General features: G+C 46.7%; 4 protein-coding genes across 5 annotated transcripts; 2 read left to right on the top strand and 2 right to left on the bottom strand.

The window, feature by feature from the left end:
* Positions 1-3603: 3603 nt before the first annotated feature.
* LOC8037238 lies at positions 3604-20321 on the bottom strand. The gene is made up of 5 exons (XM_042294412.1): positions 20212-20321; positions 16845-16954; positions 5130-5273; positions 4968-5032; positions 3604-4503 (listed from the first exon to the last, which is right to left on the bottom strand). The coding sequence occupies exons 2-5, from the start codon at positions 16905-16907 to the stop codon at positions 4212-4214; spliced, it is 564 nt and encodes a 187-aa protein (XP_042150346.1). The 5' UTR covers positions 16908-16954; positions 20212-20321; the 3' UTR covers positions 3604-4211.
* A 5965-nt stretch (positions 20322-26286) lies between these two features.
* On the top strand, positions 26287-28936 carry LOC120848624 (BTB/POZ domain-containing protein 6-B-like). Its single transcript, XM_040220637.1, has 2 exons — positions 26287-26534; positions 28336-28936. Exons 1-2 carry the CDS (start codon positions 26287-26289, stop codon positions 28934-28936), a joined length of 849 nt encoding a protein of 282 aa, XP_040076571.1.
* A 6696-nt stretch (positions 28937-35632) lies between these two features.
* On the top strand, positions 35633-108421 carry LOC8027456 (tether containing UBX domain for GLUT4). 2 transcript variants are annotated; one of them, XM_040218174.3, is made up of 18 exons: positions 49780-50039; positions 58592-58756; positions 62323-62461; positions 67320-67418; positions 68507-68649; positions 72884-73102; positions 75452-75509; positions 77023-77096; positions 78180-78390; positions 80079-80255; positions 83863-83920; positions 90053-90128; positions 92035-92183; positions 93793-93855; positions 95647-95696; positions 96488-96618; positions 103435-103625; positions 108356-108421. In XM_040218174.3, exons 1-18 carry the CDS (start codon positions 49876-49878, stop codon positions 108364-108366), a joined length of 2178 nt encoding a protein of 725 aa, XP_040074108.1. In that variant the 5' UTR covers positions 49780-49875; the 3' UTR covers positions 108367-108421. The 2 variants fall into 2 exon arrangements, with proteins under 2 accessions (XP_040074110.1, XP_040074108.1); XM_040218176.3 differs by lacking the exons at positions 49780-50039; positions 58592-58756; positions 62323-62461; positions 67320-67418; positions 68507-68649 and adding exons at positions 35633-35930; positions 46890-46945.
* On the bottom strand, positions 43004-46770 carry LOC120848632 (integral membrane protein GPR155). Its single transcript, XM_040220644.3, has one exon. The coding sequence runs from the start codon at positions 46505-46507 to the stop codon at positions 43748-43750; it is 2760 nt and encodes a 919-aa protein (XP_040076578.1). The 5' UTR covers positions 46508-46770; the 3' UTR covers positions 43004-43747.
* Positions 108422-144179: the final 35758 nt, after the last annotated feature.

The raw sequence follows: 144179 nt of genomic DNA, 5'->3' as shown, positions 1-144179 counted from the left end.
ATATTATTTTATAAGCCTGAAAATAAACAGATAAAATCCCTTCAAAATGGAAAATGTCTAATGCTCCCATTTAAAAATGGTGATTTAATGGTGGTGTCTAAATATGAAGGTATATATTGTATAAGTATGATCATATATATTTGCTTAGTATGTGCAGTAATATGTAGGAGCATGTAGTTTTAAAAACAAATATCGCATCTTGAGACACTAATGTTTACCAATGCTCAACATGGTTATCGCCAAAGCGTTTCTGCTGCCATACAACTGAATAAATCACGGCAGAGCTAGCAGCCATACGGCTCGCTCTCTGGGGTATTTGGACAGGCCGCACACAGGCCCTACGCTGGGTCATCCTGAGCGACTCAAGATCAGCCCTCGAGCTGCTATCTAGAATTACAGGCTCGAACGGGCCACGCCCATGGCCCGTTCAATCCCTCAGGATGCGGTCGAGCTTCAGCAGGAAGGCAACGACATTGCCTTCCAATGGCTCCCAAGTCACTGTGGCGTTAGAGGCAATGAAGTCGTTGATTTTCTAGCGGTGCGGACTCACAAGGACCCCGAGTGCCCGCTTTCAACCGTTCCCTGCTTTTCAGACGCCAGCTCCTTGTGAGAAGAGCCATCGCCCTACAGCACCCGGACTCGGTAGTGTTGGCGGGTGCCTTCCCAGCTCGGGTACCGCGTGGCTTCGACAGCCAAACTGTCGCAGTAATGCACAGATTACGGACTGGAAGCGCCTTCACACTGGCGTGGTTAAGTCGCTTCAGACTCAATGTTGACCCCATATGCCAGACCTGCGAGGAAACGGCCGACGCCGAACATCTCCTCCTGCACTGCAGTGATCACGAAGAGGAGCGCACCAGCCATCGTGATGCCTTTTCCCGCTTAGGGCTGCCTAGTACCAACTTGGAGGAACTCCTGCGTCCAAGAGCCTCACGAGCTACTACGGACAAGGCACTCAAGAGTGTATAGTCAGCTTCCTGAGGAGCGCGGAACTCCTCGACATCCTCTAAGACTTACAAGAGTTCTGGGTTGCTTGCGGCTCCTGGGGCTCCTAAAAATCTTACATCCAGAGGTTTTCAGGAGTTCTGGGAGTCGCGATTCCGAACCGAAAGTCGTAGGAAAGTCAACACTCTGAAAAAATGCCCTTCCCTTTCCCCCTCTCTACTCCTCTATCTATTGTTTCCCTTAATTCCCTTTCCCATCGACAGTGACATGTGCGCCCAGAGCGCAACTAATAACAACGTCAATTTCCTAATAAACATCGCTTCAACAACAACAACAACAGCAACTGAATAAATCTGTGCATCAGTTTCCGTTGGTGAATACTGCTCGAGCTTGCACGCACGAACTATGCTCTAAGCAACAGTACCTCACAAGCGTTCAGCAGCATTTCAAATTGAAAAGTAGTTTAAGTGGGCTTCTGTCTTAAAGGGGTCATGAAACGATTTTTCTACTTTTTTTCTCTTTAGCTTTAATCCGCAACTCAAATGCGAATTGGGAAATCACGTCGTCGTGACATTCTTCGGCACCGGTGCGATGACTCCTAGCTTCCATCGTGCTTTATATGCACGCCGCGGACGTATCATAGTAAAAAGGCGGAGAACTTTCGAAGGAAAGAAGGCAGAAAATAGTCCGCTATGTTTTCAAATGTTCGTACCGAAAAGCTGGCTTTTGACTTTCTACCCTCTTTCTTTTGGCCAACGAAACGATATGCGATAAGTAAAATCCCATTTAAAAATCATTTATCCCAGCCCAAAATTCGTTTCATGGCCCCTTAAATAATGGTGATGATTTAAAAAGACTCGAAAGTTGTATGACTATGTCTGCATCAGCCCAATGTTATACTGCATATGCTCTGGCATCACGTACGTAGCATCTCGTGCCATTTTTTTTCTACGTCCTCAGGGTTACTATAGATGATAAACACAAGCAGTCCCTTCCGCCTCAAGCGACCTCCGGTCGCTCTTTTTTATGAAGCGTTTTGAGCTGGATTATTCAAAACTTCCTAGGACCCGTAAGGAACGACAATGCTGGAGATTCAGCAAGGTCCTTCCGATGTATTATTACACATATTCATGTAATCGGCTGTCTTATAAACCTATCCAGAACTCTCCAGTAAATCTATCGCTAGCCGATCCTTTAGCCGAGCAGAATTGGTGGTGAAATATTTCAGGACAACGTCTAGATGGCGTTCCACCGCACTCTATGGAAGACGGGGTTTCGAAAGGAAAATCTAGATTGTGCTTCAAACGACGAAAGGCGGACTGGAGGGAGTGAGAAGGGATACAACCTTCCCTGCGCGGGACTTTCACAATAGGGGTGATCTAATACCTTCGGCCTATAATGAAAGTGACGACATTCAAGATGGAATTTTCCGAGCCCTTCTGCGAGTGTTGTGGTTTTGACAGTTGCTCAGCTGTGTGCCCAAGTTCAATGCCCTGCGTGTGCCACGCTAAGTGATGGGGTAGGGGGAGGTGGGGGAGGTCGACGCTTCGGCACGCATTCGTCTTGCCTTTTGAGATGGCCCCCCAGACAGTCGTTTGATGTGTACTGTCCGGATGAAACATTGAATTTAATTGAAAATTGAAAATGCCCCACCACTGGAAGCAAGAGAGGGACGCGGAGGAAGCTTCGCCCATAGAGTTATGATGTACGCTAGAGGTTTAACTGGCGCTAGTGTCTATGCAACTTACGGGTGTAAATTGAAGCAGACAGAAACCAATCTACTTTTGCGGTGCTCCTGCGCATTCCTGCTGTGCATGCATTCTCCCTTCACCGGAAAATGACATAGATCGCTTATTTTTGTCGTACCGAAGAGTATGTACGTTTATTATCATTGTAAAGTGTAATTGCTTTAGTTACATTATTTGTTCCCCACTGAGCGATGTTAAACTTCGATATATTTCACGCCCTTACCTTTGTTCCATAGCAGGCATGTGAAAACGTGCGACGATTCTAAGCAAAATAACCATCGAAAGGGAGAGTGTTCAAGGTACGCCAGCATCTCGGCAATGCTTATATTTTGCTAATATGCCCGTCCTGTCACTATATAAAAATGACCCCGTCGTGCACCTTAACGAGCGGTTAAAAACATTTACAACTTAAAGAATAAAGTGCGTAGGCTATGAGCAATGCACATACATGTAGGAAGGCTTTTTAGCACCGTGTTTATAGACATTAATTTGAAATAAAAACACCGTAACTAACAAATTATTTTGTCTGCGGGACTGAGACATGTTGAAATCTGCCTAGTACGCAAGAATTATTCGTGATATTTGCTCTTGCTAAATAGTGCTCAGCCTAATATAAATCTTTCTTGCTCGATTTCTTTTCATCATTTTTTATGGGACACATGTCTACAGAACGCACCAAATGACAAACAGTAAATAAAAATAATTTACGGAATTATTTTTTTGTAAACGTTCGATTTTAATTACTATAGTACAACTCCTGCGATTTAAAACAAGATTTTAATCATTACCTAAATCACTAGTTAAAGCATCTTGATCGTTTTTCTCCACCCTGCTGTTATAACTATGTCCGTCCTAGGTGAATTGCTATATTTGATCACCAATGTTTGAAATATAGACACGCACGCGCCTCTTTGTTACACGTTAACTTTATTACACAAATGAAAAACTTGCATGTCATGCATTACATGCCATATATGAATAAACCTATGCCGCATGTGTAAGCCAGTGGGAAAACAATTAACAGCACCCAGGTGTTGGCAAAAACGTTTGCTTCAGCAGACAGGCCGTGTCTCGCATAAAATAAAGTAGAACTCGGGGTGAGCGAATACTGGTTCGAGTCGAATAGTATTGCGTCATTAGGGAGTTTTAGATTAGGCGGCCCCAACTCTTCGGGGGAACCAAAACGTTAGGGCCCCATATTCTAAGACTCTCCATAGGCTCCCCACTGGAAAGGAAAGCAACGAGCTACTGGCTGATCTTAAAAGTGCAGAAGCTAGGGATCACGCTGTGCTATTCGATTTGAAGCAATATCCGCACACCCCTAGTACTAAAAACTCATTCTCGAATCTGCAACGAAAAGTCGTGTACTTTGATTTAAAAATATCAAAACAGGCTAATAAAACGAGTCATACTTCCGTCAAAAGAACACATATTATCATAAACCAGAATATTAAAACAGTGGTATAAACATTAACCTTATTACTGCGACGTCATTAACGCGCCGCGAAGCAAGGCGTGTCAGTACCGCGGCAACGTGCAGGTGCGCTGCTCGTTGGTCCAGCGAGGACTTTCCAAAGATCGGAACACGAGAGGGTGCTCCGACCTCTGCCACGTTGATGTCACGTTACCCGGAGCCGGCAGAGCGTCAACTCTACGTCCCAACATTTGTTCGGGATGGGATAGAATCTTAGACAAGGAGGTTTCATTGGGCGGCTTCAATGGGATGTTCACGACGCTGCAGTTATAAAGGGATGCTCCAAGCACCGAAGTGGAACTTCCAGGGTGCCTTGGTTGAAAATTAAAATTGCCTCTGTAAGCAAAGAAACAAAACATAATTGTATTTAAATAAGGGTAGCCCTTTTAACGTTTTTGGGGGCTTTGAACTCAACTCGTCAGAACAAGCTGCTTGTGTAAATCCGCTTACTGACGGTAAAAATATTAACACAAAAAAATTACAGCGAGAGATCTAGAAAAACTGACACCAATGGCAATAGAGAAGAAAAAGCAGCGATAGCACGCTGTGTTCCAATTCTTTTTTTTTTCTATTTTACAAAACAAAGCGACCGTTATTATGTCTGTAATGGATACTGCAATCTGAACGCGCTGGTAACGTAGAAAAACATTGTTCACACTGCTGCATGCTGACCCTGTAATAGAACGTAAACTGACGACAGCCAAGAATCTTAGTTGTATCAGCCGAACGAGAATCGTACAACAGGTAAAGTTTGTGCTAAATTATAATTCAGGGCACATCGGCACTTGGCATTATCTTACTCCATGAGTGTTGACTTCTTGACAAGCAAATACTTCTGCACTGCCAAGGAAGAAGTTGCATCAGCCTGAAAAGAAACAATTTGGTAACACATTTCTACGGAATTGCTGCAGTGTACCGCAGTACACAGCTTTGAAATCAATTTTGGTGGCGACGTGACTGACCTCTACACCATTAAGAAGACATGCAAGAAAGGCCGCTTCATTCAGTTTAAACTCAACAGGGCACTCGATGGACGGCCACAGGTCATCCTCAAGCTCGATAATCCTCAACGTAGGTTCATACTCCTGGTCCGCCTTGACGCCACCCTGCATTTCAAACAGACTACATGTAAATGCTGGTCAGGTCAGCAGCCTTTCCATTTTCAATCAAAAGTCAATCTACAGTACCCAAAACAGCTTGCACAGTTTTCAAAATAAACCAAACACCACCAATTGCGTCAATGCGGGCTGTTAGTAACTGGCCTTTTAGTACTATTTCAAGGAGTTGCATTAAAACGTCAGTTGTGAGAGTATCGTCTTCATAATGTCCCTTTGCCTCCTTTATATCATTTGTGTTTAATATGCTTAATCATATAGCACATCTCAATATCTTTAGTATTTCTAAGCATGTGCTGCCCTATGCCCTGTAGAATTCATTTCCCAACCCTCGAACCTTCCTCTGCTCGCGTTCGTGACGCCAGTCAGGTTCTGTCTATTATTTGCAGATTTCTGTGCAGGCACTTCATTTCTTGTTTAATTATGCACTTTCATTGGTCTTACCACACCGCCACTGCAAGAAGCTTTAATATAGCTGCGATGACCTAAGCTTATGAGGTCTAATAAAAACTAGATTTAACGAATCTTCGAGAAATTAAATGCCATCCTTTCATACATATTGTAGAGCAAATGTGCTTTTGCTCAACAATATCGAACGGCTCATCTCTTATTTATTTATTAATACTGTTCACCCGGAATCGGGTCGTTACAGGAGTAATGGTTACAAAAACATACAAAATACCGGTATGACGAAATGCACGCTCTTCAATCAGACGCGTAAAAATGGTCAAAACCAGTTACAGCACAGCAGTAACATACAGAGTAAAAAAAAAAAAAAGAACAGCAAGATTGATCGTTTAGGAAACATGAGTATAGAGTTAAATTACACAATTCTAGACTTCTATAGATGCCACTGTACAGTACATTAAATCATGTATGACAATATTATCACAGATAAGGCAATACAGTACCAACTCAACAATATGATCTAAGTAACAGTTCGGCATACAATTACGTTAAGGCTCGGTCGACAAAGTAAGCAGATTCTTCATAAAACCATCAACGCTATCACAATCAACTACGCTCTGTGGAAGATTATTCCAATCTAGGATTGTTCTGGGAAAGAAAGAGTACTGGAAAGTGTCATTTTTTGCCCTTTCCACCATAAGTTCCGCGGTGCGGCCTCTTCTAAGTGTTCTAGATTGGCGGGGCTGTAAGAACCTTGAAGTGTCAATGTTAAACAAATTATTTTTTAACATAAATAGAAATTTTAACCTTGCAGTTTTCCGCCGGCTAGAAAGAAGTGGCAGATCGAGATCTTTCAGCATACCTTTAACGGAGTCGGTTCTCTTATATTTAGCTAAAATGAACCTCGCTGCCATTCTTTGAACTTTTTCTAGATTATTAATTTGGTATTGTCTAAAGGGGTCCCATAGAATTGAGGCATATTCCAATGTCGGTCTTACTAGAGTTTTGTATGCAAGTAGTTTCGTTAACCAGCTACTATACTTAGTTTCAACTTAAAGTGGTACTATGGTGATTTTTAGCTACTTCAACTAACAATATTTTCGGAATCAGTGCCTTTACGCTTTCCGGTATGCTTTTAGTATCTCAAAATTAAGAACAGCTATATTGAAATCGGCAAGTGAAAATGATGCCAAAACCAACATTCAAATATACCGGCGCTTTTTAGTGCTTAGACGTCAGTGGAAGGAAGGCTTGCAGGTCAAGCAGGCAGCCTAGAAATGAACAATGCCGAGCACTTATTTTGTGCTTCTGCGAGGGTGCTAGAGTGAGCTTCCGACATATCCATTTGACGCCATGAAAGTGCTTGTAATCAGTTGGGAACAAAGTCTACAGTCCAGTTCTTGTACACCCTGCTAGGATGTACAAGAACTGGGAGGTGTGGCGACCCCGTCGGCCTCTTCATGGGAGCTGGGTGTCGTGTGGTCTAATAGACCTTATTCATTACTAGCGCCATCTCACAGCGGCCGCGAGTACTATCAGATGCTCAGCGACATCTTTGGGGCTTTTCCACCGCCCTTGCCCTTGTACGAACTTCACTCTCTCCACGCAGCGTTCGTCGTATATTCTCGTTTTAGAGTATTAGGTTGGTGTTAGCCGTTCGAGAAATAACATACGAATATTATCAAGCTGAAGTTTGTTTAAAGTGGTTTCACCCGCAGGGCGAAGCCGACCTGTTGGAAAGCAATCAAGCGCGACTGTCAAACACACCAGGCTGTCCAGGTTAGCAGCCAAAAGCCCGCTTTTATGCTTTCGTCTGCATCTTGAAAATGTTGCTCGAAATGTGAGTCACGTGATAATAATGATGCAGCGTAAAGTAAGCGAGCGTTCACCTTTGCCTTTCAACGCCGCTCTCTTTATACTGACGTGCGAAATGAAGTTGCTATACGTTGCCTATCTCTTCTGCACTTTGCATCAGGCGGCAATCCACTGTAGTACACCTGAATAAGGGGACTCGCCGTTTTTTTTGCGCGAGCGAAGCTACGATGCCAGCCAACATCAAGCTCCAAACAATTACATGGAAGAATAAATGCTCGCTGATGTTACAATTAAACATCAAAATCCCTTCATGCAATGATAGAAAGTTATATAGTTCAAAAAAAGGTTAGGGTTATAGATTATTCTTCTATAACAAAAATAAAACAAACAAAAAATTATAGAAGCGAGACTATGCAACTAACTGGCCAAACGGCATTTGCGCTTTGAATATAAGCTTTGGCCGCTCGCGCAAGTCACGCTTTTTCAAGAGGACGTGCAAAAAAAAAAGGATGGAACTTATTCTTTCTCACAACTGAGCAGACAAAAACAAACGAAGAATACGACCATTTCAGCCCCGAATAAAGCATCTCTGCTGTGACCGCAAGGCCTCTGACGCCCGTCGCATGGCCGCGCTCAGCCCCACAGCGCCCTCACCGGCCGCCATACGGCACATCTCCTCGTTCCTGGTACGCGTCTTCGATTGGTGTGTTTGGCGTCCTATGCTGCCCACACGCCAAAAGTGGTCCCCAAAGCGGCAACAAATGACGTCACAGAAGCCGGAGTGTCACGCTGTTCAATGTCGCAATCCTGGCGGTTGGTTGCAGAAATGCTAACGACAAGGTTGCGAGTAGCACAACCGAACGCGAATGTCGCTGTCGTCACGGCGTCCCAACTTCTGGCTGCCGAAGCTGCCGTGGACTGCCACACTGGAGAGCTACCTGAAGCAGAACAGACGTGTGACACATACACCGCAGCTGTTGCGACGCCGCCAGGATTGCAACTGGCGACAGCATGACACTTGTATGACGTCATGAGGCGGAAATCGAGGGGCGCTTTCTTGGACACGGTAGACACGAGTCGAAGATGCGTCCCAGGCACCAAAATTCTAGTACACCCTACCTCTGCCTTCAACTGACGTCACTTCTTCATTGCTGGCTGTTGACCCTTCACTTTAAAAACAATTTCAAAATTGCAAATTCAATAACCTCGCAAACATTTTTATTTTGGCCCAATATGAGGGTTACTATTTCAGCGATGTTTTTTGGCGAGTTTAGCAAATCTTCAGGCAAATCGGGAGCTGAGAAGAAATCGCCAGAGTACCCTTTTAAAGAGGTTAGCACACGAAAATTAAACTGGTAGATTATTCTTCAAATAGAATGCTCGTAGGCTACTTAGTATATACATCAAGTTTCGTTATTTCTAGAGCTCTAGTAATTGCAATAATTAATTTACGAATGTTAATAAATTTCGTATGGCGACCAGGCAATGCTGCTCAAGTTAGTCGCACCGTCGTGCTCATAAGCCACGTGATCATCATATTTAGTTGAATGCTCTCTAATTATAGGCTCGCCCAAGCTCGCCTCGCCATGGTACGATCGCACACTCTCACGCTACTTGGATATTCCATCGTCCACTCTTGCTCTTGTCTGCTTCTCCTCTGACCTTCCACCTTGCGCGCACTTAAGAGATTGTCGCGGACGGCCGCAAGTTCGTCCGCGACGATCTGATCGTCGTCGCTGGAGCTGGTCGCAACGGGACCAAGTCAGGAGGATGGTGACCGAATGGGCTAGCACACACCAGCTCGGAACACGTAGAGCGGAAGCTCGCGCTGAAGTGCCCAGGATCCTGAGCTCAATCCCCACCCCCGTCCGTTTCGATCTGGATGAGCAACATACCGGCGTGCGGTCGTGTATCACTACTGCGTGATGCACGTTAAAAACACCAAGCTAGTGGTTGTACTGCACTGGCTAAATTTCCAATCTACAGCGAGTTACTCGTCGCAACTTTGAAATGGCTGACCAACTACACGCTGTCTAAATATTCACACAACCCCAATTATTATTGGGACGAAGTCAAAAAGATCAGTCTCCAACAACATCTTTTAAAAACAATCACTCTCGTGGCGCTGCGATCAGTGTCAAAAACTTCGACGAAGTGAGCTATGCCATAGACGTCACCATCTCGAAACCGCGTGCCCGAAACGCAGAAGGTAAACGTGGAAGCTCAAGCGCGAGACGCCGGGAGAGAGCGAAGCGTTGTGATAGAGGAGGGGGGGGGGGGGGAGAGAGCCAATAGTGTATGCGCACTGGGCGCTTTTGTCACTGGCTCACGCCGGGAGAGCTAAGCTAGCGAGTGCGTGCAAGGAGACACCGCGCATTGGGCCGATGACGTCACCAACCCAACAAACATGGCGGCATTTTCGAATGCGGCGGATCCTAAGGTCCTCCACATGCGCCGAGAAACTGAGGGAGAGGAGGAGACGAGAAGGGACGCCAGAACGCCGAGCTCTGGTTGGAAGAATTAGTGACTAGACTCAAAAGCTAGCTGCCTTTGTCTCCACTGCACTCGTGGAATATGGCCGCGAGCGCAGCTGGCCAAGTAGGCAGCGCGAGCGTGGCCTAACGGTTATCCTGTCTGCCTCCCACACGAAAAGCCAGGGTTCGATTCCTGGGAGCGACGCATCTTTTGTTATTCCTGCAATTTAGTTTCCTGGTAAAGTCGAGAATCCTGTTGCTTCTTCGAGGTCCGAATGTTCTACGCGTCGAACCTTCTACGCCGATTATTCCAGAAGCTCACGCATGTACATAAGGGGCTCCGCGTGGCGAGTCGCAGTCAGTCTCGCCCCAGCGCTCGATCCTGCGGTTTCGCCGATATCGACGCCCGCGACGCTCTCCTGCTTTCTTCTGTTTCCTTTTTCATTTATTAATGTGGGCACAAGTTCGCCCCATTAATCGTTCAGATTACTTCAGTTTTCGTCGCCTCATCACTTGTCATTCGTGACAATATGTTAGAACGCGCAATGCCGATGTCAGACGTTTGGCTTTCACGTTCTAATTGGTTCGAAGTGCGAAGTGGAGAAACAGACGGCGAGCTTTAGATCTACCCACTGATCATTCCAACCATACTTGGACGTTGTGATGTCTCCGCGCGTTCTCGCCACCTCCCCGCCTTCACTTTTTCGGCGCATAAACCGATTTGTCCACGAAACTATCGCGTCATTTTATTAACAAATGTAGGCGCTTTGCACAGACGCCAAGTTGCAGCCGCAATTACTGAGCTTCTCTTTTCTTATCTTGATGCCGAGTCACTAAAGCGGGCGTTGACGAGCCTCCACAGAGGCCAATGCTGGGGTGAAGGGCACGGTAGAATCTAAAATGGCAATAACCTGCCCTCTTGTGGTCATAATGAAGTGAAGTAAACTTAAAGAGGAAACAAACTCAAGGTCAGTTATGGCGGCGCCCATGCACAGGTGCTGAAAAGCGACAATTTTGAACATGGGTCCTAGCAGTCTAGTTGTAACATGTTTTATTTTTGGCCTGTGCTAACCTCTCCAAGTCCAGACACAGCCGACGCTACGAGGTAATGGGATCCAATTGAGCAGCGTGAAAAGCGCAAGTCAGGGGTTTTTTTTTTTTTTTTTAATGATTGGCTCAGTGATGATAGAACAAGCACAGAAACAAGACGAACACCATGCTGGTGTGCTTTTGACGCTGTCTCATCGGTCTCGTCAGCTTCTAGCAATGGTTGTGTCTGTACTTTAGGTAAAACTGATTCGGCTAGTCGGATCATTATGATCTAGAGGACTTAAAGGCGCCAAACACTCGGACGCGGAAGAGACAACATACAACACAAGCAACAGCGCCATTCCGTGTTGTGTGCGTTTCTTCCTCGTCCGTTTTTTTTTTTGTTTTTTTTTTTTGTTTTTTTTTTTAGTTTTTTTTTTTAGTTTTTTTTTTATATTATAATGAAACGGAGTATACTAACACCACAGCTCGTCAACGCCTCCCAACGCAATCTAAGAAACCGGATGCAGGCAGGCGTTGAGGGAGAGGCCTGAAGACGAGAGCTTGTGGGGTCGTCAGAGCGCCGAGAACTGGTTAGAATGATTAGGGGGTATACGGAGCGCAAGTTCGTCTGCTTCTTGCACAGGGGTTGCGATGATGTTAAACGCCAAGCTCCTATTCGCCAAGCTCCTATGGGCTGAGTGAAAAGAAATAGTAAGTCGACCTTATGGCATCTAGCTTTCAGGTCTGCCCCTTATGTTTTCAATCAAAGCCAATCAGAGCTCGGCGTCGTTCTGGTGTCCCCGCAGCTCCTGCGCAAGAAGCAGACGACTTTCTCTCCGCGTAGCTTCCCTTGTCTTCACTGCACTCGTCGAACGTGTTAGAACGCAGGAACGCCGGCGTCCGACATTTCGCCTTCGCATTCGAACTCGTTCGACGAGTGCAGTGGAGACAAAGTCAGCCAGCTTTGAGTCTACCCACTAGTCATTCCAAACGGAGCTCCGCGTTTTGGTATCCCCGCGGGCTCTCGTCACCTCCCCTCCCTCAGTTTCTGCACGCACAGACTATTCCGAGAATCACCTTTGGCACGCTGCCCTCCTTGTATACTGCGCTGCAGAACGCGCTCCGAGCATGCGCAGAAACTCCCTTCTGCGCAATATACACCAACACGCGGCTCTGACGTCACGCCTTTGCGGTGGCGCTGTTGTCGCCGTGGCGCATGCGCAGAAGCTTCCCCTCACGCGAATCTGGTTTCTGCACTCGCGCAGTGCCCACACCTGGTTCGGATAAACGCGGAGTGCTTTGCAAACAGTGTGTCGGGTCTACAAGACACCGTGCCCGCGGTGCAGACCAATGACTCGCGTAATTTTTGGACCGAATGATCGGCGCTGGAAAAGCGTACGCATTAGTGGTGCAAAACTATCGATAGTAATATCGATAGTATCGATAGTCGCCAGAAATCTGACTATCGATAGTGAAAAAAACTATCGATAGTACTATCGATAGTCGACTATCGAAAAACTATCGATAGTCGACTATCAGAAAACTATCGATAGTACTATCGCCAGTCGACTATCGAAAACTATCGGTAGTACTATCGATAGTCGACTATCAGAAAACTATCGATAGTACTATCGCCAGTCGACTATCGAAAACTATCGATAGTACTATCGATAGTCGACTATCGAAAAACTATCGATAGTACTATCGCCAGTCGACTAGCGAAAACAATCGATAGTACTATCGCCAGTCGACTATCGAAAACTATCGATAGTACCATCGCCAGTCGACTATCGAAAACTATCGATAGTACTATCGCCAGTCGACTATCGAAAACTATCGATAGTACTATCGCCAGTCGACTAGCGAAAACTATCGATAGTACTATCGCCAGTCGACTAGCGAAAACTATCGATAGTACTATCGCCAGTCGACTAGCGAAAACTATCGATAGTACTATCGCCAGTCGACTATCGAAAACTATCGATAGTACTATCGCCAGTCGACTATCGAAAACTATCGATAGTACTATCGCCAGTCGACTATCGAAAACTATCGATAGTACTATCGCCAGTCGACTATCGAAAACTATCGATAGTACTATCGCCAGTCGACTATCGAAAACTATCGATAGTACTATCGATAGTCGACTATCAGAAAACTATCGATAGTACTATCGCCAGTCAACTATCGAAAACTATCGATAGTACTATCGATAGTCGACTATCGAAAACTATCGATAGTACTATCGCCAGTCGACTATCGAAAACTATCGATAGTACTATCGCCAGTCGACTATCGAAAACTATCGATAGTACTATCGCCAGTCGACTATCGAAAACTATCGATAGTACTATCGCCAGTCGACTATCGAAAACTATCGATAGTACTATCGCCAGTCGACTATCGAAAACTATCGATAGTACTATCGCCAGTCGACTATCGAAAACTATCGATAGTACTATCGCCAGTCGACTATCGAAAACTATCGATAGTACTATCGCCAGTCGACTATCGAAAACTATCGATAGTACTATCGCCAGTCGACTATCGAAAACTATCGATAGTACTATCGCCAGTCGACTAGCGAAAACTATCGATAGTACTATCGCCAGTCGACTATCGAAAACTATCGATAGTACTATCGCCAGTCGACTATCGAAAACTATCGATAGTACTATCGCCAGTCGACTATCGAAAACTATCGATAGTACTATCGCCAGTCGACTATCGAAAACTATCGATAGTACTATCGCCAGTCGACTATCGAAAACTATCGATAGTACTATCGCCAGTCGACTATCGAAAACTATCGATAGTACTATCGCCAGTCGACTATCGAAAACTATCGATAGTACTATCGCCAGTCGACTATCGAAAACTATCGATAGTACTATCGCCAGTCGACTATCGAAAACTATCGATAGTACTATCGCCAGTCGACTAGCGAAAACTATCGATAGTACTATCGCCAGTCGACTATCGAAAACTATCGATAGTACTATCGCCAGTCGACTATCGAAAACTATCGATAGTACTATCGCCAGTCGACTATCGAAAACTATCGATAGTACTATCGCCAGTCGACTATCGAAAACTATCGATAGTACTATCGATAGTCGACTATCAGAAAACTATCGATAGTACTATCGCCAGTCGACTATCGAAAACTATCGATAGTACTATCGCCAGTCGACTATCGAAAACTATCGATAGTACTATCGCCAGTCGACTATCGAAAACTATCGATAGTACTATCGCCAGTCGACTATCGAAAACTATCGATAGTACTATCGCCAGTCGACTATCGAAAACTATCGATAGTACTATCGCCAGTCGACTATCGAAAACTATCGATAGTACTATCGCCAGTCGACTATCGAAAACTATCGATAGTACTATCGCCAGTCGACTATCGAAAACTATCGATAGTACTATCGCCAGTCGACTATCGAAAACTATCGATAGTACTATCGCCAGTCGACTATCGAAAACTATCGATAGTACTATCGCCAGTCGACTATCGAAAACTATCGATAGTACTATCGCCAGTCGACTATCGAAAACTATCGATAGTACTATCGCCAGTCGACTATCGAAAACTATCGATAGTACTATCGCCAGTCGACTATCGAAAACTATCGATAGTACTATCGCCAGTCGACTATCGAAAACTATCGATAGTACTATCGATAGTCGACTATCGAAAACTATCGATAGTACTATCGCCAGTCGACTATCGAAAACTATCGATAGTACTATCGCCAGTCGACTATCGAAAACTATCGATAGTACTATCGCCAGTCGACTATCGAAAACTATCGATAGTACTATCGATAGTCGACTATCGAAAACTATCGATAGTACTATCGCCAGTCGACTATCGAAAACTATCGATAGTACTATCGCCAGTCGACTATCGAAAACTATCGATAGTACTATCGCCAGTCGACTATCGAAAACTATCGATAGTACTATCGATAGTCGACTATCGAAAACTATCGATAGTACTATCGCCAGTCGACTATCGAAAACTATCGATAGTACTATCGCCAGTCGACTATCGAAAACTATCGATAGTACTATCGCCAGTCGACTATCGAAAACTATCGATAGTACTATCGCCAGTCGACTATCGAAAACTATCGATAGTACTATCGATAGTCGACTATCGAAAAACTATCGATAGTCGACTATCAGAAAACTATCGATAGTACTATCGCCAGTCGACTATCGAAAACTATCGATAATACTATCGATAGTCGACTATCGAAAAACTATCGATAGTACTGATAGTCGACTATCGAAAAACTCGAAAAACTATCGATAGTCTACTATCAGAAAACTATCGTTAATCGACTATCGGAAAACTATCGATAGTCGACTATCGTAAACCTATCAATAGTACTGTCGACAGTTTACTATGGATAGTTTTGCGACACTAGTAGTTTGCGTCGCTCCCTCTTGTCTATTTATCGCTTTAATTTTTTTTTTTTTTTCAAACGGGGCACCAACTAGCCCAGGCACTTACCATCCCAACTTTGGTTCAGCTTTCAGTGATGACGAAGATGGGGGTTTGGGCGAAAAAAGAAGGGGGAGGCGAGCGGTAGGGCGAGGGCAAGACGGGCCGGGGAGGAGGAAGCAGACGAACCGCTGGAGAAGAGAGGGGGAAACCTCCTTGTCTCTTTAGCGTTCCGTCTGCTTCCTCCACCCCGGCCCATCTTACCCTCGACCTACCTTCTTGAGTTGTAACGGACTATAGTGGTGCAAGACTATCGATAGCACTAGCGATAGTATCGTTAGTCGCCAGTATAGTAAAAAACCATCGATAGTCGACTATCGAAAAACTATCGATAGTACTATCGATAGCCGACTATCGAAAAACTATCGATAGTCGACTATCGAAAAACTATCAGTAGTACTATCGATAGTCGACTATCGATAGTTCTGGGACACTATCGATAGTTTTGGAAAAACTATCGATAGTATCGATAGTCAATTCATCGATAGTTTTGCATCACTAGTACGCATACTGTCCAGCTCCTCCTCGCACGAGCCGATACCACTGGAATTTTTGAATTTATACGGATCAATCGGATATAATAGGGACTTTTCGTCAACCATGATTCCCCTCGTCTTTTGTCACACTGCAGAGGTGATATTCCTGATAGCTACGAAAGTTGGGGCACAAGGAAAAGTTCGGTGGTATGTAAGCGCTCCCAGAAAACGACCCAACATTTAAACACCGTTACCGGTTATATGGTCAAGAAGTATCGCATTGCAAGTACCTGCCCCTCGTTCCCCAACTTTCGTAGCTTTCAGAGTGTGCTTTTTGATATCTCGTACTTATTTATGGTTTCCTGTGGGACGTGCGCTAATGAATTACATTCTCTTGATGTAGCAAGTGAAGCGTTAACATTGATGATATATCCCATACAGACAAGGTTGGGACTAGGAACATTTGCTTTAAACTTTGAAAGCAGCTTCGTGCGTGCAATCTATTATAACATCGTGGCCGCGGTATTTTCTATCTTCAGAGTAAGTAGAAATAGCTCCCGATTTCCACCTACTCGTGACGATCAAAGTTCGATAGTGCCCGCTATTGCTGACGGCTACTGTACTCCGTTGACCCTTAAGCTGACAATGCGGTGGAAGCTACTCGCACGTTGGAAAAGTCGTGCGTATTTTTCGCCACATGATCACGCTCCCGCCCACACCCATGCAGAGAGTGAGGTCAGGTGATGAGAAAGAGGCGGTTAATGGGTCCGGCGAGTGCATATTCCTTCCATCACACTGTCAGCGTGGCGGTGATCGGAGTTTGCAGCTCATTACTCACGCATCTGTTCCGGAGGTGCTCGGTGATGGGGGCATTCAGGTTGAAGTGCAGCTCATCTTTCATCCACTGCCATCCCTTCAGGTGGTTTGGCCAAGGCACGCTGTACGGTTCTGCAGAAGGCGGACACGGGGTTAGCCGATCGGGCTAGGGTCGAGGCTTAGGGACTCCGTTTCTTCTTAATCGTAATATACGCTAGTCGATATATATACGCCATTCGGTGCGTGCGCCATTCGGTGCGTGCGCCATTCGGTGCGTGCGCCATTCGGTGCGTGCGCCATTCGGTGCGTGCGCCATTCGGTGCGTGCGCCATTCGGTGCGTGCGCCATTCGGTGCGTACGCCATTCGGTGCATACGCCATTCGGTGCATACGCCATTCGGTGCATACGCCATTCGGTGCATACGCCATTCGGTGCATACGCCATTCGCTGTATACGCCATTCGCTGTATACGCCATTCGCTGCATACGCCATTCGCTGTATACGCCATTCGCTGTATACGCCATTCGCTGTATACGCCATTCGCTGTATACGCCATTCGCTGTGTACGGCATTCGGTGTGTACGGCATTCGGTGTGTACGCCATTCGCTGTGTACGGCATTCGGTGTGTACGGCATTCGGTGTGTACGCCATTCGGTGTGTACGGCATTCGGTGTGTACGGCATTCGGTGTGTACGCCATTCGGTGTGTACGCCATTCGGTGTGTACGCCATTCGGTGTGTACGCCATTCGGTGTGTACGCCATTCGGTGTGTACGCCATTCGGTGTGTACGCCATTCGGTGTGTACGCCATTCGGTGTGTACGCCATTCGGTGTGTACGCCATTCGGTGTGTACGCCATTCGGTGTGTACGCCATTCGGTGTGTACGCCATTCGGTGTGTTCGCCATTCGGTGTGTACGCCATTCAGTGTGTACGCCATTCGGTGTATCCACTATTATTTATATCCACTTATATGTATATTCACTATTATTTGCGTTCACTATTCGGTATATCCACTATTCGGTATATCCGCCATTGGTTACATAGGAGTCTCAAAAAACGACTTCGAATGATAGCGCTTGAGGTCAGATCGCGCCTCATACACTTGTACACCCTTGGACCTGTTTGATGATGAATGTAGGAGTATCTCCCGACAGCTAAAGCAGCCACAAGAGGGATTTGTTGGTCACATGACCGGCTCCGAGGGAACAAGGTACCAATAAAAAAAACTCGCCGTCAACTATTCTCTGCTACATTGTCAAGGGTGGCGTAGCTTCCACAGTGCTGCACCCTGACACTGCTGCGAGAGCACGCGTGGCTTCGTGTTCCGCGTCTCATTCAGATGCGCGCTCTCGTGCGAAGTAGACGCCAAACCAGGCCTTGAGCATGTACCTTTGACAGCGTCAGAACACTGTGAAAGCTACACCAGCCTTGACTATGCAGTACAAAATAGTTAACGCCGATAGAGGGAAACAGCTGCCGTAATTCTACCATCGCTTCGACTATTAAAATCCCAATTCGCGCATAGAAAAATATTGAAGATGCTTGCAGTGACGAAATTAACATTTGGGTATACGTTAGGAGCAGCCTGTAAGGATTTTTCTAATGAAGGTACTGTAAGTGAAAATAAAAGAAAACGAGAGGAAAGGTTACTACGGTTAAACTAGCTGAACTACGAAAATAGGGAGAAAGGAGTAAAGACAAGCGATCGCTGGTCTTTAATCCTTTCTCCCTATTTTCATAGTTCAGCTGGTTTAACCGTCGTAATATGCACCACTAACTAGTTTAGCTTCTACCCCCTGAGAGGAAAGGCTTGCGTCTGCTGAACGTATCGGCGGGGACGCTGGACATTTTCTGCTCTCTGAGCCGATCATGCGGGAAAAAAAGCCTTTTGGCGGCTATTTTAGCCACCGGGAGAGATGGCCAGCAAACATGCCCCGATTTAAAAGTGTTTATTAAACTTTGAGAAAACGACTGCTTTGCTTCGAGAAAACCGGTCCAGACACTCTTGCCTTGGCACACGCCCTGTAATATTTTTAAGCAAATGAGAAGGTGTAAAACTGTTTCAAAAAACAATATTGGCAAAGTCACTCGAACGTAAGCGTCTGCATAAAAGAATATAACAAGGAACAGATTTTTTTTCCTTAAATAAGAGCTATTTATTACAAAAAAAAAAAGGAAGAAACTTCGTATTGTACGGTCACAATGTACGAAGAAGTAAAAGCCATAGCTGTAGCACGGTCGCGCAGTGCTCGCAAAATGCTGCCGTCACGTATACTTGAGGACGGAGGTGCGACGTGGTTAATTCTCATTGCCGTCGTGGTTGGCATCGTGGGTGCCTCTGACGACCGTCACGAGTGCTCGGTGGTCCGTGAAGCAGATTGTTATGCGTGGTGGAAGAAGTTTCTAAAACCATCCAACATTACGCGTAGCAACTGGGAAGTGGGATTTCAGATAACGCGATTAATGTTTGAAAACAAGTGTTTGAAGCGGACTACACGGAATACTCCCCTTCGTTGCGCCGTGGCGCCGTTACTGGCACCGATGCCGGGGCTGCCCTCTTCTCTCTCTTTGCGTGGTGCGGCCAACGGGAAGAACCGACTACCCTAGCCTCGCGCCGAGAGGAGAGGGAAGAGTTATACTATATAACGGGCGACGACACCCGACGGCCTCGAAATCTCTGCAAAGTGTCGCCCGTAAAGATCGCTTTAAAAAGTGTTTCTTTTCGCAAAGATTTGTTTAATAATATACAGCAGGTAGAACTGCAACTATAAATGTACAATATACCTAAAATCTAAAAATAGGCTTATTTTTATGGCTTTTTTTTATTCATATTACAATACGCACGAAGACATGTAGTAACTACGATGATTTCAGTGCGAGCACGAATGTTTTGCACGCCAAGCTTCAAAGGTCGGCATGCTTTCTCATAATTTTGAACATAAGCATACTTTTTTTAAGTTCTAATCTTTTTGAGGTCACACCAAGGCGTTATTCACAAATGATAAGGAATTGGACGCGAACAGTCCCAGTCTCGTAAAACTTCGCCAAGCCCTACTTTTGAGAAGTGCTTTCCGTCTTTCTGGTTTCCGCGGAAATCCCAAAAGCCCGTCTCCCGTGCGATTCGAGCAAAATTTACCATCCAGGGATCATGGGTCGAATCCCCACACCTGCCAGTTTTGGTCTAAACCAGCATCGTACCGACGTGCGGTAGTGTTATCCCTAGTGCAGGAAGCACGTTCAAGACCCCAGGATAGCAGTGGTTTTGTTCGGACTGCTCTAGAGCGGAGATGCGAGACCCCCATCGGAGCTGACTAACTGCCCGCTGTGTAAACACGCACGCAATACAATTACTTTCAAATGTATAATCCAGCTGACGCTGGGCTTACCGGGACACGTCAGGCCTTTGAAACTAATTTTACCTCGAACGACAGACAGGTCAAGGGAGAAAAAATATTTCCGCCCCGACTGGAGTCCCTCCAAGCGCACATGGAGACAGGGCGGCCTGAAAAAAAAAGAGAAAATATAGTCGTACGGAAATAAATTTTAAGTGCATTTATTATAACCTAGTTTCACTGGCGTTTCAAAATCTTCAACTCAGGCTTTTATTAGCGGCGAGATGTTTTGGTGGCGCCCTCCTATGGTTACCTTTCGTGACGTCATTACCTTGCGAACAACAAGTTCGATGGTGTTTGTAAGGATCATGGTGGAAGCTTGAAATCATTGCGCTCTTAAAGCAACACGACCAATACCGTCGAAATCGAAGTTCTTCCATTCCTCTTATTTCCGTCGAAGAGATATCCTTTGCTGACGTCATAGTCAGCATTCGGCCAATCGCGGAAGGCCGACCACAGCGACGCTTTAGATCGCGCACGTCGCCAATAGAGAGTATTCACTGGCGACTGTAGATGTGTGCGCTACTGTCGAGCGCGTGCTGGCGGCGAGCTTCCAACGTCTCTTTGCAGCGTGCATTCCGCACCGTCAAGATTGCCGTACTTAGCAGCCTATTAATGTAAGCTCGTTTTGAGCACACGCTCGAAACGGCGCCCTCAACAGTGAATACCCCCTATTCGCGGTCAGAGGCTTAGGGGAGCTTCAATTTTCCTCACTGTGGGTAGTGCACGTGCTGCCCACGTAGTTATGTTTTAATTTTGATACTGAATAGGAGCTTGGCATTGCACGTGCTTGCACCAGCTGAGGAAGTTAAAGTAGCCTCACTCGGGCTTGGGAAAACATTTCACTAGGTGGCGGTACTAAACTTCTGCCGCCAATAGACCTTTCCAATGCTTACAAAATCACAGTCCAGCGTGCTATTTTTACAGCCCAGCACGTGCGCGCGTGTTCATCGCTTCGGAAAGCGAGGAAGCACGTGCCATGCGTATGAACACTCAAGATGGCCACACGCTCTTTGTCGGAAAGGTCTACATTGAGTATTTACTGGATGCCATATTTCTGTGTGCTGTTAACAGCGCATGCTCAAAACGTGCTCATATAAATAGATCGCTAAGACCTGCAATTTTGATGGTGTGATGAACGTCATATTTGTGGGTGCTGTTTAGAGTGCATGGCAGAGAACGAACTCACATCAAAAGAATCATGAAACGACTTTCCTACTTCTTCCTTTTTAGCTTTAATCCTCAACTCAAATGCGAATTGTGAAATCACGTCGTCGTGACATTCCTCAGCACCGGTGCCATGACTCCTAGCTTCCACCGTGCTTTTTATGCACCCCCACCATGGAACTTGACATTCACCAGTGACGATAAGTTCCGTCAGGGCACTCATTGGCCACTAAAGCGAATCCAAATATTCGTCGACGGATTGATTGTAGACGAGCGCATACGTCCGAGTAACGCAGTTCTCGTGTCGAATGCGTGAGCTGGGCTGGGCTGACGTCAGGTTGGCACCGCTGACGCGCGTTGGGAACCGCGGATGTGTCATAGTGAAAAGGCGGAGAGCTTTCGAAGGAGAGAGGGTACAATAGTCCGCTATGTTTTCAAATGTTCGCACCGAAAAGCTCGCTTTCGCCTTTTTACCCTCTTTCCTTTGGCCAACTAAACGATATGCGATTAGTAAAGTCCCAATTTAAAATCATTCATCCCAGCCCAAAATTCGTTTCATGAACCCTTTAATAAGTTGCCAAGACCGGAAATCTTGGTGGTCTGAAATCACCGAGGTAGAGGGACTTAGAGTGATAAACTGGCAAAAGGCGGTGGCCGTTGGTCACCGCCATGTTGCACATTTTTTACCACTAGACACGCAACTGTACCAAATCCTGAGGCTTGTAAGCAAAATTGAGCCGAGATATGTATTGTGATCGCTGCGAAAAGCATTATAAAGTATGTTTTCAATACTGTTAGTCCCAGAGATCAGCGCCTAGCTCCGATAAAATCCCTAAATACAGCACCGCGGCCGACGGCATCTAGCGGAGGCATTCCGAAGCTGCCCGAGTATTTGTCGCAAAAGTAAATCTTGGACTTAAAACAAACGCAACATGACTTATCTCGTCGGTACCGTTATTAAACATCAATAAGCAATTATTTGTGCGCGGTACTTCGTTAAAATCTAGGCGTAAAACTATAAGGTCACCTGTCCAGTGGTGAAAAATATGCAACATGGCGGCGGCCAATCGGGGCTCACTTTTGCCTGGTGAACGGAGTACCAGTACAGTGTGATACCAGGTTATGGCTCATGCACGTTGCAAAAGAACGGTGGAGGCTCGCCATCAGCACGCGCTCGGCAGTCACGCACACGGCACTTCGTTCACCCTTAAAGGCTGACGACCAGACTCGAGATTCTGCAAGGCAGAAAATCCTCCTCACCATAGGAGAGGAGGAAACAGGAAACGGTGGACAGAATAGAAGGGGGAAGAGGAGGAAGCCAGGGAAAAGTGGGAAGCGCAAATTGGTCGTCGGTCTTTAAGCTGAGACCAGAAGCTCCGCCTTCAGCGCGAGATCACTGGCTTCCGCGGTGCTTTGGTTGAGCGTGCCTGCGCGTTCCCGCATGTTTTAGCAAGGGCAGAAAGCTCGCACTGAAGGCGAAGCTTCTGTACTTCGATTTCCCGACCCTATGAGTCAATGACACCAATCAAGGAGCGTCAAAAGCGCAAGTCACTGGGTCTTTTCTGTTGATGGTTGGTTCAGCGATAATAGAACACGTACAGAAAAAATCGTGCCCAACACCACGATGGTGCACTTTTGGTGCAGTTTGATTGGAGCCATTAGCTCGTATAGCGTCGGCTGCGCCTTGACTTAAGTACGAAATATTGGCCAGTTGCGCGATCCAAAGCCTCGCTGTGGTCGGTCTTCCACGATTGGCCAAATGCTGGCTATGACGTCAGCAAAGAATTTCTTACTGACAGAAATTTATTTATTTATTTACATACCTCTAAAGGCGCCAAAAGAGCATTACATAAAGGGGGTGTCATATAAACTTTTGCATAATTATACAAGATTTCATTAAAAAAAATTTAAATAATAGAAAACATCTCTTCACGCTAAACAGAACCCTTTAACCGGTTTTAACATGTTTAACAGTTTTAATAGGTTCTGTTAGCATTGCGTAATAAGGTCACACACGCACTTACACCATTGGAGGCAGTCGACGTGCTAGAAAAAAGCAAAGCAATAGACTGCCAGCGAGCGAGTAAAAAACATGCAGGGCAATATATATGATTCATTCACCCTAAAGATTACCATCGCGACGTTTGACTGGGCGGAGCAGAAGGAATGAACTCTAGCACAGTAAGGGCTCATTCACACTGGAAGCGGATCCGCGTTCGCAAAGCGGTTGCGAACGCGGTTGTATAAGGATTCAGTGCAATTGCACGCGCGCACGATGACATCAAGTGCGCGTGCAATTGCACTAGATCTTTATACAACCGCTTTCGCAACCGCTTCGCGAACGCGGATCCGCTTCCAGTGTGAATGGGGGGTAAGAGCTTTAATTTTGACGGTGTTGGCAGTGCTTGTTTCAGAGCGCTATGATTCCAAGGTTCCACCATGCTCATTACCAACACCATCGAAACTGTTGTTCGCAAGGTAATGACGTCACAAGAGGGAACTAGAGTTCCTGTATAGGCTCCCTACGGGAGCCAGAGTTGCGCGTTTGATTCCACGTTGCCGCGTGCCGCCCTCGCCGCTATTCGCCGAGATGTGATCACGTGGAGAGCCGTATCAAGTGCCGTGCAGCAAAGTAGACGTCGCACGTGCCCCGGCGTACGTACACCGGCTTTTGAGCGCGCCGCGCGCCTCGAACGCGCGGCGCTGCTATTTGCCGAATTCAGTCACGTGAGGAGCTGTATCCACATGACATGCATGAACGCGCAACTCTGGCTCCCGTAGGGAGCCTATACAGGAACTCTAGATGGAACCATACAAGAGCGCCACCAAAACATATCGCCGCTGATAGCTAATAAGGGTGGATGGAGTACAGGGGCATTTACTGAACGCCATATTTGAAGGCGATGTTTAGAGCGCGTGCCCAGAACAAGCTCACATTAACAAGTTGCCAAGACCGGCAATCTTGATGTTGCGGAATGCGCGTTTCAGAAGAACTGTGCAAGCTCGCAGTCAGCACGGGCTCAACAGGACTCAGCAAGAATTACAGAGCTCTCAGCTAAGTGATCGTAGTCACGTTGATTACGTGGTTTCAGACACAATTGTACGACTCCTATGGGCTGGTTACGTCAGTGTTCTGCCAAGGTTGCCTTGTCTTCAGGTGCAAACGATCGACATTGAAAGATTCAGTATTTTAATTAATAGCGCTCTAAAAATCGAGAAACTCGTTGTGTATACTAGGTAACCTATGGGTGCTTTATACCACGAGTAATCGAGCATGCTTAATTTTGATGTCCTGGCCCTTTTAAGCTGGAACCGCAGCCAAAGCTACAAGCGCGAACTATTCCGCGCTCGTGGTTTTTAGACGCGCATTTCTAGCAGAAGCACTCGTTCTGCGGAAGAACGCTTCAAAGCAGCGACCTCAAGCTCTCGTGCTTGTGGCATATTGGCTGCAGTCTCAGCTTAACCGCACCTCTCTAGTAAATCTTAGCTCGATACATTGAAAAACCGATTTTTGTGGACCGCCCGAAGTGGGATCGAAGCGTTAGTGTACATGCCACCGCATCGAAACGCTCCGCAAACCACCCAGTATATTATCCATGTTGAATTAACCTGAGACTGGGGTAGAGAGGAAACATCAAAACGTAGAAGGGACGGAAGTAGACAGGACGAGTCTCAAGTTAATTCAACATGCTTAATATTCTCCAGCTCGCCTGCACCCTTACGATATTTTCACCCAGGATAGGTCTGGAGTAGTCCCACTAAATAAGCTACGCTTTTTTTTTAAAGTGCAGGTAAGAGCGACTTTAGCAGCTCTAGCCTGAAGTATCATAACCTCCTCTATACAGACTCTATACTGTGAGTATAGGAGGTATTCACTGGACGCCATATTTGAGGGCGATGTTTGGAGCGCATGCTCAAAACGAGCTCACATTTATAGCCTGCTAAGACCGACAACCTTGGTGGTGCTAAATGCACGCTCCAAAAGGACTGCGGAAGCTCGCCGTCAGCACGCGCTCAGCAGCGGCGCACACTGATATGGCCGAGGCTATGGCAGTATCCATGGCGTGTTACGTGGCGTATATAGGGAGCCTTCATGTGCGCTTTGCTAGGGTGATGCCACCCTTTGTAATACCACTCGCCGACAAACCAGCAGCCATTTTGTTCCTCGGCGATAATCCGTGGGGCTTATAACCCTCCCGGAAACAAGCACATTATCTTAGAAGTTCGGAGCAGCGTTGTGGAACCCACGGAGGGAGGATTAGCCTTTTCCCCCTCGGATGGGATTACCGATGGACACAAAGGCCACTTTCCGGCGCACGGGGAAACAATGAGAGAAACAAAATGGCGGTGGAAGAGGGTGTGCGAAAGGGAAACAGGCAGTTGGCATCACTCTATGCGAAGCCCACATGAAGGCACTCTAGGCGTATATACCCTTGTGGAAGAAAAAGACGTTGGCGCGGCCCAGCAGGACTCGCGAGGAGGGACCATTCGATTGCTGCGCGTTCTCGGATTAAGGTGTGCTTTGTCAGCATTTAGCCTGTCTTCTTCTTGCGGGTGAGTAGTATATGCACCGATCTCACTCGCGTCAGCGAAACGTGCGCCCTGGTAGCGAATTATTGGCTCATTGCGGAGGAAGACCGGCTGGTGGAGGGTGTTGGAGGAGCTGCAGGCGCATTTTTAACTCGTACGTGACTGCAGAGTGTCGTTAAAATTAGGAGAGCACTTGCAGGACCGGCAATGTGCAGAAAGATGTCCTGCCGATGTTCCTTTAACAGAAGCCGCGTGCATGCGTTCGGGTGCCGCCCTATAATGGTGATGTTAAAATTAGGAGAGCACTTGCAGGACCGGCAATGTGCAGAAAGATGTCCTGCCGATGTTCCTTTAACAGAAGCCGCGTCTCAGATGGCGAAAGCAGTCAAAGTCGCAGCGCCAAAGAGAGGCGACCTCCGTTTCTTCACGGAGGGAAGGCACACCGACGTGGAGTTTCTGGTGGAGCATGGCTCCGACCCGCCCAAGAGCTTCAAGGCCCACAAGATGGTTCTTGCCATGCGCAACGAGGTCTTCGAAACCATGTTCTACGGAAATCTCCCCGAGAAGGACCAAGTTCTCGTCACCGACTTGCATCCGGATGGATTTTCTGCTTTCCTAAAGTAAGCGATAATACTCCTATTGCTAACAATCGTAATCTTAATCGTTACACATATTTATCTATACACAAATGCATCATTTGTCCACGTACATACTCGTGTGCCAGGTCATATTGTCACGAATGGCAACTCATGAGGAGACGAAAACTAAAGCAAACTATACGTTTAATAGGGCGAACTTGTGCTTAAAACAAAAAATAGAAAAAGGCTAGCGTCGCAGGCGTCGATGGCGGCGAACCAGCAGAATCGAACCCTGGGGGCGAGACTCACTTTAGCTCGCTTCGCGCAGCCCCTTAACGTACACGCGTGGACTTCTGGAATAACCTGCGTAGAATTTTCGGCGCGTAGAACGTTCGGACCTCGAAATAGCCACGATGTTCTCGAATTCGCCAGAACGCGACGTTTACAGAAATGACCAAAAAGCGCGTCCACTTCCAGGCATCGAACCTCGAGCCCTTTGCGTAGGAGTCAAGGACGAAAACTGTTCGGCCACGAGCGCGCTGGCTCGCAAACCCGTGTGACAGTATGGGCAAGCCACAAATCCGTCTACCTTAAGTGCCTTTCTGAGGCCGTTCACCGCTTTTAGGATAAAATTCCGCGGGTCCGGGATACGACGCCATCTTGAGAGCTACGCAGAGTTAGTCTGCTTCCGGTTCTGCTTCCGGTTCTGTGTGCAATTTTTTTTTTTTTTTTAAGATAAAAGTTTTATTATTTTTTTTTTATTACGCGAAAGCAGCGGCGTTGTACCCCAAAAAATGTCACAACATTATGTCATCAAGCACGCGCCTCAGAGATAAAAGACAAAAAAAGCACAGCAACGCAGATGCATCGTCCAGGAAGCCGTCGTGAAGACGGCGGGTTTCGCCGCTCATGCGCAGTGATGAGCGTGATGTCACCGCTGGAGCGCCGCGCGAAAAGCGAAGACGTGGCGCGCAGCGTGAAGGAATGCGTTGCGTGTAGGAATGCTGTCGCATTCCAACACGTAAGCAATCTTGAATCTCTTCGGTGTTTTTTTTTTTTTTTCGATCAACGTATTTGCTGTTTCTAGAAGCCACAAAGAAATTAGCATTCTATTTTTCTTTTCTTTTGTAATATTGAGTGTGCGTTCGAAAACCAAAGACATTATATTTGGTGTGTGTATCTAAACCATAAAAAATGGCACGTGACACGTGACCACGGAAAGAAGAGAGTGAGCGCGAGTCAAACCGGCCAGTTCTCAATCGGCGGTTTTCGGGCGAAAAGACAACGAATTTCGAGCCGCAAATTGTGTCCTGGGTAGCATGGACCCTTGGATGTAACGCAAAAATAAAAACATTGGCGAACAGAAATACCCTGCCAGTGTCCCTTTAAGCGCAGCTGCCAACGCTATGAGCTCGCGCTTAGCCTTCGCTGCGGTACATCATTCGCTTAGCTTAGCCTTCGCTGCGGTAGATTAGGCGATACCACTGTGGGCGATACTAAGGAGAATTGCATTATTTTCTTAATATGTAAGATAAACCGGAGTGGACTCTCTTAAAAGCTCTAGTTTCCACGCTGCATAAAAAACGCGCGTTTTTGACGTCGCATCACTGCGGTGGTGCTGCTGTCGGCGCAAGCACCTGTTGTGGGCAAACGCGGACTTGTTTGTAAACAATGTGTTGGTCTATAGGTATGCATTGATATTTATTGTCTCCATCAATGAGTCGGTCTGTGCTCACCCGCCAGCACTTCTGGACGCCTCCCGAATGCAGTATGGCAAGATCATTATTAAGTTCATCACTTCCGTTTTCTCTTACCACCGTCCTCCAATTCGCATTCCTTTCAGGTACTTCTACAGCCAGAAAGCCACCTTTGTCGACGTCAACCAAGCACTGCACACGCGAACAGCCGCCGAGAAGTACATGGAGTTGGAGCTCGTGGAAGCCTGCCACAGGTTCATTCGAAAATCGATGCTGCCAACCGACGTGTGCGACGTCTTAGAATACGGCGCAAAGAACGGCAACCTCGCAAACTTCGACGATCCCATCAACAAGCTTCTGAAAATGAGGGGTGTTCAAGTCCTGGAGTCGAAGGGGTTCATCGCCGCGTCGATGGAAATCGTGCTCAGTATACTGAAGAGCCCTCGGCTGTGCGTCAAGGAATACGACGTTATCAAGAGCGCCTACGCATGGGCGATTGCGCGTTGTGGGACAGAGACTGGCGTAGTACCTTCCACCGCCGTCCTCCAGTGGACCATGAGGCCATTCCTGCCAGAGCTTAGATTCCTGGCGTTGTCCGCTCTGGAGTTCGTCGAAGGTCCAGCTACGTGGAACATCCTGACAGAATCCGAGACGTTGGCTGTTCTCAGCAACATCGTAAAATGCGGCTCGAAGAAGTTGCCAGTAGGCTTTTGCACTAGCAGGCGAGCAAGGAGGTGGGACCTGTAGCCACACAAAAATCGACCAGCAAGTTTGAATTTACTCCCTGTGTTAGTGTCACCCCGCTTTATGGCAAGTCAAAAACGCGTCCACCTCAGCCCTACAATTGCTTCCTTTCATTATGATCACCAATCTGTGTTGGGAGATGGAACTCATTATTGACCGACGCCCACGTGTAAACTACTCGTCTTTCGTTCCGTTTTGAAATATCTCGTTCATCAATTTTCAGTTCTAGCAATTCATTAATTTAAATAGTTATACTACCCTCAGGAAAAATGCGAAATATAAAAATAACAAAAAATTAAACAATAAAGACCTGTGCTGAAAAAAGCCCACATTTTTCTCAACTTGTTTGCCCAGGATTTAATTCTTTCTTGCATTTTTGTTTGTGCGTGTGTGTTCTCCCAGTGTCCTTTTTTTTTTTTTTTTCAAACTACCAAGTTCTCCAAACATAACCGACATTATCCCTAACTCTATAGACAAATTTACATTTACAAAAAAAAAAAAATTATTTTTTATTTTTTTATGAGTCGGCGATTGTCACTGAAGAGGAGGTAAGCCGCTTCCACTAAATGCAAGAAGAAATGTAAAGGGGAGGAAAAAGGAACTTGCCCTTAAAGCATGATCAAAAGAATTATGTTAAAAGGGCGTAAACATGTTTTTACTTATAATACGAGTACTAAAAAGAGATAGAAAGGTTCTTTTCTATAGCATTGTCGAAGAGAGGAGTAGTGCACTTGACTAGCTTTAGTAGGTCCTCAATAACTCTCTCTGAGGCAAGCTAGTGTTCCCAAATGCGCCTTTGGCGCGAAGGAATTCAAGAAGGGACACACCAACCAAAGGGCAGCGCAGGGAACACGCCACGAACGCGGCTCGATGAGGAGAAAGCCAAGCTCGCGCCGTCATTGGTTGAAATAGGGGGTAAACAAAACAAAACCACGTGAGTGCATCTGGCGGGTAAACAAACTCTAGAGCCGTGCAAGGCGTAAACTTGTTCACCTAAGACCCCTTGGTAAAGTGCACGCTTCGCTTACTGCCCTCATGTGCTTGCGCTCGTCTTGCAAGTGGCGCCAGTGCCTCGTGCGGCCCTTCCGAGCAAATGGCGGCTTAGCTCAAGTGATTCGTGGCCGGCGCTGTATTTCGCGATTACACGGGGTGCGAGAGTTGCATGGACGTTCCCACCTTTGAAGCGCAAAAGTGCTACAAGAAATAAACTTTTTTTTTTTTTTTTTTCGGCTGGATTTGTTATTGAGGCACGCGTGAGACGAGGCTTTTTTTCTTCGTTATAATCTTGTTAGTGCCGATGTCCCCCGTGTATTTAAGAGTGAACTAATCCGGTAATGGGGCAATGGCGGCCCCAGGCGTGCTTACGTTATCGAAGCGCCCCGTGTCGCCTTATCGCCACCGGGTAATCACTCCCTTCTGTCAATATTTTTTACGGCTGACTGTACATCCCCGCTGGGCACACAGTTCCGCTAACCGAGTAGCGCATTACTTGCTTCTACGGGTGTGCGAATATAAGTGCGAGTCGAATAACGCCGCGTCATTTGTAACCTTCAGAGTGGAAGAAGTAACACGACAACCGGTCTTCTTAACAGTGTTCAAGCTAGGGATGACCCTCCGTCATTCGACTCGAAGCGGTATTCGCACATCTTTAATTGGGTCTTCTTAGTTGACGTCATCAAAGCGTCGCACTCACCGGCAGCTGTATTCAACGGAAATCCCGTTTCTAACGACACACGAGAGAGCACCCGCTTCGACCACGGCACCTTCGCAAGAGCAGCGCTGGAAGACGTCCTGGTACTGAGCCTTCAGAAGACTCCCTCGAACTTCTTCGGAGACGAGCTGCTTGACGCCCACGACGTGGCCCCTGGTGGAACGGATGTCGTCAGCATCGATCGAAGACGAACGCAACGGAGTTTGTTGCTGTTCGGTGTCATCCTCTAGCAGGCGTTCGATAAAGCGGTAGTTGTGCCGAATCGTAGAGTCGTCTTCATCACGTTTCGCGATTAGGTCCAAAGCCGCGAACAAAGCATTGGCCATAGTCCTGGACTCATTGACTGTAGAAAGACCACAGCGTGCGTCCGCGAGCAGCGTATGCCAATTACTTCCTTTCGAAGGGATTGAACGATAGACGAAAGGATTCTAGCGCATGCTCACTTAAAACCGACTCTTCTTATTGTTATATTTTGTTTCACCACACGTCAGAGGAATGCCGACGTGACAAGCCGACTGGACCAATCAAGCAGTATCAAAATTACAAGGTCACAGCCGGCGTTTTTAATTTTTATGTGCAAGGGATATTATCGGCGAAACCCACGAAGGCCAAGTGAATGCGCTGTGACATTACACTTTCCGTATGTCCGTCTGAATTTTTATGTGTTCTATCTTTTCTCTGCCCTCTGGCTTATAATAAAACAAAAATATACATGAGTTCGACAAGGCACAGGTCCCAGGGTCGAGAAGAAACTTTGCAAAGGTGCAACGTCATTACAAAAATAAAAAAGTATGACAAATGTGCTGCGTGTTTGTTCGTTTCTTAAAATCCGACTACAGGCAACATAAATGAATATCCTCGTTTGTCCAAGGCAAAAACGGGCGGATCGACTGTACTGTTTGAATTTCACACTGCATATTTGTTCCCTCAAACTTTCGAAGAGAGCAAGAAAACGACTGTCAGGTCATGTTTTAACAGTCTCTTATACCTGTTCATATGTAAGCTTTCGTTAATCAGCACAACCTGACAAAGGGCGGACGCTACGACTCCCGTCACCCAATTAGAGCGACAGAGCGCATCAGGTGACAGCTCTTCACAGGAGGACTGCACTGCGGTGTAAAAGGACTCCAGTCTACGATGCTGTGAATTGTCACGTGCCTTGCGCCGTCGCTCCCATTGGCTCGCTGGGACCGTAGCTTTCGTTTTCCTGTTTTCCAAGTTATTCTAAGACAATATGGAGCCGACCGGTCTCCCAAACGCTCGAATAAAAAGGGACCGGCATCTCAATACATGCTTTGAACACGACGTTGTCGCACCATGCATGTGGTTCTTCCTACTTGCTTTTGCCGAAAAAAAAACAAAAAAAAAAACTAAGTGGTGCAAGATATTTGCTGCAAAAGTTACAGGTCCAGCCTCAAGGCCGCCACAATGGCAGAAGATGTAACGTGAGTACGAGCTGCGTGTATACACACGCGTGGCTCTGACGCGGCACCGCTGTGTTGCTGTCGGCACGGTAACTGGAGTTTTTTTTTATGTTTTACAGAAGTAACATGGTAATAGTAACATGGGAAGGAAATACAACAGAACCAATTAGAAGCGAAAGCTGGAAAATACGTGGTCGTGGTTTTGTAATAAAACTTTGGATGGGGCTAGTTGGTTCATATCGATTAAAAAATTAAAAGGCGCGAACAAACAGGTCGAAAAAGACACACGTACGACATGGACAGGTCAAAAGATTAAACAGGCATTACCTTATCTTATGTATGCAAGTGATGTAGTGCCTGTGGCGCAGTGGCGTAGCCAATAATGTTTTTCGGGGGAGGGGGTGGGGGCTGAGGTGGCTGGGATGTCCATGACTTGGGGTGCGGGGAAGGGAAGGGGAGGTAAAAATGCATGTGTATATTATAGAGTCGGCAGGATTTCGGGAAGGAAACTGAAGCCCCATGAGCCCCCCCCCCCCCCCCCCCCCCCCCCCCCTGGCTACGCCCCTGCTATGGCGGATAACGGTATGGATCTGTAGGAAATAATGAATATATGTGGTACCGAGGGGGGGGGGAGGGGGGGGGGGCGGGGGGGAAGGCTAGGTCGAAAATTTAATTACAATAAGTGACGTGTCAAGATTTTTAATGATGACGAGAATGAAGAGCTTAAAATACAATAACTCGCGATTGAGGTAAATTTAAGTCCTGGGGGGTATGTATTCATGACACTGCGGTTTATCTCAGTGAGCATGAAAATGTATATAACTTGTAAGGGCAACGGAAATGCAGCTGTAATAAAGAGTAGAGCTTTGCATGATTATAGCAGGTATGACACGGCGAGGGAAATGTGGAAGGTAGTTATGGAGCAGAGTTTAACTTTTGGAAAGGATGTCCTGTGTACGAAGTCTGATACAAAATCAAGGTTAAAAGTAGGGTAAAGCGCCGTGGGTAGCTGGTGTTGGGAGCGCATGGTAAGACACCGAATCATGGGGCACAGGCTGATATGGGATGGTCATCATTTGAGGCCAGGGAATCTGGTTTAAGATATGATTTGAAGAGAGATACGAGACATGGAGGGAAAACGATGGACACGAAGAATGTTTAGCTATTTGTACATAAAGCTCATCGATATAAGGTGGAAGAAGCGAACAAGGACTACGGTCGACATTCTTGGGCAATGATGGGAACGCAGATCAGGAAATAGCCGTTAAAAATAAAGTTAAAGCAACGGAGGGAAAAAGATGGGAAGCTGGAATGCAGATAAAACTGCCTGTGAGGACACGTAGAAAATATAGGATGGAGATTGCTAAGGGAAGTATCTACGCAATTCTAGGGAAAGCTGTTTTTTGTTCGACGCCAGGACAGACGTGTGACGAGCGGGGGAAATGTCACGACATAAATACAGTGTGTGGAGTATGTGGGGGAACAAAGGAGACGGTTCAACGCTCGATACTTTACCGCAGAGGGCTTTATCCTGCAGTTGCTCAAGGTGATTTTGATTTAGTACAGGCGTTGGGCTTCAATGGTAGTGACGTAAAAAATAGACTTTGGGAAAGCGGATATCACAAAACTCGGGTTATCGGACTGTGTTCATAAGTCCAGCAAAGAACAACTTGTATTTGGCTGATTTTACTCGTGCCCAACACAACGAAGGAAGTAAAGTAAAGCAAAACAAAAAACACGTTAGATGTTCAGACGACGCAAGGTCCTTCTGTCGTACGGCGACACTGGTTCTCTTTGTATACCAGACACTCAGCCAGTAGTGACACTTACAGATCGGTTGCGGATGTGCCTGGCAATTATGGCGCTCAGGTTGAAGCGAAGTACCCTTTTTCATTTACTGCCTTCCCTCGAGGTGGTTCATCCCGAGAACCCACTACGGCTCTGCAGAGTGGTGTGCTGGACATATAATAGATATACTAAGTTGTTTTTTCAGCAAAAACGGGAACTTGTGTAAAACCGCAAAAGAAACGGCGTTCGCTGCCGGCAGGATGACAGAATATTCTGGAGATACGCTTGAAGCATGTCTAAAGATGCATGGTTGATTCATACGTGTGCATACGTTTAGAACACGTCTGTAAACAGTTTTAGTAAGGCGAAAGTGACAGTCATTCAAGGAAGAAACACGTATCAGACAGTGTCCACAGACTGCTCGTTGTACGATGCCCTATAGAGGTGCGACCGGGGCTACAAAGCGATATAGCTTTATTTGGGGAACCCTCCACGGACGTTGCTGCAAGTCGCCGTGATAAGGCTATGGGGAAAAAGTGTCAGTGCGGAACGGAGCTGTTGGTATGGTGGCATTGCCTCTGACACGAGAAGCGACGTCTCGCGTGACGTCATCGTGTCACGTGACAGTTTCACGTGACGTCAGCGACGTGTGATGCCACAGTAACGCGTGACGTGACAATTTCTCCGCTAAATTTGGGGATGAAATATTTTCGCTAAATTCCGACTGAAAGTTTTGCTCGTTAAACACCCCCATCGAGTGCTGTCGCAGCTTCCTTGCCTTTGACAGAATGTCTAAGCGCTACCCTCGATCCCAAGATTTCGTCCGTTCGTACATCTGCCGCTAAATTTAGCGTGAAAATTTATGTCTCGTGATCTAACGTCACGAGACATATTATACGCCGAGTGGAGAAATCGACGTCACGTCACCTATATATGTCAATTCAGTTCCCCCGCCAAATTTAACGTGAAAATTCAAGTCTTGTGCGTTAAGCACCAATTCAGTTACTCCGCAAAATTAAGTAGGAAAATTGACGTCGCGTGACCTAAACGCCAATCCTGTTTCCCCGCTATATTTAGCGGGGGAAATCGGCGTAACGTGACCTATAGACCAACACGCGGCTCTGACGTCACGCCTCTGCGGTGGCGCTGTTGTCGCCAAAGCGCATGCGCAGAAGCTTCACCTCACGCGAATCTGGTTTCTGAGCTCGCGCAGTGCCCAAACCTGGTGTGTGCAAACCTGGGCTTTTTTTGGAAACAGTGTAACAATTTAGTCCCTTCCCCTTTCCCTCCTTTCCCCACTCTGGTGCAGTTAGTGTCCGCACCTCGCCAATGCAGGGCGTGTTACCCCTTGACGGAAGTCGGGACATTTCAGCCGTTTTCTTGTTGGCGTGTTGTTCTGGGTTAAATGTCGTCCGAAACGTTATAAAAAACAAAACCTCCTTTTTTTACAACTTTTGTAGGCGGGTGAATGTGTATGCGTCTGGATGAGACGCGTACTCAGTTCAGCGCGCCCCGGCTCCCGCGTAGGGGGGGGCGCGCTGAACGACTAACATAAAACGACTAACATAAAACGCTACCACAGAAGATTCTCGCATGTGCAGTGCGTACTGGATTGCCCATCGTACCGTATCGGATGTGCAAAAACGTTCCCTAAAACTCCCCTTTTCGCGCAGTAAACTTGATTACCAATTTTCTTTTATTTAATTGAATGCAGATGGCGCTGCTTGACACTCAGTTTTTTAGCAGATAATAATTTTATTATCTAGTGAAGCACAATGACAAGAGCTTGTTTTCACAGGTTTTTTATGGTGATTTTTTTACGCAGTAAAACGTCCACAAATTTAAAAACAAGACGATAATATATTTATTTATATCTTTCTAATTTAATAGCCTCAAGTTCTCATGCGATTCAAACGTTCGTTGAACACCGAACACGTTGAACAAGTCAACCTGCCAGATCGCGTTGCCAGTCGTCGCTGCGAACGTCATGGCGACCTCCGTGTCGGTGGTTGTATTGTGCCCGAACGGGCGACGGCAAACCTTCAAAACCAGCGGAACTTCGAGCATTTTGCAGGTGAGACATTCCTCAAACACACGCCTACGCTATGTCCACCCTTAGTAGAAGGCATATCGCCAAATCCGAGTAATTTCTACGTAGCCAGTCTAATTCGTTACGTCATTGTTGTGATGATGGAAGGATCGTCACAAGCTTTTTTCTTTTTTTTTTCTTTTTTTTTAGAAGTCCAGTTTTGAGCGGTCAGCTTCGATTGGCTTTTCCGGCCCCCGTGGTTTGTCCTTCGCTTAATTTGCGAGGTTATATATATATATGTATATATGACCGTTTTCATAGTTCACCCTTCTTAGATTGTCAAGGTTCTGGAGCCGGGTTACGGAAAGCGCCTCCGAGCTACCCGGTGTCTCAGTGCGCGCCTAGTATTTGGTGTTTCTCAAAAAGAAAAAGAAAAATGCTGCGCCATTTAGAGGCTGGGTAACACCGAGGCTAGTTGGGGGGTAATATTAACATTAAAAACGAGCGGGTTGGTAAATATACTTAAACAATTGGAAAGATTAAACACGAAAACGGGACGAAAACCTGACGCATACAACTCTCAACGACATTTAATTCAGCGACAGATAAATGTCGTTGATAGTTGAAAGAGTTGTATGCGTCAGTTTTAGTTCCGTTTTCGTGTTTATTCTTACCAGTTTTTTTTTTAAGTTGTAAGAGTAATAATCCTTTCCTTCTGCCGAAAAAAAAAAAAAAAAAAAACGGTCGCGTCACGATAGAATGTACGTGCCGCTCATGTGCCTGTTGCTTCACGCGCAAGCCACGATTATTTTTCCATTTATTTTTATTTGTTTGTTTTATTGATAAAGCTAAGGCTGTGAAAGCACTAGTTTTGTGGGTTTCCTGCCTTCGAGGTCATTGTTCCAGGTAAGGTTCAAAGGGAGTCAAGTATTGTTAAAGTAACACCTTTTGGCGGGCTAGTTGGTTCATGATTTTAGAAATAAATGAACTGCGTAAAGGACGAGGACAGAGGTAGAAACGAGTACGACACACGGAGCGCAGACTTCCAACTGTTTATTTGGCGCAGACACAACAGTATATATGACAGCAGCAATCAGTTTGCGGTTAAATAAGGTTTAAACATGACGGTCCAAAAAAGGGAATTCCTTGTCTGATAGTGAAACAGATTGCATGCTTATGCAGTTGTGACCTTTCTTTTTAATGAAGTAGGCTTCTACGAGTTTTCTTTCCGTTGCCTCATTTGCTCTTGCGAGAACACGTGTCCTTTGCAAATCAGGATGACAGCCGCATTTCAAACAATGTACAGACAGATGTCCGCCTGTGTTGTTTTTTATCGACAGAAAGTGTTCTCGTGCCCTCAGGTTGAAACAACGTCCAGTCTCGCCAATGTATACTCGCCCGCAAGAAAGCGGAATTTCATAGATAACACCGGATGCGCATTCCGTGTAGCGCGTGCTGTGCTCCTTTTTGCATTTGTTGATGTTCACTCTTGGCTTCATCATAGGGCACACTTTGCTGAGTTTGCAGGGCGCTGAAAAGACGACAGAGAGACCATACCTGGCCGCTACCTTTTTCAGGTTATGGGACAGGCCGTGGTGGTACGGGATGACATGCACGCGCATTTTTTCTTTTCGCCTCTGCTCATTACTACCAGTTTTCTGCTTCTGTAGCAAGTGCACACATACAGCAGAGACCAAGTGTTGGGGGTACCCTGCGGCAGTAAGGCGGTCACACTGATCGCGGAAACTGGACGCCATTTCATGAACATATGATTTTTCTAATGCTGAAGTACAGCTAGACATAACGATGGTTCTTTTAACAAGCTTTGAGTGAGCACTGTCATAGGGCAAAAGGCCCTTCTTGGTCCTAGGGTGGTATGACCAGCAGATGTGCTTGTCACTAAACATTATTTTTAGATCTAAAAACTGGATGGAACCGTTAGTGGTCAATTCATGGGTAAAATTAAGGCCATTGGATGATGATACGAAGATGGATAGAATGCTAGAAACAGCCTTGTGAATACAATGAGAACCTTCAATATCTAAAAGCACAAGGTAGTCATCGTCCCATAACCTGAAAAAGGTAGCGGCCTGTCCCATAACCTGAAAAAGGTAGCGGCCAGGTATGGTCTCTCGGTCGTCTTTTCAGCGCCCTGCAAACTCAGCAAAGTGTGCCCTATGATGAAGCCAAGAGTGAACATCAACAAATGCAAAAAGGAGCACAGCACGCGCTACACGGAATGCGCATCCGGTGTTATCTATGAAATTCCGCTTTCTTGCGGGCGAGTATACATTGGCAAGACTGGACGTTGTTTCAACCTGAGGGCACGAGAACACTTTCTGTCGATAAAAAACAACACAGGCGGACATCTGTCTGTACATTGTTTGAAATGCGGCTGTCATCCTGATTTGCAAAGGACACGTGTTCTCGCAAGAGCAAATGAGGCAACGGAAAAAAAACTCGTAGAGGCCTACTTCATTAAAAAGAAAGGTCACGACTGCATAAGCATGCAATCTGTTTCACTATCAGACAAGGAATTCTCTTTTTTGGACGGTCATGTTTAAACCTTATTTAACCGCAAACTGATTGCTGCTGTCATATATACTGTTGTGTCTGCGCCAAATAAACAGTTGGAAGTCTGCGCTCCGTGTGTCATACTCGTCTCTACCTCTGTCCTCGTCCTTTACGCAGTTCATTTATTTCTAAAATATTGTTAAAGTGTTGTGACCCATTTCTGTCACTTTCTTTGTGACGCTCTTAAAACAACTTGGTTGCACTTATATGCCCTGAGCCTTAACCCCTCCTCGAAGAGGTAAAAACATTGTTTATACCGTAATATCCCAAGAGATAGCCCATCCAAACGTGCAAGCAAATAAGGTGAAAATATGGAAAAAAAACTAACTTTCAATGCGCAGTCGAAAATTATTAAAAAAAATATGTGAGTTTTAGGTATTGTGACCTACGAAACTTGTGATTGCAGGGAGGGGTGACAAACTTGAGACAACTGCCCTTCGCTGTCAGCAATGTTCGCTCATCTCCCGTCGTGGCTGAGTAACACCATTTCTGTGAGGTCACTGTTGGCCAGGGCCCTGCAGTTACTAGATGGGGGCTGTCTTTTGGTGTTTCTGAAAAATAGCAAATCCTGCCAAAACTAGGGGTGGGGTTCCTCTCAGGATATTGCGATACCCTTCATTCTGTAGAAAACATAATCCAAAAGTAGAATGCCGGCCCATGTATGTGCACAAGATAATTTGTATTTGTGTGCTTGACTCCCACCCCCTTCAAATCTGTGCATTGGATAGGCGGTATCTGTTTACTAGATGTCTTGAATGAGTAAATCGGCTTTTCTTCGCATTTTAGACTCCAGGTTTTAAATATAGGTTCCTCAATGTGCAGCGCTCACTGGGACCACACGAATGGATGCCGGCACAATGCGCATTCACATTGAAACTGGAATGATTGGCACTCTGCCAATATCTTATGGTAGTTGAACACTCTTTAAATGGGGCCACGTTACACTATTGAGTTTGAATACTATGCAATCTACAGGGTGTCCCCCCCCCCCCCAAAAAAAAATTTACATGCCTTTTTTTTTTTTGCAAATATAAACTATGCATTGCTGAGCGCTCATTATCTGCCCAAATATATCCGTAGCGGTCCAAATCAAGTGCTAGAGTTTCAGAACTAACCTGTTCTATTATTCGAAAGTCTAAACAATTTCCTGAAATGTTCAGTGGGAAAATGGCAGCCGACGGAGCTGTTGGATCGATGGTGTTGAATGGCGCCAGTTACCGAAAACGGGTCCCGTTTTCCTATCAAAATTGTCAGAAAATCGCTTACAGCTCTTGATTGAGATAAAGGTCAATTCTGAAATGTTGCCACCTGGTTCGGACCACTTGCGCTACATTGGGGCGGTGAATGAACATTTGGCGACATACGATTCATTCTTGCAGGGAAAGAAACGCCACATTTTTGGGCGGAGGACACATCATACTCTAGTGTGCCGACGGAAATGTGACGCAAGGACATTCGCACGCGATGCCAGTGGGCCAGGAGTTTTTCTGTTGCAACATAATTTCAAGAGTAGAAGCCGACTACATTTTTTTTTGTCACTCCTTTGTGAGGTTTTCCAATGTAGTTGTAAAAGTCACTGCGTCGACTTAGTCGCGGGGGTCACCGGAGGGCGGTGGCAGTTGAATGTGGCCCATGGATTGGACACAAACGACAAGTGAACGTCTGACTCCGTCTTGGTTACACTCATTGCCACATTGAACCTTTGGGCTGGGGCTCACAACAAAAGGCTGCATCGACGGCGATGGCCAGCGTAGTCTGGCTCACACGTTGCGTTTGAGCGTAGTCAACAGCGTTGCAGCTGCTTTTGGAGAAAATGCACGGGACCCCTGGTGCCATCTATTAGGTGACCCTGGAACGCTTCTGAGATGTGTATGACTCGACTGAAGGTCTAGGGCATCTCGAAGGTCTAGTCATACGCAGTGTTTGCGAGATCAAACCTATGCGCTTACTATGAGGAACGATTGCCTATAACCAGGATTCCGTGTTTTCGAAATTTATTTCTCACCAAATTCGAAGGACATTCCTGCTCCTCCTGCCGAGCTTTTTTGCTGAAAGCTTTGAGTTTATCAGGGTCTATTTATTATCGACTTCTCGATTCTCTAGGGCTCCAAATTTAATATTGTTGTGTGTGCCCATTTTTTTTTTTTTTTTTTAGTTTAATAGGAAAACAATTATTATTCAGATACAAAACCTGCCCCAAGTTCGCAAGAACAACTGACCTGTGTCAAATGATATTTCTCTAGATGGATTGGGCATCCGTGCCCTCGCCGTTGGTAGTACTAACTGTCCCTCAGCAAGACTTGCACAAAAGTGTTGATTTAATAAATGTCAATACCTTGAAATGACTTAAATTGTTGGCATAGTCCCTGGAAAGCTCCATCCACTGCTCCAGCGGCGAGATGAAACCTTCAGCTGATCCCCTCCTTCCTACGATAATAGCTTTCACTTTTTGAGGAACCTGGGGAGGGCTCTTCTCTGGACCACAGGAACCTTTGTTCTGACCAAGCTTATTTGTAAAAATACCATCGTTTATTTATTTTTTTTGCCATCGTGATGCTTAAATTTTAAGTCGTTTTGGATAAGTCTAAATTTACGCAACTTTTACCGGCAAGTGTTTTTCGGATTTTATCGGATTTATATGAAAACACCGAGCCCTACTTATAACATTTTAAGTATTATAAGCATATGGTGCAAAGTCGATACTTAAGATATGTGCAGGTCGGAACTGATCCAAGAATGCAGCAATAGATCGAGGCATCGTCTTCTCCTATACGCTTCGCAAGTGGGCTCATTTTCGTCTTCTGCGCATGAGAAAGGAAGTAGCGGTGACGTCAGAACGCCGAGCCCTGATTGGCTGATTGCGACCCCCTATCTGAGCGTCGTCTGCTCCTTTGCAACGTCGTCTGCATCTCTCTTACCTTTCCTGTGACTTTCGGAGCGAACTCGACTTCGCCTTTAAAGGAGGGCAGACGAAATAACTTGAATGGTACGTTGTTTTTGTCTAACAACTAGCAGACGCGCATCAAGGAGGGAAGTCAAAAGACTCACTTGCGAGGTGTCGCGGGGCGCCGAGGTTTGTTTGCTTAGAACCGAGAGTGAGCGTGTTAGTGTCCGTAAGTTCCCTCCCAAATACTTTTTCCCTCCATTCCTGTGCAGCGAGACCCCTCACTCTTTGACGGCGCCGGCGGGTTGGCGCAGTTAACGTCGTCTGCTTTACGTCTGCTAGTCAAAGCGATGGCTGCTTTACCTTTTCTGCGTCTGTCGGAGATTCACCGCTTTTTCACCGGCAAGAGTCACCGTTGCCTCGGGAAACAAGGAGATAACAAGAGGAAGAAATTGACCTCTTAATCTAAAATTGAGGTCAGCGATCAGAGTATAACACGGGAAGGGTTCACAAGGGTCGCGCGGGCATATTCCATTCAGCACGCCAGCCGGTCGTGGGCAGACGGTCGCTGAGTCGCGGAGTGCCTGCTAGGCCTAACTGCCCAGCTCGTTTGGTCGCGTTCGGTGGAATCGTGGCCGTTGGAGCTTTTCCCCGGTGTTTGTGGATCCAGCGTTCTTGTTCGACGTGCTGTTTCAAGTAATTTTTACTTTTTTCTTGCTGCTTGAAGTCAGGACGCGTCAGAAGCTCACGTAGAAAAATAAACGTCCGTGGGTCGTCGCGACCGCAACGCTGTCGACCATGCTGAGTTGATCGTAAGAAGTGCGAAGGACAGCTTCGGAGCTGTCGTAGGATTTCGCCGTAACCTGCGCAAAACGTACGAAAATTTCGTTTCGCGAATACGAATTAGTTCTTAAGCTTCGTCTTACGCACATTTTTGGCGTAAGATCATTTCGTGAATCTCGCCTCTACACTTCCGAAAATCGCAGGAAATGTAAGACAGACGCAGACGACATTTCGAGCAGACGACGTTGCAAAGGAGCAGACGACGCTCAGATAGGGGGGCGCGATCAGCCAATCAGGGCTCGGCGTTCTGACGTCACCGCTACCCCCTGCGCAAGAAGCAGACGAACTTGCCCTCCGCATTGTAAGCAGTCTCAGCCGTTTGTGATGCAGTTGATTAAACTCAAAACAGAAATATGTGTGCCAGCCTTAAAGGGGCACTAAAGCAATTTCTGTAATAGTTTATTATGGTCAAAACTCAATCTATGGGCTTTAAACATCCTAACATTACATTCATGTGTGGCCAATTTCTCTGTTAAGATCGGTATTGAAGATAGATTATCTCGAAACTAGTGCCGACACCAGGGGGCATTGTCAGGCAAGAAGGGCTTCTCCTCGTTCGACGGTGCCCTCTGGTGTCAGTAATAGTTCCAAGGTCATCAATCCTTTGATGCCAATTTTAATAGAGAAATCGGCCACGGATCAATGAAACGTTTGGTTTTTTAGGATGCTTAGAGCCCAGATTGAGCTATGACCATAAATGCACCATTGCAGAAAGTTGCCTACTGTCCCTTTAAAATCTATTGCATGACACCATAACGGCACGAACTCCAACCATGCCGGTGGCAAAAGAGAGGTTTGGGGTACAGATGTACCCAAGTGACTACTTCCTGGACTGGAGATCCTTTATGTTCCCAGGTTTGTGACAGATCTTTCTCAAAACTATGAAAACAAGTGGTGCACTGCCTATGCAACAGTGTGCACAACTAAAATGAGACTGATGTGAAAGACATCCTAATGTATAGTTACTCTCCGTAAAACGACGGGTAGGAAGACCACTTGTCAAAAAATAAAAGCTATAACAATGTGCACACATATAGGAACACAGACAGACACACAAAATGTCAAAAATGCTTCAGAACTCTTTGCAGGCATGTCCCTTGAGATCTCGCTTTGTTCCTAGCGGTAGCAGACGGGTTTTGGTGCAGTTCTTCCCTTCTGGAGGCATCTCCATTATCCTGCTCTAAGGTTCATTCATCAAAAGCAGATGGGGCACATGGTGGTCTGTACAGGGTGCCTTCATTGTTGTGGCAGAGGTTGTAACCTGGAGTCTTCCTCTTGTGTCGACCCTGATGATCTTACTTTCAATAGTCAGCATTAAGAGGAACCTGTGGATTTTGTAAACAATCCACAGGCTGTGCTGCACTGGTAGCAGTCGAAGGTGTCCACCGTAACATGCTTCTGCCACTCTTTTGTGCACCGTATTTGGTAACAATCTAGGCTCTTTGTGCTGTGTTGACTTTTGCAAAAAGTAAGAGGTACAGGCTTGTTCCACGGTTGACCTGTCCTGCCCATGGTGCTTTTCCAGAAGCCAGACGACGATGAATTGAAGCGATGGTTCAATTCAAGACACATTTGTTGCTAGTGACGGCAGGAAGACATATGTGTACTGCTCGTCTTGGAAATGTCGCCTGCCCAGTGCATGCCGGATGACCCTGCCCTCCAGGAGCCGTTTGCCGTAGCGTAGTGCCTGGGTTCGGTCTTGGCAGAGTCCGACAGCAATAAGCCAGTCCACAAGCTCGCGTCCTACAAACGCAAGCTGGAACACCGTCCCGTCCAATCCCCGCCGCGGTGCCGTGATGTCGGCCACGCACGAGGCGTAGTGGTACATCCGGAACTGGACGGAGATCTGCCTCGTCTCCGCCGGGAGTTCATCCTCTCGAGGAAGCGTGAGCACTCCGGTGTCCCGGCCCATCCTGAGTCCGTGGATGATGCAGTTCCAAAGGTTGGACAGCTGCCGTACCAGCCATTTTGCGTCTAGTCCGAAGACCAGGAAGGTGATCATGCCCTGTCCGTAATTGAGCACAATATCCAGAAACTCCAGCTCGACCAAGATGCCCGTTGGAACGTCGGTGAGCAAAAGTTGCCAGAAAGACACTGCGAGTCCGACGACCATGGAGACGCTCAGGAGGAGCAGGAGGACTAGATGGCGGAAGACCTGGTGCAGATCTCCGTCGGGTGGAGTGAAGCTCTCTAACTCGACCACCTCATCCTGAGGTATCCGGTCCTGGCCAGTCCTCTCATGGTAGGCCTCGACGATTGCGAGACACTGCTTGACCTGTTCTTTGTCGCAGTTGAACTGTGGTCCACACAGGAGGTCTGCGGTTTGATCAGCCATTCGGGACGATGATGGCGTCTCAATGTCCGACTGGTGGTTTGTGTTGATGGAGCCGTGGGTGCTTGAACTTTGAACCATTCCAAAACTGGTTGTTTGCCTGGCAGACCTGCTGTGTGAAGGAGAACCGGAATGGTGCCTGGTGCGTCTGGAATGGTTGAGGATGTCTTCAAGATCTGCGACGGCGTGGTCTTCGTCTCCAGAGCAGCTGCCACAGTTTTCACAGTCTCCGGTGCAGGAGTCGTCCTTCTTTTTAGTGACTTTCAGGTCTTGCTCACTAGAGGACCTATTAGAAGAACATGCCGGCGAGCTTGTAACATCTGTCTGTGCTGTCCGATCGTCCTCATCGTCACTGCCGCTGCCCAGTGGAGCGTAGCCTCTTGTTTGCATTCGGAACCGTTGTTGGAACACCATGCTGACAATGGTCACAACCAAGCTACTGAGTAGAACACCGACAGCCACAATCGCCTGCACGTCTCCAAACTGGAAGTTTGGATCTGCGGTCCCAAGCCTTGATCCCCTCTTCGGTATGCTGAGGCAGAGGGACAGGGCCACGAGAAACGAAGATCCAAAGCCAAAGACGACAACGAGCCATTTCATCCGGAGTACAAAGCACAGACTCCTCCAGTGAAGGAGCATGAGCAGGGCGGCAACGATGGCCGTCCAAATCCTGGACGCAAAGATTCCAGTGATGGACAGGGCAGACTGAACAAAGCCAATTGTGGAAGATGGATCGTGGGGGTCGCACGCGATCCACAGGACGCCGCCGACAGCGGTGGCCAGTTGGCAGACAACGAGGAAGAAGGTTGTTCCATGGGTGATGCTGTGGCGCTTGCGGCCAAGCACCACCAGGAGCCAGAGACAGCAGACGGTGCTGACGGCCCCGGAGTAGACCATGGTATTGCCCATGGTCGTAAAGAAGCTGCGCAGCCCACCCCTGGAGATCTGGCTCATGGTGGCCGAGATAAAGATGAAGGGCGCCGACAAAAAAGTCCCGGCAACCATGGCTGTCGACACGGCGGCCGTGGGCAGCCCGTACTGCGTGGTGAAGATGAAGACGCTGGGCGCCATCGGGATCATGCCGTAGAGGAAGCCAAAGTTGCCGAAGTCCCTGGCGTCCTTTTCGTTCAATGACACCTGGAGGAGGTTGACAATCTCCCGGATGACCAGTGGACAGACGAGGATCTTGGCAGCAATGAGGAGGACGGGCGTGAGGGCCGCATACTTGCCCATGGAGCTGAGCTGCCCAACCATGTTGAGACCGAGAAGGAAGAGTGTAGACGCGATGAAGGCGTCTCCCAACGAGTCGACAATGATCTGGAAGACGTACGGCAGGGCGCAGGCGCTCGTGGCGACGTTCCAGAGGATCCCCAGTGCGGGCGCCAGGACGACGGGGTTCTTGAAGATACCAGCAACGGTCAAGAGGACTCGACGAGTGATGGGAGACGGGCTGTCTTCGCTGTCGCTTCGGCTGTACTCCATCATGAGGAAAGCGATCGGGTTGAGGAAGGCGAGTTGTATCGGCGACACGAGGTAGAGGTAGTGGCTGAACGTCGGCTGGGTCCTGTCGAAGAGGTGCGAGATAAGCGGGTAGCCGAGACCGAAGTCGTTGCTCTGCGTCGCCGCGATAGCGTACAAGCCCGCTTTGCCGAAGGACAGGGGCCGTCGCACGAGCAAGAGGGTCACGGCCGCGACCGCCACGAACACTGCGGCTTTCCCCAGGGCTAGGGCGGCAAGGAACTTCCAGTTGACTTGCCCGAGGGCGATGGTAGCCAGCGACTTGAAGGCGACAGCCGGCAGCGCGAAGTAGGACACGAACACGTTGAGGCTCCGCGTTTCAGCTAACCCAATGAGTCCGAAACGGCCCGAGGAGTAGCCCAAAAGGATTATCGCGAAGCACTGGACGAGGACCGGGAGAAGTTCGTCGTAGACGACGTGAGGATCACCGGTCGGAGCAGGCGGCGACACAGCTCTCGTTGCGGGCTCCATAGTTTCGCCGTCGCCTGCGTCGGCGTAGTTCTGCGTCCGTTGTTGGAGTGCGGCTCGTGAATCAGAAAGCGTTGGTCGCCGAGTGTCACGTCGGGTTGAGCGAGCGATCGTAAACACGGGAGGCCATTTGGGCCTTTCCGTGACGCACGTACGCACTCCTTCGCTGCCTTTTCTCTTCGGAGTTTGATAGATGGACAGACCGAAAGAAAAGAAAAAGCGGAGAACAGATTTGTCGGTCGTCTTCGACGAATAGGCTTGACCGAACCTCGAACTGTGCGTTACTGGGCGCATGGGGGCGCAACGTGTTGTTCGCGGATTCGCGCGGACGACGCGATCATTGTCATGGTTGTCATGCGTTTAGAGCATTTTTTTCTTGTTCTAGGTGTTGGAGGACGTGTGCAAAAAGCAGCATCTGAATCCGGCTGAATATGAACTCTTGTGAGTAAGCTTTGGCTTTGTTATTTTATCTCTTTCACTCTCCGCGTCTCGATCAGTGCAGTTGTCAACGGATGCCGGTGAGATATCTTGGTTTCGGTATCGTCGGTGCGTGACTTGTGCGCGTTCAAAGCAACAAACATGTCTCGTTTTTTTTTTTTTTTTTTTTTTTTTTTATTTATTTATTTATTGAGTAGATTGGTTTAGCGTTGTCTATACACGTTTGCAAGTCCGGTCTCAGGGCGCCGCCATCTTCCTCAGTGGGGTGCGCTCTCGGGAGCGGCCATAATCCGATTACGACGCCGTAGCAAGGCTTCGTAATCGGATTATGACTGGTCCAAGCGCACCCCAGACAGGCAAGATGGCAGCGCCCTGAAGCCGGACTTGCAAACGTGTATAAGCAGTGTTGTACGGAACGGCGTTCCTGGAACGAGTTCCTTTTAGGAGGAACGAAGGAACGCCGCCGTTCCATTTTGCATCGCTGGAACGGGAACGCGTTACATTTTTACTGCAACGGAAAGAATAGCGGCGTTCCTTTTTTTCGTCCAGTGGGGTAATTTTTATTTTATTTATAACAGGGAAATTTTGACAGTACAAAAACAATATCTTTACGAAGTGCAGGATCTCGTTAACTTTTTGGCGGCTAATCTTATGGATTATTTTGTGTGGTCCTCGCGGTCCTCGCTTGCTAACGGTTTCGGGTGCAGGAGAGCTGGTGGACATTGATTCTTTTTTTGAGTGCCCGAAACTGCGGCACAAAAAGCAAAACTTTTAGTCGTAGGAAAAGACAAAGAAAGAGGGTCGTTTCAAACTCAGCTACTTTTTTTGGTTCTACGAATCCGCATGCACCCAGAAATTTAAGGCCAACTACAGACATTTCTGAACTTCCATAACGAGACCTACAATTACAACAAGATCACAGGTTGCCAGACATTGAATGCACCCTTGTATCCCTAACATTGGTCACTTAAAAGATACACAAAAAAAAAAAACACCTTTATTCCTTCTCTTGTCCCCCACCTTCAAACTGAACAACAAATCCAACCTTCACAAAGAAGTATTTGTAGTCTTCAAGACTGACCTTCCAAAAGCCCTACACTCTCCTGCACTTGCTCGTCTTGCGGACAGCAACATAGAGAAGCAACTATTGTTAGGTTCTAACAAGGGACATCGTTAAATTGAAACGTGTGAGGTTGTTGTAAAACGCTCGTGCAATGTGCTCACATTCGGCTCGTCTCAATCGTCCACTACAACCATGAATATGGTTAAAAGCTAAGATTTTTAACTTGAATATATCAACAAATAAAACCCTGCTTCCGCTTGTTTTCTTCTTCTGGTGCCCTTCCATCACGACATACAAACTCGTATGTTGCATATTGATGGGATAGATAAAAAAAAGAGAAAACAATCTTTGCTTGATTTAACTAAATATGGTAATTAGCAAAATACAAATGTAACGTATATGTAACTATACGTTCCATTTTTTACACTGTAACGGGAACGAGTTTCTTTTTCACAGATGGAACTTGTGACGGTAACGCGTCCCAAAAATCGGAAGGAACTAGGAACAAGCTTTCGTTCATTCTTTTTGAGGAACATGTACAACACTGTTTATAAGTTATCCTTTGAAGCAAAAACTTAAGCATTGTTTAATTTCTGCCGCGCCATGTCCGCCTCAATAAATTTAGCGCCCTTTGTTGCAAGGACGAGGTTGCCTGCGCTTAGCAGTGAAGAATCGAATAAAAAAAAGTCACGTGATACCCTCCCTCTCCGTGGCTGCAAATTACCAATGTTGCACGCAATAAACATTTCGAAAACATAATTAGGAAAAAAGTGATTTTTTCTGAGAGCAGATTTCTGTTATTCTGTGTGTTCTAAAACCACGTGAGGATTTCTAGGTCTCCAGTATTTCAAGTAAAGTTTTAGGCGTCAAAGGGTTATGTTCATTTCATTTCTTTTCCCTCAAGGCATAAACCATTAGAGGAACAATGAGTCGCTAGTCAAAAACTCGCATCGGAAAAATGGTAAACATCATTATTAAGAAAATCGGGTGGACTAATCAATGCCTTTTTGAAAAGTGCACTATCAACAATTGAAACAATGGTTCAGCACTCAGAAATTTTGCATTGGCTAACAATACTGGGAGTTCGGAAGAAGGATGCAAAGCTTGCATTCATAATTTAGAACAAAACACATGATAAAAATATATCAATTCGCTATTTCCACACCTCAGGAGCAAAATTCAATGAAGCTCGACAATATGGGGAACTATAATAACGACTCTCAAAAGGCATCGAGTTGGTATTTCCAAGTTGCATACACTTATTGTATATAAACAGGAATAGAAATTTTCTCAGGTGCTCCTATTACCTGCCCTTGCTGTAATCTCCCTACATTAGTAGAGTTTCGAACAGCTGTTGTAATGCACGGTTTGCCTGTCATTACCCTTTTAACTATTTTCATGCTTGCACACACAGATATTTTTTGTTTTCATCTCTGTTCATTTTCGAGCTTACGTAAACTGGGCTTTCTCTCTCTCTCTCTCTCTCTTTGTTGTATATGTTTGAAAAGCCCTTCTGACGTTTGATTTTATTAATAGACTTCCAAAGTTTTTTTGCAACAGACTATCCTTTTGTTCTTTTTTATAATATGCATTTGTTGTGACATTTTTGTCGGGTTTGAAAAGTTCATTTTGTCGTCAAATTACAAAAATGTAATTTGCTAAATTTGCGTTAGGATTCAACGGCTAAATAGGCCCGAAGCGCCCAGTTTCGCTATCGCCGCTGAATGCAACGCCATTCCAGCACCTAGCGGGACGCTCTGATACCGGCTGGTCGCGTCGGTCGCGTTTTTGCGAGTTCTACGCTTCACCGTCTTCGTCGTCGTTTCGCAGCCCGATCGCCCGATGCTCTAGTCAAAAGCGGGCACTCGCGATGATGAAAAAGAGACGCAAGCCCGGAACGCAATACTGTTGTGTGGTTGGTTGTAATAACAACCTCAGGAATTCTAGTCACTCCTTGAAATTCTACCGGTTCCCCGGAAAACCGTACGAGGCCCTGCGACGCCAAGCCTGGATCACGGCGGTGCGGCGGCAAAAGTAAGTTTCTTTCGCTCATAGCCATACTCATCATAGAGATCATATGCTCGTAGCTCACAGCTACTACGTTTTTATGTGGGATTTTTTGGTCCCCGACGGTTCGGTGCGGACCTTTTCGTCACGCTGTCGTTTCGGGGCACTTTCGCTTCGGCGCGACGCGGTCGTTTTGGTACACGGCCGGACATCGGTACCTGGCGTTTCGGTGCTGGGAATTTCGCTACCAGGCCTTTCGGCACAGGGAATTTTGGTAGCGGGAATTTTGTTACCGGGAATTTCGTTACTTGCAGTTTATAAGCAGGGTGCCGTGTTTTCGGTATTTATTTTTCTTCAAAGTCGGGGGTTATTTATCGATGTTTATTTTTCCCTTTTAATTTCATTTCATTTATTTGGCTCAGGAGAGTTGGGAGTACAGCAGAAAGGCCGAAGGCCCATACCAGTTGGTCTGGTATGTTTTTTCGGTGTTTTTCGGTGTCTAATTTTAATGCCGGAGAGAAATCGGTGTTTAGCGGGCTTTTAATATTACTGGAGAAAATACTATAATTTATAGGTTATGCCTTTAAACATTTTCCCCAATAATGCTGGTAAAGATAAGGAAAAAAAAAAAAAACGGGGCAAGGAATGTGGTTTTGATAGAAAGGAAGAACCCAAAAGACAGTTCAATGCAGATCGTTCCAAATCAAGACAAAAAAAAACAAAACAAGGATTTTACTTTAAAGCTAGCGTTTTCTTTCTTTTTTTCCTTTTTTTCTTTCTTTTTTTCTAAGAACAGCTTAAATTTGGGTTCTTTTGGTTTTCACCGATTCTGAGAAAACCGCCTCGAGGGTTAATTTTCTGTGTTTATTGGTATATACCGAAAACAAGGGACCTTATTTATAAGGTGCTGCAAGTTCGCTGCGTCCATTATGTTCCCTTTACTTAATATCTTTTAAAAATTCCTCTGTTTGTGTCTCAGATTCAAATTATATACCTTTCTCCATTGGGAGAGAAGAGGCGAGGCAGGGAAAAAAGCAACTCAGGTGTTTGTGTTGTTGACCAGCTTCTGTCCCCCCCCCCCCTCCTCCCCCCCCCCCCCCCCCCCCCTCCCCACAAGCAGCGGAGAAAACAAGAAACAAGTCCGCGACAGGTTCATATATCGCGAATTTGGCTCTCGTCCTTGACATTTCTTTTGTAGTGCAACGTTTTGTCTTCATTTATATATTTTTAAACATGACAAAAACCTAATACAGATATATATTTTTACTTGGAAAAATATGGCTCTCGTGAATGCTCGTGAATGTTCTGGTATGTTCTGGTGTATATAAATAGTTTTATAGTTGAGAAACAACAGTGACATATGGCCAAGTGGGACCAGGTAAAAACAATGCTATTAAGTTGAAGGGTCAGGAGCGTATATTTTTATATAGGAAAGTAAAGCACGTGACTTGTTGCTGTTTTTTCACTGCTTGCTATAGTTCAACATGTCGGGACAGTTTCATCCTGATAAGGCTTCTTGCGTGACATGCTTATGAAAACAGCATAGTATCTCCTTCTGTAATAGCCCTCCAGGGATGGCATTATTTGAAATTAAAAAAAAATAAATAAAGGGATTTGTATTTATGTAAAATGCGAAGGAGAAAAGTAACGCACCAAGATAATTGCACTCCGAAACACGCGCAGATCAAAACGTTGCCATTCTTAAATATCTCAGTACTAAAATGTCCGACACCTAATCGTCCGGTCCTGAATTCTTCAGTGCCAAAACATACGGTTTCCTGATCATGACCTTACCCTCCTTTCATAAGTATATTTAAACTACGAGCTTAAATACCGAGTTTGTTTTAGTGCTGGTTTCCTAGCATAGAGTGTCTGAAAATGTTGCAACAGAAGTATGATAACACGTCTAGTCGTCTTTGCAAAAGATTGCAACCATCTATGGAGATTGAACTACTGTCCTCTCACTCAGTGATCCGGTACCTCGCCCCCTGTGTCCTTTGTTACCATTGTTATAGATGGTATGTGTGTATCCATGCTGCCACAGAGAAAAAGCTGTGTCCCCCAGTGGTAGGAGCTCAAAGGAGCTCACAATGTATAAGTGAAGGGCAACTTTTTTGGATCTTTATAAAAAATGATTTGCTCGAGTTGCAAGATAAAATGTATCTTGTTAACGTGGCAGCTTGGGCGAGTTGGTTGCACATGATATCACACACCACAGCGCACTATAGCAAATGACACTCACGCCTTACACACGAAAAATAAAGCAAAATTCAAACAAACCGCGCTGACTGACAACTCTTTTTATATAACTTTGTCTTCTTCAACCTCTAGCACCACCGAATTTCCCAATTCACGCGCACCGATCTCCTAGATGCCTAAAAATGTTTTCTCTTTTTCTGTCAGGTGTAAAGATGGTGTACTTATACAGTTGTTATAGTTCCTGGCGATATGTTCTGCTTCGATAATTTCTCGTGTTAATTGGTTTCTGTTCCTGCCTAAAATTGTACAGGATGGCAAGTGAACGTCGCACCCACAATCCCGGCAGTGTATGCCTAGATGCCCTGAGTTGGCTCTGGAGCTGTTGTTGTTGTGTTCCCGGAGCCTATCGTTAAGGCATCGTCCGGTCTGACCAATGTACACTTTCCCCGCACGAAAGGGGAAATGAGTACACCACTTCATCGGCACACTCAACGAACCTGTTCTGATGGTTTTTGGTGCAGCATACTGTTCGGTGGAAATCAGGTGAGTTGACTTGTTTACACAAGTTGCCAAGCTTATTGGGAGCAGTAAAGACGACAGTGATGTTGAACTTGTTTGCAATTTTCTTGATTCCATGGGAGAACCTGTGGAAGTATGGAAGCACGACCGGTCTCGTAGATCTTTCTCTGGCTCTTGGTGTGATATATGATGTCGTATTTTTTGTTTTCAAGATGCTCTCAGCAATTGATGTTAATAATGACGTGGGATATCCGGCGGATGTTAATCTGGAAATTTGGGCATCGAAGCTTATTGAAATAGAATGCTCGCAAGATTTTTGAAGAGAGTTACCTAGACATAATTTGACGATTCCTCTTTTTACTAGCTTAGAATGTGCCGAATTGTATGGAAGAATTGGTTTTTTATTCCTTGGCTCATATTTCCAGCATATATGAGTGTGTTGTAAATTGAGCCTGAGATCAAGGAATCGGATTGATCTTTCTTCTACTTTTAAAAACTGCCTAAAACTACTGGAAATCACTTATGAGCTTCCGGAAGAAAGATCAATCCGATTCCTCGATCTCGGGCTCAATTTACAACACACTCATATATGATCAAAAAAACTGCTCCGACTTTACTCAACAAGATTAACAATTTAATCAAACGTTTCGTCTCCCATGCGGTTTCATTTGATGTTGTGTCCTTGTTCACGAATGTCCCCACCTCTCGGGCTGTTGAGATAGCCGAAACACATCTACGTAGGGATGACAGCCTCCCATCACGCACATCGTTACCGGTGGATGATATTGTAATTTAGCTGCGTTTTTGTCTTAAACAATCGCATTTTACGTTTCGCGGACAAATTTATCACCAAATTGAAGGATGTCCAATGGGTAGCCCAATTTCTGTTACAATGGCAAATCTGGTTATGGAGTATGTGGAGGAAACTGTCCTTGAACAGGGTATGCTCCCGATAGGTTTTTACAAACGTTATGTGGACGACACTTTTGTAATTTTAAACAAGGACCATGTTGCTGACTTTCATTTAGCTTTAAACAATGTTGAATCATCAATCCAATTCACACATGAAGTTGAACAGAACGGTGCGCTGCCTTTTCTGGATGTTAATGTGTTCCGACATAGTAACGGTCGCTTAGATACAACAGTGTACCGCAAAACTTGCGATACAGGCAACCTCTTAAACTTTAACTCGCACCATTCTGTCGAACATAAAAGGGCTGTCGTAAAAACCTTACTACATCGGTCCGAACGCATTTCTTCTAATCCTCAATTGCGCGCTTCTGAAGATGCTGTTATTGTTGACCTGTTGATGAAGCGGAATTATCCGAAACGTTTTATTGATAACACGCGCAAACAGATGGGGCAAAGAAGAAGTCAGGATAATGGACGACTTAGGACAGGGCAAGTAACAATACCCTATTTGAGAGGTGTTTCTGAGTCTATTCGCAGGGCCCTCGCCCCTTTGAATATCCGTACTGCTTTCAAACCCCATCGTAAACTACGTGACCTCATTTCTAAACCTAAAGATTACACCCCCCCAGAGTCCCAGTGCGGTGTTGTGTATAAAGTGAATTGTCTAGACTGTGACGCATCCTACATTGGGGAGACAGGCCGGAAGCGCTGCACTCGCTTAAACGAACACAAAAGGGACGTGGCGAAGGCCACGCATGCGACAAGAGCGAAGACGGAACTCGTAGACCATTGTTGGAATACGGGTCACTGTTTCGACTTTGAGAATGCGTCCACTCTGGCGCGCGAACAAAGGTGGGGTCCACGCAGGTTCGTGGAATCATGGTTCATCCGAAGTGACTCATCAGCTTGCAACTCGAACCGCGGCCCCCTCCCCGATGTGTATGCGGACTTGCTTAAATAGGACTGTAGAAGTTTTTTCTCTCATTCCTGCTTGTAGGTTTCACTGACGATGTTTCCTGCATGGGAGACGAAACGTTTGATTAAATTGTTAATCTTGTTGAGTAAAGTCGGAGCAGTTTTTTTGATCATTATGATTCCCGGCTTTTGGAATATTTTTGCACACTCATATATGCTGGAAATATGAGCCAAGGAATAAAAAACCAATTCTTCCGTACAATTCGGCACATTCTAAGCTAGTAAAAAGAGGAATCGTCAAATTATGTCTAAGTAACTCTCTTCAAAAATCTTGCGAGCATTCTATTTCAATAAGCTTCGATGCCCAAATTTCCAGATTAACATCCGCCGGATATCCCACGTCATTATTAACATCAATTGCTGAGAGCATCTTGAAAACAAAAAATACGACATCATATATCACACCAAGAGCCAGAGAAAGATCTACGAGACCTGTCGTGCTTCCATACTTCCACAGGTTCTCCCATGGAATCAAGAAAATTGCAAACAAGTTCAACATCACTGTCGTCTTTACTGCTCCCAATAAGCTTGGCAACTTGTGTAAACAAGTCAACTCACCTGATTTCCACCGAACAGTATGCTGCACCAAAAACCATCAGAACAGGTTCGTTGAGTGTGCCGATGAAGTGGTGTACTCATTTCCCCTTTCGTGCGGGAAAGTGTACATTGGTCAGACCGGACGATGCCTTAACGATAGGCTCCGGGAACACAACAACAGCTCCAGAGCCAACTCAGGGCATCTAGGCATACACTGCCGGGATTGTGGGTGCGACGTTCACTTGCCATCCTGTACAATTTTAGGCAGGAACAGAAACCAATTAACACGAGAAATTATCGAAGCAGAACATATCGCCAGGAACTATAACAACTGTATAAGTACACCATCTTTACACCTGACAGAAAAAGAGAAAACATTTTTAGGCATCTAGGAGATCGGTGCGCGTGAATTGGGAAATTCGGTGGTGCTAGAGGTTGAAGAAGACAAAGTTATATAAAAAGAGTTGTCAGTCAGCGCGGTTTGTTTGAATTTTGCTTTATTTTTCGTGTGTAAGGTGTGAGTGTCATTTGCTATAGTGCTCTGTGGTGTGTGATAGCAAGATAAAAGTTAAGCTCAGAGATTTGTCGTGCTAATTATCTTTATGTTTGTATTTCCTGTTACTTATATTGTACGTTGTTCACTTTGCCCGTTGCATTCAAAAATTAATTTTGTTATTAGACTCCAAACTGATTTGGCTGTGGGTCTAAACATAATTGTACATTATTGTGTCATATCCTAAAATAAAATAAAATGAACTAAGAAAAGAAAAAAGCAGCATGTTGCATATTCAATGCTAACTTTGCCCATAGGATTAAAGGGGTACTGAACTGCTTTTTATAGAAGTTTGTTTTTGATGGCATATTGTTTGCTGGGCTTTAGTCAATAAAAATGACCAGTTCTAGATGCACAGACACTATCTTTTCTTGGGAATGCCGTGCTCAGGTCCCTGCCACCTCTATAAAATTCGACTTATGAAATTAGTAATTGTGTGGAGATTCCGAATGTTTCTATTATTGATCTTTCTAGGCATTATGAAACATCAAATCTCCAAGTGCGGGAGACGTAATGAAACAATTATTGTTTGAAAATGCCGTCCGACAGCGTCCCGGTGTCTGCTTCAAGGCGCAGAAAGAGGAGCATGCCACGATCTTGATTAGATTTGTAATGGAGAAATTCCACGCGTGTCATTTCGGGTTTTTGGGGTTGCTTAGAGCCCATAGAATGAGTTATCACCATAAATAGACAATCTCATAATCCACTTGAATGCCCCTTTAAGGGGGTACTGAAACGAAATGACATAGCTGCAAGCTCTCCACCTCTCACTTCAAAATCGGCCAGCGAGAAGCGCATTGCATATTGCACTCGTGACGTCACGGACCTTTGCACGGTCCTCTGCACGGCCAAGGGTATTGTAGTTGTGAGCAATGCTGCTTGGTGGCTTCAACACGTGCCTAGTAGTAATTTCCGAGGGCTGCACGCCCTGTGGTCTAGCTTGCTCATAGCGTCATTTGCAACCATGCTGCAAGCATTCAGTTCACAGTGTTACTTTCACACCGCAGAAGTAGGAGTTGAGGGAAGCAGTAAGTAGAAACAGCTGTCTATAACCTGTAATAGCAACACCTGCAAGCTATATGAGGTATTCTCTGGGTGCCATATTTGAGTGCATTATTCACACCGCATCCGGGAGGTGGTGGGGGGGGAGTAGTACGGTTGGCCTGGCAGAGGTCCCTGCATCCTAAGATCAAGCTCCTACCTTTCGTCTGTTAAGAACGGCGATCTTGACAGTGTGAAATGCACGTTGCAGAAGCACTGTGGATTTCTTGTTAAGCTTTGCGATTCCGTTCAAGCCTGAGTTGTGTATACATTTGTGCTGTACTTCCGTGAGTGGCCTCCCAACTACCAGGGCCGGTTTTCTCGAAACGATGGTAAACCATGGTGCCTAGGAAGGAAAAAGTACCTAGGTACTGTAATAAACGGCTGGATATAGAACAACAATAATTATTTTTGATTGGGCAGTAAGATGCGCCATCTATCGGCAAAACAAGCCAGTCATTTTGTTTATCCTCTTTTTCCGCTAATTGTTATCGGTCCAGTATGGTATTTTAAGTCAAAATATAGTAATGTTGTACTTGAAGACCAATTTATTTGCTTCAGATGGTACGAAGAAAGTTTAGCTACTATGCTAGAGTTTGCCGACGAATATTCGAAAATGTAAGAAACATTTCCTTCAATATGTTTCGCCATAAACAACGCATAACTTTCCCGTGTGCTTTCCAGTCTGGCAACGCCGGTGCTGTAGTCTCGTTTTTGTTCCTTGCAACGCACGTTTCTGCGATTCCTGCTGATCTCAACTGTTTGCCCCCTTTTCTTTTTGCCCAACCGATCCACCGGTCACGAGGAGCTAAGCTTCTCGTCACCGGTGAATTTTTGGCCACCGGGGATATGTAGAAACCTCGATGCTGTCGGCATACTGTCGGCGCACTGCGAACAAAAAACAGTACAATGTCCCAGCTGTTCACCCGGAACGAAGACTTTATTGAGGATAATCCCATTTCTTCGCAAAGTAATCGTTGCTCACAAGTTGGCGTGCATAGTGTAACAAATTAAACTTGTTAGTATAAATATATACCAACGCTCGTTCGCAAAACATTTTTAACTCGCCATAAAAACACTTGCAAGGCTTATGTACCGTCATATGTCTTGGATTGCGGACTGCTGAAGAGTGATGCGTTCGCGGAATGCTACCGTCGGTTAGTTTAGTAGTCCCTCTGAACTACCGCTTTGCTTGACGTGCTAATAGGTTATGGTGCGTCATTGATATAACAGCCGGATCGAAATAAATGTTCAGCAGAACCAAGAAGAACTATTAGCCCTCATCAACCGATTTCGCGGCCATTTTGCTTGTAGGTACTGCTCCTCCCTCGACGCCCCTGCTCTCCAGTCACGTGACCTAGGATTCCCTCTTCTAGGGACAACAGTTAACTTTAACCCACGGTTCGCGTTCAAGAAAACAAGCTTAGGTGGTATTGAGGAGTCATTTTATTTGTTTTAAAATCAGTTTACGAGCAGAAGACTGGTGTTTGGGGGGGGGGGGGGGGGGGGGGGGTTGTTTCTGTGGTGCTGACACAATATAGTTTATGGCTAAGCAAAGAAATAAGAGCTAAAATTTTGTTTCCGTTCCCCTTTAAGGTGCAACTAAATTTATTTTTTACGTCTCCTCAATTACAGCATATAAACATATTTCAAATTCCTTCTTGCCTTCTTCGTCCTGTGCCTGTTAGTTATTTTAAATTTCTCAAGATACGTAACCTGCTATGCACAGCAGACGTTGCGTACTGCACCTTTGCATGCACGGGCCTGCCAGTGTCTTTATCACCTTGTCTCGATTTTGTTCCGCGGTTCACGCCAGAGGTCTCAGATTGTTTAATTGTTGCAGGGAGGACGGTTCTGACTGGGTTCCGTCCCAGTCGGCCAGGATCTGCAGCGCCCACTTTGTGGGCAACTGCAGGAAGGAGTCCGAGGCTCACCCGTCCTATGTCCCGACCATCTTCCCTGCGGTCTACGGAAGAAAGAAGGCACCCAACACGGGCAAGGCACAGAAGTAATGGCATGCTCCTCGGATGGGCCACTTTCTGTCTAGAAACCTTGGCGGTCTCTGCCCTAATAAGCCTTGTTGCCACAAGCGACGTGGATCTATAGACGTTTGCAAGAACGGCCTCCGGGCTCCGCCATCTTGCTGCTGGTGTGGGTAGATCATCCGATAGTCGAGCATTGCTGAGGCGTACCCACAGTTTCCAGACTGGTGCCCAAAAAAAGTGTTTTCCGTCCACGGTGCCCAGACAAGCTCTTGAAGCCTGGCTGCTTGCGAACGTCTATAGACCGTATTTTCCAATGTTTAAGTTCCATTTTCTTTTTTTAAACTTTCGTTGGCATGTTTTTATATAACTGTGACTTGTACCGTAAAATCGCGAGAGATGCCCCATCCCCGAAAGATAGCCCACCCTTATTTTTGGCTTGATTTGCTATGTTTTTCTTTAAAACACCGAGAGATAGCCCACTTGTAGTAATAGTTGGGATGCTCTTAGTAACAGTTGGTAGTTGGGATCAATGATGGCCTCGGCGTAAATGCGGCTAGTTCACTATGGCGGGATATAAGCGAACGCTGCTGACTGGGAAGAACAGTCATCTTTGCTTCATGGCCCCTCGCCACCGTGACAAGCTTGGAAGGGACACAGCCTAAAAACAGCATTTTTTTAAACTTTTTTTGATTGTACATTGAAGACTAGCCCACTCCATGCTTTCAGCCGATTTGCTCTTAATATTAGGTGGGCTATCTAGAAATTTTACGGTATGCTTTTTTTTTACAAGTATGGTTTTTGTTTTTGCAAATTTGCCGTGTGGGTTATGTTTTTTGCTTGCTAGAATATTGATACTGGTTCCCGCTTGTGCATCGCGATCGCAATACATATACGCAGGGTTTGGCCGTGAGGACTAACACATTTGACACGCCTCCCAAAATTCAGACTCCAAATGTACGTACCTGAAATTGGACATGCGAACATAGCAACATAGTTTTTTTGCAAAAAGTTTCATGTGTGCGTTTTTTTTTTTTTTAAGAGCTTGAGTTAGAAGTGGCAAAACAATAAAAATAAATCAAAAACGGCCATGTTGATTTAACCTGAGACTGGGGTAGAGAAGGATAAAAATTGAGACGTCGTCCTGTCTATTTTCTGTCCCTTCTACGTTTTGATGCTTCTTCTCTACCCCATTCTCAGGTTAAATCAACATGGTTAATATTCACCAGCTCGCCTGCACCCTTACGATTTTTTCAAAAACGGCGGCCGTGCATTTCCTATGTCCATATTAGATGTTCATCGTCTGCATACTGGTGTGTGAGTTTGCCCCCAGGTGGTTGTTCATGTATTTCGTTAAGAAATATTAATTATTGTGATTGCCTCAGTGATTGGCACCCTCTGCTATTGGTTTCTAGCGTTTTTGTGGTGAGCAAGCCATCCAGGAGCAAGCTCATGAACCAGTATGCACACAACAAACAGGCTGGTATAGGATGTGAGAAATACACAGCCTTCAATTTTGCTTTATTTTTAATATTTCACTACCTCAGGATTGAACTCTAAAAAATCAACATAAAACTTCTAGCAAAACTATGTCCACGTGCCGAATTTCAGGTATCTGTGTTTGGAATTCGGATTTTGCAATGCGTGCCAAATGTGTTAGTCCTTACAGTTTCACTCCTTATATGCGGGTTTATCAATCAAGATTTTGCTGCACCCGCCGTACAAACGTGTATTACCTTTTTTTGTGAAAATGGGCATTCATAAGTTAATGGGGGGGGGGGGGGGGTGGGGGGGGAGGGGTGACTTATAGATTATAAAACACGGTACAAGTGAAATGTCAAAAATACCAAAAACTGGAAAAAAAATGTTTTTTTTAATTTAATTTATTTTTAATCAGATGTTGCTTCCTTTATATGGCCTTCCAATTGTTCAGAAATAACATGAATCCTAGATCTCAAGTATAGATGACATTTACAATTGTCAGTCTTTTCGACGGGTCCGTGGGATTTTCTGAAAGAGTGGACACATCCAGCTACTTTTTTCGCCCTGGCTTCTCCAAACCCACGTCCATCCCGGCTGACTCCTAATGTCGGCAATCCGCCTCTGGTGCTTCCATTTTGCCCTAGGGAAAGCTTATCCTATAGCATGTAACAAAGAGATTTGAGACCAGGTAATCTAAGGACCATGGTAATAGCAACCTGGTCTATGACTATACTCGGTGTCATCTATTCTCTGCTATGCTGTCAAAGGTACTGCAGCCCACACTGCTGCAAGTGCTTGTTTCTTCATCTTGCATCGCACTCCACGCACTCACTGAAGTAGCTTTGACAGCGCTGGAGTGCAGCGGAAGCCACACTACCCTTGACAATCAGCACGAAAAAGTTGACGCCAAGTAAAGGATTTTTCTTTTTATTATATATATTTGATAGCATTTAGAGGGCTTTTTTATTGTTTATTTCAATTTCGGCATTTCTACAATGTTACTTTTGTTGAATTCTCCTTAATATTCCGCTTTTAAATTTGCTCCTTGCAGTGCCCTCTCCAATTCAAAATAAAAAGGAATATCCTCGAACGAATGCGTCGAAAGACCCAAAAACCTATTTTATTTGCGAGCAGTGTACACATTGGGGTCCTTTCCGTGCTTCATAATATAAATTATGCCATGTAATCAATTCGGGCTTACTCGATCAGGTGTTTGTTGCATTTAAAAGACCCGTTCCTATCTTTCCACGAGAGCCGGAAAGAAACTAGGAGCTTCAGACCTAGCTTGCGGTTAGAGAGTGTTTGTCACTGACAGTGTGCGGTTTGTTCCTAGCTCCTGCTTCTGCACAAGCACCGCCTTGTCCTCCTTGTAAGAAGATCCGATCGGTGGCTATGATCGCCGTCAGTACGAGAACTGCAGGGAGGTCTTTCGGTCGTCCGGCATCCGGCGCAACCTTTCTGCCTTTGACGATTTTTCGCCGTCTCGCGAGCTCCGGGCGTGCACGTGCGGGCGAAGCGCAACAGAATCCGACGACCGCATACCGGAGGGTGGGGCTTCCGAAGGGACGCTCTGGTCCCCTTGTTCCGTCAAAGACTCTAGCGCGACACACACGTTCGAATCGGTCTTTGTCGCGACCCGTAAATACCGCGACGTCGGTCAGTCGTCCGGTGGGACATAGACGACGAGCCCCCTTTGTCGTACTCAAGAATTAAAAGGGCGCAAAGGATGAGAGGCTGGACGAAGAGGGAACACAGACAGAGCACCATCCGGTCTTTCATCCTTTGCGCCGTTTTAATTCACGAGTACGTACCAACTCTCCTGAGCTTCAACTTTGGCCCCTTTGTCCGCCGTCAGATGTCATACCAGTTGCTGGCGGCCTAAGTAGTGCAGGGCTTTGTTCTGTCATCAATCTCATTGGTTGCGGAGTAGTAATAACTGTCGCGACTCTCTATGTTTTGCAATTCTTAAACCCTTTGGGACTATAAATTGGAGACGGGCGATAATGAAAAGTATTGCTTCTTTCTTTTTAGTAATTATTGTGCATTTTATTAGTTGGTAAAATTTTACCGGTGTTTTAGTGTGAGCTCTAATTGGTTGACCTTTTTCCAGGATGCTTAAAAGTACCGGACAAGGCCGGCCGCAGCCGCCGTTGTTGGAAGCGCCCCAGCCCGTTTCCGACTGGGACCCGCTCCAGATGCTCGTCGACGTGGCGACCGAGGCGGCGTCCTTCAAGCGCACGTCTACGGTGGTGAGTAATTTTGTGCGGCATATCCGCCGTGCGACCGCAAGTCGGAATATTTGGGGACCCCATCATAAGTGGAGTGTGCAGCTCCTGCCCCGACGCGTGAGCAATCTGCCGCCACCCATTCTTGTTCTCCGTTCAAATGCTCGTCGTTAGTGCAGAGTTTTCGGCCATGCGAGTTAAACGAATATTTGTTCCTTGGAAAAGTAAGTTGGTCGCTTGGTGTATCCATACAAGATATGGGACAGAGATGGCCAAAGATTGTTTCAGAGAATGAGCTTACCTGGGTTAAAGGGTACTCCAGTGTTTTGATCGTGGTCACCGATTTGACTGAAAATTGGGTAAAGACACCAAGAAATGTCGCTGAATTAGTCACCCAAATATGAGGCCAAAATAAGTTTTGTTCCCAAAGCTATTGAATTTACAATTTCGGTCCTCACCCCGTTTTTTAAGCTGAAAGTCTTCACTGGAAATAATAAAAACGTGATGCCAGCAGAAGGCAAGAGCCCACTCTTCGGTCTGTAGAAATTGTTCCCAACTGATTGCAAGCAGTTTCATGGTGTTAAGTGAATGCTTTGGAAGCTCGCTCCAACACCCGTGCAACAGCATGAAAGAAATGCTTGGTATACAGTCCAACCCGCTTATAACGATACCACATATAACAATGTATTGCATATAACGATCAGTTTCTAGAGTTCCTAGACTAGAAATGATCAGTTTCTAGTGCGGATGCAACGATAATCGGTTTAACGACTGAAATTTCGGGTTTTTTCATTATCGTTATAAGGGGGTTGCTCTGTAGTCTATTTTATAGACTGCCTGCTCAACCTGTGAGCCTACCTGCTCTTGCCACCATGGCATCATTTTCGTTTGCCGATTTCACAAGAACTATTTCCGAATTTCGCAATACTAAGTTCCATACCGGAAAGGGTAAAAGCCAGGGATTCAGAATGTACAGTCAAACCCAATTAACACGAACCTTGGTACAGCTTATTAACTCCCATATTGAACACGCGAAAATGTTTTAACAATATGCATGCAAAATATGTCTCGTATAACAAACTACAGAATGGATGTATCGAATTTCTAGTGCCTTCGACCACCAGCAAACACGCGAGCTCCGGCACTTCCGGCGTTCAGCTTCCTCGCAATGCAGACGGAAGTTTCTCCTAGCACGACATGGAACCTCCACTTAGTTACGCTTAGTCACGCCCTTTCGCTGTACTGCCCTACCGAATTTCAGATTTCATAACCGCTGTGCTTTTCAGCCAATCAACTTTATTGTTACCGGTGGTTTTGAAACTGACGGAATCTGGGCGCGGATGCAGTCAACATATTGCAGACCGAGCCTCGGCATATTGTAAACTTTGTTTCCCTGGCCGTCCTGCAATTCGTAATTTTGTTCTACAATTTGGTGGGGCACGGTTGAAGATGACGAAGCAGCGGCACGCTCTTCAGCTTTTGGACAGAGCGGACATACAGTCGCCGACCGATTTTTCAGACTTCGCAGGGATTGAAAAACATCTGAATATTAGAGCAGTCTAAAAAATCAGCAGGTTAAAAAACTTGCCTTTATTACGTCTAAGCGGGCTTTAAAAAGCCGTAATAGTGCCTTGCTTCAGGTTACTCCTGCGTGCCTTGTTTTAGGTTAGGCTTCCGTTTGCGTTCGGCAACTTTCTGTTAGCTTGAGAATCGCTGCCTTCTTTTATAGTGTTATGGTCAGTCTTGGGTAGTAACGCGTTACTAGTAACGCGTTACTGTAATTTCGTTACTTTTTTGGTAACTTGTAACTGTAACGAGTTACTTTTTGAAAATGTAACTTGTAACTGTAGTTCTATTACTTTTTCTGAGGTAACGATGAAAGTAACGACGTTACTTTTGTCGTTACTTTCCAGTTTTTTATGAATAATATATCACTGAACGAGTACAATTTAGCCATTCTTTGCGCTTTCCAAATTGTCTGTTCCGACATTTCGAGTGTCAAGTTATTTTTTACACAAACTTGTGAATACGTTCTTTCTCGCCAGTCACGACCCGAATATAGCCACGTGCAGATTTGGTGGAAAAAAAAAGTAGTTATCTTTAGCACGCGCTTGTACTTTGTGACTGAACACTTACATCTTGGTATCTTGAAGAACTATCTCTTTCGCGGTTTTTTTTTCTTTTTTCTGCTCAAACGCTTTTTAATCAGTTGAATCAAACATGCATCTCCAATACAGGCGGAGGGCACTGCGCATGTTTCGTATTTTGATTTGCGCCACTACTCCGGTGTAGTGTCAACAGTCGAGGCAAAATTTACTGCAGTTTGCGCGGGCTTTGTTTCTGGCTTGCCGGGTACGAACTGAAATATGTCCAGGGACTCTATGAACCCAGCGCGACCGTCAACGAGCCAGCAATGTGCTAGTGCTACCAAGGATATGAATGTTGACGAGAACAAAGAACTACCATGGCCGGCGTACAGAGAGTATTTTGCTGTTGTGGAGGTGGTTACTAACAACTTGACCGCAGAAAACGGCACTCTGTTGCCTCAACGCCTACCCGGCAATCAAAAACCTGTTCCGGCGAAACAACACAGCAATCCCAACCAGCGCGTTAGACGAGCGCCTGTTCAGCAAGGGCAGGTACGTGTTTGTTGTCAAACAAGGGAAAGTCTCAGACACTAATTTCTAGAATCAACTGCTGCTAACTTACAATATGAAGTAAAAAGCACACTTTTTAATTTTATGCTAATAAACTTGGTGAAAAGCGTTTTCTAGTTTTTCCTAATTTTTTTTTGTGCTATAGAAAAGTAACTGAAAAGTAACGTGGTTACTTTTTAAAAGTAACTGTAACTGTAACGAGTTACTTTTTTGTTGCGGTAACTGTAACGGTAACTTCGCTACTTTTTTCTGAAAGTAACTGTAACTGTAACGAATTACTTTTTAAAAGTAACTTACCCAAGACTGGTTATGGTCGAACACTTTCTGCGCTGCTTAGCAGCAGATTGCGGTGGCAGAAGAACAGATGGGGCATTGACATCCAATCCAGCGTAGTCCGAAAACATGATTCACAGAGTCTAGATGAGGGGCACAAGTCCATATCTGCAATGGCGAATGAACAAAGCAAAGTGGAAGCAACAATGATGTTGATAATGATGCGCATAGAGAGAAAAAAATAAAAAGCCGTACAGCGTCACCTAGCATTATGACTTGGCAGTGTTCAAGTAGCGCTGCCAAACCAAGCCAATCCATGTGCAGCCAACATAAAATCCAAAATGGCCACTTCTCAGTGGTGTTTCCCACTGATCACGCGCGACGATTTTTTCCCCAAATTATAACTTTCAAACTTAAGCTGTCCGAAACGTTGGTCGTGAATATGCACTATTTCTATCAACTAGGTCACGGTTCCCCCTTTATGTCCGAAATATCTAACAAGTCCAAATTATCGGCATACGAAAAATCGGTCGGTGACTGTAATTACTGGATAATAAGCCGAAACAACACTGACAAAACAAAGGAAGATCTAAACAGGACGCAGCATAACTTTCAACGGAATGGTTTACGACGTGCTGGCGAAACACTTTAGATAAGGTCTAAACACGCTGCCTAGGAAACCAACGTCTCTAGTTCCGCATATAGTGAAATTCTTCGTCGGACAATAACATTCGCCATGTTGAACATGGTGAAAAAAATTCCGACATTTTCGCCACGTTCAGCATATCTAGAAGTCTCTGCGTATAACAAACAAATTGTTAAAATTTGTTGTAAGTGGTTTCTGCCATAGGAAATTATTGGGTATACCGATTGAAACCGGCTGTTTTATGCAGTTAGTTTTGAACGGGTCTGACTGTATAGTTAGTTGGGGTAGTTCAAAAATTCAAAAAGTAACAAATTCGGAGCATGAGTTTGCTACCTACGGCAGCTATCTGTAAATGAGACATCCGGGTAGTGTAACAGACGAGAAGGGGTGGCAGTTATTGACACGTGCTCGAAATATCCCGACAAAGGGCCTTTCTGGTTGGTTTTGCGTTCGTTCATCGCGTTTTATTGGCATAAATAAGGAAATTGTGCAGTGCGCCGCAAGTACTCACGCCGCTTTTCACTCAAAAGCATTCTCCGCTGTCGGAAATCGGTTGTTGCACCTTCGCTTTTACCTGCCTCCACTGTCTGCCATTGTGCTGTTCAGACGCCTATTGTTTCCAGGCAATATCAGATTCTCAAGTTTTAGCTTTTTCTTTGGATAAGTGCATTTTTTTAAATTTTGATGAAAAAAATGCACCATCCTTTTTTTCTTTGGCCATCTTCACATAAAATCTTAACGGATGCGTTAAGGAACCGATTTATGCCATACCTTTAATGGGATGGTGAACCGAAATCTGGATTAGAAAAAACAACAATGCAGGAGATGTAGGCCCTACAATCCCTACAACACTACTCGCAAGGCGATATCTCAAATGGACGGCCATACTTTTGGAAAAAAAGGTAGAGATTGAACCAGGCTGATGAGGCGCGTGACGTAGAGATATCTTGTTTCTTCCTCTCTTCGCTTCGCTCCCTCAAGGCGGCAAGGCGGAGAGGATGCGAGGCCGTCCCCTCCCCGTCTCGGAGGAACAAGACGTAAACATTTCTGTCAAATGTGCCTCCTTTTTGTGGGGGGGAAATACGGTCATACATTTGAGATATCGCTGTATGAGTGATGTTTTTGTGTTTGTAGCATCCCGTTGCACACTTTTGACGTGTGTTTTGTGGAATCCAGATTTCGGTTCAGCATCCCTTTAAAGAGCCAATGATCCATTAGACCTGTCCGGTAGGTTTCTTTTTGTGGCACCAAATGTATGAGCGTTGCCATACAGCATACAGCTGTCTTACCTGCTCTTTCCTCGTAGGGAACGCAGTGCAACCGCGTGCCACTCAGGCTCCTGTCGTCTGCTTCGGGCGGCCGAGACGGCTCCACCCAGGTCGCTTGCGCGGAGCAAGTGGACGCGGTAACTTACCTTTCCAGTTTTAAGATTGTACCGGGTGTTTCGCTAAAACAGTGGTTCTCAGCCATCAATGTTTCGCGGACCCCTTGTGGATCGGCGAAAATGACGGAGGACTTCGTTCGTGGTGAGGGGAAGGGAAAGGTATAGCTTCATTATGATAGTGATTTAATAAATGGATATAACTAAGGGCTAGTGTGAATTAGACATCTATTATAGACATATACACAAGAAAGCTCACCTGAAAATTTGAATGTTTCTTCTCAATCTGAGAAAAGACAACTTTTATTGCCGAACTTGACTGATGAGGCTGGGCTTTGCGGACCCCTAGAATCCCTTCGCGGACCCCCATTTGAGAACCACTGCGCTAAAACATAAAACGTTTCTTGTTGAAAATTATGCATCGCATAGAAATAAGGTGCTGGTCGCCGGGGCCCAGTTATGAAGCTAGATAATGTTCTAGAGAAATCGAGTTCTAAATTATATGTGCATAATAAACTTTTTGATGAGCGAAGCTTGCGGGGTTTGGTGCGTGCCGCTCACCCGCAAAAAGGACAGATGGAGAATACTCGGCAAAAATGCATCTCTACTTGGCCTGGCAGCTGGCTACCCCACAATCTAACCAGGTTGTTAAAACTAGGAACTTAATGGGTAGCAATTAAAACCACTAAATGAGTCAATTTCGGAGAAAATTTGGAGCAACGCTTCGTTCTTGGTCCCACGCATTGCATCCACCTTCTACTTTATGCACGACCACCCTTCCCCAATGCTCCAAGCCTTATTAAAATATACGGATTGAGTGGTTTCTAGCTTCTAAATTGAACCATGTCTATCTGTTTTTACTAAACAGAATTTAATTATGCATAGCTTATTTGGGACAATATTGTCCAAAACACTGCACTTGCGAAATGGGCTTCTTGACAGGGATCTATACGGCACCAGTCAGTTTTTGCAGATACAGGTTGGCCGATATTGAGTGGAACGCAGAGTAGATAGGTTACCTTACTTCTGTTTCCACTTTATGTTGCTCATTTAGGAGCGCTAATAAGCGAGCTAGTGTAAATAATTTTTTTGAATTTCTCTTCTAATTATAGGGCACGAGCACGGAGGATGACTGGCTACGGCAGACTGGTGTCCTTGGGCTTGAGTCACCCAGGGACGCGAAGCATACGTTGCAGGAGTGTAGCGTAGTGACAACCGCTTTCGGTCTGTCGCCTAGCCCAACACCTGGGACCAGGTACAGAGAGAGTGCTGTTACGACTGAGGACAAACTAACCGCCTCTTTAATGAAGCTTAGGATGAAAAGTGTGTACTAAAATTGTGTTATAAATCCTTTAAAAGAGCAAATGCACAGCCGTGTCTCGGAAATGCGGTCACCTCCATTCCATCCTTCCCCACAAATTGTCCATGTTGTGAGTTATCTATGATGAGACAAAAACGTAGCAGGGTGTTCCTATTACCGTGTTTGTTTCATATTAACGAGACACGACTGTATTTGAGTGCCTTACACCTATAGGGTTCCGCATTTTTTTAGTCTTATGTTCGAGTGAAATCGGAGTTTATTTGTTGGCCTCAGATTTTGAGTTTCTCTAGCTTTCATTTATCAACCGCAGAATTCAGAGTTTTGGGATGTTTTCAGTGTCACTAATCTAGGTTGAGATCATCAGCCGGGAAATATATTGGGGCAGAATGTTTTCTGTAATAAAAAGCCTGAGATTGGGAATTAAAAAAAAACAAAAAACCTGACGACCACACACAGGGTTTCAAAATTTATTAATAATTTTAAAACTTTTTTTTTGGTTATTCCCAGTCTTGGGTTTTCTTATTATGGAGTTCATTCGCCAGTTTGCCCACATATTTTCACTTTCATCTGAATTTTTATAGGCAGCCGAGCCTTCCACGGTATTGATAAATCTGTCAAGAGTAAGAGCGTGCAGCTAATTAAATTTGCTCACTTATCTCAGTACAAGGTTTGTTCAGCTGGAGGCACCAACTGGGATTGCGGTGCTCAGCAATTTTTCTTCGTCACGCAAGAGACATTGCATAACGAGGACTTGGTTCGGTAAAACAGCATTTCAACACCGGCAAGTGTGGACGCATCTTTTCTCGGAAATAAAAGATGGTTCTGCCACCGGTAGCAAAACATGTGTCCCTGCTACTTTCTTTGTTACTTCAATTTTTTTTCTGTCGATATAAGCTAAAATTTGACATCTTTCACACGTGCCCAGCAAGTGTAGGTTTCGATCGGAAGCATCCACGGGAGCCTTGCAAGCCAAGAGGAAAAATGACACTAGTTCAGTCATACTGACGAAGACCCCGGAACTTGGAATGTGTTGAGAATGAGCTGGGCACATGTAGTGTGCGTATCACGTCATGAGGTGACATGACTGATGTCGTGCACCGTCGCAGTGTCAGTCATATGATGTCGTGGTGCAATGATGACGTCGAGCTGGCGTCGTGGTGATGTATAACATGACGTCATTCTGTAACATGACGTCATGTTGTCACGTTAATGTCACGATGACATCCCGTGACATCACCTCAAAGTGACATTGTCGTGATGTCGCAGTTTTCATAGATCATTCTTCACATAGGTTTCGGCCTATACAGCACATTCTGTGTTAAAATCTGCCGGTTCCTTGCCGCATACTGCAAGTGAACTGCGGGAACGGTCGAAGGCGCCGTACACTGCTGCACACAGGATACACACTAGCAATGCAGGGGTGGAACGTCTGCGCCATTTTGCGCCAGACGCATGTGTCTGCGCCGTCCTGCGCCATGTTGCAGAAACTGCGCCACAGCCAATACCTCGCGCCATTATGCGCCAAATCGCAAAACGTGCGCCAAAAAACTTTTTATTTCGTCTTAGTTTTGGTTTCTATCGACTCGATTGGCAACAATGAGGGCGTTTAGCCTGGTCGGCCTTGTAATCCTTTGTTTTGTTTATTCCCCCTGTCTATCCCGAGTCGGAAGCGCGCGAAAAAAACTCGGATTCTAAGCGCTACACCACCTGCGACTGGATTGTTATTCTTCAACCATAAGCGGTAGGGCAAGCCGGCCGAGGTGAGGTCGAGTCGTTAAGCATCAGATTGCATGAGGCTCTGCGGCCCGGAATCCGGACGTCATCCAGTCGAAAGCAAATGAGCAAAAGATTCCTTTTAGTACTTCATCCTTAGGAGTTGGAACCGCATTCTCGCAAGATAAATCGTGATTCGATAGAACTGAAACGCGGTCCGATCCGAAACCTTGCCGGCCAGCAGCTCTACTTATCTGCTCGGCGTACTTTAACCTTGCTCCTGCTTATCGCTTCAAATACGATAACTTCGTTAATCGTAGCCTGCTGCTTCGATATCGAGTTGCACAATAGGATAAACTCGAAATTTGTTGCCCTGCTCCTCCGTGCAACTTCACGTCCATTGTTTACGCTCGTCACGTGGTTCGCACATATAATTACTATGTCAATCACGTGCGGGTTGTGCGATAAGTAGTGCTGGTTTGCATTTTGAGCAGCCGAAAGCCACTAAGAAAATATTAAGGACGCTATCTTCAGAAACATCAGGTACTAGGTTTTTGATTCTCATTAAGGCTCGCAAAGTTTCAAGTTTTCGCATCTATTACACTGTTATCCCATCTACCTGGGTCCCTAACCACTGATGTTCATCTCTGCTCCTAAGCACAATTGAAATTGCTCCAGTGCTTGTCTAAGACACAAGCTGAAGTGCAATGCAAACTGATCTGAGCTGCTCCTAGCCTGCTCCAGAATGTAGTTTTAGCTGCTCCCAACCTGCTCTAAAACAGCTGTTTCAGCTGCTCCTGTGGCTGCTCCCAAGTACATTTCATGAGTTCCACCCCTGCAATGGCATCACATGACCCTACAGGACAGTCCGGCGCCGACCCTACAGTAAACTCGCCTCAAGATCCGCCTCGAAACCTTGCTAAGGACGACTGTTCCCGTAAAGAAGCTTGCAGGGCATGTTGCACTTTGGGGAAATTTTTTTTAACCCTAGCTGGAAATACTTTTTGTGCGAAAGAAATGTTTTGGAAGTTGACTTTTTAAGCCTTTGAGTGCTGGGATTTTTTTTTTCCCACTTGCCAAATGCAAATTTTGGTTTCAGTAGCAGTTTAGCGTGCTTCATGAAGATTGTTTATTTATCAGACACACTTATCCATGGGCAAGGAAGTTTTTATAATGTCTATGCCTCCAGTTTACATTCTCTTGTATATTGTACTTCTCGAAATGCGGTACTATTCAAAGTGGCACCTTGACCTCGTGCCCTGAGGTCACTCTTTTTACGCTGCCTCAGAATGCATTTTTTATGTTCTGAATTTTAATTCTCTTCTTTTTAGGAGGTCTGAGAGTTCAGGATTAATTAGTTTTTCATGAAGCTTTAGGTTAGACGGCATAGATTCGCCACTCTTAGAACGAAGGAGCAAACTGAAACAGACTGAATCAATGAAAATGTTTTAATTGATGAAAAAAGAAAAGATAGTTGCACTGCAGCATGGTCTGAGAAAAGAAGAAAACTTAACATTTTACTGAGGCCCGTTTTCCTCAGATGGGAGGCTGCAGATCTCGGCATTCAGAGTCTTCTTTCAGAATTGTCTTTAGTCTTTATCCTCGCTTGCATGCCTTATGGCTTGCCCTGGGTTCTAGTGTTGCGAAAGTTTCCTCCCTTTCTCTTTCAAAGTGCTTACACTTCCATAAAAGGTGATCGTGTTGGGTGGCGTCCTTTGTCTGCAAAGGGTGCACTCTGGTGGTCCTGGTGTGAACTCGGGATATTGTCGCATTTTTTTGTTTGGTTCCCAATTCTCGAGGAGGTGCAAGGTTATGGCGACGAGTAGAAAATTCCCACAGGGGACACCGCAGGACGAAATACTTTGTCGATCGCTTGCTCGTAGATGGCGCTACGTGTAGAAAAGAAATGGACAGCCCAGTTGGGAGTGGCAGGTAGCGAACCGAAACCGAGTTGCAAGCATGCTCGGGCGCAACAGTCGGAGTTAACGACGAGGTGAACTGCGCAGCAAAATAAGAAACGGCTCTACAATGCCTGGAATGCGTCCCTAAAAGTAGTCCCTCGACGACGTCGTACAAGTGCCACGCTGTTGCCAACCGCAATCCGGGCGGTGTCGCAGGGGTGGTGGTGGATGGGACGGACGCCTGTCCTGCTGTTGGTAGCTCTTCCACTTGAGGGTCCACGAAAGTTTTGGCAGCCACAAGTTGGGACTATGCAGCAACGCTCAACTGCTACTTTTTGTTGGGACTTTTATTGCCAACCTCCAAAATCGCGACATTTGACGGCACAACGCTCTGGCTTTTGTCACGCTGTCTGCCGTCGCTTTGGGACCGCTTTCACCGTACGGGCGGGAGGGGACGCCGGACACATCGGGGGTAGACGCGTCTTGGGCGCCGCGAGGGCGCTCTGGGAAACCTGCCGAGTGACCCCGGGGTGTCGTGGCTCTTTGTTGCGCAGCCACCACAACAACCGGCTGAACCCGAGCTTGCCAGTGTCTTTTGCCAACCTGCCCAACAACGCCCAGCTGGAACTGCGGGCGGGCGCCAACCCCGCAGCCGTGGGGGGCCACGCCAAGGTGGACATCTGCCTCCAGCTGGAGTCCGGTGAGCGGCTCGTGGCCCCGTTCCCGTCGTCTGCTTCCCTCCTCGACGTCGTCCGCCACTGGCCGGACAAGACGTGAGTTTCGAAAGACGTTCCCGGCACGGTGGTGGGAAGAAGAAAGGGCAACGTACTGGCTCGAGCCGGTTAAACAAGAAAATCCCGAGTGAAGCTGGGAGTCGCAGTCGACTGCTATTCGGGTGTAAAGAAAAATTTCTATAAATAAGCCAGGGAACAGTGTGCCACGAAACTTTTCACTATAGTGTTTTTAGTTGTCATATTTATTGTACTCAAATTTAGCGAGTATATATAGGTTTCTGGAACAAAAATGCACGAAGAGAAACACCTCATTTTTCTTATTCACGGTAGGAAAACTGAAGGCTGCCGTTGGGTTGACGCCGCCACACACGTGCGGCACAACACGGTACGAAAACCTGAAAGGTTCATCGAGATTAACACCCAAAACAGACCCTGCAGATCCGAGCATGTGTGGTACGACATGTGAGTAGCGGCGTCGACCCAATGGCTTGCTATCGTTTTCTTCCCGCACGTAGCGGGAAAAAAAGGTTTCTCTTTTTTTTTAGATCTCTCCAGAAATCTACTCTCGTGAAATTTGAGTATTATTAATGCCCTATTTAAAAACACCTTTGTGAAAAGTTCCATGGCACTGTGTTTACTGGCTTATTTATACAATATTTTTTTTGCCCGACTTGTGCTTGAGTACACCCGGTAGGAGATGCTGGCTGAGCATGAGTAAATGCTGAATCCTCTAGAGCGGGGGTTCTCAAACTTTTTGATACCGAGGAACCCCCGCCGGTCTCGGCATTCATACGATAAAGCAGTAACGCAATGCAGAAGCCTACAGACCTTGTAAACATTAAAGCGCATACAGGGGAGAGACAGCTGTGCCAATTGCACCATTTTGATACTGCATTCACAATTTCCTGCGCCTGGCGGTGCCAAAAGCGTGAAATTGACCAAAATTGTGCCACGCTGCACTCAAGATCACAGTGACGCTAGGTTCAACGGAAAGTGAAAGCTCGGTATTCCATTGCCAGGTGGCGCAAGCCGCTGCCCGATTTCTTGGTTCCGCCCTGTCCATTTATCTATCCATCCGATGGATTCGATGTGCTTATTCGTGATAGTGACAGTATCTAAGTATATTTATATCCATATTAGTATATAAGTATTTAATCCATACATACTAACCATCCTACCGTTGCATCATACATCGTATATGCTGCGATGTGCGATGCAACGTAGCATGTATCATTAATGGTGCCAAACCATGCCCTTTCAATCTCTTTGTGTAATTTCAGGTATATCACCGTAAATTTCCATTGAACACTTTTCAACACTTGTAGTACAAACCTACTTTGCCTGAATTGTAACTCATGGTACAACTGGCTGAGATGCTTTCTTAATGGGAAACTGAAGCGGTTCTGTATTTGAGTAAAAGCAATTAAATTGTCTTCATTTGGCGTCTAGGATTACGAAACTAATGATTATTTTTCAATTTGGTGCACGGAGGCTGCAGAAAACCATTTTCAAAGTATACCGCTGAGGCCCCTCCTTCCTGAAGCATTACGTCATAAAAGGAGCTTTCGGTATCTCTGCTCTCGTGCATCTTCAACGCCCATCAAAGCTATGCACGCATACTCTTGATATTTTCAGAAAAGTAATTAAAATGACTTTGTGTCTGGTGTTAGGGTGGGGGAATATACTTGGCGAGCTTGGAATTGCACGTGCTGCCCACACAAGCGACACACTCTTGGCCGCCGAAAGACCTTTTGTGACGTAATAACTGTTCGAAGGTATTTGCATTTTCTCGCTTTTAGTTACATCTTCAGGGAAAACGAACATGATATTCAGATTTACGGGATTCTCAAGAACCTCTTCAACTTCCCTTTTGAACTATATCACAGTTTACTTCTAAGATTCTCCAACAAAAAAATTGTATAGCCTTGGTTCTCCAAATTTCAGATTTTTCTGCTCCTAAGCTGCATCAAACTGCTGGTTTTTCTACTCCAAAACTTGTTCCTAGACAACTTTGTTCTGTCCCACCCCTGCACATACTATGGAGTGCTTGGCTTATAGTTATGCATCAGTGGATGACTCAGATCCACTAAAAAAAGTGTTTAAACTCTAAAAAAAACACTTTACTCGGGGGCAAGGACGGTCGAGGAATTTTGGGAGATTCGGGAATTTCTGTAGATATTTGGAGGATTCTGGGTTCCTGGGAACCCAGTTTGCGAACTCATGCTCCTGAGTTCTACAATATGAGCATTCCTAACCATGCCTAGAATGCATCTTGAACCAAAGCTTCTAGCGTCCTATACCGGCTGTGCATCGAAAGTCTTAAGTGGCAATAAATGATGTCTCAATCTGTTCCAACCTGCACTAATGTTCTTTGTTGTTTTTTTTAAGTGAGGATCAAGGGGCTGATCATGCAATGGACTTGGTCTGCGTTTACATGAGGCAAGAGGTATGTCTAACCATCACTCTTTTTACATTGCTATTTTTAAGACGACGGTTGTTACTTTATACTGTCCATAAAGTCCCCTTTTAATGAACAAAGCCAGTGCCTCTGCTTTCTCACAGATTGAGGCCAATCAGTTTTATCTATGGAGCAAGCCCAGCAAATGATGAGGCATTGTCAATGTTAAATGTAAAAACAAGTGACCTGTACTGGCAGACCGAGCGCGTCATTACATGCCAGAAACCCTGTGCAGATCCCATTTTTTGGACCCCAATCTTTACAGTGTCATTTTGTTTGCTTCTCTCCCCTCTGCAAAGCCCTGATTGGCTCTTTGTATGCTCTGCAGAATACAGTATAACCTCGTTCATACGTTCACGGTTTATATGTTTTCCCAGCTGTTAACATTAGAAAACGCCGGTCCCGTTTTACTTCCATAGAGGTACATGTATTAGTTCCCTGCCTGTTACGTTTGGTTTCCCGGTTGTTAGGTACAAAAGTGTCTGCATCACAGCGCGCCAGGCTGCCACGCTGGCTTCGAAGCGATGCTAGTGGAGCAAAGCCGAACCATGCAGTGCGGGTCACACGGCACGCGTGGGCACGCAGACGCCCTTCTCCCTCTACTCCTTTCCCCCTCTTTTCCGTCTCCCTGTCTCCTCGCTGGGCTTTCCTGAGCTCTGCCACAGCTTTCCATCTTGTCCGGGTGTGACCTTGGAGCACTGCTCGGATGGGGAGCAAGGCTGGCGAGGCGACAATTGCTCATTCTCTCTTTCATCCATCCTTTTCTTTCACTGGCATGAGGCGCACCTGCATGCACGCTGCATTTCTAGTTTCTGTTCCGCTCGATTGTGTGAACCGTGGTGTTTCGTAGTATGTGCACTTTGTGCCCATTGACGACGGTCATGGCATCGCGGAAAAGGAAAGCACTCTCTTTTAAAGAGAAGTTTGATATTCTTCGGACGGTGCATTACGCTGCGCCCAAGTTTGGGGACACAATCGTTTTGCTGGACACCTTGTGTCGCTACGTAAATGTTTACGACTGCGCAGACAGTGAGAGAGGACTGCGGCTCCTGGAAAAACGGCTTTTACTGTTTAACATTAATTCGAAGCGGCAGGCGGATATTACGCGTTTTTTGTGAACATGTCTGATTCCTCAACAGTTCTGTAAGTACACGTAAAATAAACCATTGTATAAGACCTGCTTTCTATCTCATGTAGAGCCCCCCTAAGTGCATTATCGGCTGTTACGTTTTCCCGGATGATACATTTTTTTTCCGTGGTCCCCTGGAAAACGTATCAACGAGGTTCTACTGTGATAGGTTTGCAGGATTTGTTCGTGAAAAGATATACACTCGTGCTAATATGATATAAATCTCGCTCTACTGCAACTAGGGTTTCATTTGCTACCTTCTCCCATCAACTTGGATCACACAGTTATTAGGCGACATTTGAGAACAGGCTCGAAATAGGGCATTGGATGACCGACCGTTATCTTGAGCTATTGGAGGGGCCGCTGTTTCAGGTTGTAGGCAAGGACAAGCTCCGGGAAACCACCTTACAGAACCTTGGCCTCACGAGCGGCAAGGCAGTCATCAGGTGCATACAACCTTTTCAGTTTTAGCAGGCGGTGTTCACACGACGGTGTCGGCATGATGCATGTCACATGACCTGACTTACATAAAACTATGTGACATCATGGTGGCATGTGACATCACAGAGCCATGTGATGCAGTGACACTGTGGAGTCATGACAGGGTACCATACGATGCAGTGTTACACGGCACCATCACATTATTGTGTCACACACATAACAGTGTCATGTCATGGTGTCACATGATGTTAACTGACGTCACTCTTATGATTTAGTGTCACAGTGACGTCCTGGTGTCACACCAAGGTGGCACATAACGTAGCGTTATGCAGCTTCATGATGTCATTGTGTCGTGTTCATCAGTGTCATGTCATTGTGTCCTAAGATGTTATGTCATGTGACATTGCATCACATGAAAGTGATACCATGGCACCCTGGTGTCATGTTGGGGTGCCACATGATGCAGTGTCACGCAGCACCATGATGTCATTGTGTCGCATACATCACAGCGTCATGTTATGGTGTCACGTGATGCAGTGACACCCTGATGTCCTGGTGTCATGTAAGGTGTCACATGACAGCATAGTGTTATGCAGCTTCATGATGTCATTGTGTCGTGTTCATCAGTGTCATGTCATTGTGTCACAAGAGGTTATGTCATATGACATTGCATCACATGAGTGATACCATGGCACCCTGGTGTCATGTTGGGGTGCCACATGATGCAGTGTCACGCAGCACCACGATGTCATTGTGTCTCATACATTACAGTGTCATGTTATGGTGTCACGTGATGCAGTGACACCTTAATGTCCTGGTGTCATGTAAGGTGTCGCATGACCCAGTGCTGCACAACACCATGATGTCATTGTGTCACATACCTCACAGTGTCATGTCATAGTTCCACATAATGTTACGTCACCGTGATGTCATGCTATCGAATGACGCAGTTTCACATGACACCATGACCTCATGGTGTCAGGTGATGTTACGTCATGCGACGCATTGTCACACAACACCGTATTGTCACGTGACATCAAAGTCTGTCATGCAAACTTTCCGGAGATAACTAAGACGTCCCTTGGCAGGCTTCTGCGGCGACCTGCAGGTACGGCCGGCCAGCAAGCTCACGTGAGTCGGCACTTTGCGGTTCCTTTCAAGAAGGAGGAGGGAGCGTGCCGAGAGCATGTGCAAAGGCAGAGTCCATCCAGAGAAAAGAGTCCACCTCCAGCCCCGGTGGCCACGGTGACTCCGGCTAGAGCGCAGTCCCCACCAAGGGCGCAGAGTCCAGTATCAGAGGTAGGTGTAGACCAACACCTCCTAAAGTGTCTTAAGGCGAGGCATAGAAAATATTTTTATAAGTAAACCAATGAATGGAGTGCAATTAAACTTTTTACAAAGGTATCTTTAGGTGGTGTCTTTATTATATTTAAATTCAATCGGTGTGCGTTTCAAGGAAAAAATGTAAGCCTAAAAATCTCGCATTCTTTTTTATGTAGAGGGATGAAAACTCCAAAACCTGCCTTGTTGATGCTGCTCCCACTCACGCTCAGATCTGCTGGATCTGCTTTCGAATGTTTGCCTCAGAGAAGCTTTTATGTTTTTGCTTTGTGTTCTGCCCATAGAGTTATTATAATGTATGCTAGAGGTTCAACTGGCGCTAGTGTGCTGTTGCAAATTGAAGCAGACAGCAAGCAGTCCAAAATTGACTTCCGGTAATGCATTTCTACGGAAAAAAGCGAGTGCATTTCATCTCTGCGCTCGATTATAAGAGCAAATATCACGAATAATTCGTACCTCCTATGCACATTGGAACATTTCCTTGACATGCAGATGAAATAATTGGTCAGTTACGGCATTTTTATTTTAAAATCGTGGCATGAAAAACGGTGCTAAAACCACTTCGTACATGTATTTATGTGCACTGTCGGACACTGTTAGCGCGAACACGGCGCCGGCGCTTTCCAGAATGGGGGCATACGTGCCAAACGACCGAAGGACATGTAGAAAACCAAGAGAGACGGCAAGAACTACGCAGTAACACTGGATAAGTAACTCCTTGTGCTTGCAGACGATCAAAATAAATCGAAAGTCACGTAATATAGTCCGATTTGCAATAAATAAGTGGTGCTTTATTCTTTCTGCTCATGAATACATGCGAAGATGCTTGTTCTGTGTTCAAATCATCACCCGCACGCTCCAAATCTTTGCAAATAGGGGGAAGCCAGAGAACAGGTGCACGATAAAAACTTCCCGACATAGGAAATAATAAGAAAACACACCTTTCGTAGTCCGCGTCCTTTATTCTTTACGTTTCAAATGTTTTTTTAACCACTCGTAAAGATGCACGACAGGGGCATTTTCATATAGTGAGAGGACAGGCATATTAGCAATTTATAAGCACCAACGGAATGCTGGCGAACTTTGAACACACTCTACATTCCTTTCGATTATTATTTTGCTTGGAATCGTCGCTCGTTTCTACATACCTGCCATGAAACAGGTTTGGGCCTGAAATATAGCGAAGTTTAACATCGTTCAGTGGTAAAGGAAAAATGCTGTAACTAAAGCAATTACACTTTCACAATATTGATAAAGGTACATACTATCCGGTACAACCAAAATAAGAAAAGTTATTACTGTTATTTTCCGGCGACGAGACAAAATTCACGCGCATTTTCCCATAGGAATACACAGGAAGACTGGAAAAGTAGACTGCATGCTGTCTGCTTCAATTTGCAACCGAAAGTCCCGTAGACACTAGCGCCAGCTGAGCCTCTAGCATTTATTATAATAACTCTATGGTTCTGCCATCTGTGAGTAGCACCATCAACCGGAACATGCTCAGAAAACTTCGTAGATAAACATCCAGCGCAACTTGCAGCACGCCGTAAAATTTGTCCGTAAAATTAAAAAATAATAAATGATTTTGTCCCGGCCTTGTGGTGCAAACCAGTTTGTTGTCAGTGTTTTCGTTGGCCTCGCAGAGGAAGGTAGCCACAAAGCCGGCAATGGATGCATCTGCCGGCCACACGCTGGGGGGTGCAGCACCCAAGGCAATCTCCATGGCCCACGCCCCGCCGAACGGTCCTCCGGCCACGTCCGCCTCGGCGCCTTCCCAGAGTGAAAAGCCACTCATGATGAAGGACGAGGACGTCAAATATGTGCGTTGCTCTGATGGACTCGACTAGTTTCTTATTACCGTATTTACGCAATTGTAAACCGACCCTTTTTTTTTTTAATTTTTAAAGATTTGAGTTAAGGAGGGATTGACTCATAATCAGAACCAAAGGATTCTACCACGGACAAAGCCTAAACAGTTGTGACATCGAGAACTCCCCGGTTCGTTACGGGTTCAGCTGGCTGCATGTACCTGTAGCATTGCTCCATTCTGTGCGCTCGATTTACAATTGCTTGTTCTTTTTAAAGGGACAATGAAGACGATTTTATTTTATTTTTTTAAATGGTGTTTTAATGCTTCTTGGAAATATAGCATGCCGCCCAATTTTTTGTAGGCATTTATGACGCGTATTTATGTGCCTACGAAAGAAGTAAAGAAACCGAAACTGAACCATCTCCAGTCTCGTTTCTGGGCCTCCGAAAACGGAGGTGACGTAGGGAGTGACGTCAAGTGTGAATAGTCGGTATCGGTAGTATTTAGGAGATCAAGACTCTGGTTACCGCGGTGGGTTATAGCAGCGCGGTGGCGCGGTCGTTGCGCCGACTCTGTCAACATGGACGAATGGCGCTCTCGCGAGCGAGTTCGAGCTTCCGTTCAGTGACCGAACACCAACGGAACGGGAGTATGTGTGTGGCGGCCTCTGCCATCACCCGACGGAGACCGCCCAGCCGGCAACGAGCGGCTTGCATGCCGAAGGACGGACGCGGGGGAGATGCCGAGGGGAAAGCTGCAGCGATCCCGCCGTTCCGGGATCCTGTTCCTCCGCGGACGTCCTCTTTCGTCGTCAAAGAACATGAACAGCAACCCACACATAAAAACTAGCGTCGCCCGAACGAATACTGGTCTTCAGTCGACCGTTAGAACAGCCATCTAGAGCTACCATTTTGCAAAATCTTTCGAGTACCGTGTTCTTTTTTAATTTTATTTTGTTGGCCCATAGTTGCTCGTTGCCGGTTTCGCGTCCAGCGTAGCAATGAAAAAAACAATGATGCGGCTTTATTAACGGTCTAGTAATCATTTCCGATCCGACTTTACACTTTTGATGGTTATTCAAGCGGAAATTAGAACAGTATTTCTAAAAATCGCGAACCAAAACGTGACCGAGGGCACGTTTCTCGTTTCGACCAATCGCTGACGCGTCTCTTGTGACGTCGCGGTCCTTGGCCCCGCATCGGTCACGTGAGCTCCGCTTCTCCTGGCTTCTCCCGCAACTCTTGGGGCGTCGCCCCAGTCGATCCCGGTACGATTGTTACCGCGACTGTTTAATTGATTTGCGCGGCACACAAGCGCCGGTTTCGGCTGAAATTTGGGCAACGTGGCCTGAGACGTGCCTGGAACCCAGTTCAATCGCCAAAAAGATCTCCGAAATCGCCTTCATTGTCCCTTTAACTGTGCGAACGAATATCAGGATTCTGGTGATCACTATTCGCAAATCAGCACGGGTACATGGCAGCGAATGGCACGCAATACACCGCACTGCGGGGCTGGCGCGGCGATGCGCAGCTTGCCAAAATCCAGGGCTAGCAGCACCTGGTACAAGAGCCACGTTGGAATGGCTGCTGGAACAACCTCGCTCCCCACTACTTGTTTTCTCACGATGCACGGTCGCACGTTTGATCGAGCGTCCAAATCGTGCGACTCTGCTGAAGTGCCAGCTACGTTTCTCTGTATCGATGTGCATGGACCGGGCGGACTAGGTTTTCGCTGCTCATTTACGGCCACTCTTCGTCGGAAAGAAACCAGCAGCTTCGCCACTGAACGAGAGTTTGACTCGTCGGAGCGGCTGGTGCGCCAGTGGCGTCTGCAGCGGTGCGGGATCTTTTAACTGCGACGGCAGTTGGAATGGGCTTCTGCTGGCCAACGTCCGGATGGGTTCAGGTGTCCTTCGCAGTTAGAGGCCAAGCTCACAACATACGTCGCAGAAATACACAATCGGTCCTCACCCGTGACGCGCAACGCGATTACCGAGCGAGTTGGGAAGGTGCATTTGATGGGGTCGTTTGCGAAGTGCGAGTTTTCGTTAGATGACGTCAACGATGGGAATGACGGCACCAGTGCGGACGAATCATAGTCTATAGTTACAGAGGGAGTGAGAACGACGCAAAAGAGTTTTGGTTGCCCTGCCTCTAGTGCAAGCTCTCCAGTTTTGACAATGGTTTGGCATCTTGTGCGCCTTGCGCGTGCATGCTCAGCCAAAGCACGCCAAAAAGGCATCGAGCGCACTCTGGGGGCCAGGCACTATCAAAATCTTTAAAAGAACATAAAATGCACTTTTTTTTTTGTTTTGTTCACACGGAATCTAAGGGGGTCGACTGACAGTTGTGTAGGTACAGTAAATATTGTCTGTATCGTGTGTGCGACATATGCCTGCATTGGAATACTTATAATGAAGTTGTTTATCTCCCTCTCGCGTGTAGCACACTCGAAGGTTCCGTTCATTGAGGGCTATTGTACCTTTAAATGGTTTGTGTAGAGATGACTCGAGGAATGCAAATTTCTAAATAACCGCCCAGAAGTGTGATGACGTTTTCAATTCCTGTGTACAAAAGCTTGCACCCGACTTACTAAGCCCCGAGTTCCAAAGGCAGCATGACGCATAAACACTTGCGGCATAGAAGGAGGAATTTTGTACGTTGCAGAAAGCCGAGGAAATGGAGGGAGTATACCTTCATCTGAATAAGGTGTTAAACCTTATTCAGATGAGTGAATGCAATGAGGCACGAGACAAGCCACGTGTCCTCGCAGGGTGCTGGGCTGCAGCACTGTGGAAGTTGCGCTGACCCCAACAACTTGCCACAACATAGTTTATGCCAAGTATAGTCGGAGGCTTCAAGAAGCTTTCCTCTTCCGAGTCGGGGGAAAATCTGTTGAACGGGAATGGGCAATTCTGATCGCTTTGTTGTAGCCAACATTTTGTCCTCACCAACTTCGTTATAAATGGGTGCAACTGTATAAGTTCCTCAGTCTCAGATTTCAGTCATTACGAACAGTCGCTAGCTAGCTTGTTTTTAAGCATCATTACAGATAAGCCGTCTTGATACCATGATGTTTATGAAATTATTGAGACAGAGTATTGTGGTGTATTCGCACGACAGATCTTTACCTCCAGAAAAAACAGAGTATGTCGTAAAGCTGCGAAGAGGAAAAGCCATGAGAATGAGGAGGCAATTCAGAAAATCTGGGCGACAACCTCGAAACAACAAAGTCGCGTGCAGTTTAGTCACCAGAGTCCCCCTTCCACGAAAGTGCTTGTGACCTTCACGGGCTCATCGAACGACAGGCAGGAAAAAAAAAAAATGAAAGGCACCACCCCACAGCTCATTCCTGCTTACCGTAATCCTTCCCCTACAAAAGGGGAACCGGATGCTACGTCAAGACGACGAATATTCCATAGGCCGATCGCGGATTCTCCACCGCTCCCCGCGGACTCGGGGAATCTATAAAACATCCTTGACGCGGTGCTTGCGGCCTCAAAGCGTGAAGATGTTTAATCCTCCTAACTCTGCCGTGTGAACGCGCCATTAAGGGTGGTGTACTGTTGACGAAAGTGATGAGAAGAAGAAAATAAACAATGTCCTCTGTCGTTTCAGATTGGGCAGCGTAAAGCCGTCCTGTTTAACCTGGAGCACTGTCCTCCTCTCTCCGCAGGTGAGTGCGCTGCTTCGTGCGCCCACAGTTTGTTAAAGGGCCACGAAATGATCTTTTACTTTGGCTGGCCTGTGCTTGGAATGAAAAGTAAATGGGGAAGCGCGGTGGAAGTAACATTGCGCGTAGCAACTGGATACTGCCAAAGTGAGATTTCACATAACGCAAGGAATGTTTGGAAACATTTATTTCAAACGGACGACTTGAAGATTCTTCCTTTGTTGTGCCATTCTTGACGGGACGCCAGGACAGCCCTTTTCACTCTCTTTGCTCGGCACGGCTGACAGGAACCCTCTTGTTACGCTAAGAGGGGAGAAAAAAAGGGTTTTTCCCAACGAGGTAGAGGGCCTTAGAGCAATGAACTGACTGCTGAAAGTGACCCCATTTTTGACAACTAAACACGTGACCTTGTAGTTTTACGTCTTGATTTATTGAAGTACCGCACACAAATAATTGCTTATTGATTGTTTAAAAACAGTAACAACGAGATAAGGTATGTTTCGTTTGTTTTAAGTCCAAAATGTGCTTTTACGACAAAACCTCGGGCAGCTTCGCAATGCTTCCGCTAAGTGCCGTCTGCCACGGTGCTGTATTTTGAGTTTTTATTGGAGCTAGACACTGATCTCTGGGGCTAACAGTATCAAAAAAATAGTTTATCATGTTTTTTTACAGCAATTACAATACAAATGCTGGCTCAGTGTTGCGTAAAAACCTCAGGATTTGGTACAGTTACGTATCGAGTGGTCAAAATTGTAGAACATGGCGGCAGCCAAGTGGGGGTCACTTTTGCCTGGTGAACGGGATACCAGTTTATCGCTCCAAGCCCCTTTATCTTGTTGGTTTTTCCTTAGCGGCGACGACAGCCCACAGGCTCGAAATCTCTGCAAAGTGTCGCCCGTAAAGCTACCGCTTTAAAACTTGTCATTCATTATGCTTAGAATGGGCGACTGTTGTAGAAGGTGTTCTCGAGCGCTGTTGAGTTATAAAACGTGAGGAGGGTGCTACGCCACGGATCGAGTGCCACGACACCTGACGACGCAGCGGCGCAGGAGCATCAAGAGAACGTTCCACGGGATTACAAGAGAAGGACTGGAGTAATGGCTTGGACAGAGTCGGTTGTCTTGTCAAGGAAAAGGCCTGTTGAACAAATTAAACCCTAACAAGTGGGGGCTTTTCCGGGCTAAGAATGAACACCCAAGTCACGGATTTTGTCCAAGCTGTGTTGCGCGGAACGGATGGCTCGGCAGTGCAGCGTGGGCAAGCCACCGCTGAAATTCGGAAACTGTTGTTAGCGGCACCTGAAAATAAATTTTTTTTTATTTGTGATGTACACACTTGTATTTAAATGCTGGCTTTAAAGTTACATATCCAGGCTGTTTGTGAGCATGTTTTGAAAAGCTTTTCCTGTTTTGTAAAATTTTTCGTTGCAACACAAAGTTTTGCCTACAGTATCTTTGGATCTAGAACTTAGACCTGCATACTTTTTGCGGGATTTAATACCTAATAAATCGGAGAGTGCAAGAAGATTACTATTTCTAAAAAAATGTCAGCTACAAAGTTTTCTAATTGGCAAAGACTTTAATGACTGATTTCTAGGCATGTGCGAATATTCGATTTTTCCGAATATTCGAACGAATAGTACACTATTCGGTATTCGCTTCGATCCGAATTCCGATATTCGTAAAAGTTCGAAGTATTCGGCACTAACGAATAGCGGAAGGAAGGCCGATTGTATCTGGTAGTTTCGGTTTCGGTTGTTACTCACGAAAACCGCATCGGCATCAAGAAATAAAAAAATATCCAATTCAATCCAAGACATGCTAAGCCGACCACAAAATCGTGCGTCGCAGCCGCCGCAGCCGTCGCAGCTCCACAAAGAATTCCGAAGTGTGCTCGCTCTAGGTGCTGCGTGTTCGTTCGTATGGCTGAGGGGTCATCGACCGCAGCCGGGAATGATGAAAGTGAAGCCGGTGTGTATCGAAATCCGATATGGAACTACTTCTTGAAAGTGCCACCGGGAAATGAAGCTCGGTGCCTCAATTGCAAGGCAGTGCTGAAAACTCCAACGGGTACGACAACGACCCTCGCAACGCACCTGAAAAGGCACCCTGATTCGTACAAGACTTTCGAATGTGAGCGTCAAGCACGCGGGAGTGCCATCAAACAAAAGAACGGGAGTAAACCGAATCATCAGCAACCGTCGGTAGCCGACAGTTTCAAGCCCAAACTGAAACCGACTGCACCCAAAGTGAAACAAATGACGGCGATAATAGCGAACTTCATTGCTAGCGGAATGCATCCGTACAGCATCGTAGAAGAAAGTGGTTTCGTTGAAATGATGAAGCTTGCCATGCCCGACTACACCGTGCCATCGCGGACGACCTTCTCGCGGGTTGTCATACCGGATCTATTCGAGTCCAAAAAGAAAGAACTAAGAAAGAGTCTGCGAGACATTTTCAGTAGCGGAGCAGAATGTTACTCCATCACGACGGATGGCTGGATCTTGCGCGCAAACAATAGCTACGTCTCCGTGACTTGCCACGTGATGGACAAAGAATTTGGACAGCACGTGCACGCTTTGGCTTGTACGGACATGACGGACTCCCACACGGCGGAAAACCTGGAACAGTTCATCAAAAGTGCTATCGAGGACTGGGAACTACCAGCGCCAGGCACCATGCCGATTTATGTAGTCACGGACAACGCTAGGAATTTCACCTCAGCGTGTGCACGGTCACCGTGGTCTGGCGTGCAGTGCTTCGGACACACACTCCAGCTGTGCATCAGCAGCGCCAAAAAAGAAGTTGCGGGTTTCTCGCAGTTATGTGCGAAAGCTAGAACCATTGTGGCTCGATATAAAAAAAGTGCAAAGGCCCGCGGGCGCCTTATGGAAATCCAAAAGAACATGAAACTTGAGCCACTTGAAGTTGTGCAAGACGTTCCAACACGTTGGAACAGTGAACACGCCATGATGAAGAGGCTTGTGAAGCTTCGCGTGCCCGTCAGTGTGGAGCTGTCGGAATGTGACACAGTGGAGCCTCTCAGTGCAAGTGAGTGGAGGCTCATAGCTGCAGTAGTGCAGGTCTTGCAGCCTTTCGAGCAAGCCACGGCTGAGCTGTCTGGAGACAGCTATCCGACCCTCTCCCAAGTGATCCCCTTATTAGAGTGCACCAAGGTTGTTCTCAGTCGACACTCTACCGATGAAGCAGGATCAGTTGCCTCAAGCCTCATACAAAGCATCAAGACACGATTTCCAGATGGGAAGATGTGTCGCCTTCTAGCCTTGTCAATGTTGGTGGACCCCAGGTACAAGGACGGGTGCTACACTGGAGAGGCAGAAAAAAATGGGCACGCACACTCCTGACAAAGGCCGTCGAGGAGAGCGCATCAGTGGACGAGCCTTGTGATGCAGCCGCCGAAACCAGCGGAGGCATAGGAGACTCGTTAGGAGACACCCTGTGGGATGTCTTCACCAGTCTTAGTTCTGACATGCACCAAAAGCCAGGCCACGAATTCGCTACCGAGTCTGTTGAGTACCTGAAGACGCCCCTCCTTGCGCGCACAGAAGACACCTTGGCATGGTGGAGGTGCAGGGGGAGACATCTGTACCCATCCCTGGTTCGTGTTGCCCGTAGGTATCTCTCGATACCAGCAACCCAGACTAGGAGTGAACGGCTTTTCTCAAGCGCAGGAAGCATTGTGAGCTGCAGGAGGGAGCTTCCCCTCCCTGACCATGTGCAGCAGCTCGTGTTCTTTCATGAAAATCACTGACTTTTCTTGTACTAAGGTTTGATTTGTGCATGAGCTTAAGTTTTGATTTGTGGCTGCGTTGCAGTGAAAATAAATGGTCGGTGAAGTGACCACTCTATAACTTTTGCTAATAATTTTTCCTACAACTATTCGAATTATTCGCTTCGAAAATATTCAAAGCAAATTACTATTCGCTTCGAATTCGCTTCGAGCTAAAAAAACACTATTCGCACATGCCTACTGATTTTTAATTATCGGAAAATAAATTTCAACGCGTGACAACGTGTTCTAAATTGATGCTAAAACTAAAACAGTGGTTTTTTTTTGCGCTCTCGGCTGTTTATAAAACATGCTGACACACTTTGTGCCATATCTTTTGATGGGAGTATTGTAAGAAAATTGGGCGGAAACATTTGTGATAAAGCTGAGGTGTTCTTGAACACTACAATACATAGGAAAAATTGAGCTTATGTTTGTGCTTAGAGCAAGAACTTGAGAGCAGATATAGACTTCACATAAATGATATCAGAAATGGCAGAAAAATGTTCAAGACCAGAATCTCCCCTTAAAGGGCAACTCCGCTTCATTTTTGGTTTTGAAAAAGCAATGCAGTCCTCTTCAGTATCGCCTGGAAAGACCACACGTGAAATCTTATGACGCAGTTCTGTCTAAATGTTTCTTAAACGGTCCGGCAAACTTTGCAACTCGCCAAGTTGCCGAAATCGGCTGACTTGAGCGGGCGAATTCAGGCGCAACCAACAGCGCAGTCAAGGCTACGGTATGGGCGGAGCCAACATTGAGCTAAACGCCATCTACATGGCCCTTTTTTGCTTGTTTTCACTTCTCCGGGCGAGCGTAGCGCATGACGTCAGCAACGTTGCCTCTCGGCGCTCAGCAGTGTCCCCGTGATTGGCTTAACGCGCCTGCGCAGCGCGTTTCTTGGGAGCCGTCCGGCCGCCCGCCGTGGTCCCGCCGTTACCGCCGTCTTCCGCGTCACAAACACGGTCGTCGTCTCACCGATTGTGATTATTGTCTCTCGGAGTTTCGTCCACACTACGGACACCACGTGCGCGCACACTTGTGCCGCAGTTGTGCAGGCGTCGTCGAATGCCGTAGACACCAAAACGTGGCGAAGAGTGCGGTGCAGACGACAGTCGCGCCTGCCACACGCCCGCCACAATCCCGCCCGTCGTTGGGCCGAAGATCACGTGACATCTCGTACCACGTGATGGCCATGTACTTGGCGACCCGAGGCCAATGTTGCCGGGCGGAGCCGAAGTTTCGGTTTCGATTTCCGCTTGTGTTTAAAATCAGATTTAAAAATATATATCCCATTTTTCGCGAAAGCAAACGACGTAGTCTGTTTCACTAGGGCTTTTTAATTCGAAATCAATCATTATCCCGAAATCTTCAGAATTGAGCGGAGTTGCCCTTTAAGGGAGGACACTGGCTAGAGATTTAACTTCTGAACTACCCGTGTGATTGGAATGAAATTTGCAGGGAATGTTTAACTTAAGGTGTGTGTGTACAGTAAAACCTCTTTATAACGAAATGGGATATAACAAATTAACGGATGTAACAAAGCAATCATAATTCCCCTTGCTTGCTAATAGTGGTAAGAAATGACAGTGGCTATAAAAAAGTAATGGTTATAACTAAATAATTATGAGCGCTCCTTCAACTTTGTTATAACAAGATTTTACTGTATTGTGCAAACTCTCAGCGCTCTAGGACAATTTTACATACCTGCATAAAAAGATGTGTCATTCTTTGTTAAGAAATCTATGATATGCAAATGAACCCATTAAGCACCTTTTTGACTGCTCGAATATAAAGTGGGGGATGTGAGACTTTGGGCTATCTAGTTTTTATTACTCAAATGTAAATATTTCAGGAAGAGTCAATACCTCAAAATATGAGATGCATATCTGTCTTCTGTCAGTTTTTACAAACATAGATTTTTCTTAATGAGGACTTCAACTTGAAACAAAATAAAGTAAATAGCCCGATTCCCCAGTAAATTTCAGTTCAGAAACATCTTGATTGTAGTATCAGAATACTTTTACCTTTGAACAAAAGTTTCCTTCGTATGAAATTTGCAGCAAAAAGTGGAACTGAGAAAAATGCATTCAAGCAGTGAACCCCTTTACTTTGTTGCTGCTTCACAATGTGTTGAAAAAATTTTATATTTACATAACTATTTGGCGTACAATTATCAAATTTGGTGTAAGGGTGTATAATTAGTTTCTAAAATTGAAAAACACAAAATTGAAAAGTGAATTTTTTTAAAAAATCTGAAATTTAGGCTTATGTCTTCTTTTAAGACGAGAGTTCCGTTTGGATGCCTCAGTGCACAACAATGTCTGCAACCTTCACTTTCTGCAGAGGAGCCGGACGACAGCTTCTTCAAGCTCACCGTGGAGGATGCCAAGTACCTGGCTGCAGATTACAAGAGGCAGAGGTGCGGAATTTTTTTCACCGTGGCTGGTTCACTGATGCAACTGGCCAGATGAGTTTGGTGTCAGATTGGCGTCTAGAATTAATCAGTGAATCAAATTCTGTTTTCTTGTGGCCCCAAACAGCTGGCATGCCTTAGGGTGTAGGTACACGAGGCAAAAGAAAAATGTGACTGGCGGGTAGTGATGAGTGATATGGTTTTCTTGAACTTTTCTAAATTAGTGAAAGAGCCCATGTAACAGATACTTAACCTGTTGTATATATAAGCTGCACGCATGTCAACGGAGGGCCCGACTATTAAGTTGGAAGGGTAACAAAAAGTTGTGAACCTAGGTATCTTCTTGCCGGGGGCCACGGAATGAGATTCTACACAGTAGCAGGGTAGGACCAGTGTTGGTGGACACGGGTCTGTTCTGAACTCTGTAGTAAATGCATTTGTGCCTGCAGAGCTGCTGTGGTGTTTGAACCATGTCTCCGACTGGTGTGTTTGGCACGTGTACGTCTTGTCTCTTCAATTTTCACCTGACCGACATTGCAGCCGTGCAAAACTGCTACTATTCGCCGCAATCTTGGCGGCAGCGCTGCAGTGGATGTGTGGTGTTTGAAGTGTGTCTCCAATTGCACTTCTTTCCCGTGTCCTCGTTTGTCTTCTCAATTTTCATTTAATGACATCGTGAGAGCATGCTGTTGCCTGTCACGGTCCTGGGTTATAAGTAGGGTTCCTTGTTTTCTGGGTTTATTTTTCATTACATTTGGAGGCTGTTTTTTTTCTTAGTTTATTTTTGCCAGAAATTTGGGGTTTATCTGGCTTTATATTTGTTAGGTTCTCAATTCTTCAAAATTCAGGGTTTAATTTCAATGTTCCCAACTCTTCGAAATTCAGAATGAAAGTAAATAATGTTTGCACAAAGCTGAAACGGTAAGAATGCACTGGTATCGAACGATATTTCTTCATCAACATTTGGCATTTGCACTCTTGCGATTGGCAGTGCTAACTGTCCCACAGCAAACCTTTCAAACAAGTGTTGCTTCATTAAACGTCGGCACTTTGAGATAGCCAAACTCCTGGACGTATTTTATCAAAGCTTCCGCTGCTCTCCCTGCTCACTTGAAATCTACAAGTTCATATCTTTTACTGTTATAAATAACACCCCTCCTCTACCCAAGAAGTACAAAGTCTAAACTGGAAACCAGAACGGTGACTTCTTTAGCCCATAAGAGCAATGACCCATTGTACTGAACGAACTTGGACAAGGTACTAAATGTGAAACCTCTTTTGTCAATAGCCCAAGGCGTAAAAAAAGAAAAGTTAACCCGTGCTTGACAAACATTATTCACAAAATGCCATCCTTTTTGCTTTTCATTTTGCCATCGTGACTTCAAAATTCAGTTTTTCAGATAAATCTGAATTGACAGAAATATTACTGGCGAGCGTTTTTCAGAGTTTTCTCAAATTTATACAGAAACACGAAACCCTGGTTATAAGCCACTGTTCCTCATCGATATTGCTTAGCTCACTTCGGTTGCAGTGGTGCTGCGCTTCAAACTCTACGCCTCGGACGCTAAAGCTAACACTCAACTTCAATACGTTTCGAGGCGAGAGAGAGAGAGACGAGACAGCAAGGAGCATATCATGCACCGCTCGGAACGAAGGAAAGGACTTTAACAAAAATAAGCCAGTGTCGCCACAGGCCAGGAGCGGGAGTTGAAGAGCTCGCACAAGAACAAAGGCTACACTGTATGTGCTTCACTTTGACTACACGGGGCAGCGCCATATTCGGGGTGGGATGGAGCGCAACTACTGCGCCAGTGCTCGGTTCTGAAACAAAGCTTGGGAGTTTCGGTACTTTGGGAACGTTTAGTGACTCTAGTGTGAATCAGCCTTTAACGTTGGTGTGGGTGGGCTGTAGGGAGGAGCTGGAGGAGCGTCCGCTGGAGACCTCGGAGCTACGGCACGCCCGGGCCAAGAGGCTGTCTCTGCAGTACCGCAGTGCCCTCATCCGCATCTACTTCCCGGACAGGCTCGTCCTTCAGGCCATCTTCCAGCCCGAGGAGAGGGGTGAGCACCCTACGTTTTTTTTCGTCCCTTGTCACCTTCTGCTAACCCTGCACGCGTCTAAGGGCTGGAATGCCTGAGGAAAGCATGATGGCACACCGTGGAAGCCATTACGTAATGGTAATTGATAGAGAGGAAAAATTCTAAACATGCTTCGAAGAAATTTTACCCACGAGCCCGACACTTTACCGGTGTGCCCGAGGGGCATCGGTGAACGGGAACGCCCGGCGTTCGAACGCAATGGACGGCGAGTAGGGACGAGGGCAGCCAACTTCACGTCTTAATCTTTTCGACGAGAGCTCGGCACTCCGACGTTCCCGCGCACTATCTTCTCCTCCTCCTCCTCTTCGGTTGCTATCCACGTAACCTAAGAAAATCTAAAGAAAAAATAACCACCAACTCTGCCACAAGCCCCATAGGATACTGAGGAAACGCATTTTGCGCATTCCGACCTTATCGAGGTAAATTTTTTATACTCGAGGCCCTTGGTCGCTATAGTCACTGATGAGATGAAAGCGGCGGAAAGGAGCTTTAGTTGTCCCGCCTCCGGCACAAGCTTTCTACCTTCGACGATGCTCCAACTTCTTGAACGCGAGCGCAAAGCCAATGCACGGTGGAAGGTGTGGAGTGCGTGCCTGGGGCCGGGCTTTCGAAACACTCGCCCTGCCGCTCTCGTCCTGTCAGTCAGTATTCACTCTTTTTTGCACGGGTTGAAACGTGGTGGCGCCAGTGTGCAGATAGCCGTAACACTTCCGGTTCCCAACTAGATGCGGGTTTCGCAATATTTGCGAGATTTAATCTTTGCAATGGTTGCTTACGCCTTTCTTACACATAATTCGCTGTTATGGTGAAAGAATAGAATGATGAGTAAAAATTTAAAAACCATACCCGGACCGGAGTATGCCATGGCTACCGGATAGATGGCGCCGCCGAGTTTGTTGCCAAACAAACAAGGGCGAATAGGTCAAAGTGGTGCAGCCGCTGTCATTCGCGGAACAACTTTCAACCGAGCAAGTTGAGACAAATGCACGTGTAAAGAGGAACACGTTTCATTGTGTACGCGCTTCTCTCTGCTACGTTGTTCGGTTGAAAGTGGTGTCGTGTCGCGACTACCTCTGTTTTCATGTTTCCCGTGTTTTTTGGCATGAAATTATAACCAAATCGCCATTTTGACGGAGCACGGTTTCTGGAATGCGTCCCCAACTTATGCGATTAACGTCTCGGGCCTCCCGTGGATTGAAGCGACTTTGAAACGTCCGCGTTATGTCATGGGGGCTTTCGAGGAGGGCGGGTTGCAGTCATGACTGTCGGACGTAAAGGCGATGCTGCAAAAGATAAACAGGTGGCGCCAGTGTTACTTCGTCCCAACCTGCGTCTGCCAGTATTTTCGTCGACTGCGTGGCAGCCGACAGAAATGCTTGCCCTTAGCCGTCAAAGCTTCCGGCGGTTTTGGAAACTATCAAAAGCATCACAATAATCCGACGCAGTGATGGCCAGTTTTGAGACCATTAGATGGGAGTTCAACAAACAAGAAATCTGCAGCAGAAACACCGACCGGCACGACAGTGATAGTCTGCTTTATTACCAACTGTTCCCGTCGTTCATTTTGCAGTTGGAGACGTGATCCAGTTTGTGCGTGGCTTCCTGCGGAATGGACGACAGAAATTTTATTTGTGTGAGTAGGTTTCTCTTGTTTTGCCTTTCTTTCTTGTGACTTGTGCAAGGCTGACATGCAGTGCTAACAGAGCTTGTGGAGTGGTTTGTGGGAACAAAACGTGCCTCTTCTATATTGGCAAGTTTGTGGAACTGTAGACGGGTACTTAGCCAGTGCGGTTCAGCTCCTAACCTGAGAATGTGCGTCTCGCAGTAGTGATTATACGGCTGCATGTCTACATGACGCTACTTCAGATCGGAATGGGCAGGTGTTGGGGATTGAATCCAGTAGCCATTCTTGGGTTTTGCAGTGCGAGCTTTGACTCCATGTTCTCCGAAGTGCAGCGCACTAGCTGTGCCTCATCACGATTCGCTGTCTTGTTTCGCGTGAAATTGCGGTAGTGCCAGCGCAGTGCATGGAAGGCTTCAAGGGGCTTTTAAAAGTGCAACTTCAGAAGCACCAGCTTTTCAGTTGCAATGAATGTTTCCTGACAGGAGCAACCTGTCTAGAAAGAATTACAGTAAAACCTCGTTAAGACGTAGTTCGATGGGAACGGGGATAAGTATGCGCAAAGTGGTAGTACGGCTTAAGAGAAAATGACAAATACACACCACTTACCGTATTTACTCGATTCTGGGCCAACCCCCCAAAACGGCAAAGCCGGAAAAACAAAATCCTCGATTCTAGGCTGATCAGTAAGGAACGGTAAAACACCATTAATTAAACATAGAACGGCATTTATCTCATCGGCCACGAAGCCGATGAAGATGTTAGCGGTTTATGTTCTCGTCTTCAAATAGAGACGCAAGCAACGCCGCGAGTTGCCATGAGCAACAAACAAAAGTAAACTTTTTTTTGTGTGTGTGTGTGCGCGCATCCGCAAAGGAGAGAAGGGAGGGGGGGCAAAAAGCAAGGTGCATGACTGGCATGGCGCATCGCGTCCTTCTCCCTCGTTTTCCCCCCTTGCGTAGCGAGGAGCATGCGGGAGCTGCGCAGCAGCGGAGGCGCAAAACCCTACGAGCGGCGGCCATGGGGGTAGGCGGGGGGGGGGGGGGGGTGGGGGCGGCGGCAGCGGGCAGCAGCAAGCGAAATCCCGTTCAGAAATGTTCGGAACCTCCTGCGCAGCCCACCAAGCCAGCCGAGCCTGCGACCGCAACGTCAACAACGCTGTTCGGAAAAGCTCAGCTCCTCCTCTCCCACCAGCCAGGCCCGTAAACTGTGTAAACCGCGTCAACTACCGCCACTGGTCCCCCGCCAGCATCCTTGCCGATGTTCGTTGGTTCGCCTGCTCAACGGCTGCGAGTTGCGCGGCGCCGAACTCGCGCCCATGCTTGCGCCCTCGCTTTCACGCTGGGTTGGCTTCGCGTGTTCGCTCCCACCGTGGTTGTTGCTGCTGGTGCGCGGCGGCCCGGCCGCACGGCTTTAGCTCCGCCGCGCGTCGCAAGCGTGGCAGCAACTTCTAACTTAGTACGTACTGGGGAGTGAAAACAGTGCGCGTTGACCGGTAAGTACACAATAAGCGACTACGCATTAAGCGGGCATTGAATGCATTAGGTTTAGCGGGAGACATGTCGGGGATCTGACTAAGCTACCTTTAAAGCGGAACTACGGCTTATGCGGGTACGTGGTACCGAGGTTTTACTGTACTTTAATATCAGTCTTTTACTTTATTGTTGAATCTGAGATCTTCACGATTGATTCTTTGTATATATATAGTCGTCTATACCCTGTTCTACCATGTGTTTATTTTGGGGTTCATTTTACCAACACGCTCATTCTATCCCTACATTTTTCTGTCACTCCGTCTTTCAGATACTTCCCCTCCAAAGACTGTGCTCGAAGAAAGGACTTCATTGGTTGAAGTAAGGGATACATTTTTTGTTTTATAAGTCTTTCTTATCGCTTATGACACCGTACCGTTGCTCGAAGGATCTATCTCTTTCTAACCCAACATTAATATGACTCCAGGCATTGGCTTTTGGAGCGTGGAGCAGTGATAACCTTAACCCTGGGGTTTTCAAATTGGGTTTTTAAAAGCTCTGGGGTTCCCCAGAGCACCCTCAGAGGTTCCCTGACCTCTGAGGTTCCCTAAACAAAATGCATTTCCTTTTTTTTTTTTTTTTTTTTTTTTTTTGTATATGTGCTATTTCAGTGGACGTGAGCCATTCATTGACCCATAACTATAGTCAAAGACAAGTTAAGAAGCCCGTAGGTCCTCCGCCTTGAGCGCGAGGTTTTTTTTTTGACAGCATCCTGTTGTACGTGCAGCCAAAACACGGCATAAGACAGGAAGTGTGCACCGGGAGCGAAGCACTCTCTGGTATGTGCATTGTCGTCTATGAGGCCTACGGGCCTTCACTGCTCGGCTTTTATTCGAAGGAGACACGTGTTCCTCGATATAAAGGAGTTTGAGAATCTCCGATTTTGATCTCCGATGACTCTTCGATCCCCCAATGCTCATTGAGTTGTTATCACTGTCTCGGATTGGTAACGGATTTTGCAGACAAGTACAGTTCTTGTAGTACATAGTATTGTGCTGAAATCCGGGAAAAAGCCAGGCAATAGAAGCTGGAACGCCAGCTTTGGCACTTTTTCCCGTCTCAAGAATGCAATGACATACGGTGAGTTGGGGAATGGTTGCCGATCGGTGCAGGCCGACCTGGTTCCGGCATCGGTGGTCCACTTTGGGAGCGAGGAGAACCCGCATGGACCCCTGCTAAGGGACGAGGTGATGGCCCTCATCTCCAGCCCGGATGGGGCCTCCACGTCTGCCCTGCGCCTCAGGTGACCACTCACTCCAGTCTTTGTTTACGGCTGAAGGTCACATGAGTATCCCCCGGATTCCATCTTTGTAGGGATAAAAGTTACGTGAATAGCTAGGGTCATGTCTCATTAATGTGGACAGCTCTACCCCTTTTAAAAAGAATTGTTCATAATGCAAGTTGTCCATAATAATGACACAAAAATGTGTCTTTTTGCCCACCGGAAAAGGGTGTCTACATACTGGAGTATTGGTGACGGAAGTGCTGCGCCATTTGCACCGAATCGCACCATGAATGCAAGTCTACTACATGTTGCACCAAAATGCCAATTGTCCTCGAAATTGTGCCTCACTTGCACCAGGATGAGCTTGAACAGAGCTAAGAAAGAATGTAATATTGGTCGACACTGACATTGAAAGAAGTAGAAGAAAAGGAGAATGGTAAAAACGTATACTTCACGGTGTCTATGCTCACCGTAGCTAAAATTCGCTCGTCTTTCATGCTAGCCACGTCATTGTCTGAACTTCCAGACGATATTGGCAATGTGACGGAGCTAGAAGTCGCGGGAAAATGAATAAAAATGGTGGTATGGCAACTACTGCGAGAACACAGAACCAGGGTCTCATACTCAGGGTGTCTAGCGACCGGGAATCGTCGGGGAAATTTTAATTACCGGGAAAAAACGGGCAATTGTCAGGGATATTGTCAAAAAGAGAGCCCAGTCAGGGACAATGGGCCGGAAACGCCATTGACTGCCCTGAGCAAAGGCTTGCGGACTTGGGGACAGAAAAATTGGCAATAAATTCTGTGTACAGTGGAGCGCGGGCTCTGCTCACCCAATGTAAAGTGTGCTACCTGATGCAAAGGCAAAGAGAACAGCTGACAAATCCTGTCTAAGCATTGCGTTGCATTGGATTGGATTGGATTGGTTTGGTTTGGTTTGGTTTGGATTGAGAGCATGACACGAGGCTAGATCCAGTTAGAGCTGCTAGATTTAGTAACAAATTGGAAAGCCGCAAACCCCACTTCAATCCAAGCCTCAAGCCGAAAGTGTGCATCTGGCGGCCATGTTGCCATCCGGTTGTTAACGTGTGTTAGAGCGTCATGTTTTCATAGTGTTTCCGGAAGTGGCCTCTTCACTGACGATGTCGGTTGCAAGAAAGTGCTCGTTTAATCCGGACTGGATGAACCCGAATATTTCTAAATATTCAAGTGTCGTGTCCGCTCGTGTGTACCAGCACCAGGGACAAAACGAGAGAAACGACGACGACACGGGCACGTGCGATTCTTGGGGTGATCGGGCGCCATCCACCTTGAACGTTTTCATGTGAAGTATTTCTTGATGTAATTCGATGTAAATGAGCGTGTACAGTCAATATTTGAACCAGTAAACATCAAGTTGGATTAAGCCCGTGCAAAATGATCCTCACATTGCCCAATGCTCAATGCCTTGTGTTGTAATGGTCTTATATTTTTAACCACCTCTACAGTGATCAGAGATTTTCACCTAAAATTGTCGGGGAAAACCTGGAAAAATCGGGGAATTTTAACCCTAAAAGTGCCTTGGACAAGCTGAGCTCGTCAGCCACATTCTGGCTAAAAATGCCGTGGACAAGCTCAGCTCGTCCAGTGGTTTTTTCAGTAGCCCTCAATTCCACGGACGAGCTAGGCTTGTCCAAGTAGTTTTGCGGCGCTGATCGTAGATGGCAGCGCTTGTTTTAGTTGGCAAGTATTTTTTTCGCCTCCGCTGATTTCTGCAAAATAACCTTATCAAATTTTATGTGTATGTAATACTGGAGGAATAACAATTCAAAATAAAAAAAAATAATGGCACTTTTAGGTTTCTTTTGGAAAAAAAAAATTTGGCGCTTAAAGGGGCGGTGCAACGATTTTATGATTAAAAGAATTTGCATCTCATCATTTTTACGTTGTTTATCATGTCCCAGAGGATAGAGAAAACACCTCCTTCATTAAGAAATGTTGCGATTCCGCTGCATAATCGCACAGCAAAAGTCGAGCTTTTTCCCCCACCTGCAGCCCCAAGCGGCAGCTGAAGGAACTACAGCGAAAAGATTACGTGACCTCGCTCGGCTCTAAGCTACAGCATAACGCCCGCTAATGTCAGCAGAGAGAAGGAGAGGAAGCGTCCTCCGAGATAGCACCGGGGAACCTCCACGGCACTCCGAATGACGTCACTAGAAGGGGGACCAGGTGTGACCCTGAAGGCTGGGAATGAGTTGAGGGGTGCCCGAAATGCCAATATTTCTCTTTATTTTTTTGCACAACTAGGACACACAGGCGAAATCGGTTTTCGGTTCTTTAGTTCAGAAGTGTCAGAGGGCAACTTCTAGAAATCTTTGATCGAAGTCCAGAAATCGTTGCACCCCCCCTTTAAGGGGTTAAAATAACAATGTGCTAACACCCTGCGTACTCCTGATGAGATTGCTTGTTTTTTATCTCTGCCAAATGCCTCCGCGCCATAGCACAATCGCTGCTCACATCAAGCTTTACAACCTTGCAGAGGATATTGTGCATCAGGCTTCGCTGCATTGCATCGGTGCATTAGAAGCGGCTTGTGCGGGGGAACATCCATGTGTTAGCGCAACGGGCTCGGAAATTATGCTCTGTAGTATTAAAGGTCGACCTCTATTTTCAAGAAGCGGTGCCGAGATAGGAAAACGGAACAAGAATAGCACATCTATATTCGAATAAGTAGACAAGGTAGTCTTTGTGCAGTAGTCAATCGAAAGGGCTCTCCGAAATCCAAATCAACTCTGACTCCAATGCCGCTAACTCTCGCAGAATTAGGAGTGTCACTTTGAATGCTCCACTTTAATTTTTGATAATGTTTCGGGGGGGCGGGGGGTTGCAGTTTATATATATATTAGGTACTTGACTTTTGTAGGTTCACAAATCTTGCTGGAACAAATTTTTATTGATTGACACCAAGTTTTTCAGGACTTTTGCATAAATAATATTCATCGGCTACATTAACTATGAGCATAAAAGGGAGAGTGGGAGAGACACTTTATCTAAACTGAGGTATGTTGCTGTGATTCATTTTTAATTTTTTTTCTTCTGAGTTTCCACTAAGATTTATTTTTCAACCATTTTATTTTTCTTCTTACTCCCGACTGTAAATGGAACCTACTATGACCTGAGCCTTATTCTAAGAGACAGTTGTGTGCCATGCTATACTTTTTATGATTATTTATTTGCATTATAATTACGAAAGGGTAAAGCAATATGCTTCGGTATCAACGATGAACCCTCAAAGCCTTATTATCAAAGATTGGCTTATTTAGTAATGCAATTATCATTTAATTTTAAAGTGATGCACTAACGCTAACACGTGTTGGGATCTTAGTGATGTGATTGTGAATGGTGCCACACTGCACCAAAGTACTTACCCTGCTACATCCTGCTACATGTTGCCAAAATGTGGGGAATTTGTGCAAACGTTGCGCCGAAATTTAATTTCTATTTAATAATACTAAAAATTAAATACCTCAGGGCTCGCTGCGCAGCCAGACCGTTGCCGTACGCTTATGCAAGTTTTCAGCAATTTCGATTATCGTCGCAAATAACATACAATTCGATTGCAGTTTGTATAAAAGACTGACAGTACTCTGAAGTTTCATAATAATTCTCATGTTTGTCGTCTGTTCTGCCGGAGGGTTAGTCTTGTTGAGCGCGCTTCTCACCGCTCTCTGGTGCACTGCAAAGAAGCGACAACTGCGGAGTAGGCATCGCGACTTTTTTCAATTCGCAATTTAGCAAGGATACTTCGGTATTGCAAGAACATTACCGTGCATTCTTTTGCATGTTTTGTTATTTATGCCAACTCATTTGTTTATCTATCACTTTTTTATAGATGTGAGAAAATTATAACTAAATTGGCAGGGGCAGTGGATGGAAGCTTGAGAAACTCCTTAAAGGGACACTGACACCCCCCAAAAAAATTTTTTCATTTTTTGCCAGGCGCTTCATTATGGTGTTGGGGGACTACCCAGTTAATATTTTGCAACAGAGTAGCGTATTTCTTTAATAAAGCCAAAAGACGCAACTGCTCGAACCGAAACCAAAACCCGACGGAGGTCGGAGAAGTGGAGAGAAGAGAGTGACTGGCGGAAGTCACGTGGCTACACCCGACCGTGCGTTTTTTTTTTTCTTTTTTTCCTCTCTGGTAGCAGACGACACGACATGCGGCGTGCGATGCGGCGTGCGGGAACTGCTTACCGTGCGATTCTTTTGCAGTTATGTTTGTTCCGCTCGTTGTTCTGTACTCCAAGAAGAATTGTTTTGTACATTGAGGAGTTGGAGATGAGTAGTGAGTGCCCGTGGTGAATTTCCATGATCGGCTCCGAAAAGAATAAACCCAAGATGTTGCGTGAAGAGCTGGCTCACATGTCCTGCATCCGAAAAAAAGTGGCATTGTGCGACAGAGTTTCCGAAAGATCAACGGGATCGGGACCAATGGCTGGCTGCAATTCCTGTAGAAAATTTACGGGCACCTCGGAAAGCGGACGCTACCTGATTACATTGAGTTCGCAGGTGTCAAAACGGAAATCCCATACCGTTTAATTCAGTGAAGTATCGTCCACAACATTTGTTTGTTATTTTTTTGTTTGTTTCTTCAGTGATGATTGTAAAAAAAAGAAAAAGATATATAAACATCAAAAAATGTTTGAAAAAAAAAAAATTCACGGGGGATTGAACCCACTCCTACCACGTGTGAAGCGGACGTCTTTCCCACTAAGCTACTGGGGCATCTCGTTTCTGGTGGATCTCTTTCCTTAGTAATAATTCAGCCGGTAAACTGTAAGTTGGAAAGTTTGCTGTCGATTTTTCTCTAGCAAAAGCACTCCCGGGTCGAAGTCTGGAAGCACCACGTTTTGGGGACATTCGCACCTAGTAAAGAAATCGTACGCGTGCATATTCAACTCTAAGTAGACACGTCTTCAGCCACGAGAAGGGAGCGACGGCTCGGCGACGTCTTCGTGCAAATCGGCTTGGTGGCCGGGCGTGTCGTACGGGATGAATACCAATTCTTTTGATCAGTCCCAAATGTTTCTTTTAACGGTAGACAGAATTCGCCGGTACCGCGAACGACAGTTCTGAAATAGAGGCCCCACGCCCGTCGTCCGCTGCCATCGCCGTCCCCGCGAGTCCCACGATACGCGAAACGACGAACGCACAGAATGCTTCCTGTTGTCTGTGGAACTTTTTTTTTTCAATCAACGTATTTACAGCTTTTTAGAAGCCACAAAAAATGGGTTTCATATTTTTTTCTATTTTTAATATTGAGTGTGTGCCTTCAGTGACCCACGACTTTGATTAAATTTGGTGGTCTCATTGATACCTTAGAAAACGGCCCGTGACCGCGAAAAAGAGAGTGAGCGAGACTCGAACCGGCCAATTCTTGATCGGTGGTTCTGTCCTTCATCACTCCCCTTCTTGACATCCTGTATGGTGCTTCTCCACGCAACTAAACGCTAGTTTTTTGTTTGAGGATCTCACTTCTGCTGTGCAATCAATGCTAAAAAAGGGTTGCATTAGAAAGCAGTGTAGACATTCCCTTTTAGTTGGACAGGCTGATACAATAATCTTAACATAATGTTTGCATTGTTATGAATATAAATTAATGTGCACTCATGCTACGAAAGTTCTTTTTGCTCCTCTAAAATTGACTTTTGGCTGCTCCATGAGCTGCTCCGAAATGACTCAAACCAATCACATCACTGGGATCTGCACCAAAAGGGTGAATGGCTGTTCCAAACCAACATCATTGCCTACTACGAAACCTGCTACAAAAAGTTGAATACCGCTTCCATCACTGGGGTATATTCCTATTTACGGGGTCCTCATTCACGGGACATGACTGCACTACCAAGTTCTATCTTGGTATTGCTAGGCGTTTTAAGAATAGCCACTACCGGCTTCCGTCTTTGTATGACCAGTCGTTCGGTAAATGAAGAGCAAGCCACTGCGTTCTGTCTATACAACACTACCGTAAAGTACTGGGGAGCACTTTCCCTACTTTCACTGAAGACTGGGTTAATCTAAACACAGGCGCTTGTCCCGTCAAATGATAATAGTGGGCACTCGAATGAAGTGGGTGCTTCCACGGTATTTTACGGTAGGTGCCCTGTGAGTAGCCAGCAGATTTTGTCCTTTTTTTGGGTAAAGCTTCCGTATGTGGCTAGGTGCGTTCTAAGTGGCCACCAAACTCCACATTTGTACTGTTAGACTGTTATGGGTTTTGTAGTAGTTCATGCGATAACTTGACATGTACAGTGTGGGAACAGCTAGACTCGCTTTCTATACGGTCATTGCCTCGAGTGAGTAGAACTGTGATTTGATATCAAAAAGTCTTGTCAAGGTGCAACTTCATAGTATGTTTGTCACATGACACAGCTCACTCCGTGAAGGCGATTCGCACAGTTGCATCGACTCCGACTGAGTGCAACTGCAACGACTTGGGACGTTAATCCTTTTTACAGGTTGCCAGGGCAACAACTGTGTCGGCTGCGACGAAACCGGTTTTAACCCCTTTTCGTTGGAGCCGACGCAGCTGTTGCCATAGCAACCTGTAAAAGGATAGACGTTGCAACGCCGTTGCAGTTGTGAACCAACCTTTAGAACTCAACCTTTCATCCAAGCCCTTCCCATCTCGAGGGAAAAAAATTTTGCCACTTATTTACGTACGACACAAAATCACGTAGCTCGTCGGCTGGATGCTTTCTTCGGTCAACTGTTTTTTGATTTGACCACAACTGTTCGAGTTGTTTCCCCCTTGTCTACAGCGAGACTCTTCACGCTGTCTTTTAAATTCCAGGTCCAAACGCAACATTGTGCCCCAAGACGTGGACATGGAAGCGCAGGCTCCGGCGCCGACTTCAGAGCGCGAGGCGTCGCGGGGTTCGGACCCTCCGCCTCAGCGCGTGAGCGGCGGCCCCGACCGCGAAACTTCGCCACAGAGAAAGACGGCGGCGTCAGAGAAACCGCCACCCAAGTGGTTCACCATGGGTGCGTGGATCTCAGTCTTGTTTTTTCGGTTCTAGCAATAGACGTTTTTCAAGAGTCGACACCTTCCGTTAGCCACTGCGTCGATTATCCGGGGTCGCTAATGTTTGACGGACACTTTGAGCGTGCATTGGGCGCGAGTGCCACATCAGTGTTAAGCACATACAGTTGAACCTCTATAATTCGATCTCCGTTTATTCGGAATCCCGGATAATTCGCAAAAATTCCACGGTCCCTTGACTTATCATGAAAGTATGACCGGAGAATATCGCCACACGCGTCGGCAAGCAAACGAGCACATGCGTGGTGAAGTGGTTACTGCACTTGACTTTCGCGCAGAGGCCCAGGGCTCAATTCCTGGGAGTTACGCGTCTTTTATTTATTCTTTCAGTTTAACATTCTAGTAAACTTAAGAATTCTGTGTCTTTTTCGAGGTCCGAACGTTCTAGCCGCCGAACCTTCTACGCCGATTGTTCCAGAAACGAACGCGTGTAGATAAGGGGGCTCGCATGGGGGAACCACAGTCAGTCTTGCCCCAGCTTCCGATCCTGCTGTTTCACCGACCTCGACGCCCGCGACGCTCTGTTGTTATCTTCTGTTCACTTTTTGTTTCGGGCACAAGTTCACCCCATTAAACGTTTCAGTTTCCCCGGTTATTCTTTGTTTCGTCACATCGTCATTCGTGACAATATGAGCGCTCTGTACGTGCCTACCTGATTGATTCGCCGATTTCGTCTTCCACATTTAATTTTTAGTTGCTAGGTGGCGCCAGCTGGCATCCAGATTTGGCAGCAAAAACAAAGGTGGCGCGCGTCTTCACTGATCCGTTTCCTGTTTGCTGGTCCATGCACTTAGTAGTCCCTTTTTTCTTTCAACTTGGGCAGGCTTAGTCACTCTCGCCTCACGTGGAGTTCATGATCTATGTCAGTGATCGATATCAGTGATCAATATTCTTGGCGCTGCGCCAGTGTGGTTCGGGCCGTTACTGAATCGCTTGTAAGCGACTTAGCAAGCAACGAGACGAGCGACAGCGACGAGTCAGCGACAAGTGATGGAGATTTCTCACTGTCGCCCGTCGCGTCGCTCATCGCCTTGGTCACTTGCTTCCGTCAATTTCATGCAGTTTGCCTCGTCACACTATTGACCGAGTGACAGCGAAGCGGGTTGCCGTCGCTTGTCTGTCTTTCGCGAAATCGCTTACATGTGACCGGCTGTGGAGCAGGAAGATACCGCCAGTGCTAGTGCCAGTATTTAATGCCCTTAGGATTGACGATGAGGGAGAGGAGCTTCGCTCCCGCATTAAGGACAGTGAGGGTGAGTTGGTCGGCATGAGGTTCCCAGACTACTTAAACATAGTAGAGGATGAGTAAACCTGCTACACGGACCTTGAGAGCATAATGGCCGAGTCTGACAGCAGAGATGAATGACGATGATGAGCCGCCTCGGGCCCCCCCTTTGTGTAATGTAACGACGGTGATTCTGAGATGTCGCGCCTAGGTAGCCTTTTTCAAAATATGACTGTCGGTGCCACTAATTACAGAACGTGGCAGTTCCATATCGCCGACTATTCATGTGAAGTTCTCTCGTTTTGATTACCCGTTTTGAATTAAATGTTTCCTTCAAGATTCAAGACTTCGCTTTTAATTTTCTGTCTATTTTTTTTGGTTATTGGATAATTCACAAATTTGCTTAATTTGCATATTTTTCACCGTCCGACCGACTTTGAATTAACGATGTTCTACTGTACTCGGATCCACTCGCAGTTTGCCCAGAAAGTAATACCCAAATGTGGTGGCTGCCAATGTTGCTTGACAGACTTCCAAAAGGAACCCATTTAAAAACTTTAAAAGCACTGAGGGGAAATGTAACCTTCTGCACTACTATTAGATAATGAGCAAGCAAAAATCCAGGATTTAGAGGCAACAGGGAGTTTTCAAAGACTCCTTTTCCCCTTCCCCATGCTCTCCACAACGAAAATGCCATTGCTGTGCATGCACGCCAGTAAGCTTGTTTCCAGAGTTCCAGTTTTCGTAGTGGGTTGCAGGGAGCATTGCGGGACAGGAAAAACAATCTATGAAAACACCCTTACCTTAAAAAAGCCTGCCCTGGGCAGTGATCCTTCCGTTCGCTTTAGTTTTCTCTTCCGATCTGTTTCCAAAAAAAAGGAGAACTTTTCTTCTGCGAAAGCACGCAAGAGCAGCAGACGTTGTCGGTACAATGTCTTCGGCAACGAGAAATGATTTAGTGACGCCCGAAAATTCGGAAGATCCAATATAGGAATGAACACAAATCATGGTGAACTTGTTGAGGCAGCTTCATTTTGTCACCACGAGTAAAGCTTAACTCCACTCGTCTCGAAGTGTTTCAATTGGCGTCTTTTATGTACATTAGACGGACCCTTGTGAGACTCCTCCTTGAAACCCTCGGACTGGAAGTCCGCCGAGCACACCACGCTATTCTTTGAGGGAGTCCAACCGCTTCCCCTGTTCAGTGTCTCAACCCATCGGTTGTGACGTACGACGTCTCTCGGGAAACTGGGAGCATATTCGGAAGCGACATATATTAACTTTGAAGTTTCATCAGCAAAGGCCTGTACGCACTCATCGATGAAACAAAACACCAGTGGTCGACTTGTTCGACCACTCGGACCGATTACTGCAGTTTATTACACTACATAAACCCATGGCGGTTAGGAAACTTTAGCAGACGATTCGTCCGCAAAATCAAGCGCGACCGCCGCGATCGCAAACATTTTGCAAGGTTGACTCTTCGATAGAGACTACACCTCTGATGTCGTTCTCCGTCATCAGAACCGTTGCTCAAGCGGTGCTCTGCATTATCACGCGGATTTCACACTTCGGTGGTTCGCAGACTCAGCATCTTGACGATCTCGGGCATCGCCGCGTGTTTCTCCTTCATCAGCTCCGTCCGTCATGCTTAAAGGGGCGGTGCAACGATTTTATGATTAAAATAATTTGCATCTCGTCATTTTGACGTTGTTTATCGTGTCCCGGAGAATAGAGAAAACACTTCCTTCATTAAAAATGTCGCGATTCCGCTGCTTAATCGCAAAGCAAAGGTCGAGCTTTTTCCCCCGCCTGCAGCCCCAAGTGGCAGCCGAAGGAACTACGGCGGTAAGATTACGTGACCTCGCTCGGCTCTAAGCCGCAGCATAGCGCCCGCTAATGCACGCAGAGAGAGGGAGGGGAAGCGTCCTCCGAGATAGCACAAGGGAAGCTACACGGCACTCCGAATGACGTCACTGGGAGTGCGACCAGGTGTGACCCTGAAGGCTGGGAGTGAGTTGAGGGGTGCCCGAAATACCAATCTTTATCTTTTTTTTACGCAAAAACTAGGACACGCAGGCGAAATCGGTTTTCTGTTCTTTACTTCAGAAGTGTCTGGGGGCAACTTCCAGAAATCTTTGACCGAAGTCCGAAAATCATTGCACCGCCCCTTTAAAGTTTAATGCCAAAAAAAAACAGGGTCACAACGATAGATGCATACAGGATGAGGCGCCTGATCCTGTCAGTTTCAACGGCTCCATAACTCTGAAATCCCACTGAACAAGATAGAATTTTATAGTATACCGCCAACTGGCGTGTGGTCACGTCACTTCCGGACTGACTTTTTTTTATGACTAGGCTTCAAAAAAATCACGTGATGCCATCCCCCTGCTGACAGCCAAGTGCAGAGCCGTATATAGGGAGTGTTTGGCCAGTCTATGATTTCACCGCCGAAAAACCCCCCTCTCCCGAGTGAACCAATCAGCCCGCGGCACGAAGCGAGAGGCGTGTGCGCATGCGCATGAACTCCCGGCTGCTCCCAGCTGAGCGGGGAGGGTCGCCATTTTCATTCGTTCGCCCAGTGGAACGCATGGGATCGGCATCTAAATTTCGGTTATTTCCTTTTATATCGCAGGCTGTGGCAAGAAAATGATATACTGTTATTCCTTGGTGGGTTAACAAGCTAACGAATGAAGTTTTCTTGACGTCTGACCGCAAACATTTATTCAGGCAAAAAATAAGTCGACCTGTAGCAGACGAGGCGTAGCTTCAACAGTGCTCTGTATGCAAAGCGTGTTGCGTCAAAATGGCGGTCGTCTTCTCTTTGCTCCCTTCCTTCTCTCTCGTACCTTCGGCACTCTCCTTCGTCTCACCTACTTTTATCTCTCCAGCGCCTTCGTCGCCACCACCCACTGGCCAGACTCTTCCAATTTACTGCTCCGTTTGATGGCAAGCAGCAATGCCCGAGTGGGTGGCCATGTTGGAACACCCCCAGCGTTAACTGTGGTTCTCTTGCTGTTTCCGCGCAACGAGCCATTTGTGGCTCATTAGAATGCGATTCGAGCTCGTGATTTCAGTATACTGTAATGTAAAGGCATAATCTTTTTATATGCCCGTGAGAACCCGCTTTCGGAGTCCTATTATCCGATTTCAAACAAAAACGTGATTGTATTGTCTGTATCAAAATACATTGCTCCTATGGGAGGTTGGCCGGGAATAAAAAAAATGTCGTATTAACGAGATTCCATTGTAGTTTACAGTTGCTTCAAGAGGAGGTCAGACCTTGCTTTGTAGTAATTTCCTGTGGAAATCGTTATTGCTTTTGACAGCTGTCAGACTTTCAAATGTTTTTATTTTTCCACTCGCGGGTTGAAGTGGTCCAACGTCGGAGCTCGGGAAAGGATTGACAGGTCCTAATATCCACTTATTTCTTTATTTTTCTTGCAGGTAAGAAGTGAGAATCGGAATTTGCGTCTACATTTAGGGCACAATAAAAGTTGTTTTGTACATTCAGTGTTGCCTGCTGATTGATGGGGGGCATGATAGTGCCTACCAATAGACCTGCCAAATTACCCAAACACCAAGGAGAAGGCCGAGAACATAGGTCGCACGGCTTCTCCACAAAGCTGGTTTCAAGTGGAATGTTAAGTTGCACCTCTTTGTACAGTCGCTGCAACGAAACTACATTGATAAACCTGCATATGTGTATTGCAATTGTGATATATGCACAAGGAAGAGCCAGTTTCAAAGTTCTCCCCAACAAGTTGAACGAGAAATATAACTGCCAGGGCCTGCATCTCGTACAGTTGAGGTCCATACTGTAAAAAAATGCATGTATTATTATGTTGTGTTGTTGTAAAGATGTGCTAACGTAAATTTGGGAGTGGGGGGGGGGGGAGGGGGGGTGCAATTTGTACACCGAAAAATTTGGTACAGAAATTCCATGAACATGCTCCGATATGTAAGCGTTCCTTGCTCACACAGTACACAAATTAAGTGCAGCAGGTTTTTTGATACATTTGTTTCAGATTCTCAATTATTTAACTTTGTGTGCGTAGGGAAGTGGCAGACGAATAGGCGTAGATCTCTCGAGCATTTCCATAATTGCAATCTTTTGCGGGCAGTAAAACGCCTGGGTCCGACGACTTGATTGAGAACTGTTGTGGTAGACGGTGCAGTCAGTCTCGGTGCTTGCATTTCGAATATGAACTACCTAAATAGTGCCGGAAAGCGGCCGTTTTGAAATTTTATGCCCGTTATTTATGAGCAAGAACAACTGATAAGACTGAGTCTTAATTCCCCCCAAATTTTATGTCTACACTCAAATCTTGCAGGTGCACACACCCTTTTGTTGTCGTGGCAAAGCTTCCCGAAATGCCCAGACCGCTGAACTTTTCATTGTAAAGGTTTGGAAATCTCGGAAACAGTAAAAAGACTGGAACTTGTTTATCTTCCCTTATCTATAACCAGCATCAACTATGTAGTTAGTGCCACGTTGTAAAGGCTAGCAGTGCCCCAACCCTATGAAAGCTACTTGCATGAGTGCATGGCTTTGTTTAGCATCTCCTTTGCACCAGAGCACGTGCGAAGGAGACTCGAGGCAAAAGTATGTGCTCTCGCAGCAGCGCTGTGGCAGTGCTAAGGCAGCACTGTGGAACCTACGCTAACCTTGACAATGTAGCACAAAATAGTTGTCGTCAAGCATAGCCTAGCATGTGGCATATATTTTCTTGTAATCATAACCTCAGCACCGCAACTCCAGAAATAATATTATCTTTTCATGCTCAAAGGAGTCCTCCCTGCCAAGCTGTTACCACTACATATGGGAAGTCCGGCCTAATTATTACCGTTTGGCCATTAAATTTTAACGGCCCTAATAAATTGGCATATGTCAAAATAGGACACTGATCGATACAACCAAATACGAAATAATTCAGCTCTTCATTAAAAGCGTTTGAATATAAAGTGTTCAAGGCAGAACGAATCTCGTGTTTATGATATGCAACCCAATGAAACTGAAGTCATTATAAAAGAATTGGGTCAATGAAAGCCTACCGAAAAATCAGCAGTTCGTAAAAAATAGATAATCGATTTTTTACTCTCGCTTACATTTTGTGAGCAATGAATTCTGCACCTGCCAAACACCCCGACAAATAAAGCTCACAATCGAGACTGGCCCTCTGCTTTATGTCGTAAAACATCTAAACCTTGACCAGCTATAACTTGAATCCAGATGTTTCTCCAACTCTGTCCTACAGCATTGTGCCAATCCGAAAGGGTTATTAATTATAAACTAAACCCCACATAAAATCTAACTGAGGCGGCCGCCTTGTTTTTAGGGCTTCGGCGTTTGTACTACGTTCTCCGAGAAGTATGACGAGACACTTTGCAGCTCTGGTGCGGATTTTGAGCCTGTGCTTGCTGATTCCGCATCGCCACCTTTCTCCCGCCGTGGACGGAACAAATCCGGAGGCTTGCCACCACCGTACGTATTGTGGGCACCCCACGTCGCTGACCTGTACCAATTCCACCTGGAAGACGGCCTGCGCTTTTTCCCCTCGGACATCATCGCTAGTAGATCCATGCAACGCCGCCTACCTTATGTCGGTGTCTCCAATCGAGCTGCAGCATGTTTGCGGCCCGGGGCAGGTTGGGGATCTACTTATGAAGACGTAATGTGCTGGCCTTTCTTCTAGGTGGTATCATAGATGGGTGGTATTGGGCCGGCACTCGCGCAGGCATGGTGGTCGAGAACAATTTTGTGGTGGGATTGAAAGAAGGGGGAAGGGAGGGGGGGGCATGACAGTTGCTCACGTGCTTCCCCTGCTTGCAGAAGTGCAAGCTTGCGCAACTAAATCTCGCCGGGTGCCATGTTCACAAACTTTGGCCCTACGTCTTTCTGTGTGTGGAGGCAGGGTTCTCCAGTTCGCCTGGGCTTTTCGCATCGTGATAGACTGCCTCTGCCGGAACGGTCGGCGACACAAAGGAGGGCCATCTGCTACTCCATTTTTATAGATTCCTGTCTTTATTGACGGTGCAGATGAGCCGCTGCTCGAGAATTCAACTCTGTGGCGGCCAAAATCACTCCGGGACGACTCTGAAACAGAAGACGCATTCTAAGTGTGTGGTTCGATCCTCAGGTTCAGTTTCGTCGTGGACGAAGCAACTCGACACGCTTGTGCGTTTTACCATCGCCAAAAAGGACACCAGTAGCTGTCTGCATGCAAGCAAACGAAAAAAGTGGCAGATGCTGTTCATCAACATGTCGGTACGCGGCTTACAGGAAATGAAAATGACTTGTGAATTGGCCCTATTCTCATTTTGTTCTTTTTTCTTTCAGTGGCCCATAAAACTCGATTATGTGTCCTTCAATTTTTGAAGCTGAGTACAAGTGCCGACCTCGTTAAATTTCAAGAAGATGAAAAGGGAGAAGGCTTCGTTATCTGGGTATATATGGCAATTTCGGCCAGTTTGTACATACATGATCGTAGACGGGCGCCGAAAAACACAAGGACAAGAAGAGACGTAAACAGTGGCGCACTCGCAACTAACATTTATTGAAAAAACAAATCCCCTATATAGCAGTGAAAAAACCCTTCGTCACTACTAGGAACGGTGTAGACCCGTTTCTAGAAAATCAAATTCTTTTGTCGATCAGGTTATCGAAATGTCACTTGTGCGCATCTTGCCTTTTGCTTTGATTTCAAAAGCCTCGTGGAGCTCCCTGGATATCTTATCTGAGTATCTGGCCAGAAATTTTGTGTGTTTAAATAACGGGGTGCAATGGCCATTGCTGCCCGTCATTTAAAGGGACACTGACAGGGTATTTATGCTCGCTGAGGTTTTTAGTTGTACGTGACATATGAGAGCTCAACTACCCAGCACAGAATTTGCAGCTCGAAATTCTGTTTCTTTCCGCCCGAAAACCGCCGATCAAGAACTGGCTGGTTCGAGTCTCGCTCACTCTCTTTTTCGCGGTCACGGGCCATTTTCTAAAGTATCGATGCGACCACCAAATTTAATCGAAGTCGTGGGTCGCTGAAGGCACACACTCAATATTAAAAATAGAAACAAATATGAAACCCATTTTTTGAGGCTTCTAAAAAGCTGTAAATACGTTGATTGAAAAAAAAGAAGTTCCGCAGACAACCTGAAGCATTCTGTGCGTTCGTCGTTTCGCGTATCGTGGGACTCGCGGGGCCGGCGATGGCAGCGGACGACGGGCGTGGGACCTCTATTTCAGAACTGTCGTTCGCGGTACCGGCGAATTCTGTCTACCGTTAAAAGAGAAATTTGGGACTGATCAAAAGAATTGGTATTCATCCCGTACGACACGCCCGGCCACCAAGCCGATTTGCACGAAGACGTCGCCGAGCCGTCGCTCCCTTCTCGTGGCTGAAGACATCGCTCCCGCAAACGTCGAGCACGACGTGTCTACTTCGAGTTCAATATGCACGCGTACGATTTCTTTACTAGGTGCGAATGTCCCCAAAGCGTGGTGCTTCCCGACTTCGACCCGGGAGTGCTTTTGCTAGAGAAAAATCGACAGCAAACTTCCCAACTTACAGTTTACCGGCTCAATTATTACTAAGGAAAGAGATCCACCAGAAAAGCGATGCCCCAGTAGCTCAGTCGGAAAGACGTCCGGTTCACACGCGGTAGGACCGGGTTCGATCCCCCGTGAAACTTTATTTTTTTTTTCAGACATTTCCCGATGTTTACATATATATACATATATTTTTACAATCATCACTGAAGAAACAAACAAAAAATAACAAACTAATGTTGTGGACGATACTTCGCTGAATTAAATGCTATGGGATTTCCGTTTTGACACCTGCGAGCTCAATGTAATCACTTTCCACAAAATGCAAGGAGCATATAAATCAGGTAACGTCCGCTTTCCGAGGTGCCCGTATATGTTCTACAGGAATTGCAGCCAGCCGTTGGTCCCGATCCCGTTGATCTTTCGGAAACTCTGTCGCACAACGCCACTTTTTTTCGGATGCAGGAAATGTGAGCCAGCTGTTCACGCAACATCTTGGGTGTATTCTTTTCGGAGCCGATCATGGAAATTCACCACGGGCACTCGCTACTCATCTCCAACTCCTCAATGTACAAAACAACTCATCTTGGAGTACAGAACAACGAGCGGAACAAACATAACTGCAAAAAAATCGCACGACGAGCAGTTCCCGCACGCCTCATCGCACGCCGCATGTCCTGTCGTCTGCTACCGGAGAGGAGAAAAAAAAAAAAAAAAAATAACGCGCGGTCGGGTGTAGCCACGTGACTTCCGCCACTCACTCTCTTCTCTCCATTTCTCCGACCTCCGTCGGGTTTCGGTTTCGGTTTCGAGGAGTTGCGTCTTTTGGCTTTACTAAAAAAATACGCTACTCTGTTGCAAAATATTAATTGGGTAGTCCTCCGACACCATAATGAAGCGCCTGGCAAAAAATAAAAAAATTTTTTTGGGGGGTGTCAGTGTCTCTTTAAAAAACACATGCAAAGGAAAAAAAAAATTTTTTTAGACAGCTTAGATGGGAAAAAGATGTAATAAAACGATTTTACAACGAAGAAACAAAATTTTTAGAGCTATATTTACGGCGCTATACGAATTTGTAGTTGGCGCTCGCGGGAGCCGCCGCTGGTCACGTGGTAGGCCCGCGCGCCGCCGCGCTGCGTCGCCGCCGCACGCTGAGCGTTGTGCGAACGCCGCTTCAACGCGTTTCTTCACGCCGCCGTCGTCGCCGCCGCACAAGTTCGTCTGCTTCGGGGCGCCGCCGCCGTCGTCTGACCGGCGCACAGGTCTATCACGTCTGCTTGCGCTTTTTCAGGAGTTTCCTTTGGGCTCTAAAAGTTACTTATTCGTCTTGGTTTTTTGTTATACTTCAAACAAAGATGAATAAGTTACTTTTAGAGGCCATAGGAAGCTTCCGAAAGAGCGCAAGCACCACGTGATAAATAAAGACCAGTCACGTGATAAATACAGACCACTTTTCCGCGGTGCCGGCGGGCGCCAACTACAAATTCGTTTTGCGCCGTAAATATAGCTCTAAAAAAATTTTTTCTTCGTTGTAAAATCGTTTTATGGCGTCCTTTTTCCATCTAAGCCGTTTAAAAAAAATTTTTCTTCCTTTGCATGTGTCCTTTAAGTCTTCAGCCGTTTCCTCCTGCTCCCCACACACACTACATAAAGTGTAAAGGGACACTGACAGGGTATTTATGCTCGCCGAGGTTTTTAGTTGTACGTGACATATGAGAGCTCAACTACCCAGAACAAAATTTGCGGCTCGAAATTCGGTTTCTTTCCGCCCGAAAACCGCCGATCAAGAACTGGCCGGTTCGAGTCTCGCTCACTCTCTTTTCCGCGGTCACGGGCCGTTTTCTAAGGTATCGATGCGACCACCAAATTTAATCAAAGTCGTGGGTCACTGAAAGCACACACTCAATATTAAAAATAGAAAAAAATATAAAACCCATTTTTTGTGGCTTCTAAAAAGCTGCAAATACGTTGATTGAAAAAAAGGTTCCACAGACAACCGGAAGCATTCTGTGCGTGCGTCGTTTCGCGCACTGTGGTTTCGCGTATCGTGGGACTCGCAGGGACGGCGATGGCAGCGGACGACGGGCGTGGGACCTCTATTTCAGAACTGTCGTTCGCGGTACCGGCGAATTTTGTCTGCCTTTAAAAGAGAAATTTGGGACTGGTCAAAAGAATTGGTATTCATCCCGTACGACACGCCCGACCACCAAGCCGATTTGCACGAAGACGTCGCCGAGCCGTCGCTCCCTTCTGTGGCTGAAGACATCGCTCGCGCAAACGTCAAGCGCGACGTGTCTACTTCGAGTGGAATATGCACGCGTACGATTTCTTTACTGGGTGAGAATGTCGCCAATGCGTGGTGCATATCCCGACTTCGACCCGGGAGTGCTTTTGCTAGAGGAAAATCGGCAGCAAACTTTCCAACTTACAGTTTATCGACTGAATTGTTACTAACGAAAAAGATACCCCACTTTCGGTATGCCCCAGTAGCTCAGTGGGAAAGGCGTCCCCTTCCCACCCGGTAGAGCCGGGTTCGATCCCCCGTAAAACTTTTTTTATTTTTTTCTAAATATTTTTTGATGTCTACATTTCTTTTTTTTTTTTACGATTATTACTGAAGAAACAAAAATAAAAAATAAACAAACGTTGTGGACGACACGTCGCTGAATTAGATGGTATGGGATATCCTTTTTGACACCTGCGAACTCAATGTAGTCACTTTCCACAAAATGCAAGGAGCATATAAATCAGGTAGCGTCCGCTTTCCGAGGTGCCCGTAAATGGTCTACAGGAATTGCAGCCAGCCATTGGTCCCGATCCCGTTGATCTTTCGGAAACTCTGTCGCACAATGCCAGTTCTGTTTCGGACGTGGTACATGTGAGCCAGCTCTTCACGCAACATCTTGGGTGTATTCTTTTCGGAGCCGATCAAAATTCACCACGGGCACTCACTACTCATCTCCAACTCCTCAATGTACAAAACAACTCATCTTGGAGTAGAGAACAACGAGCGGAACATACATAACTGCAAAAGAATCCCACGGCGAGCAGTTCCCATACGCCGCATATCGGCTGCTACCGCAAAGAAAAAAAAAAAAAAAAAAAAAAACACGGTCGGGTGTAGCCACGTGACTTCCGCCACTCACTCTCTTCTCTCCACTTCTCCGACCTCCGTCGGGTTTCGGTTTCGAGCAGTTGCGTCTTTTGGTTTTATTAAAAAAATACGCTACTCTGTTGCAAAATATTAATTGGGTAGTCCTCCGACACCATAATGAAGCGCCTGGCAAAAAATTAAAGAACAATTTTGGGGGTTGTCAGTGTCCCTTTAAAGACACAAAATTTCTGGGACTTCTTCCAAAACCGACGCGCCCCATCGCGACGAAATACCACACAGTGCACTCTGGGAACTAGTTGGCCACTCAGTTTCGGTTTCGACTGAGCAGCTCCATCCCATTCTATCGCGCCGCGACCGAACGCACTGCTTGCGTTTTCGATTATCTGACTTTTCACGAACGTACAATACACTCATTCTCGAGCGATACAAAACGAAGACCGGGGCACTTTCCTTGGTTCCCGAAACACCGGATATTATGAGTGCGTATGCAAACGTAGTAAGACGTGGCCTGGTCACCTCACCTTTGAGTTCAATTTCAATAATCCCGTCTAGTACCAGTGAACTACAACTGAAATGTGGTCACCTGGAGCCTTACACGTATTTAGTTTGTCAAACGTCCGCTTCTTGTTACTTCATTGGGCGAAAAGCAAGCCGCACCCTCACAGGAGTATCAAAGTTGAGCCCAGCGTTGACGCATGAACTTTTAAGGAAACGCAATAAATTCGACCTCACTACTGTACCAAAGTTACTATGATGTCTTCCTCGTGTCATCATATATCTCCCACTCAAATTTTATGCTGATACAAGATAAAGTTTTTGCAAACGCTGAGATCGGCTAGCTACGATGGAGGCCCTAACAAGCGTCCCCTACTCCTCGCTAAGCCTTTTTGGACGAGCGTTACTGACGCCTGAACGGTGTGTCTGAAATTATCTCAGCATACTTAGGCAGGAAGAAAGCAAACACATAACAAATAATATGGCCATTAACAACCGTCAAATGCACTTTGAACAATTGCGTTCGTTTGGCGCACCGCAGCGGGGTTCATGCCCGTCCTGCGTACTTCTGGCAAACGGTGCGACATTTTCACGATCAACTCTACACGACCAACCTATTATAGAGTTGGTCGTGGACATTTTTCACCCAAAGTGCTCGACGTTTGCTTTCTTAAAGCGGTTTGCATGTGCGAATGTGCCTATACGATTGCAGGATAACGGTATGCGCATACGCGATGTTGAATATTAGTGGAATGCAAGTGGGTGGGGACTTCGCTTCGTGCAGTGCTGCGGGTTCGTACAAATAAGAGAAAAGAAGTGTGTTATAATTGAGCTTTTCAATGGCGCTTCCGAGTTTTACCTCGCGTACTCGGGCGTATTAAGAAAACGGCAATTGCAAAAAGTAATATTTCGTCTGTGGACGCACGAAACAAACAAACTTCCTGATCAACAACACTAATGTAAAGGTGCGAGCTGGATGTATGCATACTTATTGGTTGCTACAGCTTGTTGATTCGTACGTAAGCAAGATCCCCGAGCTTCGCAGCGTCGACATTCCCAGCACTGGCTCGTCCACATACCTCGAAACCTCGGGTTTGTGCTAAAGTTTCGAGGTCTGGCCATTTAGGTTAGTTTAGAGGCCACAAATGACGCTTTCGGGACCAGAAAACATGAGATACGCTCTGTGTGTAATCTCTTGTCGACGTGTCGATCGAAACCGAAACCATGCCACTCTCCTCCCTAGCCAACTAGTTCCCAGAGTGCAACGCGCGCCGTGCTGCACGCAGGGCTTTATGGAAGTAGTCCTTTGCCCCCTAGTTGGTGTTCCTCAAAAACAAAGCAAGGCCTCTGCGCATGCGCGTTTCGTGGCAGATGCCACCGCCAAAACGTAACGTCCGAAAAAAAAAGGAAAAAAATTAATTTCTACGGGGAGTTTTATTTGCCTATAGAAATGAGAGGGAGTCCCAACTTATACAGGGAGAAAATAATTAGTCAAAAAGAAAATTAGAATATTTGGTTGAAATTATCCAGAGGAAATTGAATGAAGTAAAACTAACTAAAGTCAGTGACAGGTTAAGAGGAAGCTCCTCCTCTTTCCGTTTTAGCAAAGTGAACGCTGGAGAGGAACTCGCCTCCTCTGCAGCGTTCGCTCTGTTGAAGTGGAAGGAGTTGGGAGGAGCTTTCCTTTACCCGGTCTTCGACTATGGCACAGCTGGAGGCAGGCGGAACAGTGGAAAATTGGGACTCCCTCCCGCGTGGCTCCGGACAAGAAGTCTCAACCCTGTTTTCCAGTGGGCCCGGTGTTGGGGTAGAGCTCATGAAACGCTTTTCCAACTTTTTCCTGTTTCGCTTTCCTCCTCAACTCATAAAACGCGCATTCCACCAAACAGTTAAAAAAGACAGAAAGGGGGAGTCCCCTCTTGCTCGCACTCTCGTTTGTGTAATCCCCGACACATCCATTCTCCCCCTAGAAGATTAGCCCGTCGCTCAAAATTCAGACAAAAGTTCCTTTCCCCACCCCGTTCATTCCGAAGCTGACAGTGCTGTTGAAGCTACGTGCTCGTTGGGCCAGCCACACTTGCCACGTGAGCGTGGCAAATGTGGCTGCAGAGAATGAAGTCAGGTGATGAAAGGGAGGCGGCTGATTGGTCCGGCAAGCGCGTAGCTTCCACCACAATGTCAGCTTAGGGGTGAAGGGAATAAGTGAGGTCCGGTTGCGTGTGACGTCAGTTTGGACCCGATAACGCGCTTTTGGGACCGCGGATGTATCACAGTGAAAAGGCAGAGAGGTTGCGAAGGGGAGGAGGTACGAAATAGTCCGCTCTGTTTTCAAATTTTCGCACTGAAAGTCAGGCTTTTGACTTTCTACCTTTTTTCTTTTGGTCCACTGAACGATGTGCTATTAGTAAAATCCCAATCTAAAATGATTTATCCCAACCCAAAAATCGTTTCATGGGCCCTTTAAGAATGTAGCGGCAAATGTCCCTTAAAGGGAATCAGATATCCCTCCGCCACCTTTGCAACCAATAGCGTCCCACCGTTTCCGTGACGTCGCGGACAACGCGCGAGGAGGGTCTTGCCTTTCTGTACATATTTGCTTTATCTTTCCACTTTGACTTAGCACTGTGGAAGCCACGAGAGGGAGATTAGAGTTCTCCCCCTCCGACGGAAACAAATACGACTTTCGGGGATTAGCTTCCCCCCCGATGGATACAAAGGCTGCTTTCAGGGGCTCGGTTCCCTCTCTGATGAATACAAAGGTCGCTTTCGTAAAAAGTGGGATCGGAGACAAGTGGGAATCCATTGAAGCGGAACAAGGAGCGTTTCCAGTGAACTCTTCTTTCGACTGCGGAGAGATTTGAAAAGGGCGCATCACACTTGTGGGAGGAGCTTCTCCTACCTTCTTGAGGAAGATTGGCGACTCCCTCGCCGGTGAGAAAGAACGGGAGTGGTGTTTTTAGTTATTTTGCCCGATCCCCCGAAGGTCATCCTGGCGATATCCCATACCGACTGGTGGTAGTTAAACGAAATTCAGAGGGCAAGTTAATTGACTCAAAAAAAAGAAACAAGGAAAGGAATCATACTTTTGGTTCCTATACGCCTCGCAAGTGGGCTCATTTTCGTCTTCTTCGCATGAGAAAGGAAGTAGCGGTGGCGTCAGAACGCCGAGCCCTGATTGGCTGATCGCGACCCCCTATCTGAGCGTCGTCTGCTCCTTTGCAACGTCGTCTGCTCGCAACGTCGTCTGCGTCTGTCTTACCTTTCCTGCGACTTTCGAAAGTGCAGAGGCAGGTTCGCAAAACGATCTTACGCCAAAAATATGCGTAAGACAAAATTTGAGAACGAATTCGTATTCACGAAACGAAATTTTCGTAAGTTTTGCCCAGGTTACGACGAAACCCTACGACAGCTCCGAAGCTGTTACGCACTTCTTACAATCAAATCAGCATGGCCGACAGCGTCACGGTCGCGACGACCAACAGACGTTTATTTTTTACGTGCGCTTCTCACACGTCCCGACTTGAAGCAGGAAGAAAAAAGTAAAAAGTACTTGAAACAGACCACGACGAACGAGAACGCTGGATCCACAAACACCCGGGAAAAGCTCCAACGGCCACGATTCCACCGACAACGACCAAGCGAGCACGACAGATAGGCCTAGCAGGCACTCCGACTCGGCGACCGTCCGCCCATGACCGGCTGGCATGCTGAATGCAATATGCCGCGCTACCCTTGTGAACCCTTCCCGTTTTATACTTTGATCGCTGACCTCAATTTTAGATTAAGAGGTCAATCTCTTCCTCTTGTCATCTCCTTGTTTTCCGAGGCAACGGCGACTCTCGCCGGTAAAAAAGCGGTGAATCTCCGACAGGCGCATTAAAGGTAAAGCAGCCATCGCTTTGACTAGCAGACGTAAAGCAGACGACGTTAAAGGCCGCCGTACAGTTCGCGCTTTCCACTTTTTTGCGTTTCCTCCTCTCGTGCCCTCCTTTCCTCCCTTCACCGCCCTCCGCCACCTGTTTACCGCCCTCTCCCGAGGGGCCAACACTGAGAATGGATTAGGAGACGCCTCCGTTAAGCCGGCTTAACCCGCTGAAGAGGGGGCCTGCTGCTTGACTAAAAATTATTTGGCTGCTCGAAAAAGAAAACGAAGAAAAAAAAGAAAAAAGAAAAACGCCGCGGGCAGCGACCGACTGCGCTTTGCCAGATGCGCAACGCTCCGTCCGCCTTGAACAAGCTTGTATGCATTTAACTGACATTTTTTGAAGCGCGGCAGGTTTAGTGTAGGTCCTCTCATATGGTCCTGCAAGACCTCCCTGTCCGCCACAAGCTAGCCAATAATTCAAAAACATAACGACGGCATCGTATTCAAACAGTGTAAAATAAAATGTATATAATATTTATAAGAACACCGTTGTCTTCACTGCTTGGCTTTCAAATTTTTAGCGCCGCAAATAATCGTAATCAAAATATTTTTTTTACGATTGAAGACCCCTCGTCGTGCATCGAACTCAAGGATTACGCTTACGTGAAACATGATTCAGCGCGGGAACGGCTCGAATAACCGTAAACATTTTTTTTTTTTTTTAACGTGGATTCTGCTTTTTAATTTAGCTGAGGTACCACTGGCAGAACACGAATCGCGTACTTGGAAGGATCTGAAAACTCATATAGCTGGTTGAGTGAATGCAATACTATCGCATTCGTTGAAGCTCGATTTGTTGATTCGAACCTCATCAAATCACGCGCACCCATTCTCCCTATTCCTGTTTACCCAGTCATAGTCGTTCCCTCACGATGCAATACGAGTGCAAGTAACGGCAGTTTATGCAATGTTGACGTTGCACAGCCGTGATCGCACGGTTCTTAGAAGCGCTATAGAACGAGCACAAGCGTCGAATTTCGGTACACTGATTGATTTCTGTCTCCCTGCGTGACGCCACACGAGAAAAGCGATTTCGTTCTGTCTGTGAAATAAGGAACACAGCAAGCAGGACATAATCCCGGTAATAAAACAAAGCGAAATGGATCTCTACAGCCGATACCCAACCGTTCGCGAGGTGACTAGGCAAAAGAACATATTACCTCCGTGCCTTTACCCTCTGCACACCGTCAGAGAGTGTCATACAAACTCCTTTGCGCTATTATCAACACGATTGCGTTTGCAAGCCGGTAGTTTGACTCGGCTGGGAGTCGTCCTTTCTGGCTTTCATAGCTCTCTATGAAACCAGAAATGTAGATACTTTTCTACAATGGGTAATTTCGCCCGGGGCCTCCAGTTATTTACGGCCAAAATCACACTGGGGCGCTTCAGCAATGTTCTCTCTGGTCGACACACGTTCTCTCTAAAAATGCCTGTCGTCTACCTTCCCAAAAGATACTTCAAGAGCCAATCATAAAAACCGACGGATAATGAGGCCGAAATTATGCTTATACCTCAAAAAATTATAACACAAGTTTGGCCTCGTCATTCCCAAACTGCATGGTTGCCGGACGAAATTCTCTATGCGAATTGCAAGCCAGGGTTGGTAATAGTAACATAAGATACGTACGGCAGAATTCCCTGCCACAAATAAAATGATTTGGCTAGCACCAAATTAACGCGAAATAGGTGCAAACAGTTTTGCGAAAGGGAGTGTAAATCGAAAAAAAGGGGGAAAAAAAAAGACAGAAGAAAAGGAGAAATAGAAAAAAATCTCTCCGTGACGTGGCCAAAAAAAAACATTTCTGTTCACGTGATTTTTCTTGTCACGTCACCGAACAAAAAAAAAGATATAAACGAAATAAAAAAGAACACAAGAAAAAACCACCCACTGCCCGGTTTCCCTCTTGATCGTGCACCTAGCGCGCATAACTTTTTTTTTTCTTTCTTTATTGCAAGTTGCGCCAACATAACCCTGCCTGTAATGCTCACGCATTCTCACATCATAGAAGAAAGCTTAGGTGCCTTCGTAGTTTTTCACGCATGTGTTATTTTTATTTGTGGCAAGAGCTCACGTTCCAGAATGCTTTTAGAGTTTTGGAGCAAAACGAGTTTTCTTCATCCGAGTTCCCTTCTAGAATCTAGAGCCAGTAGACCGCACTGGGTCGTCCAGCTAATCAAGCAGCTATTTGCAAATTCTGTGACGTGCCCGTCCTCGCATCCGAGGTCGCCGTTTGAGAAGCTTATCTTTCTTCCACCTGGTAGCCGGAACCCCCACGGCAGCTTTGTTTCATCTCCACTTCCTCTCGAGAGGATGGCTCGCCTCGAGGCTAATCCCATTCTCTAGACGCTCTTTCTATCGAACGCTGGCCCTTTCCCTCCCCGTCCCCCAGCTTCGGGAGAGAAGGTTCTTCCCTGCAGAACGTCCCGTTTGTACAGCGGCCTTTAACTGCGCCAATCCGCCGACGCCGTTAAGGAGTGAGGAGTCTCGCCGCGTACGAAAGGAGGGAAAAAATATTTGGGAGGAAACTTGCGGACACTAACCACCCTCACCTCTCGGTTCTTAGCAAACAAACCTCGGCGCCTCGGGACACATCGCCAGTGAGTCCTTTGACTTCCCTCCTTGATGCGCGTCTGCTTGTTGTTAGACAAAAACAACGTACCGCTCGAGTTATTTCGTCTGCCCTCTCTGAAAGGCGAAGTCGAGCTCGCTGGTAAAGACCTGCACTTCCGAAAGTCGCAGGAAAGGTAAGACAGATGCAGACGATGTTGCGAGCAGACGACGTTGCAAAGGAGCAGACGACGCTGAGATAGGGGGTCGCGATCAGCCAATCAGGGTTCGGCGTTCTGACGTCACCGCTACCCCCTGCGCAAGGAGCAGACGAACTTGCCCTCCGCATAGGCTTGGTTGGTGGTACAAGCTACCGCCCGCTATAAAGGGTACAACCATAAGCATCCATCCATCCAGTTTTAGCTAACGTTATTCTGTCGTAAAAAAAAAAAAGTCTTTATTATAGGCCAATGATTGCATTTCAATGAAACTTGAACATAGGCGTCTTTAGGGGGTGCATTTACCGTGCTCAAATCTTGTGAGATGGTTTTTGAGAGAGAAAAGTAAATAACAAAAGAAAAAATTGTTCCTTCCTTTGCCCGGAAGGAACAACGGAGGCAAACTGTCTAGATGGCACTGCTACTCACATGGCAAGTACAAAGTAAATTAGATGGTATGTACCAAATAAAAAAGTAATTACAGCGGGCGCAATGTATTTGAAGTAAAGTACTATAAATACAATGTACTTTAAAAGTAAGACACTGGTAATTGGTCGCAACAGTTAATTTAGAAAATGGCGACGAATATTGGATGAAGTCAAATTGCCACCGAGTAGTTGTTTTACTCTCGCTGACGAACTATTTAAAGGGCCCATGAAACGATTTTTGGGTTGGGATAAATCATTTTAGATTGGGATTTTACTAATAGCACATCGTTCAGTGGACCAAAAGAAAAAGGTAGAAAGTCAAAAGCCTGACTTTCAGTGCGAAAATTTGAAAACAGAGCGGACTATTTCGTACCTCCTCCCCTTCGCCACCTCTCTGCCTTTTCACTGTGATACAACCGCGGTCCCAAAAGCGCGTTGTCGGGTCCAAACTGACGTCACACGCAACCGGACCTCACTTATTCCCTTCACCCCTAAGCTGACATTGTGGTGGAAGCTACACGCTTGCCGGACCAATCAGCGGCCTCCCTTTCATCACCTGACTTCATTCTCTGCAGCCACATTTGCCACGCTCACGCAGTCTTGTACACGTTACTAAAAAAAAGTAATCGATTACAATTACTATTACTCTTGGCTAAAAAGTATTCGATTAGATTACTTGATTACTCGACGGCAAAAGTAATAGGACATTACTTAAAGAAGTAATCGTTACTTTTCCGATTACTTTATTGTGTGAAGACACATCTTTAGCGCTCATAACAATGAACTACTTCCAACCTATATTTCAGATTTGCACAAGTATTGAAGAAGAAAAACTGGCTCCCTCTTCGTGGTCGTTGCACCTTCACAATGCGGACACAAGCATAGAATTCGTTTGAAGCCGTTTAATGATTTGGGCGTTCGCCAGTGTGTGTGTGTGTGGCGGGGGGGGGGGGGGGGGGGGAGCGGAGGGGGTTCTATACTTCGTTTCAGCTTCGGTCCGAGCGCGGCCGATGTTATGAGCCGAAGGGCCAATCAAACAGCGCAAAAAGCGCAGCGTCATGGCGTGCTCTTTGTACCTGATAGGACTAGCCGGCGGAGGAGCACGCACAGAGACACGGCGAATATCGGCTGGTCCTATCAACTGCAGAGATCACGCTATGACGTGTGTCTCTTTCGCTGTTTGATTGGCCCTTCGGCTCATAATATTGGCCGCGCTCGGACCGAAGCTGAAACGAAGTATAGATCTTGTTAAGCTTGAGCAAGGGTTGTCGCTCAAAGTTTGCGTTGCTCATTTTATTATTCACATGTGCATGAGCTCGCAGCAGCTCCAGGATTTGAAACGGATCATGTGTAGTATCCATTTGCGGAAGAGATCGCCCGGACCACTTCTCAAGTCGAAACCTTGCTTGTCACAAAGACTACGTAGGGGAAATGGGGAAATATTTCTACTGCCTTTGTTATATTTTGCATCCGCTTTAGGCATTCTTCGGTTCTGGTTCTCCTACGGGCTGCGAGTAGGTACCCTAAGCAGGATTGTTTTCATTTTTTTTTTATTTCTGTATTTGTGTGCGTGAGGGCCTTTGTCACGCACTGTGGCTTTCCTGGGGCTTCCCACTCCCAGTCCCAGCTAGAAAAAAAAAAAAAAAAAGAAACGGACATTTCACAGAAACTGTACATGGAAAGAGATTGACCTCGTTTCCCACAGCTCCGCAAAAATCTCTTTTTTTCCGTTCGAAAAAAAAAAAAGCAAATTTTATTTTTGTCATTTCATAAAAAGGCGTGTGCCGGGGGGGGGGGGGGGGGGTCCCGTAGACAAATTGTAACGGTTACAAGTAATTTTATTACTTCAAAAAGTAATCAGATTACTCTTGTGATTACTGCCTAATAAAAGTAATCAACTGATTACAAAATAACTCAAAAAAGTAATCGATTACAAGTAATTGGATTACTTGTAATGCGTACGGTACAAGTCTGCGCTCACGTGGCAAGTGTGGCTGGCCCAACGAGCACGTAGCTTCAACAGCACTGTCAGCTTCGGAATGAACGGGGTGGGGAAAGCGACTTTTGTCTGAATTTTGAGCGACGGGCTAATCTTCTAGGGGGAGAATGGATGTGTCCGGGATTACACAAACGGGAGTGCGAGCAAGAGGGGACTCCCTTTTTTAGTCTTCTTTAACTGTTTGGTGGAATGCGCGATTTATGAGTTGAGGAGGAAAGCGAAACAGGAAAAAGTTGGAAAAGCGTTTCATGACCCCTTTAACACAACGCACGAGTCACTTATTTCTATTGTTTTTTTTTTTTTTGCCCTCAAAAGGGGTTAAACGTACCAGGAGAGAGCATGACGTTTGCCCTGTAGCTTCCGCAAGCAATCCTCTAGTGAAGGAGTCCTCTCCTAATGTTTTTACCTTCTCGCTTTCGCTGACCAAGCGAGAAGTGGCGAGAGTTCGAATGCTGCGGGAAAGCCACCGCCCCCAGTACAAAATGAGCGATGCGGCGTCTGCTTGCGTTTCTGAGTATTCCTTTAGAGTTGACAAAGCATCAGTTTGTGATTCAAATTTATCATGACCAAATTTTGGGCATGCACTTTGAAATAGGGAGTTGTACAATCCTTGGAAAGTATACCGGGAAAAAAATATTTTGGGGTGCCTTTCTTTTCAGCTTTACAGATACAGATTTGTTAAAAAAAAAAAAAAAAGCCCTGAAAGTTACACTTATGTGGTTTGTGCAGGTGAGTTATACAGCCAGCGGGACATAGTATATGGGGCTAATGTAGCGTTCAATCGGCTAATTAAATAAAAGTTGTTAATCAACTTTCTGATTAGTGAAAATAGACATGGTTCCAATTAGAAACTTGCTGAGCGTCATCCCAAACCTCTAGATCAAGCATTTGTAGAAATACTTTGAGCGCGTGGGAGGCGTAGTAGTGCGCTAAAGGTACCATTAGTGCAACAGGTAGAAGGCTGGTGCAACAGGTAGAAGGGATAAGAGACGTAAAAATCGCGCAGGCGCCTTAAAGGGACCATGAAGGCAGTTTCGAAGTTTTATTCGACGATTGAAATGGATGTCAGGCACGTCTCAGATACTGTGGACCAAGTTCTAGCCCGAACAGAAGTTTGGGTGCCGCACCAATCGAGCAAACAGGCGCGGTAATAATTAGGGGTGTCGCGAACCGGCCGCGGTTCGAGTTCGACCTGGTTCGACTTTTTCGAACTTTTACTGGAAGGTTCGACGAACCTTCTATTGAGGTTCGACTCGTGTGCGCATGCGCGACAGGCTTACGAGTTGGCTTCGGATTGGATGGTAATGGCTAAGGGATTAATTAAGTGCGGCGCTGATTGGTTATTTCACTTAATACACTACAAAAAAAATAAGTTATTAACTTCTTCAGTGATTAGATTTGGTTTCTTTTAATTGCAACTGTTCATAAAATTAAAATAACCTTTTGGATAAAAAAAGATTCTCCAAACCTAGTCATGCTTGTATCAAGGTCTGGCTACACTGTCCATAAAGTCGAACCGGTCGAATCTGGTCAAAAGTTCGAAGGTTCGTCGAACCGGTTCGACATAGTCGAACCCCGAAAGTTCGACCTAAAAATCCGGTTCGACAAAAGTTCGCGACACCCCTAGTAATAATAGCGCCGGGAACGATGCCTGAGACCCCACCGAGGCGGCGGCAGAAATGTGAACTAAACTGCATGCGCCGTCGAAGCGTGACGACAACGGGCTCCTCGTCCGGCGATTGGTTCAAACGATAGACGCGCTCTTGGTTTCGATTTCGGTGGTGAGATGTGATGAAAAAAGTTTATTTGAACGTTGGATAATCTTTTGAAGTTATAGTTGGGAATTAATAGGTCTCATACCGTGTGTAAAAGCATAATCTGAAGCGATCCCTCCGTTTGTTGCTGGTTGAACGCATCCCGCACTGCTACCTCGGGCGCGTAACAAGCATTGAGCAACCATGGACAAAAAAAAAAAAAAAAAAAAAGAAAAAGGTACGAGCGCGGGGGGCGGCAGATTTTGGTTTTGGTATCGTGCGTCGTCTCGTGTTCGCTTTTCGAACTGGTGTTTTCACCAATCGTGCCGCGTTTATGTGCAGTAGTAGGTTGCGCGAAAGGTCGGCTAAAGACGTGCGGTCGATCGGGCGACGTTAGTTTGCATTAACTGCCGTCCGATGCAGCAATGCGCAGCATTTGGTTGCGCGCCGTCGTCTTGCGTAGAGCTGTGGACAGAGGTGTCAGGATTTGTTCGTTGCATTTCCGACCAGAAGACTTTGAGCAGCACGTTCACGTCAGCCGGAGTCTGGGTAAGAGTGGGGCGGGGAGTCGCTCTGGGAGGCGGCGACCGAGGAGTTGGTGGTAGGTCTGGGGCGCCCTCGTAAAGCGCCAATCCAGAGTTCTGCGTCCTTAGCAGCATCTCCCGTTCAGTCAAAGTGAGTTCACTGAACGGGAGCTCAAACTCGTTTGGGAGCGCGGCGTTGCCGTCCATTTCTTCCAGGTTTTCTTCGCAAACCGCCGTGCACTAGAGCGAACCACGGGAACCACACTCAGTGTGCACTAAATCCTACCGATGCCGACAGTGCTCCCTGACGTCACTTCTCTTTCCAGAGGCGAAAAAGGGAAGAAATCTGAATGTTTGTTTCGGTTTCGCAAATTTATTTGCAGGTACAGAGATAAGAGTCACAACGTTCTAGAAAAAAATGTGTGGCATGCCAGGACCCCAATGCTTCCGAAAACACCTTCTTTTAAAAAAAAAATTAAATTGCCTTCATGGTCCCTTTAAACCTAAGAACGAAGGGCGAGGGTAAGACGGGTCGGGGAGGAGGAAGCAGACGGAACGCTCAAGAGAGAAGGAGGTTTCCCCTCTCTTCTCCAGCGTTCCGTCTGCTTCCTCCTCCCCGGCCCGTCTTAGCCTCGCCCTTCGTTCTTAGGTTGCAACGGACTACAGTAGGCTTGCTCCTGCTGCACGAGTCGTAACTTTAGTTCAAAATTAACTGTTGGGCTTTAGCGCACTGCCGTGCTTCAAGCTCTCAGTCTTTCTGAAAGTTACTGGTAGAGGTGTTTTCGATGACGCTTAACAAGTTTCTAGTTTGAACCATGTCTATTCTCGCTATCCTCCATCTCACTAAAACCGTGCAGTACAGCCAAGGCTACAGGGGAGAGAGAGTATGCCAACCTGTTCAAGAGGAGGGAAAGGAGGAACTGGAGAGAGTATTGATCTTTCCCTTACTCCTTTCCATCCTCTTGAACAGGTCGGGATACGGTCTCTCCCCCGAAGCTTTGGCTGTATTGCACGGTTTTAGTGAGACAAAGTGTAATTAAGAAGTTAGTTTACAAATTATACTTAGCAGACCGATCTCGCCAAGTGCTCGGCTATTGCGTGAAACTGCCATAACTTTAGTTCTCAGAAGGCAGGCGACAGTGTCCGAGACAGCTCGTGCCTTCTCGTGCTCCGCATGCGCAGAGCTCCAGCGAGGATTCCACACGCGCAGGAAGGCTAGAGTTCCCTTCTATGCATTGTGACAGCGGTGGCATCAAACTAGCTGGTGAGATTGGTCTATTAATCGACTGATCATTACGGTGAGCCCCCTATATTATGTCCCCCTGGCCGTATATAACTCACCTGCACAAACAGCGTAAATACAGCTTTCACGGCTTTTTAAACAAAATCTGTAAAGCTAAAAAAAAAAATGAAGGCCATTTTCAACTTCCTGTAACGCCGAGTTAGAGCGCAGCTCTTGGGGAGGAGGATGGAAGAGTACTGAAAGAAGGATATACCCCTCCTCCCTCCTCCTCCACCTCGTCATCCTGCCTGCTACTCCGCCATGGGGGCCACGTGACCTCACGGTTACGCCGACGCCGACGGCGACGCCGCTCAAGCCGGAAACGGGCGTCTAAGAGCAGCGCTTTAAAAAAACACCTTGTATACGACCAAATATGGGCAAATACCGAGGAAGAGGAGGTGATGGGAGCGCGTAAGGACGTTTGAACATCGAACCCTGGTTAAAATGACGAGAGGGAGACTCTGATCTAGCTGCCTTTGTCAAAGGCAGCTAGCTCTGCGTCTACCCCCTAATTAGAAAAAAAATAGAAGTCAAACTTATTGTTGCTGATCCTGAGCTCGTCTCAACATTGTTCTTATTTAATCGAGGTTCTCTCCTCCCTGGCCAGCTAGACACAACTTTTTCTTAGAATTGAGCCGATCGGCCATCTCCCATGGCCGAGGCCGGCCCTTCCTCCGGCTAGGACATACTTCAGCCAAAATGAAAGAATCCTCTATGGGTATGCCAAGTGCTTCCAGCACAATATCCTACTACGAGAGGATTTCAGACTACTCCGATCCATATAATCTGGTTCAGAGCCTCAAAAAAACATAGCTTCTAGCAGCTCCGAGTCAAGAAATAAGACCGTCCAAAAATATGAAACAAGCACGTCCCCACAGCGGTAGCGGTACCGAAGCCTAAGGATCCATCCAAAATAATCGCCAAATCAATCCGCTGAAATTCACCGAGAAACTGGAGATGAGTGCCCCAGATGGGAATCATCCTTGTCGGGCCAATCCGAAGGCTAAATCTACTTGCCGCCACCTCGGTCGTTCCGAGGCAAAGCGCTGGCCTACGGATCTGTGGCGGGTACGAATCCCGGTTGAGGTGCCCGCAATATGACGGAAGCAGGTTGCGTAGAAGGCGCCATGTAACAGAGCTGTCGGTTGCACGTCTAAAGGTTCCAGGTGGTCGAAATTAAACCTCAGTCCTCCGCTGGGACATGCCAGATGCCCTTCGTTGGTTGGGCACATACACCCCTTCAAAAAATAATCTTTTTATAGACATAAGAAATAGACGTGACAAAGGCTCTGCTTGCACTAACCACCATCGGAGGCATCCCTGTCCAGGCCTACGAACCTTTGCTTCATTAATCAGCCGTTGGAGCTGTATACGGAGCATTGTCAGACATAAACGAGGCTTAACAGTGGCTATACGAGCTACAGCACCTGTTATCTCCGTTCGTCGACTAGGCACGCTCCCAAGTTGTTAAGGTTGTCCTGAACACAGACATTTTGCCAGAATACATCGCGTTCGGATATACAAGATACAGGATGGAACCGTATGTAGAGAAACCTCGCCAATTCTCAAAATGCAATGGGTTAGGTCACATTCGAAGTGCGTGCACGAAGGAGCCACATTGCACACGCTGTGGGGGACCACATGAACGCACTGGCTGCAATGCAGGCAACCCCCTCTTCACGAATTGTGGTCAAGCTGACATCTCATCTCTGTTTAGCATATCAAAGAAAACAAAAGATATACAAGAACAAGAGCCAAGCTGGAGTTGGCTATGCGTCAGTAAAAGCGGCTCTGCTGGCATCGAAAAAACAACCGACAGAAGACACCCCAAAACGGCTGAATCAAAGAACAACAAAACGCCCACAGCTACAGAGCCCCGACGAGCGAAAACTCATGAGCAGCCCAACCCGAGACACTCAATAGAATTATGCGAAGAGAAACACGAGTAATCTCTTATTCAAGTTGAACCGTGTAGATGAATTTCCAACTCTTCCCTCGCAAGTTTAAAAATCCACCGATAAACCGGAGGAAGAAACGAAGCGGCCCGAAAAGAAGCCTACACGACAGCAACCACCTACGTATGTCTGAGGCCAAGGTTCAGACCGGGCACGTAGCCAGGGGGGGCGGTCCATGGGGCCTGGACCCCCCCCCCCCCCCCCCCCCCCCCGAAATCTTCGATTTTGCTGGGACCTCCTCTCCCCCTCCCCGTCATACAGCATTTTGTCATGGCCCATTAATTTGAGGAACCCCAATCACATATGTCTCTGAACATGCACTTTTGGGTGCGACTCTCAATAGGCAAATGACGTGGGGTTCATATATTAAACAGCTAAAGAAAAAGCTCTCATCGTTTACACATAATCAAGATGATCGGTGGAACCAGATGGGGATGCTTTGTATCGGCGCGGATGGCTCTGTGTAACGTTCTATTTGTCAGACTTATGCTCTGCAGTTTGCCCGTCATGGAGCATATCTCACGCTCGTGTTTTAAAGAACTTCAAAGTGCCCAATCACAAGCGCTTCATGTCTGCTTAAGATTTCAAAATGTACCTTCATCTCTGGAACTCTGGCAGAACCTCGACCGAAATATTCTTGCAATTTTAAGGACGCAAGAAACCTTGCGAGCTCATCTTCAACACAAAACTAGAGTGTATGAACACCACCTGGGTAGACACTGTAAAACATAGACCATCATCTGGCTTTGCACAAGTTGTTACGGTACTAGAAGACTATTTGGCAAGTTCATTTGAGGCAGCTGCAATTCCACAATATCCAATATGAAAGTACCCTCATTTGGAAATAAGAACAAGCATACCAGGAATCACTACAAAAAATGCAGCTCTAGCCCGGTAATTACATAGGTATCTCGAATATATTCAATGAACTTGTGCGTCGTTTACTCATATCTAGATTGATGGTTCTACAATGTCTGCATCTTCAGCCATGGGGGCATACATTCCATTCACACCCACATAAAGGCTAAACTATATAGGCCACGCTACCTCATCAACAGCCACAGAACTTGCAGCTATTCGTGCAACTGTTATACACATGGGCGCTGGGAGCTCACGATGTTGGGCAATACTTGTTGACTCCAGACTTGCGCTGTGCGCTCTTCGATAAGCGAAGAAAACTCGAAACTAGTGCATTATATTTACAGGCTATTCATTATGCATCGAATCAGGGACATCACTTCATCTTGCACTGAATTCCGGGTCACTCAGGCATAAAAAGAAACGTGTGCTGATAGAGCTGCTAAAGACTCCCACGAGAGCATGATTTCTGTACCTATTCCGTTTTCAAGATCTGATGCCAATCATTTAATCAAATGTATCGGAAATGAAATCTCACTATCACTATGGGAAAATCCACTATCACTATTACAGCCCTCACTGCATCGATCCTAAACTCCAATTGCGGTCACCACGAGGACTACCAAGAAAACTTGAGATGGTATATAAATAAGGATGGCTAGTTGGGCTAGTTGGTTTTGCATCATGGTGTAATACGCCAAAACAACAGGGACAAAAAACGAAGGGAGAACTAGACAGGACGCGGCGTAACTTTCAACTGAATTGTTTATTTGGATGACAGAATTTAAAAAATATATATATAAAAGCAGGCACACTTGGCAGAACACCAAAGATATGGTCTAAAAACACCCCCCCCCCCCCCCTCAAATGCCAGCGTCATTGGTTCTTCAAATAGTAGAATTCTTTATCAGTCAACGACAAAGAGGGAGCGCTTATACAAGTGTGGCGACGTCGGCGTAGTCGTAGCCACCTGCCAAGGCGGTTTTTCAGACGAGAAGAAGCCGACACGAGGCAGAACAATACCACCTAGAAGACAAGGCCTGCGCATGACGTTTCGTTAGTAGATCCCCGACCCGCCCCAAGCGGCAAACACCCCGAAGCTTGACGAGAGTAGGGGCCGCGTCGCAACTACGTCGCATTCACTTGCGGCCGCAGCTGTGTGCGTGACTGCTGAGCGCGAGCTGATAGCGAGCTTCCAGTGCATTTGCGACGTGCACGCGAACGCTCCCTCGGCCAGGAGCGCGAGCTAGCACGCGCTCCTGGCTTTGAGACGCGCATTTCTAGCGCGCGCGCTCGTTCTGCGGTAGAACGCTTCGAAGCAGCTACCCGAGGTATAAACAGCGCCCTCGAAAATGGCGTCCAGTGTCAGCGTCCAGCGTCCAACGAAGGGCTTTTCAGCCCTTCGCGCAGCAGTAAGGCAATTTCGCTCATGCATTTGACGCTCCACGTGAACGTCTAACTTCATCGTATGCTATTTGCAAAAGACACTCGGCGTGAGCATCTGTTTCATTATCTGGTACACAAACCATAGGCCCGTAGCTCTCAAGTTTTGAGCAGCGCCCCAGGCGAGTAAAATAGAATATTTGGCTCGCGTTTCGAACATGCGTGAATGCGCTTCCCCACTACAGTTTTTTCTACTCCGTTCGATTCTAAGTGCCAGCGTAGCAGAGGCTACAAGAGTGAGCTCCGAGCTGTCAATGTCCCTGCCAAGCACGCGCGCTCGTGCAGTGCGAGCATCGTTCAGGGGAACATGCTTTAGCAAGTAGCTTCGGCTTCGCTATCAAGTAAAGTGAAACATACGGGGTCACGGAAGCCGTGAAAGAAAGCAATAAAATAATAAAGATGAAAGAAATGTCTAATGGGACGCTGAGGCCGCGAGCTGCATAATTCTTTTTTTATTTTAGTTTTTTTTTCATACGTTTTGTTATCGCGTGTTTACAGATGCTGACAGATGCTTGCATTCGAACGTGGCACATGCAAAATCGAACGTTACAGCGCCGCCTGGGTGGTGCTGCCAGCATAACATGGTCGCGTCTTGCGGACGCGCTCGCGCCCCCTGCCCGAGAGCAATGGGTCTATTGAAGCAGGCGACGGAGCAGACGATGGAGCAGACGATGTAGCAGACGATGTTGCTCATCCGGGCTAGCTAGGGGGCGCTGAGGGGATCTACTAGTGATGACGTTTAGAGGAGGAAACGCGCAGGCCTTGTGTTCTAGGTGGTATTGGGCAGAAGCGGCAAGCACTATCGGGAATCAGATATCTCTCCCCGGCCTGCCTCCCTTTGAGAAACAAAGAGAGCCGCCAGGACTGAGAGACGCGTTGCGAGGAGGACCGGAAAGGAGGACATCGTCGGGGAAGAGAAAGAAGAAAGGGACCCCGACGATCGAACCCAGATGCTGTCCGTCCGGCACAGGTGTGGGGACCACGATCGGTCCTCCCAGTTCAAGTTGTAAATAAAATATAGTTAGTTTACAAGCACATTCTCCTCGTCCTTTCTCTCCGCTTTGGGACGACCCGAACTCTACAGTGGTGACCCGGTTTTGCAAAACAACCTTACGCAACAGTTTCAAGCCCCGTCATGCCGGACACTGACCCCACGCCATCCGGCAGCATCTCGGCAGTCGCCCTCAAGCTGCCTGCCTTCTGGCCCGCGGACCCGCAGCTGTGGTTCGTCCAGGTTGAGTCGCAATTTGCGACTCGTCGGATCACAGCGGACATGACAAAATTCCACCACGTCGTATCCAGCCTCTCCCCAGCCATCGCCACAGAGGTGCGAGACCTCCTGATCACACCGCCAGCAGAAGACGCCTACAACACACTAAAGGCACAGCTCATTCGCCGGACCAGCGCCTCGGAAGAAAAGCGTCTCCAGCAGTTGCTCACTGCCGAGGAACTGGGCGACCGGACGCCTACGCAGCTGCTGCGTCGAATGGAGCAGCTCCTCGGGGACAAGGCGTCTACCATCGACGCATCGCTCCTCCGCGAGCTATTCCTGCGGCGGCTGCCAAGCAACGTGCGGATGGTGCTCGCATCGGCAGGTGACATCGGCCTTGCCAAGATTGCTGAGCTCGCGGACAAAATCATGGAGGTCGCGGCGCCATCACCCAACATCTCAGCAGTCCATGCCCGCGGCATCCCGGACGAGGTACGTGAACTTCGAGCTGAAGTCTCTCGCCTCGCTGACATGATGGCGCAAATGCAAGCTCTCTGCGGCCGCAGCACGTCACGCGGACGCCCTCGACGACAATCTCGCTCATCGTCCCGCGCGGACTCCGGCGACTGTTGGTACCACCAATGGTTAGGTGCTTCAGCTCCCAAGTGCGAGCCTCCATGCTCGAAGTCGGAAAACGCCAGGGCAGAGCACTAACGGTGGCAAGTGCTGCCGCCACTCAGGACAGCCGCCGATCATTGTTTTTTGTGGCGGACCGCACCACTGGCGTACGCTTCCTCGTGGACACCGGAGCAGAAGTTAGTGTCGACCCTGCAAGCTCACAAGATCGCCAGCACCCCAGTACGTCGCAGCTCCGGGCCGTCAACAACACGGCCATCCCGACGTACGGTGAGCAGTCACTGACTCTCGACCTCGGACTACGGCGAACTTTCCGTTGGGTGTTTGTATGTGCGGCTATCCCGCACGCCATTATCGGAGCTGATTTTCTGACGCGCTTCGGGCTACTGGTGGACCTCAAGGGGAGACGTCTTCGAGACGAAGCGACAAGCCTTACCATACAAGGCATCCCGTCGTCCCTGCAGTCCATCACCCCACGTTCGCGGTACCGGCTGAGGAGTCGCCGTACACCAAGCTGCTCGTCGAGTTCCCGGAGCTGACGCGTGTTGGACCCGACGAGCGCCCCATCAAACACACCGTGACGCACCACATCGAGACGTCAGGCGCTCCGGTTCACGCGCGTCCACGCCGACTGCCACCGGACAAGCTACGTGCCGCCAAGCAACAGTTCGAGCACATGCTGGAGCTGGGAATCGTCCGCCAGTCGGAGAGCTCCTGGTCCTCGCCCCTCCACATGGTCCCCAAGTCCACAGCCGGGGACTGGCGCCCGTGTGGAGACTACAGAGCCCTCAACCGGATCACATCCGAAGACCGGTACCCGATCCCGCATATTCATGATTTTACAGCATCGCTCGACGGCAGTACCATCTTCTCCAAGATTGACCTGGTACGTGCATACCACCAAATACCGGTCGAGCCCTCGGACATTTCGAAGACGGCAGTAACAACGCCCTTCGGTCTCTCGAGTTCGTGCGTATGCCGTTCGGACTAAAAAACGCCGCACAGACGTTCCAGCGCTTCATAGATCAGGTGTTGCGGGGCCTGTTACGCCTACACTGACGACATCCTTGTGGCAAGCCAATCTGCCGACGAACAGCTCGGACACCTCCGAACCCTCTTTACTCGCCTCGCCGAGCGCGGAATTGTCGTCAATGTGGGCAAGTGCGTGTTTGGCAGGCCGGAACTCGACTTCCTGGGACACACGGTGAACTCTTTCGGAATCCGCCCACTCAACAGCAAGGTGCAGGCCATCCAAGAGTTCCCAAAACCGACAACAAAGAAACAACTCCGAGAGTTACTTGGCATGATAAACTTTTATCGCCGGTTTCTCCCGGGCTGTGCCGAGAAGCTGCAGCCGCTGCACCAGATGCTCTCGGGCGTGAGTAGCTCCACTGCAGAGGTAAATTGGGACGAGTGCACTACATCGGCATTCGACCGCGCCCGACAGCTCCTCGCCACCAGCACCATGCTTACGCACCCCAAAGAAGCCGCCCCACTTTCCGTGGTCACCGACGCTTCGGACAACGCCGTCGGTGCAGTGCTTCAGCAGAAAGTCAACGGACAGTGGCAACCGCTCTCCTTTTTCTCCCGGAAGTTAACACCCACTGAACGGCGGTACAGCACCTTCGGTCGCGAACTACTCGGTGTTTACCTGTCTTTACGACACCTCAGGCACTTCATATAGAAGGTCGCACATTCTTTGTGCTGACCGACCACAAGCCCCTCGTCCACGCTTTCCGGTCTCTGAGATCAGATGGCGGCAGTCACTCCCAGAGAGAGCTGCGGCAGATGTCCTCCGTCTCGGAATTCGCATCCGACATCCGTCATATCCACGGCGCAGACAACGTCGTTGCGGATGCTCTCTCGCGAATAGGCGCCTGCACCGTCGACTCACTAGCCGCCATCGACTTCGAGAGATTGGCAGAAGTACAACGCGAGGATGCACAACTGCGCGACCTCCAAACAACACCCGGCAAGCTCGTTTTCCGCGCGGTTCCCCTTCCTATGTGTCCTGTCAACCTCATCTGCGACACATCGACGGGATACCCGCGCCCATACGTGCCTCAACAGTTTCGTCGCCAGATCTTCGACTCGCTTCATGGACTTTCTCATCCCGGTATCAAGGCCACACAACATCTTCTAACATCCCGGTTTCTGTGGCCCAGTATTAACTAGGACGTACGCTAGTGAACCCGCACATGTTTGCAGTGTCAACGCTCCAAGATTCAGCGCCACACTGTAACACCACTGGGAAAGTTCGACCAACCTGACGCGCGGTTCAACAACATCCACATAGATATTGTGGGACCGCTGCCACCATCCCAGGGTCAGGCGTACTTGCTGACGTGCATCGATCGTTTCACCCGCTGGCCGGAAGCGATCCCGCTGCCCGACATCACCGCGGACACAGTGGCACGCGCTTTCGTCGCGCAGTGGATTTCGAGAATCGGCACGCCCTCGACAGTCACCACAGACCGAGGCAGGCAGTTTGAGTCCAATCCCTTCTCCAGCCTCATGAAGCTGCTGGGGTCGAGAAGGATTCGAACGGCCGCCTACCATCCCGCCAGCAACGGCATGGTGGAGCGCTTCCACCGTCAGCTCAAAGCCGCCCTCAAGACCGATCAGCGCCAAGACTGGATGGAGGTGCTGCCACTCGTTCTGCTCGGACTGCGCACAGCACTAAAAACTGACATCGGCTGCAGCGTCGCGGAGCTGGTCTATGGAACAACCCTTCGACTCCCGGGCGAATTCTTTGAGGCCGTGCCGGCCGCTAATTATCCCGACCCCACAAGCTACGCCAACCAACTCCAAGAGGCCATGACGCAACTCCGCGCCACATCACCGCGTCAAAACCACGGCCCGTCTTCCTTCGTAAGCAGTGAACTGGCGATCTGCACGCATGTTTTTCTACGAAATGACACCGTGCGGAAGCCCCTCCAAGCGCCATACGATGGGCCGTACAAGTTGCTGGGTCGAGGATCAAAGAATATGACACTTGCAATCCGCGGACGCCAGGAAGTTGTTGCGTTGGACCGCGTGAAACCGGCCTATCTTGATAGCGCCCTATCTGCCACGCCGGCTCCTGTTACTCCCCCGCCGGAGAGAACAACGCCCTCATCAGACACTCTCCCTCCTGCCGACAGCTCGTGCGCTGGCGCTCCGCAGACAAGGCCAGACAGGCGAACACGTTCCGGCCGCCGCGTCCGCTGGCCAACACGACTTGGCATCACAGACCATTCGACACCGAACGCTCCCTTCCTCCGTTTACCCCACAAGACGCCCCACGGGCCCTAACGGCACTCAAACGCTCGCCCGCTCACTGGGGGGTGGGGGGGGGGGGGGGGGGGGGGGGGGGGAGGGGAGTACTGTGGCGACGTCGGTGTAGTCGTAGCCACCTGCCAAGGCGGTTTCTCAGACGAGAAGAAGCCGACAGGAGGCAGAAGCGGCAAGCACTATCGGGAATCAGATATCTCTCCCCGGCCTGCCTCCCTTTGAGAAACAAAGAGAGCCGCCAGGACGGAGAGACGCGTTGCGAGGAGGACCGGAAAGGAGGACATCGTCGGGGAAGAGAAAGAAGAAAGGGACCCCGACGAGTCGAACCCAGATGCTGTCCGTCCGGCACAGGTGTGGGGACCACGATTGGTCCTCCAGTTCAAGTTGCAAATAAAATATAGTTAGAGTTTACAAGCACATTCTCCTCGTCCTTTCTCTCCGCTTTGGGACGACCAGAACTCTACACAAGTATTGTCGTGGTGTGACCTAATCAGGAAGGCTTCGTGAATTTCTTTTGCCGTTTTTGTTTTGTAACGACCCATGACACAGGTGTCACCTAAGATGGGGCTGCACTTTTCAGAGTTGGGCCCGCAATCGCATACACTCTCAGAAACAAAGGTGTATTATTACACCCCTTGTCCCATATAATACACCCCAAAACTTCAATTCGACGTACAGCGCCCCATAATCAAACAGGCGGCCCCAAAGTTTACGAGGGGCTTGATAGCCGTGTGGTACAACTTATTAAGATAGCTGATGTGCGTATTATTGAATACAAAAAAGATTATCGGAGTTTTCTTGGCCGCACTGCAAAAGCTCCGTGTTTTCTTTCTTTGGGCTTTGATACGTACTTTAGCAATTTAATAAGTTATATCGCACCGTTATCAAGGCCCTCGTAAACTTTTGTGCCGTCTGTTCGATTATGGGGCGCTGTACGTCGAAATTAAGTTTTGGGGTGTATTATATGGGACAAAAGGGTGTAAGGTGATACGCTTTTTTTTTAGAGTGTATACTATCTTCACGAATAAACTATCTTCACTGTGTAAAAGGATAAGCAGATTAGACGAGGAATCGGATGTGCCACAAGAGTCGTGCAAAAAACGGCATGTCACTAAGTTCCGCGAGTGCGCCACTAGTGTCACGTACAAAATTCCCCTGTCATGTGGTAAGGTGTTGGCCAGACGGGGAGGTGCATTAATGGTAAGGTCAGAGAGCATTGGCGATCAGGCAGTCCCCGTCTGGCCACTTAGCGGTCCACTTTGACCGTTCCGATTGCGGGCCCAACTCTGAAAAGTGCAGCCCCATCTTTGGTGACACCTGTGTTATGGGCCGTTACAAAACAAAAACGGCAAAAGAAATTCACGAAGCCTTCCTGATTAGGCCCCACCAGGACAATACTTGCATAAGCGCTCCCTCTTTGTCGTTGACTGAGAAAGAATTCTACTATTTGAAGAACCAATGACGCTGGCATTTGAGGGGGGGGGGGGGGGGGTTTAGACCATATCTTTGGTGTTCTGACAAGTGTGCCTGCTTTTATATTTTTGTTTTAAATTCTGTCATCCAAATAAACAATTCAGTTGAAAGTTACGCCGCGTCCTGTCTAGTTCTCCCTTCGTTTTTTGTCCCTGTTGTTTTGGCGTATTACACCATGATGGTATTACATTGTTTGCGGCTCAACGTTGCATATACTTAATAGTATTATATCTTTATAAAATCGGCAAAGCCGAATCTTCCGAAAGTTCATCACATGGAACAGGTCACAACATTGAACACGCCCTCTGTGCCTGCGGGGATTACAGCAATGAAAGGACCGCACTGAAGACTCACCATGAAATTGAAGGAAAAGGACCCGGTGGACTTGAAAGTTCTGTTTGAACCTTCTGACAAAACCACGGAAGCTCTTTTACATTTGATAAAGAAGACGCATCTTCAACGAACAAGTTAAGGCACTGCAGTGTGCTGCAAAGTGAGACGACACTTGCTAGTGTTACAGTTCCATGTGTGTGTGGTGCACATTTGTGTTTTTTTGTTTAATTGACCTCTCTTCATTCTTTTGCTACTTTGTTTATACTATCTTTTTTATCTTTTTCACAGCGTAGCAAGTTGGCTGACCTGGCTGTTTACTTTGCAGTAAATGCTTATTCTCTCTCTCTACCCCCATAATCATTCCGACTAGAGCTTGGTGTTCCGACGTCCCCACATGCTCTCAGCGCCTCCTCTCACTCAGTTTCTCCCTGGAAGCAGGAACGCTGTTCTGTTACCAACGTAGAATATCTGCAAAGCAAAGTGGTGCTATTCCCACGAGCCGCGGAAATGTAATTAATGGAAAAAAACGTCATTCGGGGCTAACGGACTAATGAACGCCTCGGTGCCGTTCGATAACGAAGGGAAAAGGCGCCGATACTTTGTGCGTACTTTCCGAGTGCACACTCTCAACTTTCAGAGGAAAGACGACGTGATTGAGCGACTGCCCAAAGGAGAGTGTTCCGTGGAAGCCCTCGGAGATGCCGCGCGGAGAGCTCCGCCCTGCCGCGTCACCGTGCTGGTAAGTGTCGCGTATTTTCTGATGCTCACCGGGATGTGGGCGTCGTGCGTGCACAGAAATTAGCTTCGCCCGACGAGAAGCGTCTGCACATGCGTTGCGCCGACAACAGCGGCGTGACGTCAGGGCCGCGCGTTGGTGTGTGCACGTGATTGCAATTTAGTTCTGTATGTTTATACAGCCGGAAGTCAGTCCCAATGGGTCTCTGGCAGACTTGTACACGTTACTGAAAAATAGTGAGGAATTACATTTACAATTACTTAAGGCTAAATTGTAATTTATTACAATTACAATTACCCTCCCATAAAAGTAACTGACCGTTACCCCAAGAAGTAATCCGTTACTTTCGTAGCGTTACTTTCAACATTATTGTCCTCAGGTAAGAAACAAAGGGAAGAGGGTTATTCAAGTTCTTATTGCTGCAACCTGTTCCATTTAATGACCTTGGCTATTTAGAGCAACAGTTCGATCACTCTCGAAAGTCGCGTGAGACATTTAGCGTTATCTCTTACTCAATATGTCGACTGCAACGCTGAACACTCTTTGAACTGAGGCTCCTGATGGGAGTGGCATATTATGCCTCACGAATGCTTTATGATCTGCTTTGAGCTTCTTCAGCGCAGCAGTGGAAGTACTATTTACGAGAAGATATTTACTTAGATGACAAAGCAAAGCTTCGTCGTCGTAGCCGTTGCCTAATATTTGAGTGTTTTAGTAGATCGTTTTGATACCTCCAATGCCCCCGATAACGATATGATGAATGCGCAAAGGTGGCGGCGGAGTATCGGGTATCGTTATCGGAGTCATCGGACTGATCTCCTAAAATTCTCCATTGTCGAAATCGTGAAGCTGTAGAAGTCGTCATGCAATTAGCCAAAACTAGAATAAGAATTGATTTATGTCCATCTTACTCTACCGGCATATATTGTCAGACAATAGAAAAACATAGTTGTAACCGTAAGGTGATAATTAAATAATAAAAAAGCTTTAGCTCGATATTCTTCTTTCTTTGATTCTGAACAGGTCGAGCCTCGATTGAGACGTTGGTGAATAAAAAAAAAGTTTACACTATATAAATATAAGTAATCGGGGGAAAAAAAGACACTCAAAACAACAATTAATTAGAACGTCGGTTAAAGGAGGAAATGTAAACGCACGTTTGCCGTGTGTACCTCTCTTGATGCCGTTGAAAAACTAACGGAGCACGAACCGACTGCAGTTTACTCCGCTGTTCTCCAGATAGACGTCCGCTGATGCCACTTGCAGCGAAGGACAGAGAACTAAGCCGCACTATGGCCCCACTCACGAGTTTCACTCTCTCCTCAAGCCCAGAATATAAAGTCTACATCAGTCAACATTATGGTTTATTTGTAAAAATATTTGCTTGAGATAAGATGCGTCCTGCTGGGTAGCTAAACTCGTGGAGCAAAACATTCTTCGCTTTTTGACGTAGCGGGGGGAGTGACCAAAAGAACGCCGCAAAGTTTCCTCCTCCCTGCGCGCGCTCAACTTCGCAACATTTGACGAAAAATCCCCCGCGATCCCTAGGCAATGCACGAGAGCACGAGACAGCGCGAGGAGGCGAGCGTTCACGCCGCTCGCTGTACGTCGTCTTTGGGCTCTCTAGCGCCGACAATCCCGTCATGCCTCGCCCAGGCGAGGAGCGAGAGCAGACGACGAGAGTTCGTCTGCTACGATAAGGCATTCGCACAGCGGAACTGAAAGAAAAAGTTGGTCTTCTGCTTGAAATCGCGTCCCGCGGGCCACAAACTCAAACGCGAGCTTGAATTGTAAGCGTCTGATATTTCACGAAGGGAGGAATCGACGGCCCGTCTTTTATTCGCGAAATTTGAGTTGTTTTGTAGCCCTATAGACGCTGAAACCTACCAGTGTGCAATGAAAGCCCCAGAACAACCACAGGGGCCGCGAGATCTAGCATCATTTGTGTATGGGTGAAAAGTGCAACATTTTTCGACAAAGCTCCCACAGCAGAAACCTGCGACGCATTCACTCAGCGTCCGGGAAGGCTAAACATGGAGACGTTGCCCGAGACTCAAGCAAAGTCATATATGAATGGCAGCTATCTCGCCCCGTCATATTTTGTTTTGAGAAAGCTCTCGTTCTCAATGCCAGGGAAATAAAAAGTCTTACGAAACGTATTGTTAGCTGTTCCAAAGAACTAGATTTAAGCTGTATCCTTTCAGTTATTCACTCATAATATTATGCTTAAAACGAAGCAAGCTCTTGCGCGTACAGTGCCATCAATTTCCTTAAGCGTATGCTGTTTTGTAGTCAACTGGTTTCGGAAACTTACGCCGTCTGTAGATATCTCTGACTGCCGAGTTAGTCATCGCAAATGTAAGTTCCACGTTGCAGCAACCAACGTTTAAACGATGGCAGCGACTGCACTCTCGCATTCCCACCCATCGCGTCGAACAAAAAGGCGCTAGTTTCGGTTTGAGGTCGGTACTTTTCTACAACATCTATGGCGACAGCATCAGTCTGCACTGGGTGCATTTGGCAAGTTCGTTCGGGGCCTGTTCTCCGTGCAGCACTCGGTGGGTGTAATGCATTAGAACTCTCACATTGCAAGTCTGTATCGCGAATTGGGGGCCCGTCACTGGCCTCACCGGCGGCCATTGCTTGACGACAGGCAATATGCCGCGTCCTGTCTAGTTCTCCCTTCATTTTCGTCCTTGTTGCTTTGGCCTTTTACGTCATGAGGCAATACACGCAAGTCTAAGGAAGAAACATGCAGAAATTGGAAGCTTGTAGGCGGTGCTCGAGGGCGAGCATTTTATGATGTGCAGCGATGATTATGTCGGGTTCTTGGAGATCAAATAGACATTCGTCAAGCGTTTGAACATCGATTAAAAAAAAATTGGCCGGAGCACGATTGACTTTACCGACGTCGCTTGCTTCGGTTGCTAAATAAATGGCACGTCGAGCGACTGAACGGCACGCTCCGAGTTTCAGTTTGTCACGGAAGCCCTCACAGGAGTTCAAAGAAAAAGCTTTCACCATGAAGCACTATGTACAAGCGGTCAAAACGATGCGAAAATCCCTAGCAAAGGCATTCTAACTTATCGTTTGCTGAGCTTTGATGACTCCGAAATCACGGATGACTCCACAATAACTCTCAGTAGCCCTTGTCTCATTAAACACATAACAGTTAACGCCCAACAAAGTAGCCCTGGACCCTCAACCACACAACATTTAGTTAAACAAGATTGGTATTCTAACGCGTGATGATAGAAGTTTCATGGTAGAGAACAATTTACTAACGTAATAAAATTGAGTTGTGTCAAGCGATGACTGCCGGTGGTGCCGCTCGACCCCAGCAATACAGGCCTCTATCCACGATCTAGCCTCCTAAGAAATCAGTGGTGCCAGTGCTATTAGACATAAATCGTTTATTTGCATCGGTACTCCCATACCTGCCGGATGTAGGGACGAGGCGCAAAACCGTACATCCGGCCAATATTGAAGCCGGTTTTCTTTAGGGAGTTTTCGTAGATCG

The sequence above is a fragment of the Ixodes scapularis genome, unplaced genomic scaffold (genome assembly GCF_016920785.2).
Source record: "Ixodes scapularis isolate PalLabHiFi unplaced genomic scaffold, ASM1692078v2 PGA_scaffold6__148_contigs__length_123643588, whole genome shotgun sequence".
Classification (NCBI taxonomy): domain Eukaryota; kingdom Metazoa; phylum Arthropoda; class Arachnida; order Ixodida; family Ixodidae; genus Ixodes; species Ixodes scapularis.
Note: the sequence above shows the minus strand (reverse complement) of the source record. Positions and strands in the feature narration are given on the sequence as shown.

What these genes read in the sequence shown, in the direction of transcription:
- LOC8037238 (XM_042294412.1), bottom strand. Translation starts at nt 16,907, where the DNA reads ATGAAAGATGAGCTGCACTTCAACCTGAATGCCCCCATCACCGAGCAC. An exon ending in GTCTTCTTAATGGTGTAGAG is followed by an intron (nt 5,033 to 5,129) that starts GTCAGTCACGTC and finishes GTTTCTTTTCAG; the next exon opens with GCTGATGCAACTTCTTCCTT. An exon ending in AAGAAGTCAACACTCATGGA is followed by an intron (nt 4,504 to 4,967) that starts GTAAGATAATGC and finishes CTTTGCTTACAG; the next exon opens with AGGCAATTTTAATTTTCAAC.
- LOC120848624 (XM_040220637.1), top strand. Translation starts at nt 26,287, where the DNA reads ATGGCGAAAGCAGTCAAAGTCGCAGCGCCAAAGAGAGGCGACCTCCGT. An exon ending in GGATTTTCTGCTTTCCTAAA is followed by an intron (nt 26,535 to 28,335) that starts GTAAGCGATAAT and finishes CATTCCTTTCAG; the next exon opens with GTACTTCTACAGCCAGAAAG.
- LOC120848632 (XM_040220644.3), bottom strand. Translation starts at nt 46,507, where the DNA reads ATGGAGCCCGCAACGAGAGCTGTGTCGCCGCCTGCTCCGACCGGTGAT.
- LOC8027456 (XM_040218174.3), top strand. Translation starts at nt 49,876, where the DNA reads ATGATGAAAAAGAGACGCAAGCCCGGAACGCAATACTGTTGTGTGGTT. An exon ending in AACACGGGCAAGGCACAGAA is followed by an intron (nt 58,757 to 62,322) that starts GTAATGGCATGC and finishes ACCTTTTTCCAG; the next exon opens with GATGCTTAAAAGTACCGGAC. An exon ending in CGCAGAGTCCAGTATCAGAG is followed by an intron (nt 78,391 to 80,078) that starts GTAGGTGTAGAC and finishes TTGGCCTCGCAG; the next exon opens with AGGAAGGTAGCCACAAAGCC.